Source organism: Erpetoichthys calabaricus, chromosome 7 (genome assembly GCF_900747795.2).
Source record: "Erpetoichthys calabaricus chromosome 7, fErpCal1.3, whole genome shotgun sequence".
In the NCBI taxonomy this organism is placed as follows: domain Eukaryota; kingdom Metazoa; phylum Chordata; class Cladistia; order Polypteriformes; family Polypteridae; genus Erpetoichthys; species Erpetoichthys calabaricus.
The window spans coordinates 145485980-145607607 of NC_041400.2; the positions used below are offsets into that span (position 1 = coordinate 145485980).

The following is a 121628-nucleotide window of genomic DNA, read 5'->3' on the forward strand; positions in this document are numbered from 1 at the left end:
ACATATACATATACACATATATATACATATCTACATATATATATATATATATATATATATATATATATACATATACACATCCATATATCAACATATATATACACATATATACACAAACACACGGTTTATGGGTGATGATTGTTTTACTCTTTTTATCTTTATTTTATTTTATTGTAGAATCAACTCGTATCTGCGCACAGCAGGGCAGCCGTGGGCGGATGCGTATGGTGTATTCACTCCATGTTATCGTGCATTGCGCTGTCAGTGGTATTTTGATAAAAGAATTTGAAGAACATATAAGAAGCGTATAAATTATGAAACAGTAAAACATTAACATTTAAGAAGTAAAGTTACATTAAGTACTACTGCAGTGCCTTCGGGTATACCTCATTTTTTGTTTGCCCATTACATGCTTAAATGTATACATTTTTTGGTGCACCAACCCGAGAACACGCGACATAGAACCGAGCGTGGGAGAAGCATGGATTTTAAACACGCGTTCAGTTCCTCTGCTGGTCTCCCTCGTGGAATAACTGGTAATGTTTGACTAAAATGTATAGCGAGTAAAACGACATTACCTCCTATTTTTTTTTTTACGATCTCTGAGATCTTGCTTTTTTCGGTTCAAGGCTTCATAAGCTCTTTTATGTTGTATGGTGTACTTATCCCAAACCATCATCTTTGAATGTTGCAAGACTTTCGCCTTGTATGTAGATCGGGGTAATTACATTCATTGCATTCCTAGTCAGAATGACAATGTGATTGTATGGGTGGTTACCTGCCACTGTAGGGTTGCCACCCGTCCTTTAAAATACGGAATCGTGCCGCGTTTGAGAATGAAATTGCGCGTCCCGTTTTGAATCAATAGTGGACGGGATTTATCCCGTATTTTTTTTATCATTTTTTTTTTAAAGCAGCGTCTCATGCAAATCATCCGACACGTATTTTATGAAGATGCCTCCTTTCCTACTTTTGATTGGGTAATACTTGATGTCATCGTTAGTTTGATTGGTGTTTTTAACTGTCCAGTGAGGAGGGCGTGTCTTTTAAGTAGAGTGTGCAAAGTGTTGGCACTGAGATGTGGCGTCAGCGCCATAGTTGAAGCCCCTAACGTTGTGGTCAGCAAGTCGGCTAACATCCGCCATGTGCCGTCTTTCAGTTGCGAGAAGCAGATCATAGAATGGTTGAAACTGTTGCCCCTAACGTTGCGCCACGGCGTGTGGTTCGTTAATACCTTGTGTCTTCTCATTAAACTTTAATCTCAAGAATATGTTATTGCAATCCGCAGCGGGAGCGTTTCTATAAACTTAATTTAAACTTACGTTTTACACCGTGCTTTGTTTCCCTTATGAACATGCTTGTATGCTTAACTCGCTCCGTTCTCAATTGTTTAATCAATTTTTTGCTGTTCGCTGTTTGCGGGTCTTCCTCCATTTCCCCCTACTTCGTTCTTTTATCTCGCGAATATGTTATTGCAATCCTTAACGGGAGCGTTTCAATAAACTGATTGAAAATAGTTTTGCATTTACCTTTTTAGTAAAAGGCGAGCTTTTAAGCCTGAGAAATCACCCCGTAAATGCACACGTTTAATTGGACATGTGTTAATATGTGTGGTTACACAGTATTAAAAGACAGTGAACAACGTCAGTTACCTTTGTTCCCGCGTTTGATAAAAGGTGAGCTTTTAAGCCTGAGAAATCACCCCGTAAATGCACACGTTTAATTGCACATGTGTTAATATGTATGCTTACACAGTATTAAAAGACAGTCAAAAATTAACGTCATTTACCTTCGTTCCCGCGTGTGACTCGTGCTGTAAATGTCTTCCTTGTTTTTAGTTCACGTGATTACGTAGGAGGCGTGATGACGCGATACGTGACTCCGCCTCCTCCATTACAGTGTATGGACAAAAAATATGTTCCAGTTATGACCATTATGCTTTGAATTTCGAAATGAAACCTGCCTAACTTTTGTAAGTAAGCTGTAAGGAATGAGCCTGCCAAATTTCAGCCTTCTACCTACACGGGAAGTTGGAGAATTAGTGATGAGTGAGTCAGTGAGTGAGTGAGTCAGTCAGTCAGTGAGGGCTTTGCCTTTTATTAGTATAGATAAAAAAATTGAGAAAGCACATGTACATAAGTATTCACAGCCTTTGCCATGAAGCTCAAAATTGAGCTTAGGTGCATCCTGTTTCCCCTGATCATCCTTGAGATGTTTCTGCAGCTTAATTGGAGTCCACCTGTAGTAAATTCAGTTGATTGGACATGATGTGGAAAGGCACACACCTGTCTATATAAGGTCCCACAGTTAACAGTTCATGTCAGAGCACAAACCAAGCATGAAGTCAAAGGAATTGTCTCGAGGCACAAATCTGGGGAAGGTTACAGAAAAATTTCTGCTGCTTTGAAGGTCCCAATGAGCACAGTGGCCTCCATCATCCGTAAGTGGAAGAAGTTTGAAACCACCAGGACTCTACCTAGAGCTGGCCGGCCATCTAAACTGAGCGATCGGGGGAGAAGGGCCTTAGTCAGGGAGGTGACCAAGAACCCGATGGTCACTCTGTCAGAGCTCCAGAGGTCCTCTGTGGAGAGAGGAGAACCTTCCAGAAGGACAACCATCTCTGCAGCAATCCACCAATCAGGCCTGTATGGTAGAGTGGCCAGACGGAAGCCTCTCCTTAGTAAAAGGCACATGGCAGCCCGCCTGGAGTTTGCCAAAAGGCACCTGAAGGACTCTCAGACCATGAGAAAGAAAATTCTCTGGTCTGATGAGACTAAGATTGAACTCTTTGGTGTGAATGCCAGGTGTCATGTTTGGAGGAAACCAGGTACCGCTCATCACCAGGCCAATACTATCCCTACTGTGAAGCATGGTGGTGGCAGCATCATGCTGTGGGGATGTTTTTCAGCGGCAGGGACTGGGAGACTAGTCAGGATAAAGGGAAAGATGACTGCAGCAATGTACAGAGACATCCTGGATGAAAACCTGCTCCAGAGCGCTCTTGACCTCAGACTGGGGCAACGGTTCATCTTTCAGCAGGACAACGACCCTAAGCATACAGCCAAGATATCAAAGGAGTGGCTTCAGGACAACTCTGTGAATGTCCTTGAGTGGCCCAGCCAGAGCCCAGACTTGAATCCGATTGAACATCTCTGGAGAGATCTTAAAATGGCTGTGCACCGACGCTTCCCATCCAAACTGATGGAGCTTGAGGTGCTGCAAAGAGGAATGGGCGAAACTGGCCAAGGATAGGTGTGCCAAGCTTGTGGCATCATATTCAAAAAGACTTGAGGCTGTAATTGTTGCCAAAGGTGCATTGACAAAGTATTGAGCAAAGGCTGTGAATACTTATGTACATGTGATTTCTCAGTTTTTTTATTTTTAATAAATTTGCAAAAACCTCAAGTAAACTTTTTTCACGTTGTCAATATGGGGTGTTATGTGTAGAATTCTGAGGAAAAAAATGAATTTAATCCATTTTGGAGTAAGGCTGTAACATAACAAAATGTGGAAAAAGTGATGCGCTATGAATACTTTCCGGATGCACTGTATGTTTTTGCTGCTATCACTAATGCAGGGATGCTACCATACTGCACATACAGCTTCATAAGCAGTTTTTCAGTTATACAAACATGTTATGCTGTTGGCTCCCGTTTATGACGTCAAAAGTGTGAGCTAAGGCAGCCAATATTGGAAACACGGTTTTATTTTTATGAACCTTGAATAATGGCAAATAACTACGCTAGCTTGGAGATAAGAGAGCAACAAATTCATCTTTAGGTCGGAGAACCCAATGCATGCATCAGTCTGACTGCTAAATTTAAAAGCCACCTTTAACAGCATCCTTTTGGACGCTGCATATATCCACACTTTGCTATATTTTCTTCTACTAATATTATTCTATTTTAATGAATGCTACATTGCTTTTATATCTAGAGTGACTGAAGAAGTAAAGCAAATAACAGGGCGCCCATTGTGCAGGAATTGTCATTATCATTGTCATGGGGCTTACTTAGCAGGTTGAGGGATGATAATTCCCAAAGAAGTGGACCTCACACTGAGAGTAAATACATTCCTGCTTAGTAAGCCATTTTAACTGAGATGAGCCAGGGATAGCTGTGTGTTGCTCATACTGAAGGTAGGATGGCAGTGGAGGTGTCATTCATATGTACTTGTATACATGGGATCCGCGCACGTTTGTGTCTTTCTGTGTGTGTTAAGGATAGGGTGTGAGAGTATGCTGTAAAAAGGCATATGAAAAAACTATTTAAAAATATTATGTGGCAGAAAAATCTGCCAATGGGGTAAGTAAATTTTGACAAGATTTCTTAAAATAAGGTAAAAATCTTAAAGACAGATTTCTTCATAAGTCAATAAATCTTATAAGGAAAACAATATTTAATGACTTGATATAAAAACTTTTCTCCATCTTAGATTTCATTTTTTGCAGTGTAGACCAATCCAATAATGAACATATTGAGTTGCACTCATTCCACGATAATACCATGGACTATTCATTTCTTATCTGTACTTTTTGTCTTTAGCTGATTAACCAGTTTGAAATCCAGTTTCGTAAGTGACACCTGATTCTAATAGCTTCTGCTTTCAAAATTAATCTTTGGTGTGGAGCTGAATCAAAAGGTGGGTTTTTCCCAAAGTCTCCGTTAATGGGTCATGTGATTTGGTTTTGTCTACTACTCAGTTTGCCTGTTCAGACAAAACAAGCATGGAACTAAAACATAACTGGCTGAGATGACTCAAAACATCATAGTGCATATCATGCCATTCTCAAACCCAGTTAATCCAGTTCAGGATCATGGAAAGCGGAGCCAGCCACTGCAGCTTTGGACACAAGGAAGGACTTGAATACCAAATAGGCACACATTATCTGTTTGTGGATTCTTTAAGGTCTTCAAATTTCTTTCCCAATCCCAAAGACATGCAGATTAGACTAAGTGGCCACTCAAACCTCTTCAACTATGACTGAGAGAAGATGTCTTGCAAATGTTCCTTGCAAGGACGTGGCCTCTTGTCTTGTGTTAATTCTTACCTTCTATCTAACAATCCTTTCATTCTGAGAAAAACAGACTCAGACAAATAAAATCAAATAAATGCAAGACTTCCATCTGCAATCTCACTTAAAACTACTGGATTACTTCTTAAGATAATTCAACAAGAGGAACCTACCTTTTGATATGTGACTATGCCCCTTCATTTTTTCGTTGTATGCTGGTGACCTTCTTATTTTTACATTAAATACTCTGGCATCCCAAATATTTCCACTTGTAATATATTTGGCTGAGTTTTTCAATAACTGAAATCCTGTTGGGAGTTACATGTGAGAATTTCATAGCTGTTACATTTCTGAATTATATCTCCTGATGGCAACACATACGGAGAAAAGAATCTTCTACCCGCACTGGATGCTAGAGGTTGTCAAATCTATCTGCAGACAGAAATACTGGAGTGCAGACATCAAACTTGTGCACATAAGGAAATCATACTTTTAGATGTTTTAATGTCTGGGTAGTATAGTACTTATCAATAAAAAGAAATCTGTCATTTATATATTCAGAGTTCCATTAAATTAAAACTCCTCAGCCCAATATCTTATCTCCCTCATCTTTCCATTTTCCTGATCGTAACAAGTCAGAAAGAAATCATTTCAAACCTAGCATTCTTTGCACAATTACCACTTTTTTTGTTTATGAGAAATTTACCATTGGACAGTAACAGAAGCAGTCATACTTCATTAAGTAGACCTGCATTTTATCTGGTATGGATTTCCTTAATGCTCAGAGAATGTCATCATATTGTTAATTTTTAATATGCCAGTGCTTTAATAAATTAGTACAGTACGGAATACAAGATACATTGTTAATTATTCAGACATTGATTTGTAACAAATTGTGTTCACATGTGGTTTACCTGAAAGAATGACAGGTAGGCAGTCAGATGGCCTTTATTACCAGTCATGTTTATGCTTTAAATAAAGTAGAGAATATGCAAATTTAAAAGGACTTAAAACTTTTTTGTTCAAATAGTAATGTGTTTTGGCAGAACCCATTAGATCAGCGAAAGGCAACCTTTTTCGAGTTGCAGCGCACTAAATCCAAAAATTTTCTTTCGTGGCGCACCTGAGGGACTGCCCATAAAAAAAGTCGTGACGACACAATCTATGGACAATCACCAATAAAAACGGTTAATTTTACAAGTTTGAAAGACATTTTATTAATAAAGTAATCAAAGGATAAATCTTAAAATTTAATTATTGTGAACGTTGAGATTGTTTTTCAGCACATATTTGCTCCGCCTTCTTCAATCCGTACAGTCTTCTAACAACAAGACTTTTTAAGTCTCACGAGATGTGTTTTTGACACCGCTGGTGATGATATTATGATGAATGGTGAACAGCGAAAATTTTAACTTGCATTCAAAATAAATACATTCGTTTATTCAACAATCTGATTAACCGTTATCTGTTTTTCCAACATAAAATATATATTTTTTAACATTATCTTTTTAATCAACCAAAAGTTCAAAAACACTAGCAATTTTAAATATTTTACAAAAGTTTTCGTGGCGCCCCTAGAAAATTCCACGGCGCACCGGTTGCCCAACAGTGCATTAGATGTTCAAACTCATGGTTACCTTACCAAACCTTTTATATACTGTCAGTGACATACAAAATAATTTGTATTTTAGTTCACACATGCTTTTCAATATGGTATCTCAGAAGAGGATTTTTTTTGTTCAAAATGTAAGGTGTTCTAAAAATATGCTTGTAGCATCTTTCCTCTTGTTCTATAAACAATGCATCAAATATCTACTTTTAGTTCTTGCAGTCTATCATACCCTTGTTTTTGTGAAGTTTTTCTTCATATTCATGAAGGAGTTAATAAGAAGCAGACAACCTGAATGAAACTTGATACGTTCATCACCCTGAGCTAAAAATGCCCAGATTGGAGGTTGCACATTGACATTTTGCTACATTGTGCATTTGAAAATGAAAACTGAAAATATGGCTCCATTTTAAAATTCAAAAATAATTTACAGAGGGAAAAAAGTGTTAAACTTTGTTCCTTGCTGTGGCATATTTTTGGAGAATTTATGATGGGCTTTGATTCTAAATGGTTTCTGGTGAGGGGTGTATATACAACTGACTTAAATGTCTTTTTGTACAAACATATGAAAAAGGAGTGAGATGTCAACAGAGGTTCTGGTAAGTGTTATAATGAAAAATGAACTTCATTTTTGAATGAAAATAAGTATCTTTGCTCTGTAAAAAGTTTCCTTGAAGATCTTGAGCACCGATTCAGAAATAAATTATTATGTCTCATTACATCAATGTAAAATAAAACTAATCATTTGAAAATAAATATCACCCTTTTATTAGATGGCAAAGTCACTTTAAAATTGCACAGGTAATAAAACAAATTCATGATTAGCATACAGGTAACTGCAATCAAATAGACGCAAAAACAAAATTAGTCCGGTTTTATCACAGAAATGCTCAACACACATTCTTGATGAATAAAAAGAGCAAAACACATTTAAAATGAACACAGATTCATTTCACGTATATGAACATTTTGAAAGCTTGCAAAACTGAAATACAGTTACAAAAATAATTTGTGCAAATGGCTAGCAATGTACCTGCTGTTATAGTTTCAGTTAAGTTAAACATTCCCGTTAACAGTGAAGAAGTGTACATATAAGCTAACCTGTCTGTTCTTCAGTAATACAAGCTTAGTCTTCAGCTTTATTCAAAGCCACATAGTTAAAGTAAAAGAGCAAAAAAAAGGAGTAAATATCCAAATGTTACTATCCTAGGTCAAGGGTAAGTGTTCTGTCCAGTTTACTGGGTTGCTTGCACATACATTTAAATTACCAAAAAAGTGCAGAAAAGATTTATGTACATTTTAGGGGGGAGAAAGTCTCTAGTAATGAATAAATGTTTAAAATTTAAACACAATTTCAGCTTTTCGTTCATTTTCCCCCCTTGGAGAAACAGTCAACAAATATTAAGGTTAAACAGATAAATAATCAACATATAAACAAGACTGACTACATATTGATAAAAGATGGAATACAAAAAGAAAGGAAAGGAAAAAAAATTAATCATACCAAAGTTTAAATGCATTTACTTTTAAAACATTTAAAATGAGAATATACTAAAGCAAATAGACTGATGCTTGTTCTACATATTTAAAATCCTTGAAAAAAAATTTGGTTGAAATAAAGATGCCAAAAGGAGTCACTGTGCAAAATATATGCATACAAAGGACACATTGTCCAAGAGTGATGTCAAGTGTCATAATACTCACTATACAACATATCATGCTTAGTCCTTAAAATGCAATTAAAAACCCGTTTAAATTGTTAACAAATGCTGCTTTAAGTCAAAAATGGCCTGCATAGAGTTTGTTTAACAACAATTTTAGAGAAAAGTGTCATTTTAATAAGCTTAACAACCAGCAGCCAAACATACAAATTAGAAATTAGTTAACCTTTTTCCTCAGAGGCCATGTATGCACAAATGTAGATATAAAATATATCCTAACCAAAAGATTTTTCGAACTATTCTTTACCATTCATAATCAAACACTAAGAAATCATTTGTTTTTGGTTTAAATGTTTGCCATACAAGGTTACCAAAAAAAAAATACCTTAGTGTGGTCATTTAAGTTTGTTTAAACACGGTCCCATATACATTTCCTTCATTGCTAGAATAAGTCTCAAAACAGGAGTGCAAAGAGCTGTCAGCACAGGTACACTGTAGTACTGAAGGTAAAAAGAAACATCCTTGATAGGCACAATGCCAAAGATGCTCAATGTTCCTTGAGTAGTCGGAGGAAGGCAGCGAATTTTCCAATAGGTAGCAACATTATGATATTTTTGAAGGTCAAAATCAAGAACTGCTAGCTCAGCCTGAAAACAAAGTTAAAAAATCAGGTCAAAATTAGCTTTTGAATGATAAATTTAGACAGAACATTATGCTGATCCTAAACTGCATAGAACAGCTCTATGAAAAAGTGTTAAAAAGATTTTTACATATAAATCTCTGTATTCCTTTTGAAATAAAATGTACACAATAAAAATATGAAATCATTTACAGATTAAATGTAATACATTTTTACTTTCTTGTGGATTTACAAATATATGCATTGTACAATTTAACAATAATTGAACATAAGAAATGCCATAGCAATAAAAGGACCAGGCAATTAAAATAAAGTTGTCTTTAGCAAAATAAACCTAAATAAGTGTTCCAGTATTTGAAAATGCAATTTTTTTTACAAGTCTCCACCACCTATATACTGTATACAGGGTGTCCATAAAGTCTGTGTGCAATTTAAAATAGTTGTAACATTGTAAGTATATGTGATAGAAAGAATTCGTAAAAAGGATTAGAAAGCTTGATGTACAGTGCATCCGGAAAGTATTCACAGCGCATCACTTTTTTCACATTTTGTTATGTTACAGCCTTATTCCAGAATGGATTAAATTCATTTTTTTCCTCAGAATTCTACGCACAACACCCCATAATGACAACTTGAAAAAAGTTTACTTGAGGTTTTTGCAAAGTTATTAAAAATAAAAAAAACTGCGAAATCCCATGTACATAAGTATTCACAGCCTTTGCTCAATACTTTGTCGATGCACCTTTGGCAGCAATTACACCCTCAAGTCTTGTTGAATATGATGCCACAAGCTTGGCACACCTATCCTTGGCCAGTTTCACCCATTCCTCTTTGCAGCACCACTCAAGCTCCATCAGGTTGGATGTGAAGCGTCGGTGCACAGCCATTTTAAGATCTCTCCAGAGATGTTCAATCAGATTCAAGTCTGGGCTCTGGCTGGGCCACTCAAAGACATTCACAGAGTTGTCCTGAAGCCACTCCTTTTATATCTTGGCTGTGTGCTTAGGGTCGTTGTCCTGCTGAAAGATGAACCGTCGCCCCTGTCTGAGGTCAAGAGCGCTCTGGAGCAGGTTTCATCCAGGATGCCTCTGTACATTGCTGCAGTCATCTTTCCCTTTATCCTGACTAGTCTCCCAGTTCCTGCCGCTGAAAAACATCCCCACAGCATGATGCTGTCACCACCATGCTTCACTGTAGGGATAGTGCCAGGTTTCCTCCAAATATGACACCTGGCATTCACACCAAAGAGTTCAATCTTTGTCTCATCAGACCAGAGAATTTTCTTTCTCATGGTCTGAGAGTCCCTCAGGTGCCTTTTGGCAAACTCCAGGCGGGCTGCCATGTGCCTTTTACTAAGGAGTGGCTTCCATCTGGCCACTCTACCATACAGGCCTGATTGGTGGATTGCTGCAGAGATGGTTGTCCTTCTGGAAGGTTCTCCTCTTTCCACAGAGGACCTCTGGAGCTCTGACAGAGTGACCATCGGGTTCTTGGTCACCTCCCTGACTAAGGCCCTTCTCCCCCGATCGCTCAGTTTAGATGGCCGGCCAGCTCTAGGAAGAGTCCTGGTGGTTTCAAACTTCTTCCACTTACGGATGATGGAGGCCACTGTGCTCATTGGGACCTTCAAAGCAGCAGAAATTTTTCTGTAACCTTCCCCAGATTTGTGCCTCAAGACAATCCTGTCTCAGAGGTCTACAGACAATTCCTTTAACTTCATGCTTGGTTTGTGCTCGGACATGAACTGTCAACTGTGGGACCTTATATAGACAGGTGTGTGCCTTTCCAAATCATGTCCAATCAACTGAATTTACCACAGGTGGACTCCAATGAAGCTGCACAAACATCTCAAGGATGATCAGGGGAAACAGGATGCACCTGAGCTCAATTTCGAGCTTCATGGCAAAGGCTGTGAATACTTATGTACATGTGCTTTCTCAATTTTTTTATTTTTAATAAATTTGCAAAAACCTCAAATAAACTTTTTTCACGTTGTCATTATGGTGTGTTGTGTGTGGAATTCTGAGGAAAAAAATGAATTTAATCCATTTTTGGAATAAGGCTGTAACATAACAAAATGTGGAAAAAGTGATGCGCTATGAATACTTTCTGGATGCACTGTATCTGGTTTTTTTGTCTTAAGTAATTTTTAAGTTAAATTTCTGAAAATAAAACTTCTGATTTTTCAGAATCACTGTTGACCCATTGTTTCACTAGAAGAAAAAGTAAATTTGTGTTCTTTAGTTGGCTGAACTAAAATCTAATGCTGCTATCCAAAAAAGGTTTAGAACCCAGTACAAGAAAGAAGCTCCACACAGGAATTCCATATCCAAGTGGATGAAAACTTTAAAGAAACAGGTTCTGTCAATGATAAGCCACGGTCTGGTAGGCCACGTGTTACTGAAGAAAATCAGCTTGAAAATGTTTTGCAAGAACTACAGAATCGTATTACCCTTTGTATTAGTAATGATGGTGGACATATTGAAAATTAACAAGAACAATAAAAAATGTAAGTGTTTCTTCTTTCTAATCCTTTTTACAGATTCTTTCCATCACATATACTTACAAAGTTATAACTATTTTAAATTGCACACGGACTTTATGGACACCCTGTATAAAATACACTCAAACACACATTTGTCAGATTTAACTTTTGCTTTTTTCCAGTACTGTGATCCCTCAGAGGCTAATTTTCTACTTGGCCAATGTCAACTTGCGAACACATTTGCTGTCAGTCTTACCTTACTTTACTGCCATCAACAACCTACAATCAGAGTGTCCAGTAAAGGGGATTAATGGTATTATGTATATATACAAAGAAATGACAAACTAAAGGAAACACTATCCTAAAAAGGTTTTGGACCACAATAAGCTACTAAAACAACTTCATTGCGCCTTGTTAGAGATTCTGGAATAGCCTGAAATTGTATTGAGGGCATACAAAACTATTCTTCCTAAAAAAATTAATCTCAGACACCACTATGGAAACACCCTTTAGCTTTTAACTAGAATGTAATTTGAGATAGAGACAGTCATAGTATACTATATGTATGTAGTATACTTTATGTATACAGTACATTGTTCTAATGCATTTCTTAACCATTCATTTACTACTTATGCATGGAGGATGGGGTCATTTTCATCCTACAAGATTCCACTATCATAAGCAGAGAAATGCTCCATTAAAAATGTATATGATCACTCTGAATTGTTTTGTATGTACTGGCATTCACTTTGCCCTTGAAGAAAATCCACGAACTTAAACCAAGCCAAGTAAATGCAACTCAGATCACAGAAGAGCTCAAGAACCCTTTATTGTGGAGTAGAACTACTTGCTATGTAGACTTCAATTGTTATGTGTGCCACAATGTGATCCGAGTCATTCAGGTTTTCCCCAACTCATCACTGAAACCACTGCTTGTGTTCTAGCCATTCTATGCACCAGATTAGCTACATAAACTGCATGAAGTGCCACATGGGGAAATTGAAGTGTACCACCTATCTCTGAGGTTCAACAGCCTGTTTTTGCTTAACTTTCCTGCTCCTACCTTGCGCTGATCCTTGCAGTCAATTTATACAGATTTGCTTGCTTGTCAGTTTTCCTTGCAACTTCAGTCACTGCATGGACATTATAGTATACATGTTTACATTTTTGTCAACTGCTGCCCCAAATGTGTGATGTTGTCCCTCTGACTTTCATGCCAACATCACCTTAACCACTATTCCTTGTGTGACAGTGGCAAGTTCAGCAGTCTTTAGCAACCCAGCAGCCTCTCTAATAGCTAATGTAATGTGTTCCTTGACCAGTATTAACCAACATATGCATAATCAGGAACTGGATATACCCAGCATTAACTAACAGTATTTTGGATGCTTTCAATACAATCTATGTTTCCTATACAGTAATCCCTCCTCCATTGCGGGGGTTGCGTTGCAGAGCCTCCCGCAAAATAAGAAAATCCGCGAAGTAGAAACCATATGTTTATATGGTTATTTTTATATTGTCATGCTTGGGTCACAGATTTGCGCAGAAACACAGGAGGTTGTAGAGAGACAGGAACGTTATTCAAACACTGCAAACAAACATTTGTCTCTTTTTCAAAAGTTTAAACTGTGCTCCATGACAAGACAGAGATGACAGTTCAGTCTCACAATTAAAAGAATGCAAACATATCTTCCTCTTCAAAGGAGTAAACAAATCAATAGGGCTGTTTGGCTTGTAAGTATGCGAAGCACCGCGGCACAAAGCTGTTGAAGGCGGCAGCTCACACCCCCTCCGTCAGGAGCAGAGAGAGAGATAGAGAGAGACAGATAAAAAAATCAATACGTGCCCTTCGTGCTTTTAAGTATGCGAAGCACCGTTCAGCATGTCGTTTCAGGAAGCAGCTGCAGCTGCACAAAAGGTAGCAACGTGAAGATAATCTTTCAGCATTTTTAGACGAGCATCCGTATCGTCTAGGTGTGCGAACAGCCCCCCTGCTCACACCCCCCTATGTCAGCGCAAGAGAGAGAGAAAGTAAGTTGGGTAGCTTCTCAGCCATCTGCCAATAACGTCCCTTGTATGAAATCAACTGGGCAAACCAACTGAGGAAGCATGTACCAGAAATTAAAAGACCCATTGTCTGCAGAAACCCGCGAAGCAGCGAAAAATCCGCGATATATATTTAAATATGCTTACATATAAAATCCGCGATGGAGTGAAGCCGCGAAAGGCGAAGCGCGATATAGTGAGGGATTACTGTATACTGAAGCATTTTATTGAGTCAGTTATCAGTATGCCTTTGTAAGTTATGTACAGGTTTCACGGTATTAAAATTGTAATAGAAAAATATGTATATTAATCTGTGTGTAGCATATTTGTGACTTCTGGACCTGTCCACCTGGAACACCACTTTATATATACAAAAGCTCAGAGATCTTCCTGTACGATGAGCAACTTCTCCACTTCACTGGCTGCTTTACATTCTGATAATCGTTCAGCTCAGAACACACTAAAAAGGTGGAGAAGTTATCTCAGAATATTTCTGCACACAGCTTCCTTCTTTTCAGGATCTACATAATATGTGCAGGTTTAGAAAGGGAAAGAGTAAGACCTCAGCCATCCTGCATAGTTACTTTTCCTCAGTTTATTGTTCCAGGACCACTAACACTCACACCAGTAGATCTGAGGCAGTTTTTGCCCACTGGTCATATAGCTACTCAACAACCATTGAATTGACCAATGCATTAGGTGGATTGATGATTCTAAATTGGCCTTGATGTGTGGGTGTGTTTGTGTGTGTCCTGCGGTGGGTTGGCACCCTGCCCGGGATTGGTTCCTGCCTTGTGCCCTGTGTTGGCTGGGATTGGCTCCAGCAGACCCCCGTGACCCTGTGTTTGGATTCAGCGGGTTGGAAAATGGATGGATGGATGAGCATCTATATATATAATTCACTAAGCCAGAAGACAAGTAGCCGACCATGGAAAGCACGCCGGAAGGGGCGTGGATTCACTAAACCGCCGACAAGACAGACGCCAATGGCGTACGCAGGAAGGAGCCACGCCCACCAACTCTTAGACCATTGGATACGACGAAAAATTCACAGCCACGCCCAGCAACTCGGACACGACGCCTCAAGAAACATGCCGTCATTTCTGTTTGTCTGTGCCACAGTCCACTTGCAGCTCTGAGCCACGTTGACTTTTCATTAGTCAACCTCAGTGGAATCTTGGTTCACACAGAGGCAGCGCCAGAGAGAGAGCCGCGCGCACACACAGGCAGCTACAGAGGCACACACAGAGGCAGCGCCAGAGAGACAGAGGCGCGCGCACACACACACACACACACACACACACACACACAGAGGCAACGCCAGAAAGAGACAGAGGCACACACAGGCAGCGCAAGAGAGAGCCGCGCAATCCTTTAAAACTGAAGTTAAAACACAATGAAGGAAGCAGTCTTTAAAAACCAATAAGCCCTGTGCCTCTTTTTCATTAGCGTCTCACCAGCTTCAGGCCCTGTAACAGTCGAGACGCTCTCTCTGCAGCTGACCTTCTCTGTGCCTGACTCCACTACTGTCAGTCGCCTGATTAAAAATGGTGAACTCCTGCAATGTTACTATCTTGGTTGGCTTTTACATAAAGTTTGGATTTGTTCAAATGTTACTTTTTTCCCCCCTGTGCTTAAAACTCATTTTAAAAAAAAGTGTTTATACAACTGCTGCAATGGTACAGAGAGAGAGCTCGCTCGCGTGCTTCTGAGAGACAGAGGGGGAGGGGGCTCCCGTGCTGCCCAGAGGGGTGGGTGGCTGGGGAGGCTCGCGTGCTGCTGAGGGAGAGAGAGAGAGAGAGAGAGAGAGAGAGAGAGAGAGAGAGAGAGAGAGAGAGAGAGAGAGAGAGGGCCTGCGCATGCAGGGAGCCTGGGTTTTTTCCCCCTGTGCTTAAAACTCATTTTAAAAAAAAAGTGTTTTATACAACTGCTGCAATGTTACAGAGAGAGAGGGCTCGTGTGCTTCTGAGAGACAGAGGGGGAGGGAGCTCACGTGCTGCTGAGAGAGAGCCTGCGCGTGCATCTGTGCAAAGACAATTTCCTGTTAGATTTGCCTTTGCGATGACAATTGATAAGGCACAGGGCCAAACTTTCAAAAAGATGTGAATGTATCTGCCAAAACCAGTTTTCAGTCACGGACAGTTGTATGTTGCTCTCTCCAGAGTTCCATCTTTTCATTCATTTACTGGTATGCCAGCAGGAACACGTGCAGCGAGAGAGAGCGAGCGACACACACACGCATACAGGTGCGAGAGAGAGAGCGCTGGACGCATAAGAATAATAATACTTCATTACATTGATATACCGGTGTTTTCAGTATTCAAAGCGCTATCCACACAGTGAGAAACCGGGAAGCGAACCCAATATCTTCCACAGTCTCCTTACTGCAAAACAGCAGCACTACCATTGTGCTACAAGGCAGTTAAAGAATGCACCAGCCTCGATTTTGTTTTCACTTCTATTTACAGCGATCGGATCGTAGCGTACATTGTTGCAATGTTACTTTTCTTGGTGGCTTATTACATTACGGATGTTTCACATGTTAATTTTTTTCCCTGTGCTTAAAAGACATTAAAAAAGTGTTTCTCAACTGTGACTCCGGAACAACTCAGTACGCAAGCTATATTAAGCATCAACAACGAAGACTCGCTACACCTTAATGAACAAGTGCTGAAACTTATCCCTACCGACGAAGTAACTTTCACCAGCGTGGCCTCCATCGTCACAGACGATCCCGCTTTCAGTCACGGACAATTATATGTTGCTCTCTCCAGAGGTCCATCTTTTCATTCACTCACAGTTGTTTCCACAAACCCACCCCATTTGGACAACTGTGTCGTTCAGCAAGTGTTCACCCATCAATACATAATTATGCGGCGTATGTTACGCCGCGGGTTGGCTAGTTTCTTATATACTGCATATCGTTTGATGTTGTTTGTATTTTATTGGCTATTCTTCACATTGTACTTCTGTCACTAGTCTATGGAAGAGATGCAAGTAACTGTTTCATTGTATCTTATACTGTACGTATGACATCAAACAATAATCTGAATACAACATACATTACACCAACTATATATTTTAATGGTTACCACTTTCTAATGCACATTCTTACCAGCTCCTCCAGAAATCTGCCAACTGTGGCCTCTACAGCACGTTCTAAATTTTTGTGAAAAAATCAGTAATTGTAACATGAGCACAGTCCAAGATGCAGTAGCAACCAGAAGTAAAACCCTGCAAGTCCAAAAGAAAAAAAAAATTCAAATATTGCATAATTTTGTCAAAAATACACAATGGTCACATAATATTTAGTAATGACAATGCAAAAAAGAAAAAAAACATGCTACTGTAAAAATACATCAAGAACTTCTTTAGATAGCTAACTATTTGCAGGTTAATGAGGCAAACTCTAGAAAATGTTCAGATTTTTGGCAGTTAACTTGGGTGTGCTGTTGCAGTCACTGAGTACACTATGAACTGTTCTTTATACTGGAGTGTTTTGGAGAAAAATCTGCCATACTTGTAAAGCTGGGCTTAAACTGGGTTTTTGGATGTATTTACTTTTTAATGCATGATCCATTGTCTGTTTTTTACTGAGTAAATAATGGCAATGTAAAATATATAACGTGTTGTTAAGGTTAGCCGTATTCAACTGAAGGACTATGACAGTACTAAAGGTTTGTTAATTATATCCTTGTAGTATTGAAAGAGAGTGTACTTTCTATTTCACATTGCTATATTACTGCAGTACCTATTGAAACACATCAAAAAGAACAATCGGACAAAAGATAGAAGAGCAATTCTTCTGTTGAAACTAAGTGATTCTTAATTCTTTTCTTGACATAAATAAAAGCTAGTAGCCCCCTTACCAGATTTTTATTCTGCGTGGTGTGAGCTTACTCTTCTGGATCATGTTGTCAGCCAGGTAATACAGAAGTGTACCGACAGCACAAACATATAGAGTTAAATACAGAATGTATGTTGCATGAGCTTGATGAAGATGAGTTTCAAATTGTGTTTGAATATTATCCTTAAAAAAAATAAATAAAAAAGTAATGAGAAATCATCAGCATTTGTCTTCCCAAACAAGTGGAGATTTACGACAGACAGTCCAAAACTGCCAAACTATAAAACAAAAGCCACCTGAATTAAGAGCAGAAGCTGCCTTTTCATAAGACAGTCTGTTAAATGGCTCTCTAAAGATATAGCTACTTGTACTATCTACTTTACATTTCTGCCATGTCTAGCTCGTGTTGCCTGATCAATTACACTTTATTTTGCCTTCCAGTCTGCCTTGTGAGGCATTCATCATATCATTTTACCCTTGTCATTTTCCCATCACTTTAACATGAAGAAATTTCATGTCAGCATTTCCATTCAGCTAAAATAAAGGCACTATTTTCAGTTACTGTCAAAAGTGATAATTTAGTAATGTGGTTAAACCCCACATTTTAAATGTTTTAAAAAAATTAAACAGTGATGTTAAAAAACAACATCTGGTTACTATGTCTCTGTCATTCAACAGATGGTGCATCACAAACATTTGTTGGAATAAAATGCATTGCAATTGTCATTGTAACAGATGGCATGTCACAGATATTAACAATGCTTTTACGAATGCCATACCAAATAGCATATAAAAGATACATATACATTGCATTTGCCATCCTGACAGATGGCATATCACAAACATTAGTAGCAATGCATTTTATTATTACATGCATTACAAAAAATATTCCAATAGATAGTGCACAGTAGCAGTTAACACAGAGGTCTACACTTGCTATTTAGATTTCAACTCATCTTAGATGGGTAGCACAGCTAGTACAAGAATACACCTTTTTTACTTTCTCGTATATGAAGTATATGGAAAGTATCAGAATCAACATTTTAGACCTCGCCCGAATCCGAAAATACAATTTTTGAAATTATGTCTGTGTGTGTGTGTGTGTGTGTGTATGTATGTACACACGATAACTTAAGTATGCTTTCACTTAGGTCAACCAAATTTTGCATACAAGTATTAGGTACAAAATGTAGATTTCTATCACATTTAAGCTATACACACTAACCGGAAGTGGTATTTTACCTGAAAAGTTTCCCCCAAAAATATTAAAAATTTGATAATTTCACATCATATTATGGTAAAACACCACATTCTAAACATTTTTTGTCCTTTTGCAATTTTCAAAAAAACGACCTGTTTTCGAGATATTCGCAATTTTCCGTTTGACGTTCAAACGATAACACATACATACTTGAGAACATTTTTGCTTTACATAAATGAAATTTTGCGTACATGTATTACATTATACACATTACTAATGTCTCTTGCAACTTTTGACCCACTTTCACTACTAAAAGTGGTAATTTACTTGAATTGTTCGCCAAAATAAAATTATCATGGCAAATTTTCAAAATAGTCATTATGGTAAATCAAATCATTTTGGACATTTTTTTTATCTCGTTACATTTTCTCAGAAAGCATACAGGTTTCTAGATAATTTCAATTTTTGATATTAAAACGTGTGCATACCAGCAGTGAAATGTTGCATTATGCCGTTTAAAAAAAACTATGTTTGCATAAACACCAGGGGCCTCATGTATAATGCCGTGCGTAGAATTCACACTATAACATGGCGTACGGACAAAAGCGGAAATGTGCTTTTGCACAAAAAAATCCAGATGCATAAATCTGTGCGAACGGCAACTTCCACGTTCTTCCGCTACATAAATCGCGGTCAGCGTGAAAAGTAACGCACGTGCACGCGCCTGCTGTTCTGCCCCAATTCCTCCCAGAATTATGCCTCATAGAATACGCAGATCAATATAAACAGCCCTTAAGCTCAGCCTTCTGTGAAAAGACAATGGCAAAAGCACAGGGAAAATAGAAGAATTTCAGCAAATACAAAAATTTACTATTTGTTGGTTTAAACAGTGATATGATCAACAAAAGGAAGTTGATCGAGTGACAGAGTATCGGAGAAACTTGAAAGTTCAAGTTCACAAAGTCGCACAGTGCCCGAAATAAAGAAGTTGTCAGATATCAAAGTCGCCGTGAAAAGGCGAGTCGTAGCCCACCGTCTGAGTGTCATATGAAAGCTTATTAGGGCACAGAGAAAAAAAAAAAAAAAAATAGGCACACGGTGGGAAAAAAGCACAAAATGTCACCTTTAATCTCAAAATTGCCACTTTAATAATGTAGCTTTTTTTTGTCATTAAAGTAGAACATCATAAACTTCATCTTAAAATCGTTTAATTTACTAGTTTCTCAAATCCCATCTTAACTAAAATAGTACATTAAATGCTTTGTTTTATGCTTCTTAAATGGGCTTTCTCTTCCTCCGACAGGACATAGAATCCATTACATTTGTAATATTACAGCTCTCTGAATAAATTAAAATACTGAGATGTATACATGATATCATTTTCATGATGATAGGAGTTAAAGCATGTTATTAAACATGGGAACACAGTGGCGCAGTGATAGTGATGAGAAGGCGCTCCGTTCACAGATTGTTCTTACCTCCCGCAAGGTGCTTGCTGCACCATGCGCAACTGTCGATGAAATAATTTTTTGCAGCAGTACTGTCTCTTTCAAACGTACTAACCCCCAATTCCTGTTCTTCCTTTTCTTTCTCCAAGTAACCAATCGCCACACAATCAGCTCTGTAATAGATGTTAAGCCATCTGTAAGCTTAGAATGCCGATTCTTCAAAACTTTTAAGGAACATTGAAATATCTTAATAGTACATGTTTAATTATTCTATCTATCTGTATTTCTGCAGTGTTGCACCAGCCCCAGCAAGAATGCAGCGCGAGGCAGGAACAATCCGTGAACGGAGCGCCAGCTCCTTGCTAGCTCTGAGGCACCATGTCCTCACATGTTTAATTTTTAACAATATAGATTATTTAAATTAAATTTTTTTCTGTATAATATAATAAACATATTTTGCTGCATTTCATCTTAAAAATGATATCGTCATCATATGTAAATACGCGCTTTATAAAGTGACGCAGGTTGTGCAATATTATAACTGTATCGCAAGTTTATAGTGAGGTAATTGTACTTGTAAGTACAAACAGTTCTATAAGGAGCACTTGATGGATTGATTGATTGCGTTTATAGTTCTTGGGATGAAACTGTTTCTGAACCGTGAGGTCTGTACAGGAAAGGCTCTGAAGCATTTGTCAGATGAGAGCAGTTCAAATAGCGAATGGCTGAGGCAGCGTGTGCTTGATTCTGTATACCGATAATTCTCTTTCCGATGTGGATCTGAAAAAGAAAGGGAAACCACACTGGAACAGTAGCACTTCTTTGACGCTGGGTGCTGCCAGTTTGCAAAACCGAGCGGAGAACTTGCGTACGCCAGGGTTGGAGCTACCGTGAAAATGTGCATGGCTTTATGCCAAGTTTAGGTTTTATACATCGTGATTTGAGCGTGGAAATGGGCTTATGCAACATTTTTGTGAGTATGCACCGTTTATTCATGAGGCCCCAGGTGTTTACTGTAGTAGGTCCTACTACAGTGCATAGGTACAGCAAATTGACACCTTACAGATCTCTGAAGTATGTATTCATCACCAAAAAAATATTTTATTTAAATTATTTTACTGGAAATACCTACCTATATTCTTGCACTCTGTGAAAACAACATTTATATTACTAGTGACTAATGAGATAAATTGCTATTAATTTATTGTAGTGAGAAGCAAAATGACACCTTTTATTGGCTAACTAAAAAGATTACAATATGCAAGCTTTCGAGGCAACTCAGGCCCCTTCTTCAGGCAAGTTGAAAGTCACCTTCAGCACAAATGTTCGATCTTTTTTCCAGTTTAACCTTTAAAGTTACCCAATGTGTATCAAAGGCATGGCATTATTAAAAGCCTGAAGTAAAGATTTGTAAATTTAACTCCAATGACTAGACTTACAACTGATACTTTTGTGACTAGGTGATAGACCATTCATTAGTGTCACAGATGTCACTCTGTATTGAATACTTTTTTGATTTCCATGAGGTAAGATGCTTTTAAAAACATAGTGATTCAGTTAAACATTTTTGGAGAGGAAGTGCAGGATTGAGCTCTATGGAGAAGGTTGATCAGGCACATCAACCTCAAACAGAAGTGGGGAAAGAAGAAGTTCCGTGCATCATGTCTAAAATCCATGACCAAGTCAATAGAAAATGTGTATATTAATTAAAAAATATTAAAAACTCACCAATAACTTCCAGAACTCCTTATGCCACCTCATTACAGAGTCATTTAGTGCAGCCTGAGAAGTACTGATCACAGAATGACGTGCAAAAAAACTTCTCACTTTAAAAGTGTAGTGATGCAGACTCAGCAGCAAAGGACCTTAATTATGAAAGATTAATTAGAATATATCAAAAATATCAGCACACTTTACAATCATTGTCATATGACAGCTCATTAATCTGCATATCTATAATGCAAAGTTGACTCACTCATCAACAAAATACTATTTCCCATTTAGTTAAAAATATGAAATTTGGCAGGAGGGTACATCTAGAGCAATAGGTACCTGCTAAGAAAGGATATTTTGATATGTCAATATTTAGGGGTAATCCCCCTTCCCCTATAGAAAAACTAAATACCCCAAAATCTCAAAAATGCTTTGACCCATTTGATTGAAATCTAATGATGTTATAGAAAAAAAAGAAAATTACTGTAGCTGACCAAGGTTTTTTAATGTGTCAATATTTATTAATATCATGCAAATGTACATGCTCTGCACAGAGAGCATGTTTTATGCCAATGAAGCACGATGCAGAAGCGATTGACGAGCTGGACAGCACAACTAATCAATAGTGTAGACGGATGACTGAAGAAGGGGTGGACTCCTACAGCAAAAAAAAAAAAAGAGACGTGATCATGTTTGGCATGCACAGTGAGGTCTGAAATGGAAAGTTCAGAAAAGCTCAATGATTAGCAAGCACTATAAAGCTCTAGTGAGGGAGAGAGAAGTAGAGATGGAGATGGTGTTCTCTGATCTAAAACAAGCCTGGATCGATGCACTGGCATCTGGAGGAGGAGGCAGAGCTTTAGAGACTTAAATGCCTGATCTGCTGTGGTTAGTTCCTGATCTTTTTCTCTATTATAAATGTGATCAACACACCGGGACTGAAGGTGTCAGTTTAAACTTAACATGTCCTACTTCATTGTAATATACATTCGCATCTTTGGCCTTTGAAAGGCCCTCACAACACCCTCCCAAATAGTTTACATTTACACATGTTTCTGCTTACTTTGAATGAGGATGGCCCAAACTTCACTATACAAACGTATTTAAATATACATTCACATCTTTGGACTTTAAAGGGGGACCACAAACAACTAATGAAAAACACGAAATGAAATATCTGAGTGAACAACATAAACAAATGAAAATCGTGGTTTGGAGACACTGGTTGTCCATCCTGTTATATGCATTTTTCAAGGTAAAATGTAACATTTTCACTTATTAGATCACTTTCTTGACTTACTGTAGATACAAGCTGGGCATATTATGAATAAATTTATATTGCTGATAATTACACATACATTTTTCAATGCATTCATTTTTTGATTAATTTAACATAATTATATTCCATTTAAAATAGTGTTAGTATTTGTATTCTAAAACAGTTTACTGGAGTTTTATGTAAAAGCTCCATTACTCTGTTATTTAGTTTGTCAAGTACAATAGCAAACACTACTAAGTCAAAAGGCAGAAAGAAAACTACCGTGTAAATATTTAAAGACCAGATACACAGCAGAACATGTAAGCAAGCAGAACAGAAAAAGAATAAGTCCTTCATCAACAGTCAACCTCATTCTGTCCATTTCCGGCCAAAGGCTGACCTGTAAGGGATAAGAATGAAAATGCATTAGTGCTCGTGCAAAACAATACAACCTAACACTTTCTTACATAAAAAGACAGATGTATAAAGAACAATGTCATTGCTCTGCCAAAGTATTTTTTCCATTCAAGATAAGACAACACAATAATAAAACACCACTAATCTGCGCAATGTGAAATGTATTTAGCACTAGAAATGCTTTAAACAGTAGCTAAATAACATTTGACATACATACCCCTCCTCCAACAGCAAGCTTATCTAAGGATTCCTTGGCCTTCTGGTGCTTTTTATTGAGACGTTTCTGCTTTTCTTGTAAAGTTGGACCTGCGCAAAATAGCAGAAAATGCATGTGATGCTGTATGTGCAGTACAATGAAAATACTGTAAAGATGTATATAATATACTTACTGCAATCAAAATGAAGTACATTTCATACTATAATGTTAAATAATGCAGTCAAACTCCTAATAATTTATTTATATATAATTAAAATAGGCTTAGTACCAATTTGAGACATTTTTATTTATTTTTTACATTTTCAATATTTCTGCAACATTGATGCTTCTCATGTAATCATTCTAATTAAAAGAAATAATTAATGTTTATTTAAAAATGTTTACTTGTCAAGGAAGTGTCCTACATTTATCATAAGTGCTACCGATGTCAGCTGTACGTAAGTATTTAAACTACAATGTGTTGATCTGTTTAGCCTCACTGCAAGTACATTTTGAGAATGTGTTTTTATTGCCATTTTCATCCCATATCGATCATTTTTAAAACAACTGAAAAAAATATCTGAATGGTCATTAATAGCAAGAACAACACAGTTTGAAACATTATGTGCCATTATTATAATAATTTTTCAAACAGCCATATACTGTATTTAAATCCATTTTTTTGCATGTGTAGCACTCACCTTGTATACCCTTTTTTGTATTTGAATGTACTCTTTCAGTTGGAATTTGTTTTCTGTGCAACACTCTTTGCATAACAATGTTTCCTTTTAAGATTTGATCCTACAATTCAAAGCAAATATAGAATACACATTTGCCTATTTAATAACAATTATATGAGAAATTCATACCTGGTGTCATTCTTAACTTTGTAAGCCCAGGGCTAACAGCTTTTTCTGATATGTTGCCATCTGAATTCATCTTCGATCTTGAGATAGGGTAAAATTAAAAAACAAATTGTTTATAAACCAAAATTAAGTCACTCTGTTTTGTGATTAAACAAAAAACAACTGTATATGTAAAGATGTCAAGAACTAAAAGTACTGTATACATAGGGTGTGTACATTTGTTACGGCTTATATATACTCAAAAGCAAAAAATGGGTATTTTTTTTTAAACACTGAAATGGGATTATTTGCTTTACAGGGCATTTTTTACTTTGCAGACCCTAACCCTAAATAGTAACTAATAGTTAAATAGTTGTTATTACAATTGGAATATTATTGTGATATTTCAACACTAGCAATACAAAAAGACCACATGATGATATAATGCCATTCTTAATGTAATTCTTTCATCGTCTTCTACCCGAGGCTACAGGAAACGCATATGAAGCAAACACATGAACAAGCTAACAGAGTGCAGAGAAATCCTTAACTGCTAGTATAAACCGAGTTATTCTGCAAGAAATCTGTTTGTGTTAACCTGGTTTCTTAGAGACCAACTAGGGGGCTTCGCTCGCCAACCCCTGGTGTTGGGAATGACAAAGAGCGTGATGTATGAATGAGATATAGAATAGTGTGACGGTGTAGATGATGCAAATAGAAAGCAAACAATAAAGTGTGTGGCACAGTGTAAAGGTTTATTTGAAAATGTCTTTGTACACGCCGTTTAAGTGTAAAAGGTAATTCCAGCTCAGAACTTGTAAGGTCATTTAAGATGGTTATTGTTGTGATCAGAGTCAAGTTTGTCAGAGCTTAGAAAGAGTTGTGTCTCTCCAGGAAGTAATGGAATGACTTGGGTATTTATGTTTTCCACATTAATATTTTTTGGACATAATATAGTGCGTTGTGTTAAAAGGGGCATTTGGTCTAATGAGATTGCTGTTCCAAATGTCTCTGTAACTAAGTTGTCGCAGATAAAGGCTTGAGGAATTGTAATAATATGTGGCTGAAGTCCATCTGTATTGGTGAGTGTACCATCTCTCAGTTGTAATAAGCAATTGTTATGATTTGGTTCTGGACATCGTATCTTTTTACTAACTGTATCTTTTGAAAGTAATGCCAATTGTCTGCGTATTTTTAAGGTGCACTGAACAATAGCTGAGTGCATGGCATCTGGAAGAATAGCTAATCACTGTCTAAAATCTCCTCCTCATAAAAGTACCTTTCCTCCAAATCGAATATTATTATTCATAAACGTTTGTAGAAGTTTATGAATGGTGTTGAGTAAGTGACTTCATGCCATTGAACATTCATCAATAAACAACATTTTTTCAAGACGGATGTCACGTGCAGTGCCACCATTAATGTTCATAGTGGATACCGATTTGTTGGATCTAATGTAGTTGATAGAGATTTAACTTTCAGGTACATCGTCAGTTATAAGCTTCTGTAGATATTCAGTATATGAATGTAAAGAAGGCAGTCTAATTTGACCCTTTTGACAACAACGTGTAAATGTATAACTTGTATTGCCAGTTGTTTCTTCAGGGAAGTGAACTGAATGACAATGATTGCAAATGACATTCATTAATCCGATGAATTTTCCTGGTGTATGTTTTCCTTGTGCCGTTTGAGAGGCGCGTTGTTGCATGTGTAGTATTTGGGACGTGTTGTTTTGGAGCTGTAATCGATTTGCCTGTGCTGTGTGAGAAGCCCGTTGTAGCCTTCCTTGCCGTTAACGTATGTCGGAGACGGGAGGTGTTTCGTTTTGAATCCGTGCCTGTTGCGATGCAGCACTTTGATTGATAGTTTGCGTAATGTGGATCTAGGATGTAGATTTGTGCATATTTGCGTTGTTGATTTGTTTCAGGGTGCACTGTTCCAATGCGATGCAGTATTTGTGCACATATGTGAAAGCAGTATGGTCCATTGCCTTTTGGTGGCCTGATATTTACTCCGGTATATGCAAAAGCAAATGAACTATTGTAGGATTTAATGCAGTTCAAAAAGTTTTTACTTTTAGGTACATCGTTAGTTAGAAGCTTTAGTTGAGCTTTGCGTTTTTTGGAGTCGAGACATTTTTTCTTTTAGAAATATGGATAAGTAATAAGGAGTATTGCACTCACTGTTAATATGGAGCCTTTTCTGCGGTTGAATGGTTAATAGTGCCTTATTGTAATGAGATCCACCTATGCTGCATAGCCATCTATTTTGTTGTTTCTTTCGTGTTCGTGTGTTTGTTCCTGTTATCATTTCCTTTTCGTTTTGTACCCGTGACCGTGTATTCATGACTTGTTTCTTTCTCAGCATGCGAAATATGGATAAGTAATAAGGAGGATCGCAGTCACTGTTAATATGTTTCCTTTTCTTCAGTTGAACAGTTAATAGTGCTTTATTGTAAGGAGATCCACCAATGCTGACACCTATGCTGTCTAGTGTGAAGGTGTTGATGTTCACTTTAGAATATGTGGCTTTGGGTGTCACTTCTTATGGATGTGTGTGTGTGTGTGTGTGTGGGGGGGGGGGGGGGGGTGAGGATTGTTGTCACGCGAGCGTCTTCTTTCTTTTTGTGTTCCTGTGTCTTGTTGAATCCCCCTCTTTGTGTGTGTCTCGTCCCTTGCTTGTAGGGTCTGTGGGGTGGTTTTGTGTTCTTTTTTTTGTGTTCCATGGGCTTGTTGAATCCCCCTCTTGGTGTGTGTCCCGTCCGGTGCCTGTATTGGGGGGGTGCCTTGCTGTTGTGCGCGAGCCTCTTTTTTTTTTCTTTTTTTTTTTTTGGTCTAGTTTCGTGTGCAATGTGTTTCGTGCTTTGCTTGCATTTGAATACTTTTTTATGTGCCTTTTCCTTTTTTCGGTGCTCTTTGCGCCTCATTTCTCCATTTTTCCTGTGCTCACTCCTTTTTTCTGTGGTCTTGTCCGCCTCTCGTGGCCCCTCATCCGCCTCTCTCGCCCTCTTTTGTCCGCCTTTCTCGGCTCCTCAGCCGACTCTCGCGGACTCTTTTTGCGCCTGCGCAGTACGTCTTTTTGCAGCTACGGCCCATTGCCGGATGTGCCTGCGTCCATCATCCGGTTTAGCATTCTCGGTTAGTAATATGGATAACCCAGTTTCTTTAACCAGATCAAGGATTTACATGGGATTTTATAAACCTGGTTTCTATGAATAATTGGATTATTAAAGTGCATGTAAACGCATTCATTTATTTATTTTAAAAGAACCTGTTGTACCCCACCATTGCTTATCCTTTCATTAGTGCACACATTTAATCCAGTTCATGGTAATAGCATCAGTCAATGCAGAATGGGGTGCCAGTCAATCTCTGGGCAAATTTAGGTTGAACAGTCAACCTAACATACACATTTTTAAGTTATGGGAATACTTGAAAAGCCTACACATTCATGGTGTGAAACATGCAAATTCCACATAGACAGTGCTTGAGCTGGGATTGGAACCTACATTTGCATTTACTTATTTGGCTGACACCTTTATTCTATGTGACTTACAACATTTATGATACAATTGGTTACATTTCTTGTGTTGTTCCAATTGGATCACAGGCAGGTCAAGTGACTTGCTCAGGGTCAGTGTCAGTAGCAGAATCTGAACCCACAACCACAGGGTCTGAAGTCCACAGCCTTAACTACTATGCCACACTGCCTAGGATTTTAGGGTTAGGAGGATGCATTGCTAACTCTTCCTCCATGTCACACTCATATTGGTCAATGATAATTAAAAATGGAGTACATTGGACTGACAACTTCGCATCCTGGGTCGGTACCTGCCTTGCATAGAATGCTGCCAGGATTGGTTTTCTCCCCAGTCACGTCTGAATTAGATTAAGTGTGTTTGTGAATGTAAACTTTATATAGTTTAACACAAAAATTGAGAAAAGGCCAAACGGAAAGAGACCTTCCATGCACTAGAAACTGGTGCTATTTTTATGCTATACCTTTTACAAAAATTTGTAGAATGTAAAAAAAGAACGGGATTACTATACTCCAATTAGAAAACGATTCCTGACTCCAGAGTAGTCAAGTTACTGTCGTTTCTATATACTGTACTTACATGAGGGTCTCCTGAGTTTTTGATATTAACGGTGTCACTTGGGTTGAGCGGGGAGGGAACATAATTTTTTTTACGGGAGTTGGCATGTTTTCTTTTAAATCCTCTCGATGCATTCTGGGAGTCCTCTGGTCAGTCGCCAAGTTCCACACCTTTTCTTGAAGCGGTGTGCTATTCGTCGTCCTGGGGTCTGACGATCTAAGCGGACCCTTCATTCTTTTCTTTCTTCTTCAGCTGAAAAAGAAAAGTACGCCGGAGCTGACAATGATTCAGAGTCATGCTATACATTTCTTAAAAACAGCTTTCTAAGTTTTTACTTTGATCACACTGTTAGTAAATACTGCACACGCTTTTTGATCACACAGTTGGTAAATACTGTGCACATTTAACTGATTACAACAGTTACAAATCTAAAGTTAGATTGATTCTCAATATTAATTGTGTGAAACGAGCACTAAGCGTCAAACAGAAAGTACCCCGATAAGCATCACTACTGCAAAAGCATCTCTCGTCTTTAAGTAGCTTAAAACATTTACTTGGTTCCCTTTCGAATACATCGCCGCCAGATATGAAGAACAAAGAGGGGGAATAAATGGAAGAATAAATTAATGATTTTTGTAAAACAACTATTTTTGCTTAACTGTTTAAACAAAAAAATATCAGTACCTCATTCACTAGTTCAAATTTCCCTCTGGCACGTCATTCCCATCCGTCCCTAGGTTCCTTAGTCACATATCGAAATGATCGTCCTTACTGTCGTTAGCTTAACTCTCGATTCATTATGACTGAATGTTTTTCCGTCCGCTGTAGGCGAGTTGTTTTGGGATTGGCGCGTTGCTGAGCAAAATGTACTTCTAATTGGAGAAACGTGGTCGGGAGGTGGAGTCTTTGGCTCACCTTGTTAGTTTATTGGTTCTTTTCTTTACACAAAGCGGCCACGTAAAATGCTTCTGCTTCCGTAGTAGCTGTTTACTACGAATACGATATCAGTAAATTGTAATGCATGTTTAAGTGACCTTTTTATTTTTCGTGAAGGAAAGGCATATGTGCGCTCCATTGCCATGGAAATTGGTGAGAGTAACGCAGCGATGGAGGCAATTATTGCATTTCTCGTCGCTGAGGAGATCGATGAGATTGAAGCACCAGTAATTTCTTTTGCTCTGCAACATCTTCAGGATGCAGCGGTAAAGTATGTATTATTTATTTGTACATACAATAATTAAGATGCAAGCTTCAAAAGCAACAGAGAGCAATATAAAAGGGGGCATAAGGGAGGACTACTACTATATAGTTATACCTGCAATTAGCCTAAGACAAAATACATTCTCCTCAAGTCTGCCACTGCAACTGAGCAGCTCCAAAATATTTAATATTACAAGTAAATCGAGGCTGAGTAGAAATGTATAGAAGGATGAAGATTAGTTGTCAGTCGTTATGAGCCATACTGCTCTCGCAGACCTCTTCCGTGGAAACGTCACATAAGAAAAACATTGCCCCTTGCGTTGGTTGAATTCCGCTCGATCAGCTCAGCCGTAGCCTTGGAACTTCTCCTTTATGCAGGGTGGGTTCATGCCTTTCCCCCCAGTGTTACCCTCCTAGTTGTTCACCAGTCATAATCCTAAACTGGAGTGCACATGTTGAACAGTAGGGCCGACGTGGTGGTAGCGCTGCAGCGTCGCCCGAGACATTCGCGTTGCGGGTTCACTCTGCAGGCAGCTTGCATACTCTCTCCGTGTGGATGTGGATTTCCCCCGGGTGCTCGGTGGCCTGAGAGTGTGTTTATTGTTTGTATAGTGTCCAGTGTGTTCGTTACTTGAACATGGATTGAGCAGGTTAGAAAATGACCAGACATTAAACAATTGATGGTTTAAAGACTGCTTGTAATTTCACATAGGTATTATAGAGTATAAGAAATATCTGACTGTAGATATACACATAGTATATGTAAAGCTGAATTTAATAAGAATGATTTTGCTGTGACATAGCACATACGAGGTGTGATCAAAAAATACGGTGATTGCCGCTGCCGAGCGTCATCTAATGGAAAGGCAGGGATCTTCAATACGGGAAGCGGTACGTCGAACCTTAGTAACAGAGGGTGACAAGTTTGTTGTTTGGTGCAGTCAGTCGGTTGTGAGCTCCGGTTGAGAGAAAGTGTGTTTTAAAGTGTGATGTAAATCATGGATCGCGAACAACGCATTAACATGAAATTTTGACAATGCTCTGTGTCACACATCACTTCTGTTACGGCAATTTCTCTCAAAAACATTAGGGTGTGTCCTCATCCACCTTAGTCATCTGGCTCCGTGGGACTTCTGTCTTTTTCCCAAAGTCAAAATGACCATGAAAGGTAAACGTTTCGAATCGATTAGGACATCGAGGCAGCCACGACAGCGCAACTAAAGACTCACACGAAAGAGGACTTCCAGCACTGCTTCAGAAAGTGGCGAGAACGATAGGATAAGTGTGTTCAAAGCGAGGCGGGTTCATGACAATTTTGTCTTTTATTGTAATATTATTCTTTCAATTTAAACATTAATCATATTTTTTAATCACACCTCCTATGCTCATTTGAGATTATTCAGATCTGGCATTTTAACAGTACTTCAAATTTGTATGGAATCCTGGCAATAGTGGCCACAATGCATGCACCAAACCAAGATGGGGGTGCCAAGTATAATATGTTTCCACCTGTGGTTTTTCTTGTCTTAAGATAGTTTTAGTTTTTTTTTTCTGTTTTTGATTTTATTTTTTAGTTTTAGTATTTCATCATTTTCCAATTTTCATTTTTTGTCAATGTTATTTAGTTTTTTTATGGCTCACCAGAATGTTCACACAGGCATTGTTTTGCATTAGTAGAAGCAGCTTTCTTTATAGTTGTCAAAGTGTATATCATTCATGTTGTACCTCGTTCACTTAATAAGCAACAGGCAAAACCTAGGTAATGTTGTAGAATAAAATCCTAAACCAATAATGTCCAAAGCCAGGAAATCACACAGTCCTTCTGGTTTCACTTTAGACTTTTATTAACGATAATAAAAAGCTGTGTTCTGTTCACAGAAAAAGCCGCTGTTACTAAGTATGAGGACATTTTTATGCATAGCTTAATGTAGATTTGATACCTTGACACACCTGCAGTGCTAATGGACAACACCTAATGGCATTTTGCTACCTTTGTGCGATTGCCCCTCAGTCATGGCCACTTCTCATTCATTTCCTGTAGATCAATGCCCATCATTTTTTATGCTAATGATTTGCACCTCTTTATTCTAATTTTCAAAAAAAAAAAAAAAATCTATACAAGAGGAGGCCATTCAGCCCAGTCCTATCCACTTATTTCTTCTAAAAAAACATCAAGTCTAGTTTTGAAAGTCCCTAAAGCTTTACTGTCTACCACACTACTTGGTAGTTTATTCTAAGTGTCTCTGGTTCTCTGTGTAAAAAAAATTTCCTAATGTTTGTGCAAAATTTATCCTTAACAAATTTCTGACAGTGTCCCCATTTTCTTGATGAACTCATTTTAAAAGAATAGTCTCTTTCAAACATGTCTCTTTATTGCTAATCCCACACCCAATCTTTGGCATCGACTTTCAGGGTATCATTTTACATTGGCAGAATATTTACACATAAGACTTAATGCATAATGACACATAACAGTGCTTAAACCATTTTGGTGATTACAATATACTTCAGGTAAATATTTGAAAGTTAAAGTTTTTGAATTAGATTATAATCTCTTTCTTCTTTCGGCTGCTCCTGTTAGGGGTTGCCACAGTGGATCATCTTCTTCCATATCTTTCTGTCCTCTGCATCTTGTTCTGTTACACCATCACCTGCATGTCCTCTCTCACCACATCCATAAATCTTCTTAGACCTTCCTCTTTTCCTCTTCCCTGGCAGCTCTATCCTTATCATCCTTCTCCCAATATACTCAGCATCTCTCCTCTGCACATGTCCAAACCAACGCAATCTCGCCTCTCTGACTTTGTCTCTCAACCATCCAAATTGAGCTGACCCTCTAATGTCCTCATTTCTAATCCTGTCCATCCTCGTCACACCCAATGCAAATCTTAACATCTTTAACTCTGCTACCTCCAGCTCTGTCTCCTGCTTTATGGTCAGTGCCACCATCTCCAACCCATATAACAAAGCTGGTCTCACTACCTTCATGTAGACCTTCCAAGCAGGAAAAAAGAAACCTGAAAAAAATAACACAACTTGTGTGGGATTACATTTAGAAATATAAATGTACGGTGTTTCACAATATACACAATATACTGTAAATGGGGATGAAGGGATCCCGTTGACTATTCAATGGCTATTTGTTTGCTGCTCAGTTCAGATCTAAAAAATCCCAGTGAGACTTTTGCAGTACTGCAGAGTAAACTTGTTCATTTGTGTTTCATTGTTAATTGGCAGTTGACTTAGAAAACAAGAAGCATATAAAACTAAGGATGAAGTTGTTAAGAGTAAAAATCAATTAAAGATTATGAATCTTAAATATCAAGTTAAGTTAAATGAAGCACATAAATGTAGCTTACTGTTTCAGGTACTTGTAATTCTCTTGTAATTCACAAGCCGGGCTGGAAGAAGAACTTGCAGCCACTGCATTTTTGAATAAATGTGTGTAATAAAAATTGGTGATTGCTAATAAAAGGCAACAAAATTGTACCATATTTATTCCATCGGAGCTTCTAGTTTGCAGGTCTTGCCATAAGGTTAAGATGGCTCTGCATTGTTCTCAGCGTGGTCCAGGAAAAAGTGGCTCCAGTTTGAAACAACAGTTACATTTGGTGGTTGAAAATATTAAAAGCATTTTGTGTAGCAACTTCTGCTCCTCCTGTCCTTCAGAGTCAGAGTTGAGGTAACTGTAATTGATCAGGATTTGTAGTGTTTGCACAGATTTAAAAAAAAAAAGTCTAAAAAGATATGGATGAATTAACGGGTGAAGGGAATTATCTGTTGCGTTTCCTGATGGGAAGAAATTGCACCATCTGTCAAGTGTCAGAATTTTTTAAAACTATTAGCAGCATTTTGGAATTTGTGCACAGTAAGAGGAGAAGATTGCTGAAAAATAAAAACACCAGTGCTAATAGCATCTTTTTAGATTTGAAAACAGAAACGCAACATACTATCCATATTACTAACCGAGAATGCTAAACCGGATGGACGCAGGGACATCCGGCCATGGGCCGTAGCCGCAAAAAGACGTACTGCGCAGGTGCCCCAAGAAATGAGGCGCCGCGAGAGGCGGACAAGACCACAGAAAAAAGGAGTGAGCAGAGAAAAAAGGAGTCAAACGCAGGCGACGCACACAGCGCCGCACAAGCAAAACACCCCCCCCCCCCCCCACACACACACACACACAAGCAACGGACGGGATACACACAAAGAGGACAATTCAACAAGCCCCTGGCACACAAAAAAAAGAGCCCCCAAACCCCCCCCCCACACACACACACAAGCAACGGACGGGACAGACACAAAGAGGAGGATTTAATCCCATTGCACACGAAACTGGATGCACACAAAGAGGAGGATTCAACAAGCCAGAAGCACACAAAAAAAAAAGACGCCAAGAGCACCATACAAAGCCCATTGGACACGAAACGGGACAGACATCGGACATAGCACACGAAACGTACACAAAAACGACGATTCAGACCCACGACCACAGTAACATAAATAACAAATGACACACAAAGCCCCATTTCTAAATGAACCGTCCGTATTAAACATACGTCATCTCAACACGTTCACAATATGCAGCATAGGTAGATCTCATTACAGTGAGGCACTATTAACCGTTCAACCGCAGAAAAGGCTCCATATTAACAGTGAGTGCGATCCTCCTTATTACTTATCCATATTTCTCACGCTCAAGAACAAATAAGTCATGAATTCACGATCACAGGTACAAAACGATACCGCTCGGATAACGGGACCAAACACAATTCACACTATGCAGCATAGGTGGATCTCATTACAATAAGGCACTATTAACCGTTCAACTGCAGAAAAGGCTCCATATTAACAGTGAGTGCAATACTCCTTATTACTTATCCATATTTCTAGAAGAAAAAATGTCTCGGCTCCAAAAACGCAAAGCTCAACTAAAGCTTCTAACTAACGATGTACCTAAAAGTAAAAACTTTATGAACTGCATTAGATCCTACAATAGTTCATTTGCTTTTGCATCTACCGGAGTAAATATCAGGCCACCAAAAGGCAATGGCCCATACTGCTTTCGCATATGTGCACAAATACTGCATCGCATTGGAACAGTGCACCCTGAAACAAATCAACAACGCAAATATGCACAAATCTACATCCTAGATCCACATGACGCAATCTATCAATCAAAGTGCTGCATCGCAACAGGCACGGATTCAAAACGAAACACCTCCCGTCTCAGACATACGTTAAAGGCAGCGAAGGTTAGAATGGGATTCTCACACAGCACAGGCAAATGGATTACAGCTCCAAAACAACACGTCCCAAATACTACACATGCAACAACGCGCCTCTCAAATGGCACAAGCAAAACATACACCAGGAAAATTCATTCGGATTAATGAATGTCATTTGCAATCATTGTCATTCAGTTCACCTTTACATTCATATCCTGAATATCTACAGAAGCTTCTAACTGACGATGTACCTGAAAGTGAAATCTTTATCAACTGCATTAGATCCTACAAATCGGTATTCACTATGAACATTAACGGTGGCACTGCACGTGACATCCGTCTTGCAAAAATGTTAATTATTGATGAATGTACAATTGCATCCAGTCACTTACTCAACACCATTCATAAACCTCTACAAACGTTTATGAATAATAATATTCCTTTTGGAGGAAAAGTACTTTTATTAGGAGGAGATTTTAGACAGTGCTTAGCTATTCTTACACATGCCATTCGCTCAGCTATTGTTCAGTGCACCTTAAAATACGCAGACAATTGGCATTGCTTTCAAAAGATACAGTTAGTACAAAACATGCGATGTCCAGAACCAGATCATAACTATTGCTTATTACAACTGGGAGATGATACACTCACCAATACAGATGGACTTCACCCACATATTATTACAATTCCTCAAGCCTTTATCTGCGACGACTTAGTTACAGACAGATTTGGAACAGCAATCTCATTAGACCAAATGCTCCTTTTAACACAACGCACTATATTATGTCCAAAAAATATTAATGTGGAAAACATAAATACCCAAGTCATTCCATTACTTCCTGGAGAGACACAACTCTTTCGAAGCTCTGACAAACTTGACTCTGATCACAACAATAACCATCTTCATTGACATTACAAGTTCTGACCTGGAATTACCTTTTACACTTAAACGGCGTGTACAAAGAAATTTTCCAATAAACCTTTACACTGTGCCACACACTTTATTGTTTGCTTTATATCTGCATCATCTACACCTTCACACTATTCTATATCTCATTCATACATCACACTCTTTGTCATTCCCAACACCAGGGGTTGGCGAGCAGGGGGCGGAGCCCCCTAGTATTTAAGGTTTGATGTCAGAGTGGCATTCATGACACTACTATTCGTAGTAATGTTGTACATTTCAATATAGTGACTGTCAGCTGAAAAAGATGTTCAAGTGTTGTAATGTCCTAAAGTAGTAAACATGCTTTTCTCGGGTATGCACTGTAAGAGTAGGCACCCTGTTGTTATACACTATATAGCCAAAGGTTTGTGGACACCTGACCACCACACCTATAGGAGTTCATTGTACATCCTATTCCAAAGCCATGGGCATTAATATGGAGTTTGCCCACTGAACTTTGGCTATAACAGCCTCCACTCTTGTGGGAAGGTTTTCTACAAAAAGTTGGTGTGATTGTGTGGGAATTTGTGCTCATTTAGCCAAAAGGGTATTTTTCAGGTCCAGTACTGGCATTGTACAAGAAAACCTGCCTCACAGTTAGTTTTCAGATTTATCTCAAAAGTGTTGAGTAGAGCGGAGGGCAGGGCTGTGCGTCCTCTACTTCAGTTCTTCCACATCAGTTTTGCCAGTCTAGGTTTTTATGGATCTGGTTTTATGTACAGGAGTACAGTAATGCTGGCACAGAAAAGGACCTTCACCAAACTGTTGCCACCAAGTTGGTAGTGTACAATTGTCTAAAAAGTCTTTGTTTACTGTAGCATTAACAGTAACTTTCAGTAAAAGCCCAAACCCTGAAAAACAGCCCCAGTTCATTATTCCTCTTCACTAAACTTTACAGCAGGCACTATGCAGTCATGAGAGTAGCATTTTCCAGGCATCACCCAAACTGTTCAGGCTACGTTTTACATTGTGCATCTGGATCTTAGGCTTGTGTGCAGCTACTCAGCCATGGAAAACTATTTTTAAGGAAGCTGCCGACACACAATTCTTGTGTTTATAACTCTGTTGTGAGTGTTGCGACAGAGGATGGACAATTGTTACATGATACGTACTTCAGCGCTCAGTGGCTCCCCTCTATGAGTTTGCATGTTCTACCACTTCAAGGCTGAGCTGTTGTTGCTCCTTAATGCTTCCACTTCACATTAGTAGTACTTACAGTTGACTGGGGCAGATCATAAATTTGACATACTGACTGATGGCAGAGATGCCATCTTATGACTGTGCCACGTTTAAAGTTACTGGACTCTTGTGTATGGCTTACTCCACTGCCAACGCTTTTCAAGGGAGATTAAATGGCCATGTGCATAAGTTTATGCACCTGTTAGCAATTGGTATAGCTGAAACTCCTGAACTCAATAATTTGGAGGCATGTCCATATACTTTTGGGCAATTACTGTATGATGAGTGGCAATTTTATTACACGTACACATTAACACAAGTAGCCAGTCACATGTATGACACTTCAGTATACTGTATGGGGAGACACGCTCCAAAGGTTTAGGTGTTGTTTGACCAACTGTCACCTAAATGCGGGATCAAAGTGACTTTAATTTTGGTTTGGTTCGTTCATGTTTCAGGATTTTCACATACTATACAGCCTCTTAAAATGTACAGTGATTTGTGCAGTAAGCAAAAAACTACCAGTAAATGGCTCTGTGGGTGAAGGAACCAAGAGGGCTCAGGAGATTTGTCAGATTTGTTCAAGCTACCAGAAAACCTACAGATGCTCAAGTAACATCTCTTTATAACCGTAGCTTAATGCTGACTGAGTGTCCTGAATGCCACAGCATATCTTAAGCATTGTTGCTCACCGCGTGCATTCCTTTATGACCAGAGTCCGCCTTTTTTTCAAATTAACATTTCTAGCAGTATAATGTGCCATGTCAAAAGACATGGATCATCTCAGACAGGTTCTGTTAATATGACATTGACTTCTGTTCATTCCAATGGCAGCATTGTCCCACCCAGCTCTCAGTCCAACAGATCACCTTTTTGGGAAGAGGTGGTATTAGAAGTTTACAGCACAGGGACTGTGTGATGTTACCAGAATGCATAAGGAATGTTTCCTGCAACTTATCACATCCATATGTCAAAGATTTCAAGATGTTTCTGAAGGCAAAAAGACTTGCCTACAGTACTAGATATGTGGACCCATTGAAGAGTCCATTGAGTGGATGTATTTTTTTCTTTCGTCAGGACTACAATCTAGGCAGATAACTGTGATGCACTGTTATGTCAAGTCAAAGATGCACCTACTAAATACTGACTTGAATGTGGTGAATACTCATGCAGTCCCTTGTTTTCTGTTTTATAGTTGCAATTTAATTTAGATTTTTTCACTGCAACATTAAAGATTCTTTTTCTGCTGATTAGAGCCAAAACAAATGCAAATTAAGTCCACCATGATTCAATGTTGTACAACAGTGAAACGTGAAAATTTCAAAGGGGTGAATACTTTTTATCGACCGTGTAGTACAATGAAAATGTTATTTGCATGTCACCTTTAGAACTGTTGACAGTAATACAAGTACAGTAATCCCTCACTTATCGCGGGAGATTGGTTCCAAGGCCGACCGCGATAACTGAATTTCCGTGAAGTAGGGACACCATATTTATTTAATTATTTAACGTGTATTTGGATGTTTTTAAACCCTCCCTTGTATTGTTTACAACCCACCCTTTACTCTATTAATAACAGGGACAACTGCTAAGCAATATGAAATCGGTAGATAAGTTTACACTTACTGTATAGCGAAGTACACATATGACGTGATGATGGTGATGAATATGCTGCGCAGTAAAAATGACGATGAAGGTGATAATCCCCTGAATGCAGTAGCAAGAGCACGTTAATGCTGAATGAGTGAGATGAGACTTCCTGGTTAATGCAGCACTCCGTCGCTGAGCCAATCAGCAGCACACAGGAACTTAACTGCGTGCTCTGATTGGGTAGCTTCTCAGCCATCCGCCAATAGCATCTCTTGTATGAAATCAACTCGGCAAACCAACTGAGGAAGCATGTACCAGAAGTAAAAAGACCCATTGTCCGCAGAAACCCGTGAAGCATTATATCCGCATTATATTTACATTATTATTACATCCGCGTTATATATTTAGATATGCTTACATATAAAATCCACGAAGTCGTGAATCCGCAAAAAGTGAACCGCGAAGTAGCGAGGGATTACTGTACTAACAGAAGACCCATACATACATACACACACACACAAATTAAAGATAGCTTGCAACATACAACCAAATTCTTTCAAATATCTTAATATAAGAACAAGTGTCTGTGTGTCCATCCGGTTGCTATGTCTCTGTCATTCCAAAAGATGGCGCATCACAAACATTAAGACTGCTTTTATGAATCCCATGCCAAATGACATATAGGAAAGACATGGTGCACAGCAAATGTTAAAGCTAAGGTTTATGTTGATTAATTGGATTTAACACAGCTAGCGTGTGTGTGTGTGTGTGTGTATATAACCTCGCTGATGTGAGTGCCAATGGCCCTGTACTATTTCCCAGTACACAAAGAGAGGGCCTGATCTTGTCCAAACATAAATTTAAATAACCATTTTTACACTGGAGATGGGGTAAAGTAATTATTACCCTGAGGACCTTGGTAATTTTAGTCATTAACTGCACATTCATGCCTCAGTAAAGATTTCAGGGCCTTTTTTTTTTAACCTTCAGTAAGAAATAACCCCCAGTTAAACTGCGAATTGACATGTCAATAAAGTTCCATCATTGTGCTGTTCCATCCGGATAGGACAACGAAAGAGTTGCTTTCCATGGAGCTTGTTGTGTTCATTACCAGTATGTGTCCAAATTGTGTTTTGTCCAGTTTGATTGCTGCATACATGTGCAAAAAGCAAATCTGCAAGTCTTTAAAAATTCCCTGGCTCACTGTGTTAGCATCCCTTTAAGGATTTTCCCACCATTGCATACATAGGCAGTATAGGCGAAAGATTGTGTTGTTTGGCATTTTGTGAAAAAAACTGTTACCCTAAGACCCATTTGAGTCAAAAAAATCAAAGAGGAGGAAGCTTGTTCATGCGTCTTTAATTTCCCTTTCTGAAGAGGGAGCGTCCCGTCACAGCAGTCTGTTGTGGTTCCAGAGCAAAGTCAGAGTCCCATATTTATAGACAATTGAGTTTTACATAACAGTGCTGAATTAATTCTTATGCAGCATCTGACATTTACTCTGATTGGTTCACTAGCTTATACACCTAAATAAATGTCTCATTCTGCTACATTCTGGTCCTTCTCAATATTTCTTAAGTTCAGCTGTTATCCTTTTTATGGAATTTTTGTATATGTGACAATTGTGAAATCTTGTGATTGCCTCTTTCTTTCATTACCATGTAGAACATTCTATCTCTTAGTTGCTCACACAACCTTCCATCTGCTTTTCTGATATGCTTGCTTAAATAATCACCCCTTGCAGCAGCCTCTTCATGCTACTTCTAAGATAAATGTTATATTTTAATGTAGAAAGCATACCAAAACACATCATACATAATAACTACATTACCCCTTGATCACCTTTATTTTCTTTCACACTTTTTAGGCATTTTAGTGCAGCCAGAGATACTTTTGTAAGTGATGTGAAAATGTTAGTGTAGTTGTAGCGTGAGCTATGGAGCTGTCAATTTTTATTTATTTATTTTTTTTACTTTAAAGGATATTCATCTCTAGTTGTTTCCAGTAATTTATAAAATCTAAAACCAAGCAAATCATTCTGAGGGCCTTGTACTATATTGACCACAGTGAATACCACAAACATCAGTTTTTAAAATTATTTTTAATGCTTTTTTTTTGCTTGATTTTGAGATAGACAAATCCGTCTTTTTTTCTGTATTGTAGCAAACGTGTTTATCGAAACATTACGATGTATGGTTCCAAATCTGGCTCACACAATTGTGCCTCAGTCTTGTTTGTTGTTTTAAAAATATTTCTCTCTTAAATTTTATTTTGAAGTACAGCAATTGTTAAGTAGATTAATCTTTTCTTTTTACAGAGCTGAGTTGAAAACTTCCAAGTTCCTTTCACAGGTTGTTCCAAAGTACAGCCTCAGTGAGTTTCAGAATCATTTTCGACTGACTCCACGGCAAGTTGAAGTTAGTATCGTTTGAAAATACTAATAATGGCTAATGAGAATGACATTATGAAAAGAGATTACATTTGCTGTTTCATTGTAAAAATGATTCTACAGAATTTGAATGTGCTGAAATGTGAAAAGCCTATTGTAGAACATGATGACCTGTACAAACATACTTGAAATGTATCGTAATAGTAAACCTGTTTTTGTTTGCAGGAATTAATTGCTGAATTGCACCCGTTTTACAGTAATCAGCGAGGGACAAAATGGCCACTAAGGAATGTTGTTATGGCAAGTTTGTGGACTTTATCAAACCAGGAGTCCTACAGAGAGGTAGCAGTCAGGTTTGAAACTAGCAAATCTGTAATTTGTTCTCATCTCCATGAGTTCTGTTCTCTTGTTTCGGAACATCTGTCACACAAAATATCCTGGCCAACTGGGACCCCTGCGATTGAGAATGCAGAGCATTTTCTACTGTTTGGCTTTCCCAAAACTGTCGGTGCAGTGGGCGGATATCAAATTCCAATTGAAAAACCTCAAAATGTTGAGGATCCAGATGCATATTACAATACACGGCAGCATTACTCCATCAATCTAACAGCCTTTTGTGATTACCAGTGTAGGTTTATCCATATAAACATTGGCTATCCTGGTAGCTGGGATAACGCTTGTATCTTTCAAATGACGGATGTCGCCAAAATACTTGAAGAGGACCCTCGATCTCTTATACCTGAAGGTTTTCACATAATTGGACACATGGATTATCCTCTTTCGGAGTATATGATGACTCCTTATGTGGACAATGAAAATCTGACCGAACAACAGAAGAATTACAACACTAAACTATTATCAGCCCTGACGGTGGTAGAGAAGGCATTCTATTTGTTAAAGAATCGTTTTCGCAGACTTGAAGCCTTAAAGATGAGCTCCATTCGTTACATCAGCACTGCGGTTAAAACCTGCTGCATACTGCACAATATCTGCTTGGAAATATCTTCAGACCTGGATGTGAACATAACTGACCTTCAAGAGACAACAGGGCTTCAGCCAGCGCCTGTGGCTAACGAAAATGGCATTATAAAAAGGGATGAAATTGCTGCTTCATTGTAATGACTACTTTACAGAGTCTGATATCATTAAAGATTATTTTATTTTTAACACTTGTATTTTTGGTAATAAAATTATCAAGGAATGTGAAATATTTTGCACTCTTTTGCAAGGAATAGACAGCTGCTGTAACAAACACTTAAACACAAATAATTTTCATCTAATGGGCAGGTGAGTATTCCGGTCACCAGATAGATTGATTTATTGTAGGAAGATCAAAAGTAGCCATCTACTAAATGTGAGCTGTGCTATGCAGACATCCTGTTATAAAATGCTAAGGTCAGTCTGTCTCACATGATTACTCATGAACAAATAAGTCTAGAACCTTAGTCTTAGTCTTATCTGAAAGGATAGGACATGATCTGGTCTGGAAATTAAAACAAAACTGGTAGCAGAAACCTTGGCACAGTGACTTGGGTTCATATGTTTATGGGGGAAAAAAACAGGTGATAACCACCAGAAAGGAGAAGAGCAGTGACCTCTGTGAAGCAACTAGTCAATTTATGTCATGAAGAATGAGAAAGAATAGGAAGACAAGACACTGAAGCACATAGACAAGCAAGAAGTAATCCTGAACAAAGCCCAATATGTTGTGGAGTTTCAAAACTTTTTGGGTCATGGCCACCTGGTGGCCAGAAATGTTTGTTGTAGTTAAAACTCTGCCACCCAAAGCCCACCTGTAGACAATCCCCCAGGACATGATACATAACATAATTCTCATTCATGTGCATTGTTTTTATAAACTTCAATAAACATAAAAAAGGGAAGACAAAGTGACCTATGGTTGTGTGTTTATGGCAAAGTGGTCAAAAAATCAAGTGATAACCACCATAAAGGCAGAAAGAAAAAAAAAAATCAGTGACATCTGCTTAGCAACTAGCAAATCACAGAAGGCAATTTAAGTGATAGAGACAGAAATGCAGGGTGACAATTGAAAAGACTGTTAAATATTTAAAACTTCCAGCCATGTAAAACATTGCTTTTTCACACTTAGTTCAAAGTTTTTTGAAGACCATTGCATAGCAAAGTTACTTTAGCAATGAGGTCGATGTCAGGCTGTATTTTTTTTTAAATGTTGAAAACAAAAGCATGGCCTTGTAGAGGACCTCAAAGAAGAAAGCATAGGGTTGTAACAACTTCTCGTCATACTCGATTATTAACGTTGGCAACGATCACTTTCGTGGATTAGTTGATTACGTCGTTTGGCCGATTACGTTGTGCCGCGCAGTTACGTCACAACTTCATTTACTTGTGAACGCCTTTGATAAAAGGCAGACGGTAAGCAAGTGGCAGTGCGACCTAAGACTTTCGGAGTTTGGGAGCACTTCATTCTGAACACGGGAAAAGAGGTTATGCGTTTTAATATGTGCAAGTCTGACCTCGTATGGAACGAGAGCCCAACAAGGTACACAAACATCTAAATAGGAAACATACTTTTACAGGCTCTGTGGAGGAGGAAGATTTGCGGTCATCCCAGTAAGTTGAATTTTATTTGCTTCAGCGTTTTGTGAGACAGATTCATGAAGGCAGTGTTTGTTAGGCTGGGCATAATGACATGACTGTAGGTTTGAAGGGAGGAGTTATTCGCGTCATAGTTCAGGCCTCTTCAATGCGAATAAAATACCAGCATATGCGGCAGAATGTCATGAAAGGCATTGGCCGGGCGGCACTATTTCACAATAAATAATAATATCTTGTAAAAATTTGAACCATACCTAAAAAAGGGGGCGGCGGACACCCACGCTACGGTACTGATGAAAGGCAACTAGTAGTACCAGCCACTAGCTGGTAAACGTTCAGATTTTCATTAGCCATATATAGACTTGGTCACTCATTATGGTGCTGCATTACACACTTGTAAATACGTAACGTTAGCGTGTGTGTTTACAAAACTGGTTTTGAAGAAACGCGAGTCTCTATCAGAGCAGAAAACTTTTTTTGTTTTCAGTCTCGTGCAAAGGTAATCAGAAATTCCGCGGGAGTGCAACGGTGAATCCCACAGCACGCCAACCGCGACTGAAAGGCGCATCACTCCTTCCGAGTCAAATGATGGGAGTGAGGTGGAAAAGCGAAAGTTCCAGACTAATTGGCTATCGAACTTCAACGGGGTTTATACAGTCTGGAGGAAGACGCGATAATGTGCAAGTACTGCTTTTTTGTGGCAGGATTACAGTTTCTTCTTCTTTCGGTTCCTCCAGTCATGGGTTGCCACAGCGGATCATCTTGTTCCATATCTTTCTCTCCTTGTCATCATGCTCTGTCACCCCCATCACCTGTATGTCCTCTCTCGCCACATCCATAAACCTCCTCTTAGGCCTTCCTCTTGCCTGTTTAAAACGGGAAAATCTAGCAGCACACACCCAACGGCAAATGACATGCAACGGGCAGCGACAGTGTGTTGGCTGCAGTCAAAAGTGCCAACGAATCTGCGGTGGGTAGAGGTTTACACACACACACACAAAATAGTCGCAGGATGATGCAAAAAAGGTGCAACTGATTCTACTGTGGTGAAATATTCTGGTGGTCAGATATTTACGCGATGCTTTACCAGTAAACTGTCAAATAGAAACCGAAAAAAGCATAACTTACTGTACTTTAATACTTTAGTACAGTAAGTACTTTTACTGTACTGTAGTTTAATTTTGAATACATAAGCCCACTTGTGAGATTAATTTATTGAAAACATTTGCACAACCAGAGCCAGAAGCACTACTGTTTTAATTTTTGTATTGCTATTTTAAATATTTTATACATGTTGTATAAAAACGTATGTTGCTTAAAATATCTACAAGTAGTTTTTTTAGATTAATCAATCATCAAACTAATTATTAGTTGCAGCCCTAAAACATACTATGTATCAACAACTCCATATCTTTAACTTGTTTTTTGCATTTAATTTTAGGACCCTAGGTCGGTATGTTTGGCAAAAACTCAATGTCAAAAATGTGTTGTTATAAAAATCAATTTAATAGCTTCCAATACAATATAGGTACAGATTCTCTTTTATTAGGCATATTTGCTATATGTGTCAATTTGGACACCATACTAAATAAAATTACAATTGCTCAAAAGAAATAGTGTATACAAAAGGAAGTCACAATAAACACGGCTTGTCTGATATATCGGATTTGCATTAGTTCAGTTTATTGCAATAACAAGAAGTGAAATAAACTGTTCATTTGGTAGTTAAAACTAAACACATTAATGACAGCAAATTAAGCAGTATTTTAAGACAAAAAATTCATGATACATTCTTAATACTCATGATTTTACATCTTATCTAGAAAAAGGCCCATTTCTTACAACAATGCTAAAGTTTAGTTATACTGTACAACAGTAATTGTTAACGCTAATAACCACCATGTTAGACAGCAATGTAGTCCAGATTATCAGTCACTGTAATGATAAAGTAGCAAGTCTGCTTAATAAAACCTAAGCTGAGAAATTCTTTTCGAGCTGTAAGACGATTTCTCGTAAATGGGGATCTGTGGCCCAGTTCACGTTACTTCCCAGAATAAGACCCTGAAACAAAGAAAACAGTTCTACTGAAACCAACTGCTGCTATGATTTAAAAATAAGTTTTATATTAAAGGTACAGTCATGCAACTGGGATACATCAGGCGGTAATCAGAAGGCACTTCACTTACATTTGTATTATGGGCAGTGCAGCTTTATATTTTACATGCATTTCATTTAACATTTTGTTAACAAGGAACAAAAAAAACTAACACATCACATTGTACCTGAAATACATTTTCTGTCAGATCAGCAATGTTAAGATATTTTTCCAAGTATTCCTGGCCTTGTTTCAACACCTCACTTTTCATTGACTGCACCTTTTTCTCCTTCATTTTGCTGACTTTTCTAATTTCCACCATATTCATCAGTGCGTCTTTCTTTAAAGCTGAAATTAAATATTTTTTATTTATTATTAGACAGCTTAAACATGAGAAAAGCAAGAAACACGAGTTGGATTCTTTTTATACTGGTTTGTGGTAGACACCTAATGAAGTGGGTTATACAATGGATGGATGGAAATATTGTTAAAAAGTTAGAAAACTGAAAATAGAACTTTTTCAATAAAATTATTACTGACAAAATGTTCTTTAATTTCCATTTTATTTCACAAACCGAATTTTATATCATATGAATCTTTATAAATTACGAAATTAAAAAAAAAAAAATCCACATGTCCAGAATAATTAGGAATGTCAATCTCTATTCTTTGGGCCAGGGATTATTCCTGCCTTGTACCCGGTGCTTGCTGAGATGCATGCTCGCTATCCCATGACCCTATCCTGAATAAACTGGTTTAGAAAAATGGACGGATGGGATCTGTGATGTACGGTTCTGTAAAAAAATATTCACTTGCTTACATTTTCTGAATTTTTGCATATTTCGCCCTCAAAAAGCTTTGTAGATGATGCATCTTTTCTGCTTACCTTATACCAGTGGTTCCCAAACTGTGGGACGGGGCCCCCTGGGGGGGGGCGCAAAGATGTGGAAAAAAAAAAAAAACAATCGCAAATATGAAAAATACATCTATTGAAACCAAAACAAATTAACTTAAACTACATTCTGATACTAGAAAAATAAATATAGAGTTAGATAAATGTCGATAAAAGTTAAGTAGGTATAATAAAATCCGCATCTATGATACAGTATATCATTAATTAAAAAAGAACAAATTGGTATTAGTGGGCTCCTTTCAAAAAAACCTTGGGGGGGGGGGGGGGCGCGATTAAAACTGTTATGAAAACTCGGGTCGCAAATACTTAAAGGTTGAGAAACGCTGCCTTATACAGAGTTTTTTGGAAGTAAGAACTAACAAAATATTAACAAAAATATGTATGCATTTTGCACGTTTTCAGCATATGAATGGATAATGGACATGTGAATTATGCACAAGAATTATGTGAGAATTTTTTTTCCTGTTTTCCATGGGCATATTTCATATCATTTGCCATTAGACAGAACATGTCACCATTATGTTTCATTATATAATAAACAGTTTCTCTTGTTCTGCATGAAAACATGAGATTAAAATTTTATTTCGGCCATCACTAAAAATTACAAGGGGTAAGTAGCCTCAAAAAAAAAAAAAAAAATTTTTGGCTGGAGTATACCTTAAAGAAAAATATGAATGCATGTGTAATTTTTTTAAAATATGTGGATAAATGACCTGCGGTGGGTTGGCACCCTGCCCGGGATTGGTTCCTGCCTTGTGCCCTGTGTTGGCTGGGATTGGCTCCAGCAGACCCCCGTGACCCTGTGTTCGGATTCAGCGGGTTGGAAAATGGATGGATGGATAAATGATCCTGAATTGGAATATTTTACAAACTGTTCTACAATATTCTACAGACACATGCTACAAATGCCTTCTTATGTCTGACAGAAAAACACAGGACTCTATAATATGAACCTCAGGCCAACTGTCAAGCACGATACTTGTGCCATGGATTGAAGATAATTTGCCTCTTCAGGATAACCAGTTACATCACAGAAGGTAACAAGAACTCTGCTGGGCATCTGTCTTTCAGCTAAAGATGAGCTACATTTAAAGTGTGCAGCAAGACAATGGTTTCCAAACAGTAATGTCCATCTTTAATAGGATGCATATAAAAGAAATTCAGTGCTCTGGAGTGTCCATGTCAAATTAAAGTCATAAATCCAACAGAAAAACTATATCTGCAACTCAAATGAAATTTTACCCATTAATGAACAAAGTTCTACCCGTCTGTCTTTCTACACAAGCAGTGTATGCTTGATCCAGAGTCATCTGTTCAAATTCAGAACCATGTGGTGGTCTGTGGAGCCTGTGTATTCTTCTCATGTATGTAGGAGCTTCCCTCCTGGTACTCTTATTTTTTATTATTTCTCCCACATTCTCAAAGTCATGCTAGTTAGGGTAACTGGAAACTCTTAAATTGCCTCTGTGTGAATGCAGTTGTGGATATGTGTGTGTAGCCAATGAGATTGACTGGTGCCCTGTCTAGAACTGTTTGCAACCTTGTGCCTTCTGTGACCCTGAATTGGATTAAGCTGGTTTGAGAATGTTAAGTTTTTTTATTTTTTTATAATTAAACTGTTTTCTTATTACAGTATTAAAGAAAAGAAAAAGTTGAAAAGCAGATCTGCAGTTAAAAAAAGCAACACTCACTTAGTCTTTTTTTCCGAACTTCTTGAACTTGACTTCTTAGTTTGTTGCCTTCCTGCACCATGGAGAAAAAAATGATAAAGAATATGAATAGCTGTGCAACTGTAGTCAGACTGTCTTGGCAAGTTGCTCTATAAAACCCCATCTGCTGATCTCACTCTGATAAATGTCCTCTGCTATCATTGCTGGGAGTACTTAATTACATTTGTAGTTAAGGAAAAGAAAGAAAAAAAAAAAAAAAACATTTCTAACATATACTTAGGGTTAAGATAATATCCTGTAACAAATTTAGTCTGATAGCTATTTTCCAGGAATCCCAATACTGTATTTAAAATGATACATTTCATCATTATTAGTTATGGCATATACCTACAATATTTTTTATTTATATATATATATATATATATATATATATATATATATATATATATATATATATATATTTTTTTTTTTAACTTGCACTGCGTTTTTTTTGCTCTTTAATTAATATTGCTTTTATCAGTATGCTGCTGCTGGAGTATGTGAATTTCCTCTTGGGGATTAATAAAGTATCTATCTAATAAATTGGTGTTAACTACTAGTTTTTAATCTGCCTCCCTACTAGTTAAAAGACAATTTCTTTTTTAAATCCAAACGGGGGTCAGTGAAGAAATAATTAAGATATTTGATGTTATTTTGAAAGAAAGTGCTTAGGCTACATTTATAGCACTTACATAAGCGGTGCCATGTAATTCAAACATTAATTTTATTCCATTTCACTTTTAAATTAGTTCATATTATATAAAAGAAATACTTTGCTGATCTAGCATTTTAAACAATCCAAGCTGTGATTTCCACAATATCATTTATCTTTTCTGCGGTGTGCAGCTGCAATATATGTAAGTTTTCTAAAAAAAAAAAAAAAAAAAAAAAAAATTAGTACATGCATATTGGTACCTAACCATGAATTTGTGAAGCACAAGAATCAGTCTTGTAAATGTGGAGTATAAAGAAGTATGAACTAAAGACAGTGCCCATTTCATCATCTGCTTCATATCTTTTTTTTTTCTTTTTATGTAACTTTTAAGAGTTAACCCCTGATGAACCTGTTTTCTCTGGCACTTATTAAATGACAAGAGTTTTTTTTTTTTTTTTTTTTTAGTAATTCTGTATGTTGGCTTTCCTGATGCAACCAGTGAATATGGAAAATGAACTCTTCATTTACAGTATCATTCTTTGAGTATAAGAGAATGCCTCGTGGCATTAATCCTAATTTGAAAACACATTTGCTCAAACTTTATCATCAACATGGAATGCTCACATGTGACTACAGACTAATCTGCATAAAGCTTGGAGCCTATTACCAAATAAAACATACAAGACTGTTGTACATTGATTTATAACTATGAATAATACACTGAAAATTTAAAAGGAAGCTTCATACCTTACTCATATCATGTATGGTATACAGTATATAATTTATATTTTCACTGTTTAAATATTTCTAATGTTTTTGTTTCAAAATATTTTAATGACAATTATTTAATGCAAGCTTCATTTCAGTTTATATACAAGGGAAAACACTACTTACCTCCTGCAAGTTTAATATCTGTGAATATAAGCGCAGAGTGTGATTTACTGTTTCCTTTATTGATCTAAAAGAAAAAAAATATTATGATTTTAGGAAGTAAAAAGAAAAAAAGAAAACTTTGCATAAAAAGTATGGCTTTAAAAGCATGTCTGCAGTGGAGTATAAATGTGCTTCCCTTACAGCTTTACACATTATTAATTCAAATAACTACTGCACATCATCTTAAATGGTCTTTAGGTCCAATATGTGCAATCAACATGATGATTAAAAATCTTCAAAATATTAAAGCTGTAGGGCTGGATGAGATTTAGCCACAAATGAACGAGTGTTTTGTGGTAGGCAGGGACATGCCTCAAGAATGGTAAGACTATTTAGTGGTCAGCATTACTGAAATGGAGGCAGGACAAGGGGTTACAATTACAAAGCGACTGTCCTACTCCGTCTCCATAGGAATGCCTATACTGGTGTTCCATGCTGAAGAAATTGTTCAATAGGTCAACCATGAAGAGCCAAGTAGATTCAATCCTATATGTGGACAAACTTTTTGTCCTTGTACAGATATTTTAGGAGATACTGAAGTTTGCCGATTCTCTCTACATGTGCTTTGTAGACTTAAAAAAAAAAAAGGCTTATGAATGCCTAACTATCATATTTTGTGAAATGTGATACAAGAGTATGGGGTTGTCATTATTGCATAATGCATGTCTCCTGTACTTGTATACTTCCCCTTAAGTCAACAGTAAGACCATTCAGTGTGATCACTGGACTTCAAAAAGGGTGTCTTTTGTTCTTTAATTCATGAACAGAATATCAAGGAGCAGCCAAATCTATCCATTTTGGAAATCTAATGGCCGCTTCTCTAGTTTGCTTATAATCAAATTGTGATACTGGACGTGCACTGGAATGGTTTGCAGGGAAATGTGATGTGATTGGGATAAAAAGTCAGTTTGGAAGTTATTCTTTCCCATTTTCTTTTGCTTCTCATTCTCCAGTGGTGACAACTGATGTTGGTATCAACTATGATGAATCCATTGTCAGACTGTTGAGGTATTCTGCTTTCTTGTCTAAGCCATAATCCATTTCAGAGACTGTCTGACATAGGATAGTAGAATACAAAAATAGTTCAATGCTTCAAAGAATTTTTATTAGAATCTAAAAAATTATGTACGTTTAAATATACAGTATGTTGGTATTTTTGTTAAATTCAACATTACTTAAGTTGTGTTTTGTAGCATATCATTTTGCGTATTCTGACTTCAGTATTATTGTTGCACTTGTAGATGTGAAACCTAACAAAAAACAAAGTAAAATCCAAAAATTGTCGTTTTAACAATTCATTAAGCAATTGCCAACCTGCATAGGAATTCAAGTTATTCAGAGAAAAAGAAGACAGAATAAAGAAGAGAAAAGCTATTATTTTTAATATATTACTATTTTCTTTCTTTTCCTTAACTACAAATGTAATTAAGTACTCCCAGCAATGATACAGTGTAAATTGTCTCCTCAAAAAATGGAAAATACTCACTCTGTTTGTTTATCTTCTTTAACAACTTTCTCTGATATGGTACAGGCAACCTGTGCTCTACAAAATAAATATTTATGAAAGATTTAATAATAATTCATAATCCCAATCTGCACAGTCAAGATAAATTAAAAGATTGTGGCATTCCCTAAATACAAACATGGTTATGTTACATTTATGAAAATAATGCTAGGAATTATTTATAGAAATAATATTAGAAACAAAATCTTAAAAAGATATAACCAGTAACAGCAAGCTGATCCAGTTTACGTATGCTAGGGAACATTATGGATTTTCAAAGTAATGCTAACTAAAGGATTTGGAAAATGTATTGACAGCAGATGGTGTTCAAGTTGGCTAGATATTTTACAGGCACATTGCTCCATTCTGTTCAGTAACATAGTGTTGCCTTGGAAAGGTAAACAGTAAACAATACAGTTGCCTGCCATTCAAAACATTCATTCAAAACAGGACCATAAGCACCTGTACACACTTTTTATAAACAGGTCATAAGGCTTCTCGACAGCTGTCTATACTGGTAAGTGCATGAGTGTTTCTCATATACACTGTCTGGTGTTGCTCTAAACATATTATGTTGTTCTGTGTCTATTGTTGGTATTGTACCAATGTATGTTGTATAGGAGCCATACAAGTAAGAATTTCAATTCACAATATATCCATCCATCCATCCATTTCCCAACCTGCTGAATCCGAACACAGGGTCACGGGGGTCTGCTGGAGCCAATCCCAGCCAACACAGGGCACAAGGCAGGAAACAATCCCGGGCAGGGTGCCAACCCACCGCAGGTTCACAATATATACTTGACAATAAACTTGAATCTGAACGTTCTTATTTAAATTCAGATCTGCTCTGTTTACGGAAAATATTCAAGCCTAGCTTTCTGCTGCACTTAGTGGACAGGACTGGTATGTTCGTACTTTTTTAGTTGTTATCTTTAATTTGGGGCAGGTGTGGTGTAGTGGTTAAGGCTTTGGACGTCAAACCCTCAGGTTGTGGATTCAAATCCTGCTACTGACACTGTGTGACCCTGAGCAAGTCACTTGACCTGCCTGTGTTCCAATTGGTAAACCAGAAGAAATGCAACCAATTGTATCATAAATGTTGTAAGTCGCCATGGTAAAGGCATCAGCCAAATACATAAATGTAAATGGCTGTAGTACTAATACTGTCACAGATACCAAGTACACTGAAATTCTTACTTGCATATCCAATTAACATGTCATTCTCCATGTACCCTGGTTTAATCAGAGAAGGTGTATTATATATCTACCAAATGTCAACAAATTTTGTACAGAGTTTGCACAGAAACATTTCTCATTGCTGTAGAGTGTTCTGCACCATTTTGCTAGTGTAACATTTTTCCAGGGATCAAGTTTTAAGCATAGAAAGAAGAAGAAGAAGAAATAAGTTTTCATATTATAGGGTCACAACTTTTCATTGTGATTTCAGTTTGTGATTATTTTTTGCCTTCCTTTTCAGTATAAAAAATACGTTTAACGATTTAGTCCAAAAGTAATACACGTTAATTATATAACAGATGCAATAAGTCCTCCTTTGTACTCCTCTGCCTTCTTTAATACTCATGACTGTATAGTCATTATGCAACAAACTAGATGAACTGAAAGGAAATGTATGTTTTCAGCACAGTTACAAAAACCAGCATTATAGCTTATACAAACATATGCAGCTTTCTGAGACCACTGGTGATACAGAATGTACTACTGGTACCATAAATTAAGAAAATTATGATGCAATCTATTACTAATTTACACCACCACTCAAACAGTCTCTTAGACCAATTTGTCTGCATTCATGAATTTCCACAAATATGTCACAGCTGTGTTTCTTTATACAAAAACAGATTCTTCCAGGATCTGTCAATCACACTAATTATGGCAAATAACAGAGACTTTATTCACTATATCTTAATGAAATCTCACGCTATCAAAATGTAACCTACACAACCAGGAACAATAAAACTCTAAACCTTTGTTATTAGTCAATACCAAAATGTCCCTATCCTCATTAACTGGGCACAGGATTTGAATCCCACATAGTGGATTCATGAGGTGCTGGTGCTACTCACTGCACCACCTTGTCACAATTATCAGCTTTTCCTGTCATCCAGACATACTGTACTTCCTTGCAAAACTGCTTTTCAAAGATTTTTGAATGAATGATACCTTGGAAGGTGAATGACCGATTTCTTTGGCAAAAAAGGACACAGCAGTGTAAAAGAATTTGCATATGTGACATGCTGTCATCTATTGTATCTGGTCTCCACGAGAGTGTTTTGTCTCTTTTATATATAGTCTAAATAGAAATGTGTATCATTTAGTTTGATGTGTTTTATGAAACTGAATGTTGCAAAAATAAAGAATCAATAATTTTAGAAGATGTATAATTTACCCTCAAAACATAAATCGCCCAAGACCAAACAGTAGAACTAACTGAATATTTTAAATATCTTGGGACAATCACAGATTCAAAACGGACTTTGAATCAGAACAGTAAAATGGTCTCAATTAAGTGGCACCAGTGCCACCATCTGAATTAAGAAATAAGTCTTTTTTGTGTTAATTCTAACATTTTGAAACTTTTATTTGGGTCTTTTGCGTTAGTTTTATCTTATGTTTTACAGCCTTTTATTTTAAAATCTTAATTTAAAAAATATGTTTGGAATTCCACTTTTTTCCATCAGAGATTAGAAATGCCAAGGATGAAACGGAAATGGAGTAAATATTTCTTTTCCACAGATGCCAACGTTGTCAATAAACGTATTTCAATCGAGTGTTACAGGCTGTTATCCTTAATGGTCGATCTTTAAACTAATTCCTAATAATATTGTGTACAATGCTCATCTGCCTATTTTCTTAATTTGAGCTACATAAGCTGGTTAACAGGAGGTGGTTTTTATTCTCTAAAGATTGGGTGCAAAGCAGGGAACAAGCCCAGATGTGCCAATCCATTGCAGGACACACACACACTCACTCTTTCTTGATTTAACTTTACCACAGTAGAGTGAAAACATTGCAGGACACACACACACTCACTCTTTCTTGATTTAACTTTACCACAGTAGAGTGAAATGATGTATTATACAAGCATGTTTTCATGTTCATTACAATATGTTATTACATAGGAGAATATGTTTGACTGTTGAGTATGTGATGCCTTAGAACCTGTGGAGGTTTATAATGCAGAACCTATCCAAATATTTTTAAAACTACTTAAATTAATTGGGCAATATGAAATAAGTGTTTATTTGCACAACATTCCTGGTGTCGGCACATGTCAACATCCATGAGAAAATAGTTCTGAGTTGTACTTGTTTCATTTCTGTGTGAATACCTATATTTCCTGAATGAAGGGTGCCAGCCAAATGACAGTCTATGTAAGTCCTTGATCTTTTGACAAGCAGGTGACCTGCGGCTGCCCTTTAATTGGTTGCTTTCAGATTTTCCCAGGGACACTGTGCCCCGGACACTCACACATTTATTGGCAGCGAGTACTATTGTTTTAGGTTTTTTTAATCTAATGTGATTGGACAGATGTCACCAAAGTATTTTAAGTTCACGTCTACAATTCACAGTTCATACCTGCCATTAGTGTAACTACAGATGAGCGAGCGTGACTTTACGAGATGCAACTTCAAGTGGAACTTCAGAAATCAAAGAAAATTTGTTTATTTCTTTAATGAAATAACCCTTAATAAATCATTCACTTGAAGAAAAAAAGAAGATCAAGGAGCTTAGACCGGACCGGACCAACCTAACTTAAGCATTCAGCAGTAGGCAATGATCGAGGACAAGCTTACACATGGGCTTTTTCTGCTCTTGTTTGTTATGACAAACTGAGTTAGCTAACTGGATGTGGTAGAATACTTTTTTTTGCTTTCCCTGTTTGGTGTTTGAAAGTGTCAAAGTGTTGTGGACAATGACTGGGGTACAAGACCTAAAACATCTTTCTGAACAATACAAGGGGAATGAAAGTAACAGCGGTTATCTAGAAAAAATTGTTTTTCAACCAGTGTGTCATGGCAGAGTGGTGCACTGTGAGAGGTACTTAGGTGTGCCATGGAAATAACAGTGTAGCACACTTAGGTCTGAACCTGTGTGGGACACAGGTGGTTGAGACCTGTCTAAAGAAACTGGCATAAAAGCTGCTCCATGATCATTATGTTGCATACACAGCACTTAGAGAACTTCAGATGCGTCTCCAGTCTGCTTGAGTCCCTCTGCCCTGGGTGTGTGTTTGCCAGGGAACCTTATAGCACTGGTGGATAACAGGCATACAAGTTGCTTCTGAGGTAGAAAGGGACAAATGGGCAAAGCAGCTTGCTGATGCCACCAAAGTGCTCACTAAGTGGCGTGTCTGTGAACGCTGATCTTGGAGCTCCCTTTTTACTGGCTTCTCTGGTAGGCCCACCCCTTTGGGCAGTTGAGCAAGTGTGTGATATATATGTGTTTGTGGTTAGTAAGATAGGTGTGGGTATTGGGATGAATTTGGTTAAAAAAAAGTGTGTCACTATAGAAAAAAAAGTTTCCGGAAACACTGATCTAGATGATAGTATGAGGCTAATTTTTTGGCAGGCTTAGTGAAATGACTCAATTTAATCAAAAAGTAATTTTAGAAATTATTAGACCTGATGGAAAGGAGGGCAAATTTTATGTTCAACGGAATATACTGTAGGAATCCTGATCGTAAAGGCAGAATAAGATTCAGGTTGAACTTGTCCTGTGGGTATAGTACAAGACAGGTTGGGGGGGTGGGTTATGTTTTAAGATGTGGGGGGTTTCAGGGATTTGTGGGTCTTGGACTCAGGACTGGGCAGACTGGCAGCAAGTACAGAATAAAATTAGGGTGGGAATGACTCTATGGGTGTAGTAAATGATAAAGAGGAATGGGGGTATGGGCATTATGGTGAGTTTTGGCAAAATGGGGAACTGGGCAAATTGGCAGAGGACTGGGGAATTTAGAAACAGATGTATTGTATGGCAGGTGCCCCTGATCATTTCCACATCCATAGGCTAAGTTATGGGAAGAATAAGGGGATTGTGGATGTTATTGACTGAAGTTTTCAAGCACAGTAAATATGGAAAAGCTTGCACAAGATTGGGCAACATGGTGAAAAAGGTATAATATATTTTAGCATGGATTTGCCCTATGGGTCTAGTACTGGACAGGCCAAGATGTGCATTGGCACTATGATGAGGACCACAAGAGCATGTGGAATGACCAGATAGACCAATGGGAAAGGCACTATAAAACAGATAAGTGCTGGTTCAGTTTGCCCCCTCAAAAATTACGTCCCTGTTAAAAAAAATTTTCACCAGCCACCATTGCTTAGAAACCTACTGGCAAACATTTTTTTTCTTTTGGAGCATTTAAAGTGTAATTAAATTAAATTTTATTGTTTAAACCATGTTGGAGCTCATAGTTGTAATCTACTATGCTTGATATTTTGTATATATGGACACTGTAAATGGAAATTTACATAAGTGTAACTGCCTCACAATTAGTTACCTGTGCAAGGCTAATGTGGTTTTCTGGTGCTGGTTCTTAGCAGTTTCCAATTCAGTCAGAGCTTCTGTTCTGAAAAATAAATTAGTATCATACATATTAAAAGAATATTCTTCTAATATTGGATGTTATACTATAACTCAATGCATGCAAAAAATCATATCAATTTTTTGAAAAGAATCTTTGTGTAATAATTATTTGTTGATTTTTGGACATTTCTTGCCATTTGTTTCCATTTTGAAGTATCTTGTTTTTTTTTTTGTTTTTTTTAAGAATTACTTACACCGTTTACTCTCCTGTCAATGGTAAAGATCCTTGCAGAACTGCTGGGTATCAACAATAGCTACTATAATCACTACTGACCCTTCATCTTCCCCTCCACTCCCAACACATACACAATTCCTCAGATCTGCAGAGAACAAGTCTTTGTGTAAAAATATCTTAGATTATATAGAACATATCGTGATGGCATTTTAAAAGGTGTTATACAAATTAACGGTTGACTTATTATGTACATATGGCTACTATATTTTTAAGTTTCATGTAAAATGTTGGGTTAGAATGACTCAGATCAATAAATTGGTATAATGTATGTGTAACAGGGTTAGGTGGATTTGTTCCCGAAATGGAAATTTTGCCTTGCTGAAGAGATTAAAAGTGGAACAACAGTAAGTAAAACAAACGAGTCAACCTAGTGCTTGTTTATGTCAGATTTATCCTTAACAGATTGCCATAATGTTTTTTTCAGTATTGAATGTTAGTAATCTTGGGGATAGGTGATGATATTTGCCTTCCAAAATGAGAAAACAGATATTTCAATAATCAAATGAAGGTCTAGTAGTTACCACACAGCAACTCTACTTGCTCTTCTGTTGTATCAAGTTATTAGTCATTTAAAATTGTATTTTCTACATGTAATGCAGAAGTTGGTTTTGTCTTGTAAATAACATTTGATGACTCATTAGCTCGTTCTGGAGCTGATAAAGATTATCAAAAATTTTTGACAATAAACACAGGCTTACCTACCCACAGTGCTCCACTTTATACTACAGACTGCGGTATACCTGCTTCATAGCATAAGAAAATGTATATACTGAAAAATCAAATATATTTTGTTGTTGAAAAGTGGATGTGATGGGACATCCTTAATATGGGACATGAGGGTACAGAATATATGCCATAGCGCAAACTATTCATACATTGAATTTATTTAATTTTCTGCATTAAATGGTGGCAGAAAACAAAAGCATAAAACTGGGGACAAAGCAAGAGCTATTCCATCCTACTGTGGGGCATGCTCAACCATGTACTGATTGAGGAAACCAGATTACAAAAATGTGCAATTTCACACAAACTAATGTCTTTAAAGCTAAGGTGCCAGAGCTAACCACTAAGCCACCACAGTATATTTAATAGTGCAATAATTAGGTGTAGGCCTTCTATAAGAAGTTGCGGAATCATGATCACAGCACTGAAAACTCAAACGTGCAACTAAACAGCTTTAAATAAGGGATATTTCTATAACATCAATTTATCTCTGTGACAAAGCAAACAGCATTGTCATTTTAAAACTACCAATTTATTCTTCACAGATGTACAAGAGTTAACTTAATTTGTTTACATTTAAAAGACATTTTATTTTTAAAAGCTCTAATATGTGTAAGCTTGGAAACATGCTAATGTAGAGTGAATTATCCGATTCCCAGCATGACATGCATTACAACAATATATTTAGGCCATTACATATATCCATTATAATACATGAACACATACATAGTCAAACCTGCTTAACTCAGTCTGTGGTTATGGGGATTTGTGGCTGAAGCCTATCCTGGCAGCTCTAGGTGCATAGTTGGAAACAGCTCTGGATAGAATGGCAGTCCATCATCACAGAGTGTTTACATGCACACACACGGGCTAATTTAAGGACACCAATTAACCCTAACCAAGAATGTATAAACTCCACAAAGCCAATAACTGGGTGCAAAATTTGAACCCGGTATGCGTAGTCTGTGAAGCAGGGGCACCAACCATTGCACCACCTTCATGTATTATTTAGTTTGCTTAATCCAGTTTGTGTTGGGATGGAACCTATTCCAGCAGCACTACACTGTGCACAAAACAGAAACCAGTGTTCAATGTCGGGCATGCTGACAATCAGTCACCCACCCACGTGATTCCAATTTAGAGTAGCTAATTAACTTAACACACATGTATTTGATTTGTGGGAGGAAAGCTCAAAAGACTTAAGAACAACATGCAAATTCTACAGAGTTGGTGTCCAGAAATAGGAAATAAACATTTGGAATTGGCATTTAAAAGTTAAATCACACATGAAATTCTTTTCTTCATGATAAAACAACTAGAAAATAGGCTGGTGCACAGTTTTCTGACAAGTCACTAAACATTTTATTACATAGATTTATAGTATCAATATTGTCATGTACAGTGCACACACATACACTTACTCTCAAGAGGCATGCAGCAGAGAAAAAATGATTTCGCAGTGGCAGCTGTGTTTAAATAAAAAAAAAATCTTAGCATTATAATTCACAAATATTTTAACATTTTAAAATGTTACTGTCACCAGGGTGGGTGTATTAATAATGCTTACACCAGAATGCTGCCTTTAGTATAAAGTTAAAGTTTCTGTAACAGAGTCCTGCCATAGAAAAATAAAGGTGGTTATTCCCAAGTAGACTGATGTTTTGCTGAAGTATGTTTATACTCTTATGCTCTTTAATCCATTTAATTATTTCAACAGTCCTGTTAAAATATTTGGTGAAAGTGATACAATATGATGTACTGATATCACAAAAGTCTTGCGGAGCCAAATGCATAATATATACATCTGGAGACAACTATGAGTGAATTTTACCTAAATGTACTTGGGAACATTTGGACAGTTAAATCAATTTGGAATCTCTAAAGTAGGGGGCAATGATTTAAACAGCAAAGAGTGTTTGTGCTCTGCTCAATGTCATCTGACCAAAACCAAGTCTACAGTTAAGATGGTTAAACCGTCCTTTTAAAAAGGCACTTGTGAAATAAATAAACATGTGTTGTGTGTATGTGGTCAGTGTTGTTCATATTTAAGACAATACAGTAAGAGTCAATGCAAGGTGCAAAAAAATTGGCAGCTGTGTTCACAAAAAAAAATAACTACTATATCAATTTGTACTAAATGGTATAACCAAACTAAAAATGAGGTGAAGAGAGCTCCTGTTAAGCCACTGATAATAAATACCACAGGATAAGCAGATTTCAATACATAATTCACAGTACACTGGAAACGGCCAATGTTCTGAACAACACTCTAGCATTACCAAGGACAAGGCTGCATGGTCTACATGAATAACTAAAGCTAATATTACCTTCTAAATGTACATGCTAAACATGCCATACTAGAATACAGTTATAGTGCTTTAACACATAGCATATACTATATATATATATATATATATATATATATATATATATATATAAACCACAGTACCTCTCTAAAGACTAGTTTCTGTTTTTATACCATGGAGTTATGCAATAATCACAATGACAAAATATATAAATGAATGTTTCAACTTCAGTTAACTTGTATTACTGAGCTCTTTTACTGATAAAAGCAATGGTCTCTTTTTAATTTTTCTTCAGTGTCAAGTCTATTGTTTAGTTTTTTTTTTTTTTTCTTCAATTTGCTTTGCTTGTGTTTTCAGTTCCACCCCAGGCATTTAAAGTGCACGGATATTGGGGGAAGGTTTTTAGAAAAAAACCCTGTGGGCGTAGCCTTTTCAGTGGTAGATGTTGCTATTCACTACAAACTTAACGTCTGAAGCCATGACACAAAAATCACAGAAATGATGAATTTGTCAATGATCAAATTACTACAAAAAGAAAGCTTTAAAAAAAATTTTCACATTATTTTTAAGCAGCATGTATAATATGGTATTTTAATCCTTCTTTAATTTCAGTTTATTATAGTATGTAAGAGGACAGACAAAACATTAATGTTAATTTTTATACTTTGCTAACATAGATACTTGTTTTATTGATCAAATTTAACCCTGCAACTTTCTAACAGTTAAAAATAAATAATAAAAAGGCAAATTAATATACTTACATATCCGGTTTTGCTTCGGAGACGGGATTTAAAAAATTATAATCTTCATCTGTTAAATTACAAAAAATATTGTGAAAGGGAAGAACATGATGGGAGAATAATATTTGAGCATCAAAAATATTAATGTAAAGCTCAATAACATCTGGTTTATATTTAATGCATTATTTGTATTATTATAATCATTTGCCTCAAATGCCTTGGAGCTTGGGAACTTTGGGGGTCAAAGCACTAGGTGCTGGCATGCAGAGGCACACTGTGAAACAGAAAGGTGTGTGTACCTGCCCACTTCAAGCCATGCATACAAAATAATGTATTCAAAAGTCAAACTTTATACACTGTGGGGAACAGCCCGGACACAGACAGGTAGACACGGTTTCACCCAACACACGTTTATTATCCATTATTATTTACAATAGTGAGCATAAACCCAGTGCCGCAGCACCAATCACCCCTCAAGTCCTTGGCCACAACACAATGACTTCTCACAGTCTCTGGTCCGCCTCCACTCCTCTCCACCAAGCTTCGTCCACTTCCACCCGACTCTTGCCCCTGACTGGAGGGAGGCGGCCCCTTTTATCCACTCCGGATGGACTCCAGGTGCATCCCAATGAGCTTCTGTGGCCACACCCCTGTGTGGCGGAAGCTCTGGCGGTGTATCCGGAAGTTCTCCCGGTGTCCCCAATCCTCTTCCCCCCAGCACTTCCGGGTGTGGCGGAAGTGCTGAGGTCCAGGGCTCCCAAGGCATCGGGGTGCCCCCTGGCGGTGACCACAGGCCCCTACAGGGTTGAGCTTTCAAGCTCTGTACCCGTGGCCCCCAAAGCAACCAGGGAGGACACCCCCTCATGTTCTGGAGGAGGCACAAGCCCTCCTCCGGTCCTCCTGGGCATCCCGGCCGGGCATGAACCCCAGCCGGGTACCACAACACTTTCAATTCAATGCTTAATTACATTTTTAAAAAGTTAATGTGACCAGGAACTGGAACACTATGCTAGGCTGAATGGCATGTTCTTGTAAACTTATTTCTTATATTTTTAGTTCACCAAGGCACCTAATGTACAGGTGTTTAAAGCCAATGTTGTTGGCATTGACTTTGGCTCACCCACTAAACCTGTAATGGAAAAGCATATTTGAAAAATGATAAAAGGGTGTGAAATTTTGTAAATAGTTTTGAGAGAATATGAAAACCTCTTACTTAAGGTAAAAAGTTGGCACATCCTTATCCCACAGTGGTGTTTGGGCCTTTGCTGTATTAGGCTTTCTGGCTCTGAACCTTTGTCTGTGCTTATTGAATTTCTGTTCAACTTACATTCATCCAGTACAAATGTTTTAATAGTATTTAGCTAGCAAATGTTTAATTTCTTTAATTTTTCTATTACAAACATGTTTCAATTTGTTATATGCAAAGGTTCAAACTGTGGTCATGACACTACATTTCTAGATGCCGAACTGCCACAATTTGCAGATGTACTGTTTAATGTGAGGTAATATCCACCTGCATGAGGCAGTCAGCAGCAGGGAACAACCACGGAAATGAAACCCCACACTGGTAGAAAAAGGCAGCTTGACATGCCAGTGTAAAAATGTACAGGACCATGCTGACCCTTAAAGAAAGTGGACAGCATGGAGGATACCTTTGAAACCTAACTTTTTAAGAGCTATTGAGATTTCAGAAAAATGGTATACAAGGAATCATTACACCGATTGTCACTGTAGGCAATTCAAGGTAGCCAGTGACTCAGGAAGTTGGCCAAAAATGAAACCACAGCTGATTGTGTCCTCTACTATGACAAAGGGCATATCAGAGCAAGAGAGAAACAGCAGCCCAGGGAAATTGGAAAAATGTATCTCATTTAAGGGCAACACTATTAATAACTGAGATGAAACCACTACTCCCACCCAATGAAAAGGTAGAGTGTGTCCCCTTAAAATGTGGCACAGGTAAGCTTCTCTGAACATCAATGGACATCAATGTTTTCAAAAAGAGCTTCTCTTTACCCTGACAGCAGTTATGGGCTGGGGCAAAGGCTCGCTTGTGGGAGGAACTTTATTTAACATGTTGAAAAAATTAACAACTACTTAAAAAGTTAATTTTTGACAGCACTATACAGTATACATATATTACAGTTCTATTAAAATAGCCCCGTCCATTAATGAATTGAATAAAGGCAAAAATACTGCATGTTTCATGGTATTCTGCAAAATACTTATTATTAAAAACTCTATGGAAGTTCAAATCCACTAACTAGGATTTATTTATTGTTTTTAATTAGTTAGCCCCTACTTAAATAATACAGGGCATAAAACCATAGTATTCTGCAGGTGCTATACAGAATATATTAATTGAATATTTCCCAATACATGATTCATTTAGAAGAATATACAGTACTTGATCTAAAAAAAAAAAAAAAAACGGAAGGACAAACCAATTTTAAGCCTTATTTTCATATCCTCGCACTGCTTTGCCAGTTGCTGCTTCAGTCTAAAAGTAACAAAAAAAAAAAAAAAAGGGTAAAAATTACAGCGAATTTATCAATAGAAGTGTTTTACTGTGCTATTACTCTAACCACCATAATAAATTACATTACAAATACAAAGATTTTAAGAGAATATAAACTGAGAAAATGTTTTTCAAAATATAGTGCAAATGTAGATTAAAGAAGCAATCTACCAAAATGTATATTTTATATACTGTATGTTGCTTGCCTTAAGTGGTTTGTAATGATGGCCAAGAAAAATTTCTAATTTCATGTTTTCATAGGGAATGGCGATGACAATATTTCTGACTGGAAGCCTATGGTAACTAACTATGGACAATAGCAAACGCTATAAAAAATGTCCATGAAATAAACCTCACATTGTAATCCACATGTCAAGTCACTCAAGCATATACTAAAAACATGTAAAACACATGTATGTTTTGCTAAAATCTTGTTAACTAAATACCTTTGGAAAATGAAAGTAGTCCATAAACAGGAACTTTTGAATTGACGACAGAACTCTTGACCAATGAATGGGACTGAGGCAGGTCTTCAATTCAAAAACACACTACTCCGTGAACAGGTTTCCTATATGTAGACTACTTTCATTTTCCAAAGGTATTTATTTATTAACATCAAAAAAATAAAAGCTGTCTCGCCATCACTACAAACTATGTGTGTTAAAAAACGTATTTAAAAATGTATAATTCTGTTGTGGAGCATTCCTTTAATGTGAGCAGCAGATGTACACACCTCGTGTATGCAGTATTTTACCTACTATTGAATTTAGTGGTTTAATGTGTGCTCCATGTGTACTAGCCCTGGATGGAGGAGGGCATTGCTGCATCCAATCTTGAAATAAATTGTATTATTAAAGTGCTGTGAAACAAGGCCCAGTGCTACTTGTGTTGACTATGTTGGTTGTTTACTTTTGTGCAGTGCTTCTGTTCTTATTCTACCATTTTTTTTTTTTTTTTTTTCAGTTGGCTGCCAAAATGACCCCTTACATAGCACTATATACAACTACACTCCTTAAAAGTGACATGCCTTCCATCTAAAACACACTGTGAGCTATTTAAAGATGCAAATCTGACACTGCCTTTAAGCAAAAACATCATTCCCCACTTGCCCCTGAAGGAAATGCATTTCCACAAGTTTTAACTCCTTTAATTAAATGAATGCCATCAGCATTTAGATAAAACACAGTATATGTCCTAATGGTATATAGTGTTTTTAAACTGTGCTGAGATTTTTCTGGTAAGGAAGAAAATTGGTATATTCACTAATCATGGACTCACTAATCATGGTTTACATTATATTAAATTAATATGAAATAAATTGTCTTTTAATAGTGTTTTCTGACGGAAAATAAAGTGAAAAAGTTAAAATGAAAACACACTGTTAAACTACCAAAAGATGATTGATTATTTGATTGGTAGAAATAGGTGACAGGATATTATCCTGTAGCTCTTCCACTCTCATTTGATTCCAGATTTTACAAAGAAATTCCATCACTCTCTCCCGTTATACACATACATGATTTTTCATGACTGGCATGAATCAGCCTTAGAATCGGCACCAGATCTCTAGGAATATTACAAATGTTCAAGAAAAAGACAGTATCATACCTGAACATATACTTATATGATTCTTCATTATTAGATGTGGGATCTGCTGGGGTCCAATAATTTATTTTTACAGCTTGTCCAAGTTTCTGACTTGCAGTATTCAGTTTCTGAAACACATCCATATCTACAGTGTTTCTGCAGGACAACAAATTACAAATATTTTAAAATACAATTGTATGAAACAGAAAAGTGTTAATTTAATCATCCTCAAATTTAAAATAATCCAATAATTTTGCAAAACTGCAGCATCACACACAAAGCAGGAACCAATTTTGGACAGGGTCTGTCATGGAGCACGCTAGTATAAAATATCAACATTTATTCACACTGGGCCACGTTAGCCAACTACTGAACCTAGCAATCTGCACAAGGTCTGCACCATTATCCTTGTACATCTGCAGGCAGTGGGTGGAACAAATGAAAAACCTACATAATGAGTGGGAGAATATACAAACTCTATGAGGAAAATAACTGGCCAAGACTTAGTTTCCTGGAGTTATAAGACAGTACTGCTAACCACTGTGTGACACAATATGCAACAATGCCATGAGAAATACTTAATTTATCTTCATGTTATCCAATGATAGAAACAGTACTGTTTATTGAGTAGTACTTTTGAAAGACAGTATTTGTATTATATAAAGAAGATAGCCTTTAGTTTCAGGTTAAAAAGAGTTACTTTATTTCCTTTCTCTAAATGATTGTAAAGTGTGGCGAAAGTTTAGCTACCAATCCATTTGTAACCTTTTTAAGTATTTATTAACCATTGTATAATTAATCTGCACCAATCTAGGGATCTATGTTATTGTATTCATTATTATAGGATTATCTGTCCATGAAGCCCAAAGCTAAAGAAAACAATGCATCTACCTTCTTACTGAACATCTTTAGCTGGAATGTCAAATGACAAATAACACTTTAAAATAAAATAAAGTACTACATCATCCACAGCAATATTTTGGCTAATACTGTGTTTATTTTTCAACAGATGCACTTAAACTCAAAGGCTAACCACAGATGTAAGAAGGAATTAGGGAGACAGACGTTTCACTTAAACTTCAAACCAGGTCTATGGATACTGATGCATTTGCAGCATTCAAGGTCATGTCAGATCCTGAAAACATTACTGTATGTAACTACCATTGGAAGATTACACTGGACAGAACAGATTTTACAAATCATTTTGTACAGATGTTTTAAATAATGTATTGGGCAAGCAAATGCTTGAAAATTACAGAGTCGCATACAAAATAACTTTTCTTATTAAACAGACTCCACAAGTCTTCAGAAATTACAAGTACTTTTAAATTTTCACTTGCTAATCTGAGAAAAAGGAAAAGGTGAAAAACATACAGACTCCGTGTATAGGTACAGAAAAACAACAAGACCCCATGCTTTTATGTTTTACTTAAAAGGATAAATTGGTCAAAGTGTACTTTTTAGACAAGAACAATCTTTACATGGAAATGTGTGGAATCCAAACTTGTTGATGGAATGCAATTATTCTAATGTTAGACTTAACAGCATATGAACTTTTTTTTACCAGGTCAAACTCTGTTATACATGCAAACCCTATCTTCAAAACATCTGAAACCAAAATAATAATGGGTTTAAAGCTCAGCTTTATATGAGTGGAAGTGGCTTCAGGTTTTTGCTCAAAATAGATTCCCGATTAAACAAAAAACATACATGTAAAACTAATGTATCACTTAGTTTGTTTCCTTTCCTGCTCTTACACACTGGCACATATACAATTCCAGTGTATAAATTGTTTCTCTGAAAAAATAAAGTTTGATTCTTAGCTGATGTTTATGACGGTGTATAGGTTAGTTATATCTTGCTAGTCAGATTTTCTCCTGCAAACCATGACCATACATTTATTTTAAGAGTCTCGTCTAGATAAGCACACATCTTCAGGGTTGGGTTGCATAGGCAGGAATAACACTTGGACAGGGCGCTATTTCATCACGGAAGTGAACACACAGTAGGGCCAACATAGCAGTGCCAGTTCACCTAACCAGAATTTCTTGGCCTGAGGAAAACAGATATACCCCCTAGGGATTTACAGTGCTGCTAGCATAAGCGCAAGCTCTTCACAAGCCTTCACTTAAAAAAGAGTTCACAATATGGATCGATAAAGAAGACATCATGGTAGAATGGGGAAAAAAAAACATGCTTCGGTACAGTAGTTTTTCTATTTGAGTTAGAAAACATCCAGGGATACCTTTTAATTATTTCAAACCATTTAAAGGTAAAATGTTGCTAACGCATTATTAACGTGATATTTGATAGTTACCGACACCGTATTGTGAACCATATAATTGATTGATGCATTGAGAGTACTTCTAGGGGCCACTGGATAACAGAACTTAAAAATACATCTTAAAAATCAAAAACTCTAAGCATGACTTCCTAATTGTCATGAATGAAATATGACTCAAAACTTTGTGTAATATCTTTAGCTTGGTATAAATGTCACATTCTTCTAACTTGCAAGCTCCAGAGTATGATAGTGGGGATCCACAGGGTAGCTGGAACCAACCATTACTAGAAAAATGTTTGCCAGTATCCACGCTGACTCAACACATTTTGACATCAGTAAGATGTGTGAGGAAAACCTACCCAGAGACTTTAAAATATGGTTATTACTAATTTAATAAACGTCAATGAAAAAAAACATTACTGAGAGCCGAACTTACACCTGGAAGAGCTCCAAACAGCGTAAACGTAATATGGGTTCACAATACAAACGAACAACAGCTGGGTTGGGTATTCATGATTCATATTAAAAAGGTAGTATTAAGTGATAAAGACAGTCCTGGATTTTCATATTCACGCGATATTCTCTTAGATTACATGAACGAAAACATTCGTTTTACAAACCAATCCAGTGTATACCCGTATCTGAAAGAGAGAGATGTAGGGTTTACGCACTCTGTCAGAAAACAACAAAATTTGAAATGATTTAAGATGTATAATGTTACTTATGTCTTAGAAATATATGTACTGTACATATTTATTTTTGCAGGTACCATAGATGTACAGGGTGGCGCAGGGAAACGGGAAATTAATGCGACCTCGTTTAGAACCCCTTGTCATTAGTTATAATGGAACAGTGGAGTGATGCACAACAAGCGTTAGCTGTGAAATCCTTTTATAAGAACGGTGATAGTGTGACTGCTGCGCAAAGGGAATTTCGGCGTCATTACCAGTTAGGACGTCACGATAGTGTCCCGTCTGCTCAAGGTATACCGAAAACGTGGTTTCAACCGGACGGAGCCACTTCGCATACTGTCCGACAATCGAGGGCAGCTATTCGACGATTGTTTGGAAGGCGCGTCATTTCACGCAACGGAGACGTCCCAGAGCTTCCGAGATCTCTAGATCCCACGGTTTGTGATTTTTTCTGTGGGGACATCTTAAAGGCCAAGTGTACCGCACACGTCCAGCAACCACTGCAGAACTAAAAAGGAGGACTGAAGACAAAATCGCTAGCATTCCTCTTGACATGTTACTTCGAGCAACACAGAATGTCCACAACAGGCTGTCAGAATGTGTACGGAGAAATGGACAACACCTTCATGATGTTTTCTTCAAAACATAAAATGAATATTGATTACCGTCATTAATTGCATACCCTGTACAATGCACTTCATCATTAAATGTATTTTGTAACGAGTTTATCTGTGCATTGAATGTGAAATAAAATTTTCCCGTTTTCCTGCGCCACCCGGTATTATCCTAAGCCAACTAAATGCAAAACAATTTAAGATGTACACCAGCCACCGACGATTCCTTCTATATAGTAGATTAATTAACTTTCAAAAGCATACGTCTGTGTAAACATAAATGGGAACAGGCAGTACGCAAACATTCACAATTAGCCTAATGACGCTAACAGAACAGTTATGTTTCAAGCGATCTCTCTTAAAATAAAACAAAATGGTAAACAGACATTAACTATACATAGGGTTACCAAACACGAAATTCACGCATCAAAACTAAGCAAGGGCTCACTCCGCACTGCAGTCCGCCGCCTCTCCCAAAGGCTCAGAGCCCGCAGCAGCCATCGTTGCAGAATCTCTTTTGTTGTTGGCGGGCGACGGCGTCAAAGTGTGTCCTGCTAGGCTTCTCTCTTCTTATTGGCCAAATTTAGAGTCATTTAACACATGGGCGTCGTTTGCTTTCTGGATTGGTCAAAACCGAAACCCACCCCCTCAAAGGTCATGCCTGCGTATGTCCTGGTTAAGGAGTCATGGCAGTGACGCATGTCTGCGTTTGTTTTGGAGGCTGTCTTGCATAATATCGAACGGAACGTTCTCAATGAATTTATCAAAGTAGAAAGGATGTTAAACTTGATAACTAGTTTTCCGGAAAAGGTTAATTTTTTAAACTGTTTAGAAAGTAAACTGTTAATAAAAAATGTGAAGAGAAGGGAGATATTTGATACAGCATTATCGAGAAGAACAAATTGATTACGTTGAGATTAAATTAGCAATAAACATTCCATGGTTGTTTTTTCCTTCATGAAATATTAAATAATATAATTTTATATTAACATGGATTAAAACAAGAACATTAAACATTACATTCGAAATGCGTCCATCTTCGGATTTCTGCTTTAGTAATTGGCATAGGTGATGACAACCTTTTGGTCTGCAAATGCCTCTCTACTAAGTCTGTTTTTTTGAAGCAGCTGTCCACGTGGAGGTAAAACTGCACACATGGGGCGCTATGAGCAGCTCTATTAAAGTGCCTGTCAATTTCCACAGTACTGTAATACAGATGGATAGGTAAAATAGCGGAAACATCCGTCATCTACCAATATATTAATATAAAGGACCTTATAAGGAGTAGGGTCACTATTTTGCCTATAGAATAGCACCTGTCATGCTTGAAGTGTTGAAGCGATTGTAGTGGGATATTGTGCCAGTGTTCGAGAATGAAAAGCCTCCATTTCTTTGACGAATGAAAGTATTATGAGCATCCGAGACATCCCATAAAGTTTTAGTGAATTTTATCTCTGATAATTGGAGTGGCCAGGGAAATCATTTGAATTCATCCTGTTTTTTATAAAGTCACACTTGAAATATTTTATTGTACATGTTGCATGTTCTGTTTGTTGTTAGTATTGGCTTTGCATACACAGGATAATTCATTTTAACATTTAATGTTGCATGTTAATTCCCATTTTTTCGTGTTATTTCCAGTTTTCAGTATCTGCTACTATAGTTTGACTAGTCAAATTTCCAATTGAGAAAGTTGTGGTTATATTTTGGCTAGAGTAAACTGAGGCAGCTTTCCTATTGCCATCTAGCCAGTTTCCATCAGCAATGTCAGCAATTGCATTTTCATCAGTCAAAATTGGAACAAATAAAGAAATACAGTAGCTGAAATATCTTTAATGGTTTTGATTTAAATATAAAACAATCAAATACATACAACTTTGATAATGCAATTTTGATTAGTTAAAATATAATTGCAAATTTCTGAAATTTAAAGTTCCGTTGAAGTTAATGAGAAATGTCCATCAGATTCTACTAGTCAAAATGGATTTGCCAATACCTGTGATTCAAATTCTGACTTAGGAAAATATATATACAGATGTTGCTAACTAGAATTTTGATTCATGCAAATGTAATTGTGGCTACCTAAAATGGTAATTGGCACAATACATTAAATGTTTAAACTACTTGCTATAAATTTCACCTAGACATCAATAATTACATGCAAAGCTTTGTGAAAATCAGTAAGAAAAAGCACCTTATCTGTAGAAGTGCATCGTAGATGTCTCAGTTATTTAACTAGTTAATACTGAATTATAGATGTTGTATGTTCACAAAAATGTATTACAGATATGCCATGCAGATTCTTTCTAGTGAGAATTTTATTTTAGTTATCTAATATGTATTTTTACTCAACAGAGCATAATTACAAATACTCAAAGAAAAGCATAAAATGTTAAAAGAGCTTGCCAAACAAGCAAACCTCCTATGCTCGAAGGGAGGGCGGAAATAGTTAAAGCGAAAGCATACACTGAAGAGCAAACCTGTGGAATCTGAAGGAGATGTTCAGTTTATTGTCTCAGCTGAATCACAACAAAAACATTCAGTACAAACAGCAGCCATGAAAACCAGAATAAACAGCACATACAGTATTAGCATATTCTCTACCTTCTTTTTTCTTAATTACTTGTAACTTTCCTTCACATGCAGCATTTGGAAGATGAACAAAAAGTCTCTTTGAAAGTACTATATCAAAAGTGGCACACCATTTGCAAATGGAACAAATACAACCCTAATGTTCCCAAACTGGATAGTTCCTAAGCCTCAGCTGCACTTTGATAGTCCACTGTTGAAAATCATGAACAGGTGAAGAAGCACGACACACCATTGCAGGGCTTCCATTCCCATTCTGTTCTTTGTAGACTTGGAAAACATTTTTGTCTATGTATTCAGTGGTATCTTGACATACTGTATGTTCCACAGCCAGGATAGAAGAGGCATTGCTCCTCCTTTATAGAGGTTTCTAGTTATATCTCCATTGTGCCATTATACTTATTCTTTGTTCTTTTTGTTGTTAATGCATTACAAATAACACAGAATTAATCATTCTGATATCCCTATATCCACCCTCCCACACACCATTGCAATATGATAAAAGTAATTAAACATTGTCTCTGCAAACAATCAAAGAAGAATAAACTGACATACTAAATAGGTGACACAATTAAAAAGAAAAAAATATATAAATACAAAACTAAAATGAAATATAAGTAAATATATACAGTTGAGTGCATATTTGTTTAGATAGTGACACAATTTTTGTAATCTTTCCTCTGTATACTACCACAAGGTATTTGAAACAAAGCAAATCAAGATGTGATTAAAGTAGAGACTTTAAGAATTAATTCAAAGGGGTTAACAAAAATACTGTATGTGCTGTTTAGAAAAGACACATTTTTATACATGATCCCCCCCCCCCCCCCCCCATTTCCAGAGGCTCAAAAGTATATGGTACTTGGTATAAGTACTTGCAGTGATTCTGAGTATTCATATTTATCTGTATTTCATATGAGTACAAAAATTACAAATGACCTTAAATGATCTCCATTCAATATCATTTTAATGCAAGGACATGACTTTTCCTCACTTAAGCAATAAAACATAAATATAAGCACCTGCTATCCAACAAAATATATTCAATTTACATAACTGACAATTTATGAGTTAATTTGGATATGCCCCGAGTGCCTTATCTATGGCAGGAAAGGTGTGAGAAAGGCAGGAGACATTTCGGCAGGTTGCTTGCTATGTTTTCTAAAGTGACAAAGTCACAGTGGTGCTTATAGTAGCTTGTAGTGATGTGTCACATTTGTTGACTGCTCATTGCTGTTATTAAGTTCACCATTAGATGTCAGTATAGTTTCATGTGTAGGATTACAATATATTTTTCTTATGGGTGACATAAGTCACTAGAATTTCCTGGGTTAGAGTAAAAAATAAAACAAACAGCACCACTATGCTAGTTGGGGTGGTGGGAGCTTACCTGCATTAATTGGAAGTTGGCGACATGATACTCCTGGAACAGCATAAATAATTGGACATTAAAGCAACAAAGTGTTTATAAAGTTCAGCACAAGCATGTTTGCTAGTGTCTGCTCCATTATGTTCTACAACAGACATAATTTACTCAAGCTTTGCTACTGATGGTGTGTTCTGTGAAAACCCCATTAGTTTTGTTATGAGGTGTCATGTCTTCAGCCTACTATTATGCCTCATTCAGAATTCCTTAGTTTTTTATTTTATCTGTTCTCCCTCAGAGTTAGATATACAAAATTTGCTGACCTTTGTCTATCCTGACGACACAAGGTACAGAGCAAGAATTACCTCTGGACTGGATATCCGGCCATTGCAGGGGATACTAACACACTCACTCATACCGAGTAAGCTTAGAAATACCATGTCTTTTAAATATGGGAGGAAAGCACAGTACAGAGGGAAACTGTAGGCAGATGTGACAGTTTCATACAGTGACGTGGTTAGGAAGTTAATTCAGGATCATGGATCAGTGAAATGCATCACAATGTCAACTCTTACCATAACTATAACTATGTGCATGCTGCATTTTTTTCTTCCTTTTAATTTTGCAGGTTAATTCTTGCAACATTAATCTTGAACAATGTATTATGCACAGTATTAATAATCTTGTATTCTATTTTGTTATGTTGTTGCTTTGCATTGTATTCTTACATACCTTGCAAACCACTCAGTAGTGATAAAGTCTCTGAAAGGCAATAACTAAACCAAAATCAATGAGTTGCTTTTCAGCTAACACAGTCAAGCAAGTGAAGCACTTTGCAGATTGACTATTGCAAACGCAGAGAACTAATCAGCTAATGATTAGTTTACACAAATACAGAAGTTTCCCTTCACTTGTCTTATTTTATGCGGCATGCTAAAATTTACAGAATAACTTGGGTAAACTTCCTTATAACTGACAAGCTATAGTTTACAGATGTTTATTATAAAGTTCTATATTTTGAACCCACTTCTAGAAGATATGATAATATATGAACAACAAGTATGACTACTAGACAAAAGAAAACAAATTTTGGATAATTAAATGAACTAAGTTGAATTGTAGTTATTATTTGCATTGTATACATAAGCAATAAAATGTATGAAGACTGTATGCCTTTTTACAAAATTTGCTCTCTACATAATGAAAACAGTTGTGAAATACTGTAACTGTAACTGCAGTTCTAAAAGAGGCATATGTAGCATAATGATGTGTACAGGAGCAATTTGTGGTAGCATACTGTAGTAGGTAGTGCTGCCACATTACAGATTTGGTGTCCTGATCTCTGGGTGTGTGAATTTTGCAAATTCTTTGCAAGTCTGCACTGGTTTTCCTCTAAGTAGTCTATGTTTGTTCCACATGCTAAAAACATGAATGTGATTATTTATTGCTTATCAATTAGTACAATCCTGGACTGGAATCCGGTTCAGAGTTAATTCCTGCCTTGTTCTTGATGCTACTCTAAAAAGCTCAGCTTCCCGTGATCCTACATTGCATTAAGGTGGTTTGAGAATGTTTTATGTTGTTATATTTACAGGAATACAGAAAGATAAGAGATTTAAACTAACATATTTGAAGGAAATTATTTTTTGGGGGGTCTGGCTGACTGTAGACAGCAACAACTGTTCTTTTCTAAAATGCCTGAATGGTGATGATACACCTGCTGTTACAAACATTTGCTAGAGTACTGGCATATACTTACTAAATATGAGAAAGAAATTGAATCCAATAATATTAAACACGGCATCAAGGCAAACTAAAGTAATGAATGTAATTAACATCAAAAGATTCAAGAAGGAAAATGTGAGAGTTAAATACTTGGGTTTAAAAAAAGGTTCACTACTTTTTCTTCTTATTCTTTTTATTGGTGGCCGGCAAATCAACTTTAAAGGTGCATTACAGCTACCTAGTGAACTGCGGTGTGAAGAACAGTCCTCTTTGTGGACCTAATACCTACCATTTACATACATACATTAAAAAGTATATATTTAAATTAACACCCAACTTTTTTTTTATTAAATTGCATTATACAATCCAATAAGTTTCAGATATTTAAATATCTTTTTATGATCCTTTTGCACATACTCCTCTAAGTTATGTGATGTTACATATTTAATTATTGTAATCTGCTTACTATTTTTCATATGCCTTACATTACAATAGTATGTGAAAGCTACCTCTAGAAGTTGACACCATCTACATTTTCCTGAAACACGTTTGTCTGTTTGCATGTTGTATTTAAACCAGAATGTCCAATTCTGATCCGTTATTATGATGTCTTCCTTTCTGGACCCTACTTCCTTCCAAAGTGCATTAACCTTTTCTTGAATCCCATGTAAATGTCTACCCTTTACTTGTGTATCCCAAAACACCTGCCAGAGTGCATAAACATGATATTTAATTAATATCCTTGCCCCCTTCTTACTTAAAATTTGAATACCAATATTGCTCAACTTCATGGATTGTTTAGTGAAGGACGGCTGGCATCCTTATCCAGCCAGAACACCTTCAGGATGGAAGGATAGGAGAGACAACTTATACAGAGCTTTTATCTCCCCCAGGAATCTAGATAGCAGCAAGCCCAAGCTCAGATTCCAACATGGGTGCCCACAGGGCATGCCAGGTACTGTAGTCCCAGAAGACTGTCCTGCTGGGTCCTGTGGGGGCCAATAAGGGGAGCTGCAGAATTGGGGAATCCCTACACTTTGGGATTTCCACCTCACCCAGAAGTGCTTGCAGACCATTTGTGCAGAACAGTGAAGCACTCCTGTGGCAGCTTAAATAAAAGGAGCTGCCTGCCTCACATCAGGGAGTCAGAGTCGGGAGAAGGAGGACAAAGTTTACAAGGAGGAGTGGAGGTGGCAGTGACCCAGGAATAAAGGAAGAAAAAAGAGTTGTTCTTGTGCTGTACTTGTGCTTATTGTGTATACTTGTAGCTATGGGGTGGGAAATGCTTATCAGGAAGAGTTTCCCACAAATAAAAAGACTATTTGTCCTTTTAACTTGTGTCCATGCCTGTTATTTTGGGAGCTGGAGCACCACCCGTTGTACAAAAAACCTACAGATGGATACATAGTACAGAAAATAAATCTGAACAGACAACAATACCATTAGGTTGAATATTTTAAACTCAATGCCATGCTAATGCCATAAGAATTGCCACCATTTTAATAGGATATACTGATCATTTATCTGAAAACCTTTTTCTAATTGATACTTGAATTTCTGGAACATGCACTGCTACCTGTGTGATGTGAGACTGGCTCTTTAGAACCATCTGTAAAATTTGGGAGCTTCATTGCTTTTAAAAAAAAAGATTTAGTGAAAACGTAAAAAAATAAAAATATGTAAATTGTTCATGTCATTTGTAATAATAATGGGAATGTGAGAGGCTTACAAAACAAAAACGGAAGTTGCCAGAGCCTCTGCTTGTATGGTATTCTGCTGCTTCTTCTAAAGGTATTCCCACTTTCCAGCCTCTTCCATTCATGTCTATTGCACACTGTACATCCATTTTTTCTTTGGTCAACCTTTTCTCCTCTGTTCTGACACATCTCCATATTCATGATTCTTCTTGTAACAATGTTTAACTCTCTTCTCATGATGTGCCCATACCACTTTAACCTTCTTCCCTGTATTTGCTTTAAAATGTCCCCAACATTAACAGTACCTCTGTTTTTCCCATTTCTGATCTGATCAGGTTTTGTTACTCCACACTTCCATCTGAACATCCTCATTTCCTTTTACACAAGGGGGCTCCGCCCCCTGCTCACTTTGCTCGCCTACCCCCGGCGTTTTGAACCCGTGCCCGCTGGGCAGCCGTAGTTTCAGACGCGCGTTGTAGGAGCTTGCGTTGTTTTGAACCCGTGCTTGCCCTGCTTCTGCGGTTTGAGACACGCGTTGTAGGCGTATATCCGTCAGTCGAGCTCATTCAGTTTGAACCCGTGCCTGCTTTGCCTCCGCAGTTTCAGACGGTGGGTCGCGTTCGGTGTTTTGTACGATCCCAAACAGCACATTATTCCTAACTTCACTCCGCAGTAGTGCCACGCACAATATGGCGGTGATGCCTGCGCCTTCACTACGCAGTAGTGCCACTCACAATATGGCGGCGACGCCTGTGCCTTCCGTATTATGTAGGGTTTTACCATGCTGTGTAGGCGCCTTTGCCTTTCGTACTGACTCGCGCCTTCCGACGCGCGATGTAGGCGCCTGCACCTTTCGGGTTTGCCTCCGCTGTTTGGTGTGGACGTTTAACTGTCGTGTTTTCTGCTTTAATATTCTGTATCTTGCTGTGCATGTGTTTTGTGCCTAGTTTTTTTTGAAGCTGTTGCATTCCAGTTTTCATCATCTGTAACCTGCTCTCCATGTGTTTGGCCCCGTTCTTTAACCTCTTTATGACGTTTTACTTTGTTTTCTACTCTCTTTTATTTCTGACCTCACTTTATCCTGCTTTTGTTTCAATGACACCTGGTCCGTGGTGATTATATTCTCCCTTTTTCGAGTACTAATTTCCATTTGTTTGCGATACTGTGATCTTTACTGTACTGTCAATAATGCATCACTGTAATGTGATCCACCTATGCTGTATAGTTTGGACGTGTGAGGATGACGTACGTTTAAAACGGAGCATCCGCCCGTGTCACTCTGGGGCCCCCCATTGTTAATACGGAGCTTCTTCCGTACTATCATATGGTGCATTGTGGACCACTGCGGACTCCGTGTTGTTTCCCGTTTCACTTTGTAGCTCGGTCAGTCGAGCGGTTTCTTTTTGGAGCTGTGTCTGCCTGGTTTGCGGCATGTCAGACGGTTCGTAGTCTCTCCCGTTTCGCTCTGGGGCGGGGGGGCTTTGTGTGGCACCTGCGCACGTTCGTAGTCTCTCTTGTTTCACTCTGGGGAGGGGGGCTTTGTGTGGCGCCTGCGCACTATGTCTTCTGCGTCCACGGGCAGGTCCCTGCGTCCATATCCGGTTTACCATTCTCGGTTAGTAATATGGATACCTACAGTATTTAACCTCCTAGGTCACTGGTCCATGCAACTATGCTGATCTGACCACTGTTTTATGCACTGTCCTTAATTCTTTCACCGACTCTTTGGTCATGTGACAATCTTGATGCCTTTTTCTAATTTTTCCAACTTGAGTGCATCGTATGATTTATTTCTAGGTCTAGCTCACCATCCTCTGTTATTGTTGATCTAATATATTTGAACTTTTCTGCCCTTTTATGCCTTTTTCCCTGAAGGTTAACTTCTCCATGTTGTTCTTGCCCCTTAAGTCTTTTTCCTTCTAACCTTAAGGTCTCTATCCTCTATGGGTCTTCTCCACTGCTTCAGTTTCCTTTCCACTATATTCTTATTGTTGCCACATTGCGCAGTGCCATCTATAAATAATATGTACCATGGGGTCTAAATTACTATTCCCCAAGAAGTAATATCCATAAGTAGAGTAGAAAGATATTGGCTTAATGATGATTCTTTTTTTATTAATTTTAATTAAAAACAAATAAGCAGATAGCAACCCATACAATCAAATCAAACTTAAGAAAACCAAAATTCATCCTCGACCCAAAAGAAAGAAAGAGATGAGACCCAGCCAACAAAGCAGCAAGGAAGGAAGAGTACCCTTTTCCCTGATATAGAAGATTACGTCATTTTAAAAAGTTTTAAACAGATCGTCTGAGTGAGAATTTTATATTTTCCAATTTCAGATAGTATAGGACATCAGTTACCCAGTGACTTAAAAGCAGTGGTTTGGGATTATTTCAGTTGAGCAAGACAGGCCTACGTGCTATTAGTGAGGTGAAGGCAATTATGATTTGTTTGTCCTTCTGCACTTTAATCCCATCTGGGCATACACCGAACACAGCTGTTAATGGGATAGGAGTGATTGTGACACCAAGGCAATCTGATAGGCATTGAAAGATTTTTGTCCAAAATTATGTTAATTCGGTGCATGGCCAAAGCATGTGGCCCAGTGAGGCTGGAGCTCAATTGCAACGTTTGAAGGTTGAATTTTGCCCTGGAAACATTTTGGAAGGTGAAGAAAATTGGACAGGTTCAGTTTAGCAAAGTTTCTAGCTTGAAAGCAGTTGAAAAATTGTTTGATTAAGTTAAATTTGAAGCTTAATTGCTAAAACATTTAATCCCAGACATTTTCCAACCACTAAATAATGTGAATGTTTGAGAATGTGGAAAAGAGTGGTTATCATGTAGAGGTACAACAGGTTCTATATTAAAAGTGAATACTGTAAAGGTCAATTGGATTATTAAGTGTATTGACGTTAATTTGTATTCACTGGGGTACAGAACAGGGAATATAAAGAAGTACAGCAAGATTTTAATTCTGTTGCAGACCAGGCTTGTGTATATCCATTGATTTGTGTCATTGTCCAGGTCTTTATGGCCTGTATATTTGCTGCCCAGTAATAAAATTGAAACTTAGGCAGTGCCATGCCCCTTCTGCTTTTGGTCATTGTAGAGTCACCCTTTGGATGTGTGGATGTTTAGAATTCCAAATAAATGAAGTTATGATTGAATATAATTTCTTAAAAAAAGATTGGTTAATGTATATGAGGATGGTTTGAATTAGGAAAACAAGCTTGGGAGGGATGTTTACTTAACAGTGTTGATTCTACCTGCTAATGTGAGATGGATAGTGGACCCTCAATTCACATCTTGCCTAATTTTTTCCATGCAGACAGCAAAATGTTGTTTAAAAAGAGCTTTATATTTACTTGTGATATTTACCCCTAGATATTTAAACTGATCTGGTAAGGTAAATGGGAAGGTGTCCTGTCTAGTATTGTGTGCTAGAGAGTTTACTGAAAAAAAAGCACATTTTTATGCAAATTAATTTTGAGTCCAAATGTCTTTTGAAAATCTGCTTGTGCTTTTAGGACTGCTGGCATGTAATTTTGTGGGTCAGATATATTCAGAACCTTACCATCTGCTGTGGAAGTTCAGCCCCCTAACACAGGCAGACACCAATTGTCCAAAACACACGTTTATTTCCTTCTCTTGCCTTTACACCACAACACAATGCATTAACAGCCACAATTGCTCTCAGTCCCTTCTTTTCTTTCAACTCTTCTCAACACTTTTGTGGCCTCCTGTCCTCACAAGCTCCATCCTCTTCCTCCTGACTCTGGCTCATCTAATGGAGTGAGGTGGCCCCTTTTATAATAACCCGCATGTGCTCCAGGTGCTCCGTAATGATCTTCTGGCATGAGCACTCGGAAGCATTCCAGGTGTGCCTGGATTCTCTTCCAGCAGCGCTTCCAGGTGTGGTTGAAGTGCTGCAATCCAGGGCTCTGTAATCATCCTCTGGGCGCCCCCTGGCAGTGGCCACGGGCTCCAACAGGGTTGAGCTTCTAAGCTCTGATCCTGTGGCTCCGATGCAGACCAGGGTGGCTGCCCTCTTGTGGCCCAGGGGAGGTATTGTCCCTCTCCTAGTCCTTCCTCATTTCAGGCGTCCCAGCTGGGTAGGATCCCTAGCCGTCCGCCACACTGCATATAATGATATTGCTGAAAATCCCCTTTATCTCTGATGCATTTTGAAAGTTAACAGCCAATGGCTCAATGACGATTGCAAAAAACAATGGTTATAGTAGAGGACATCCTTGTTGAGTGCCACATTCTAGTTTGAAGTATTCCGTAATAATTTAGTAATGGTTTCCAATTTATTGGAAGCAGTGGTTATAGTAGAGGACATCCTTGTCGAGTGCCACATTCTAGTTTGAAGTATTCTGTAATAATTTAATAATGATTTCCAACTTATTTTTGTGAGAAAGAATCTGTTCTGTTAAAATTTCCTTCAGAGTTTCCCAGAGTATATCTGTAGAGACCTCTGGGGATGCAGTTGCCTCCAGAAAATAATTTGCTTGGATATGAATTCTGTTCAGTGCTTATCAGCTAATGGCAGGGGGTTACGATGAGTGTACGAGATGAGTGTGGAGGACATAGTAAGTTAAGCTCCATAATCAGAGGGATGTGATCATAACAGTAGCGTTGTACTTACACGATTTGAAAATGGGCATAAAATTATTGTCTATGAAGGAATAATCAATTCTTCAGTAACTGATGAACTTATGAAAATAAGGAATATGCTCTAAGGTTAGGATTAAGTTCTGATCCATTACAAACTGTGTCATTATTTTGCAATGTTAGATGTTATCACCGCTGTAGCTGAAGACCTATCCTGGTCTGGATTTAAAACACAATTAATGTTTCTGGCCATTATGATTTCATGAGTGTTCACATTTGGAATAAATGCAAATACATTTTGGATGAAATCTCTATCATCCACATTAGGTGCATAAATATTTATCAGTATTAAATAAAGAAGAGAAAGTGAAGGAAGGTGAAGTGGAGGTGGAAGAATTTAGCAAAAAAAAAAGATCTGAAGGAAAATGGTTTGACTTAGGAAAAAGACAAGGGACTGAGCACATCAACTCCACATAGAGGTGAGAGAAGAAGAAGGGACATACACTATAGTTACTGGTTTTAAACTTCCACACTTTTACAAGGTTATATGCACATATTTTAGATAGATAGATAGATAGATGTGAATTTCCCATTGGGATTAATAAAGTATCTATCTATCTATCTATCTATCTATCTATCTATCTATCTAGATAGCTAGATAGATAGATAGATACTTTATTAATCCCAAGGGGAAATTCACACTTTTACATTATGTAACAAACTAATAACAATACCTCTTGATCTGCTGAGTCTCTTCTTTCTAGTTCCACTGCTTGTGAGAGTACTGCCTGAACTACAAAGATTGCAGCGTAACAGATCAAGGGATGATGACATCTACCTTACCCTACACACTGCTCAGGGATTCTGGAATTGAAAAACCCCTATGTCAGGATGCTGTTCATTGACTGACTATACCTGTGCCTTCAACAGCACTGTGCCCTCCAGCCCTCAGGGACCCTTAGAGACGTTGGCAAAACAAACTCCTACATGCTCTTCACCAACATCACTGTTCCGCAAGACTACTGCCTCAGCCCACTGCTATACAGTCTATTCATCTATGACAGTGTAGCAAAGCATGAGGGCAATAGTATCATCAGGTTCATGGATGACACCACTGTAATTGGTCTCAGAGGTAAAAGATCTGACCTGACTATATTGTGCCATAATAACAACTCTTCCTTGAATGTAGACAAAACAAAGGAGGCTATTCTTGACTTGAATGAACAAGGGCAAACACACTCCACTCCACATCAAATGGCTCCTCTGTCCAGACAGTTAAGAGCTTCAGTTTTCTAGGTGTCCTGATCACCCACTGCTTTTCATGGTCAGTCCACACCACCTAAACAGGTAAAAGAGCTCAGCAAAGGATCTTTTTCCAGAGGTGACTACAGAGCTTTAGGTGAGGGAACCAAGACACTAGTGATCTTATACCACTGCAGTATTGAAAATACCGTCTGGATGCATCATGGTGTGGTTTGCTGGGAACTTCACTCCTCCAAAGGACTGTCCGTGGAGCTTTTGAAATCATTGGGGTTGACCTTCCACAGCTTCATATCACTCAACCAGAAGTCTGAGGAGAACTGAATCCACTATCTCTGATGATAGCCACCCAGCTCAGCCCCAGTTTTTACTTCTGACTTCTGGAAAGCGCTACTGCTTCACCACTCGCACCACCTGCTTCACGGACAGCTTCCTACTGGTTAATGTGTAAATTGTGTGTTACTTTTTAAAATTATTTACTCCTATTTATTGCATTTATTTATTTATCTTCTGCAGCGCTTATTATTTACAGTATTTATTTTTCATCACCGCAACTGTGGCACAAGAATTTCACTATGCCCTCACTGTGAATGTGTCAAAATAAAGATCTCGAAGCTCTTTTAACACTGAACTGCTGGGACCTGCCGAATTACTCAAAGAGTGCGTTCTTTTTGCCAATCATAAGCCACCGTAGTTTAGGCCCCTCCTTCTCGCTTATATAGTGGTCTCTATCTCGCTTATTTAAATTTGCCGACCAGCCGCAATACTCCATTTGAATCATTATCAGTTTTTATGTTTTTGTGTAATACATTTTCTTTCTTTTCCCTTCCTTACGTGCCTTACAACGTTTACGGGTTATTGATTTTTGAAAAGCTCAAGGACATAATTGGCTTTATATGTTTGATTTTTTTTATATTTAGAATACACAAATGCGAGGTTCCCGTCGCCTATTGGCTAAATATCGTACTTAGAGCTCCGGAAGGAAGTAAAACTCAAAGGTTAAAATGGGGAGCAAGATGGCAGCTGCCACTAGGGTCGTGCAGGTAAAATCTCATGCACATTGCCTTTTTGAATGCCGTATTTTGGTTTTGCAAGAAATAGGATAATGTGTAACATCAGAACGTAATAAAATAAAGTTTGAATGTTTTTGAAAAACCAGACATCTTGGGAACGATTGTGTAATACAAATGAACCGTTGTCCTTGGAATGAGTGATAAAAACTTGAAACCAGCAGAAGCTGCAAACAGTAGTCTACCAACTTTAATTTCTAATGCACAGATCGGTATAGATACTGGAATGTTTTATGCTGTGACTTTGTAGTGTCTTTATTTGTAGTTATTCACTGATAATCTGTCATTTGGTTTAAATGTCAATTAGTCCAAAGTGCAGTAGGGTGACATTTGCAGTGATTTCAGCCAGTCAATTACATTGTGTTGTTTGCCGTTATATAAAGTGAATCCCGTAAAGGTAGTATAGAACCGTAGCGATCAAATTTAAAAGTTGACTTCCGAAACATACTTCTTTACCAAATATTACAGTGAGCTGGAATACTAAATTAATAAATAAAACCAGTTTTAAAACTTCTGTCCCGTGATACTGTCCAGATTCCAAACAACAAGGAAAGAGCTTGCCAGAACAATCGTGCAAGTTCAGTTTGCATTTTCAAATTCGTTATCAAGTGTTAATAGAATGACGCTAAATTTCAGAGCACATTTTATAAATTAAAGTACACCTTTACCGAACAGTATGAGGAAAAAATGCAACGCACTGATCACAGACGTGAAGGACTATGCAGTTTGTTTAACACATATGCAGAGAACTAATCAACGGAATTACTTACTTCATAAAATGCAGAAAACTGACTTCACCTGATTTTTATTCTTCTGCAGCATGCTGAAATGTGCAGAATAAACTGAGTAAAACTTCTTATACACTTTTCCAAGAAATAGCTGACAGAAATTTAGTATAAACTACTCTTTCAACCCGCTCCTAGAAGAGTGAACAAAATATATGGCAACAGAAATTATATTTTGAATAATTAAAACAGTGTGGAAGTGTATAGCAAGGTAGCATTGTACCCATAAAAGGTTAAATGGAAGATAGTGCAACAATCTGTATAATTAAAACATTTCTGAAATAGTAACTACCCACATTTCTAAAAGTGCCATATTTATCAAAATTATTTTTACAGGAGGGTTTCATAGTAGCATATTGTAGTGGATAGTGCTTCCATATCACAGATTTGGTGACCTGGTATCAATCAATGTGCATTTTGCAAATTCTTTGTAAGTCTGCACTGGTTTTCCTCCAAGTTGCCTGTTTTTGTTCCACATGCCAAAGACGCACATATGGTTATTTGGTGCTTCTCACTGGGTCCAAACCTGGACTGGCACTCTGTTCAGAGTTGGTTCTTGCCTTGCACTTAATGCTATTCTGATGGGCTGAAGCTTCCTGTGATCTTATGTTGGATTAAGCAGATTTGAGAATGTTTTATTAAGTTATGTTTATAGGAAAACAGAAAGCTATGGGATTTAAACATTCGTTAGCAGGGAATTATTGTTTGGAAACTTGCTCACATCAGACACAAACAACTGTTCTTTTATAAAATGCCTGAATGGTTGTGATATGCCTGTTGCTACAGACATTTGCTATAGTACTGGAAAATGTGAGAAAGGTATTAAATCTCACAGGTAAACACTGCATTGGGCCACTCATCAGATTAACAAATGTCATAGTCATTCGTAGTCATGATTGTCCTTTCATGCTTATAGTGCAGTAAAGCATGAATTTTATGGCATGCATTAACAAAGGAAAAATAGGTAAAGGTTAATTTTACAAAGGGAAAGATGAGAAGCAGCAGTTTAGGTGAGGAAGATAAAGGGTGAGAAAAGTAAAAGCTAGTAAATCAAAGGTGCCAGAGGAAATATGTGACAGTTAAGTACATGTGTTTGAAAAGAAGTTGGTGGTTGGTAAACCAGCTTTAAAGGTGCATTAAACTGAAACATAACATTTGATAATATAGGCATTTCATTTACACTGGTGTAAACAAGGCTACTCAGCTAAATTTGTTTCACCACAAATTCCATATCATTTATTTTAAACATGTTTTGAATTTCTTATTCTTGACTTTCTCAGGTTGTAATAATGGATAGACATGCACACCATGATTTAGACTGGCTCAGATAACATGCTTATAGATCTTTTTTTTTAAATCAACAGTTTGTCTCTTACAGTTACCACATGAATGTCACAGCAGTGTAATTTTAATATGCAAATTCAAAGAACCAATGAGCCATAACTTTATTTTAGCTCATATTTACTTTCTCAAACACTTGTATTGGTATACATTCTAGCAGTCTATGAATTAAATGTGTCTGTTTAGAATCCATTTTATTCAAGTTATATTAAGTGTTGTCTGTGCTAATAATGTGTAGGTTTAATGCACATCAGCCTTCGATTAGGAGCCACTATGAATTATGTTTTATTGACAAAGTTTAAAAAAAACTTAATCTAGTTCGGCTTTGTGCTTTGGAATTTAATTTTAGTTAAGTTGTACCTTCTGGAACCAAATTCTTATTGACAACTAAATATAGTGTACTGATTTTGAATCCTACTAAAATACATTCATTAAGAATGATTGTAGCATAGTTCGATTATTCATAAAGATTTACCAAAAATATGAGTCTACATTGTGTATCTTTCATGTTGTCTTGGGTTTTAAACAAAAATGTAGATACGTAAGTTTAATGCAAATTTTCACTTTTTTTGGAGGTGAGTTGTATGTATGAATGGTAAACAAATTATTATAACCTTTTTTTAATAAATGTAATGGAATGAAAGTCAGGAGCAAGAAATGTAATATTCTATGTTAATTTCATGATAGATTTGAAAGTTTTTGAAAAGCATTGTATTTTACCAGTAAAACATATTCATGCTGAAAATATAGGAGATTAGATTATTCTGGATATTTTCTCTTGTCATGTTTTGTGTTCAAATAAAAGGGAAAAAAATTGTTTTGCATATCTGGAAAACCCACATTGATGCTAACATTTCATTTTTTTGTACTCAACGCACACCTGGGGCCTCATGTATAACGCCGTGCGTAGAACTCGCACTATAACATGGCGTAAGCACAAAAGCGGGAATGTGCGTACGCACAGAAAAATCCAGATGCAGGAATCTTTCACGTTCTTCCGCTACATAAACCCCGATCATTGTGAAAAGTAACGCACGTGCACGCGCCTTCTGTGCTGCCCCAACTCCTCCCAGAATTACACCTCTTTGCATATGCAAATCAATATAAATAACCCTTAAGCTCAGCCTTCTGTGAAAAGACAACGGGAAAAGCACGGGGGAAAATATAAGAATTTCAGTGAATACCAAGTGGAGGCAAAGGAAAAACGTACTATTTGTTGGTTTAAACAGTGATATAAACAACAAAAGGAAGATGATCAAGTGACAGAGTGTCGGAGAAACTCGAAAGCTCAAGTTCACAAAGTCGCACAGTGCCCGAAATAAAAAAAGAAGTCACATATCAAAGTTGCCATGAAAAGGCGTGTCATATGAAAGCTTATTAGGGTACAGACAAGAAAAAAATAGGCACACAGTGGGGGAAAAAAGCACGAAATGCCAACTTTGATCTCGAAATTTCCACTTCAATCACATAGTTTATTTTGCCATTAAAGTAGAACATCGTAAAGTTCATCTTAAAGTCGTTTAATTTACTAGTTTCTCAAATCCCATCGTAACTAAAGTAGCACGTTAAATGCTTTGTTCTGTGTGTGTGATCTTTGTGCTCTGTTTGTGAGTCACTACCTGCTTCTTAAACGGGCTTTCTCTTTCTCCGACAGGACACATAATCCATTGCATTCATGATATTACAGCTCTCTGAATAATTAAAATACTGAGATGTATACGTGATATCTTGTTCATGATGATAGGAACAAAAGCATGTTATTAAACATGGGAACACGGTGGCGCAGTGCTTGTTCAAGTCTCACGCAAGAGGTTTGCTGCGCCATGCGTGACCTTCAATGAAATAATTTATCACAGCAGTACTGTCTCTTTCAAACATACTAACCTCCAATTCATGTCCTTTTCTTTCTCCAAATACCCAATCGCCACACAATCGGCTCTGTAATAGATATGAAGCCATCTGTAAGCTTAGAACGCCGATTCTTCAAAACTTTTAAGGAACATTGAAATATCTTTGTAGTACATGTTTAATTATTCTATCCGTGTATCCTTCCAGTGTCGCGTCAGCACCAACAAGAATACAATGCAGGAACAATCCCTGTACTAGCTAGCGCTGTGGCACCGTGTCCTTACATGTTTAATTATTAACAATACAGATTATTTAAATGAAGTTAAAGTTTTATCTGTATAATATAATCAACATATTTTGCTGCATTTCATCTTAAAAATGATATCATCATCCTATGTAAATACGCGCTTTATAAAGTGGCGCAGATTGTGCAATATTATAACTGTTGTGCAAGTTTACAGTGGGGTAATTATACTTCTAAGTACAAACAGTTCTACAAGGAACACTTGATGGACTGATTGAGTGCGTTTATAGTTCTTGGGATGAAACTTTTTCTGAACCGCAAGGTCCGTACAGCAGGAAAGGCTTTGAAGCGTTTTGCCATGGCTGAGGCAGCGTCTGCTTCATGTTGTATACCGATAATTCTTTTTCCAATCAGCTGCTGCTGTGATTCTCCACTCAGATACAGTGATATAAAAACTCCGAGTGGTGCAGTGAGAGTAATATGGAAAAAGATGATCTGCTGTGGCAACCCTTAACGTGAGCAGCTGAAACAAGAAGATGCAGGGAGAGTAACAACGCTAAAGCAGTTATGGTATTTGGAATACTATGGCTATTCCCTGGACCATTATATTGCTGCAGGTTAATTACAATCAGATGCATTACACTAATAAACAATATGCAGTTAGTTTCAGTGTATTTATAAAGCCGCGTCAGGAATGTGGATCTAAGGAAGAAAGGGTGACCGCACAGGAACAGTAGCACTGCTTTGACGCTGGGTGCCACCAGTCTGCAAAACCGGGTGGAGAAATTGCATACGCCAGGGTATGAGGTACCGTTGAAATGTGCGTGGCTTTACGCCAAGTTTAGGTTTTATACATCGTGATTTGAGTGTGGAAACGTTCGTACGCAATATTTCTGTGCGTACGCACCGTTTATACATGAGGCCCCAGATCTTTTGAGAGTTGCTTTTTGGATCCCATGCTGTCACTCTTCAGATGAGAGTCAAAGGGAAGCACAACTTACAATTGACCACCTTATATACCTTTTCTCATGATTGGACACACCTGGCTATGAAGTTCAAGGCTTAACAAGCTAATCCAACCAATTTGGTGTTTCAAGTAATCAGTATTGAGCAGTTACATGCATTCAAATCAGCAAAATTACAAAGGTATCCAAATTTTTGCACAGCCAGTTTTTCACATTTAATTTCATACAGCTAAATACTGCTTCACTAAAAATCTTTGTTCAGAAAACACCCCAGTACTCAGATGTTTCTAGGAAATGAACGACATGCCACTGTTATCTTTTTTGTTGAAATTAGAGTAAATTTTTATGCAGGCTGAAAGGGGTTCCCAAACTTTTTCATATGACTATGTCTAGTGTGTATGCTACCCTTTTTCACTGCTTCTTATATCCTCTTCATATTTTATTTTGATTAATTAAATGAGTGGACTAGCAAAAAACAGTGATGTGGAAATACAGTGGTACTTACTGCTGCCTTGCAACTACAGAATCCTAAATTGACATCTAGTCATGGTGATGGAGTAGTTCTTGCTGCTGCACTGTAACTTCTTAATTCTAAGATCAAATCCATGTCTGTGTAGTTTTTTTTTTTCTCCCTTTGTGTGTATGGGGGGATCCCTAGGCCTCTCCGGTTTCCTCCCATAACTGAAAGTCATGCAGCTCAGATTGACTTACAACACTAAAATGGCCTGATATCAGTAATGGTGTGTTTGATCACACAAAATGGCCACCTTCCGTAAAAAAAGTACTGTTTAAGGAATATTCACCTTAACTAAAATTCAAAGTTCACAGTTGGGTAGTAAGTAAAAGTGTTTACCTAAACCACTTGCAAATGCATGGTCAGTTTATAAATGCTTTACATTGAAATTGATTTGGGCACGCTAAAACAATGTTAAAGGAATCAAAATTATAGACATTTTTCAATGTAAGAAAAATTACTGTGAAATTTTAGGTGAAGAATTTTGTTGTTAATTTTCCATTTCAATGTACAGTATTGTAATTTAAGATGTCAGTGAATATTTTGTGCTAAATATTTGACAGATTTTTTTTGTCTGTTGTAAATCATTATTGTGCTAATATTAATTTATTATTTTATAGGTGGTGAAACCTCATGCTCCTTTAATAAAATTTCCAGAAAGATTGAAAACACCCAAATTTAATGGTAAATCCAAATTGTATTATGTTAATAACTCTCATTCTACAAAGACTATTACATTGTTGTTTGCATGTTTTAGACTTGTTATGTTTTAACAATGTCCCATTTTTGTGATATAAATGGTACAGGGTACTCATGTATAAAGCCTTGCTTAGATTCTGTATTCAAATTTTACTTGTGCTAGAAAGGCAAAAATGGCTTTTGCAGAAAAAGAAATCATATTCATAAATCAGTATGTATTTCAGGTTTCACGCCAAAATATTTTAGAATTCTCAAATCAACTTAAAACTATGCACTTGCACACATGCTTTTAGCTGCTCCGTCACCTCCCACCAGTAACCATGTATGGCTTAAGAAACACCCTTTTTGAATATTCATGGATAATGCTGAATGAGTAATTGCATTTTTATCATTACTGCGGTAAGTTGTATATATAAAAATATAAGGGAAGCAACACCAGCTCAAAATCCGTCAGCTTGTTTATTGTCGGTGACCGCATAGATATACCTGTATGTGAGACCAGAAATTCTGGCTTAAAAGCAGAAGATTTGGTCCCCAAACAAGCTAGCAAATCCATTGTATGGCAGTACTTTTGCTTTTAACCGGAGAATCATTTACAAACCCAAGTATTTTGTAAATCATGTTGAGAAGTGGTGGCTTCTTTGAGTAAATGCAATAAACCCGTTCCACCATTTGAATCCCAATCATAAAGAGCAGTACGAAGAGTACTGTTCACAAAAATGTGCCAGCAACACGGCCAGACTTGGGGCAAAGTCTGAACTATCTCTAAATCAGCTTTCAGTTTCCAAAGTCACAATACGAGCCAGGGTCCCAATGTCAGAAAGAAATAATGTTGGATATTTTACCTGTATAAAGACATGGTGCTGAAAAAATACTGTCCTAAAAAAGGTTTTGTGCAGCTTATCAACAAACGTGATAAATGATACCAGATTCCATCCCGTACCTATTTTTCTCCTCAAGTTGCCATCCCGGAGATGTATGAGCAGTGCTGCAAACGGGTGCTGGAATAGCTGACAGACATGGAATTTTTCGCATGCACAACTGATCTTTTGTCAAGGAGATCAATAGAGCTGTACATAAGCCTGACAGTTCACTTAATTCACTTTATTTCACTTTAAGTAACAAGCTGGTTAAGTTTGCAGATTATACCAAGATAGGTGGATTTGCAGATAATTTGAAATCCGTTAAATTATTACAGAAGGACTTGGACAGCATACAAACTTGGGCAGATTTATGTCAGATGAAATTTAATGTCAGTAAATATAAGGTATTACACATGAGAAGTAAAATTGTTATATTTGAATACACAATGGGTGGTCTGAAAATTGAGGGTACACTTTAAGAAGGATTTAGGAGTTGTAGTGGACTCTGCACTATCAACTTCCAGGCAGTGTTCAGAAGCCATTAAGATGGCCAATAGAATGTTAGGTTCTATAGCACGATGTGTGGAGTACAAGTCCAAGGAGGATGCTTAAGCTTTATAATGCACTGGTGAGGCCTCATCTGGAGTACTCTGTGCAGTTTTCTTCTCCAGGCTACAAAATGTACATAGCAGAGCTAGAAAAGGTTCAGAGAAGAGCAACTAGGGTCATTCCAGGGCTACAGGAGTGAATTATGAAGAAAGATTAAATGAGCTGAGACTTTTCAGTTTAAGCAAAGGAAAATTAAGAGGTGACATGACTGATGTGTTTAAAATTAGGAAGGCAATTAATACAGTGGATAGAGACTGTTCTTTTAAAATGAGTTCATCAAGAACATGGGGACACAGTTGGAAACTTGCAAAGGGTAAATTTCGCACAAACATTAGGAATTTTTTTTTTTTTCCCCCACAGAGAATTGTAGACACTTAGAATAAGCTACCAAGTCTTGATGTTTTTTTAGAAGAATTAAGTGGATAGGACTGGTGAGCTTTGTCGGGCTGAATGGCCTGTTCTCATCTAGATTGTTCTAATGTTTATTCACCATGACTTTGAATTAAAGCCTCTTTGTTTACAGACATCCTACTTTCCTGAAGAACACAGTGGGGAAAATGTAGCTATGGGATTATGTGAGGCTTTGACTAGCTGGTGTTTATGTGAAGATGGGCTAGTTTGTTTTACTACTGACAATGCAAAAAAAATTATCTCAATGTTTTGGACACAGACTGCACCTTGCTGTCGGTTTTTGTTTATTTTATTCCAGACACATTTTACTGGCTAGTAACATAGTAATGTGGAGTTAAGAATGTTTGTTTTTCTGTTATGCCTTACACTATTTATATTTACCATGTTTGGCAGACACTTTTAGGGCGGCTTAACACAAGGATTGCGTAGTCATTTAGGTAAATGTGTCAAGTGCTAACAAACTGGATTCCTGAGTCAATGTTAAACAAAGGCAGTAGTCAAATAAGTTAGACCATCTCCCCCAAAGCCTAATCGTTTTTCTGCAATCTTATTTAACCAATGACAGCTGCTGTACAGGCTTTTAAGTGATTGACACAAAGCACGACAAGCAGAACACACAGCTGGCCAGCAGCAAGATAGCAGCTGAACCGATCGCATCTCTTTAGCGTGTGTTCAGACCTAAACCCCCCTCTCAACACGAGCAGCGTTATAAGTCCTGCGAGAAAGAGATTTAACCATGCCCGGGGCAGTAAATAAAGGGCAAATACTGTTTTTACAAAAGTTTTAAAGTAAAAATGAAAATAATGCATATGTAACAATTCCCACGAAAATAACTCTCTTTAATCTCTTTAAATTGTTTATCCGGTAAACCAAACCCAGGGGTGGGCGAGCCCCCTAGTAATAATAATAATAATAAATCCGCAATGTAGCAGGGGAGCGATAGCTGAACCGTGATATAGCGAGGGATCACTGTACAGAGTAAAGCATTGATGTTAAATCACTGACTTAACACCATCTCCTGGTGTAAAAACTAATCCTATCCCAGTTGAGCTGAAAAATTACAGAGGCCATCTGGTAATTATTACTTTGCAGTGTAAAACTAACCCTGTCTGGATAGGGTGTTTGTGCCTACTTGTGAGCAGAGTTGGTTCAATTAATAAAAATAGGGGGGGGGGGTCTGTAGCACACTACCCATAGTATAGTGTGTACCCTAGTAAACAATGTCTATCAAATGTTGAAGTGAGTGACTGACTGGCCATTCAGTGGCTGAGAATAGAGTAGGGGCACATCAGTACCACTGGCCTGTATGTAATGGTGGTAAGAAACAAACTTTAAGTCCCATTTGGAGTTTGCTCAAAAGTAAAAAAGTGATTTTAGCTTATGTTTGGAAACTGTAAGTTAGGTGAAACAAGATTTGCTTTATGGCCAAAAATCAAAGCATTATGTACTCTGTAAACCAAATAACCTATTAATTAAAACCTATTAATACAGTATGATATGCTTGTGGCAGATGTTTGGATGAAAGGGTGATTTAGGAGTTATAAAAAATGCACTTTGGCTATTTTTTTTATTGACAAACTAATGACAAAGTAAAATCTGCTACATATTGTTTTTTATGTGTCATCATAAAATCTATCAAATTTAAGAACTTAGTAAGGAGTAGATGATTATTTGTTACGCCATGTTATGTAAAACCATAAAATTAAAGAGAGTGTGCTTTCTTTTCACAATGCTATTTTTGTTGTCATTGCTAACTATAACTGAAGATGGGCTGAGATTCATTTTGTGAAATCAGATTTAACCTGAAGCCTGAAATGCACCCCCACTGAATCAACCTATTTGGACAATATAGTTGAAGAAATAAGCAGTTTTATGCTAATAATAACACTGTTTGATGTTTTATATTTCACCAAAATTTGACTTGTTTTACTGTATGTGGAAATGACCAGCTGCAGCAGACATTAGGAAGGATGTGTGAACTCTACTTAGACAGAGGCAAGGCAAGAATTTATACCCACTTTTCCAGAACAGTGCGGTACTGCTACTGTTTAAATATTACAGGAAAATGAAAAACATATATATTTAGTGATGATTGGATAAGTTCCAAAAGCTCATCCCTTAGATTAAGGTCTGTTGGAGAATTGGATTAAGCAAGTTAGAAAATGGATGAGTGTATATTCAAACACAATTGATTGTTACATGTTTTCACAACTGAACTGTAATTACACACACTTTAAAATTGGTTAGACTTACTGTCAAACAATAAACATTTACTGGAATGCAGAAAACATGGGGAAAGTTTAGTGGTTTAAGAAAACTTCAGTAGTAGGTTTTTGTGATTTGTTACATAGAGAGACACTGGGGTGGGGGTCTGTAAATAGCTGATCAGCTCAGGAAAGCAAAGGGTATGCCATAACATTTGGTGTGATTAACAAAAACTTTTAAGTTAATTAGAAGTGCTATGGAAAAACACTATATATTAAGCTTAATTACTAAACCTCAGCATTAAACTTTTTATAGATAGATGGTTAATGTTTTATTTGCCCCCCCCTATATAAACTGATATTTATCCTTTTTTATTTACCATAACAGTAAAAACACCTCAATTGTCACTATTTACATATACCAGTTTACATTTTGAAATTGATGCTTGGGGACCTAGCTGTTCTATTTATAATATACTGTCTTAGAACAATGACTTTCATCATTTGTATTTTTTTGCTTATTCATTGAATGTACACGTTGTACTAACTCAAAATCATTTGAAGCTTACTCTAAGTATTAAACACCTGTAAATTACTCATCTCAAAAAATGCTGAATTTAATTTCACTCGGCACATTCTGCTTTCTTACAAGCTGTTAACCAAAAATAAAAGGAAAAGATACAGTAATGTTTGGTAGTTTTGTACACCGGTCATTTTGCAAATTTAAAAATGCTTGGATTTTTTTTTATCATGTTTGTTTCTGTTATTCTGCTGTACATTTTAATATTTAAGATGTACCGGGAAGGGTTCAGTTAAGAAAGTGTCAGTTAATAGAAGAATTTCCAGAAACATGTTGATAATAGGCTCAAGTCTAGGCTTGTGTTTGTAAGCCTCCAGACAGAGGCATGTTGGCATGTTCATTTGTTAGTTTTCTTTACCCACTTATCTTATTGAAGCAGAAAATGACAGCATAACCCAGTATTACAGCAAGAAGCCCTTCTGGTTTGGATAATAGTTAATTTCTATAGGATCCACATACACACCACCTGTGGAAATGCAGATTTTGTTGTTAGTCTACAAAATGTGTAATTGCATGGCTTAAATGCTCATAATCATGTTTGGTATTTCAGTGCAGGAAGCAGTTAAAACAATATTAAGTGCCTCTCCAGTAGCATCAACGAACACTCATTTAGCCCAGCAACCGGTAGTATCCTCAGCACGACCTCCTGGTCTGCCAAGCACAGCAACAGTCAGTGCAGTCTCTGGTCCACCTGACACTGCAGATGCAGTTAAAGGCCTGCCACTGAAATACAGAAGAAAAGCGCTGTCAGTGGAAGAAATAGAATATATTCAGGTAAGCTATTAATGCTATGCACAGTTACTTTTAATATAACATGAAAGAAACTAAACAAGCATGCTAATTTGTGTAGAGTCAGGTAAATTGATTTAAATCATCGGAAAATCAAGTGTTTTTAAACAAACCTCAGGAGTTCCATTTATAGTTTCACCTGTCAGTGTCTTCATAGCTATTTTGCATGCAATTTGTATGTATTACGTTGTGAGAAAACTACCTTTCCGATGTATTCATTTGTTGTTGAACCTGTTTATTCCAATTAAGTCAGTGTTTTGTTCAGCCAGAGCCTTTCCCAGAAACACTATACAAAGCAGAACTCAACCAAGGACAGGGATCTTTTACACTGCAAATTACTCCAAAATTACCATTATCTGAGCAAGAAAAGTGTATTTTTTTTACATGCACAGTTAAAAGATGCCAAACACAAAATTGGAGTACAACACAAAGAAAGAGGGAATGTGTTAACTTTGCATGAACAACATCCACATATTGGATTCAAACCCTGGATTCGTGAATAGCCATGTATAGTACATTTACTTACAGTATTTGGCTGACGCCTTTATCCAAGGCAACTTACAACGTTTTTGATACAATTGGTTACAGTTTTTTTTGGTTTTCCAATTGGAGCACAGGCAGGTCAAGTGACTTGCTCGTGTCACACAGTGTCAGTATCAGGATTTGAACCCACAGCCTCAGACTTTGAGGTCCACAGCCTTAACCACTACACCACACCACCTATTGTAAAATATACTGCATTTAGTGAAGCCCAAAGACACGAGCAGTGCACAGTTATGCAGATATAAGGCATCTGCAATCCCAGTTGACAATGTTTTGTTTGGTAATAATCTGTGCACTGATTGTAATTGACTGTTTTTTCTGCTTGTCTTTACAGCGTGGTGGACCAGAATAAGTAAAATTCTCTTATCTGAAGCTGTCAAAAAGACTGTGTTGTTGGAACACAACATCTGGATTTTGCAGGGTGAAAAAAATGTGTTGTATTGTGTTTAGTTTCAAACTATAACTGATTCAAAAACACACACGCTATTTCTTATATTACTTTATACAAGAGAATAAAGAATTTTTCACTAATGGTGAATATATGAAACATACTGCTCCCAAAGAAGTTAGCACTTTATTCCATATTTCAGCTGGACACATTTGTATAGAATATCATAGTTTATTCAGGCACCATGTGTAAATCCATTGATTTTAGCCCTTACTTTTAAACTTCTAGTCAGTTTTTGTGTTATTTGTCTTAACTGTACTCTCCTAGATTCTTATTTAATGATAATTTAGCAGGTTACCAAGTCAGCATTGTGCTTTTGAAGTGCACGTGTTGGCACCAAAATAAATGTAACTGATAAAAGCTGAACCTTGTGTGAATGCCAGTAATTACATTTTTTTCTTAGACTACACCTTTCCGATTTCTACCAGCTAAACAAAGCAGTTGTTAAAACAGTGATACAGTAGATGTAAAATGGTAATTACTACCTGGCTATACTAGGTAAGTTTAGGTCATCTATTTTACATATTGAAAGGCAAACATTAGCACTGAACTCTGGTTATTATTCACCACAACAATTTCAGATTAACTACAGTGGATCCTTTGTTATGGCTTACTGGATAAAAATAAGTTTTGTATCAGTTTGAAGTAATCAGTTGCATACCATTAACATTTTCAGTACCGGTAATTTTAGCTGTTCTTCAGTTCTATCTATTATGTGACTGATTTTGGTTATATAAGTGCATCACTTGAGGCAGAAAACTTTTGGGAAAGTTAAAATCTGAAACTGCAGTTATTACTCCTATAATATTCTTTTTAAATTAAATTTAAATCAGATATGACTATTATAAATATCACTCTGGACACTTGCCTTTTTACCTATTTATGCTGCGATCCATTAATGTTCTACCAGTTTATGCTTGGTGTGCTGTTGATTTTTGTCCTTCCATTTCCATGCTACAAAATAATTGATGGTAGAGCTGTACCCCAAATATTCTGTTCTATTTCATTACAAAGACTCTCCATTGGAAATTGAAATTGGGTGATTGTTGGAGCCAATACATGAATATGAACTCTTTCTCTCAAATTCCTGAAACAATTTTAGGAGTTTCTAACTTTGTAGAATAAATTATTTTGTTATCCTGCTGAGGAAGCCCAGGATACACCCTAGTCAGCAATGAAGTGCCACTCTGCTAATATCCTTGACACCCTGTCTGTGCCACGAGAACACACCCTCACAATTATATCATCACTGTTGTACTTAATTGTTTATACTTGTCAGGGTGAGTGCACATATTCATGGGTGTTCTTCACATCCTGATCCTTTGACCATTGGGAATCAGCTGTTAATGTAATTACCATCTTTATAGTGCTCTTCTTCTTTAAACCTTTGGTATGGTAGCATTATTGTTTATACTGACGGGAAAAGTGCTTGGTTGATGACCATAACCTGATCTGTAACAAAGTACAATGGTTAGTAACACTGATAACTCTCTTGGCACCATTGTTGTATCCAGCAGTTACATTTAGGTCCATAAACATTTGGACAGAGACAGCTTTTTTCTAATTTTGGTTCATTACCACAGTGAATTTTAAATGAAGTAACTCAGATGCAGTTGAAGTGCAGACTTTCAGCTTTAATTCAGTGGGGTGAACAAAACAATTGCATAAAAATGAGAGGCAACTAAAGCATTTTTTTAACACAATCCCTTCATTTCAGGGGCTCAAAAGTAATTGGACAAATGAAATAACTGGAAATAAAATGTTCATTTCTAATACTTGGTTGAAAACCCTTTGCTGGCAATGACAGCCTGAAGTCTCCTGAACATCACCAGATGCTGGGTTTCCTCCTTTTTAATGCTCTGCCAGGCCTTTACTGCAGCGGCTTTCAGTTGCTGTTTGTTTGTGGGCCTTTCTGTATGAAGCTTAGTCTTCAACAAGTGAAATGCATGCTCAATTGGGTTAAGAGCAGGTGACTGACTTGGCCATTCAAGAATTTTCCACTTCTTTGCTTTAATAAACTCCTGGGTTGCTTTGGCTGTATGTTTTGGGTCATTGTCCGTCTGTATCATGAAACACCGCCCAATCAATTTGACTGCATTTAGCTGGATTTGAGCAGACAGTATGTCACTGAACACCTCAGAATTCATTCGGCTGCTTCTGTCCTGTGTCACAACATCAATAAACACTAGTGTCCCAGTGCCACTGGCAGCCATGCACGCCCATGCCATCACACTGCCTCCACCGTGTTTTACAGATGATGTGGTATGCTTTGGATAATGAGCTGTTCCACGCCTTCTCCATACTTTTTTCTTGCCATCACACTGGTAGAGGTTGATCTTGGTTTCATCTGTCCAAAGAATGTTTTTCCAGAACTGTGCTGGCTTTTTTTAGATGTTCTTTAGCAAAGTCCAATCTAGCCTTTCTATTCTTGAGGCTTATGAGTGGCTTGCACCTTGCAGTGCACCCTCTGTATTTACTTTCGTGCAGTCTCCTCTTTGTGGTAGACTTGGATATCGATACGCCTACCCCCTGGAGAGTGTTGTTCACTTGGTTGGCTGTTGTGAAGGGGTTTCTATTCACCATGGAAATGATTCTGCGATCAGCCACCACTGTTGTCTTCCGTGGACGTCCAGGTCTTTTTGCATTGCTGAGTTCACCAGTGCTTGTTTTCTTTCTCAAGATGTACCAAACTGTAGATTTTGCCACTCATAATATTGTAGCAATTTCTCTGAAGGGTTTTTTCTGTTTTCGCAGCTTAAGGATGGCTTCTTTCACCTGCATGGAGAGCTCCTTTGACCGCATGTTGTCTGTTCACAGTAAAACCTTCCACATGCAAGCACCACACATCAAATCAACTCCAGGCCTTTTAACTGCTTAATTGATAATGACATAACGACGGACTTGCCCACACCTGCCCATGAAATTGCCTTTGAGTCAATTGTCCAATTACTTTTGAGCCCCTGAAATGAAGGGATTGTGTTAAAAAAATGCTTTAGTTGCCTCACATTTTTATGCAATCGTTTTGTTCACCCCACTGAATTAAAGCTGAAAGTCTGCACTTCAACTGCATCTGAGTTGTTTCATTTAAAATTCATTGTGGTAATGTACAGAACCAAAATTAGAAAAAAGTTGTGTCTGTCCAAATATTTATGGACCTAACTGTAGCTCACTGTCCATAGCCTTCCATAGTACACATGTAGCAGCCATCATGAGCTTAATTTGTCAGTGGTCTGTGTCTGACTACAGAACCAACATTGGCAGAATATTTTTTGATTGAGAAAGAGTTGTTTATCCATTGCCAAATACAATGCAGTGTTCAAACCACATACAGTAAATCTTCAGCCTTCTCCATTTTCCCTCTGGGTTGAACACATGTCTATATTTAAGCCAGTGTCTCTTGACAAAATTTAATTACATGGGAAGGCAAATGTACCTAACTGAAGGGTCACTGAGTGTGTGGATGTGCATTCTTTTCCAGTGCCTCAGAAATGTCAAGGATTGATCTGATAACAGGTTTATTTACTTATAACATAAAAAGATACCACATTCCCAGAATCATTTATTATGACACTATACTGTCACAGGGAGCCTTATTGTTTTGCATGCACAATTCATTTAATATAAAATATGAATTAAATGTACTAGTGTTGGCATCAGGTACTCTACATTTCAGCAGTGCATCCCGTGTTTGTATTTAGACCAAATTTTGCAGCACAGCTAAAGGTTGGTTTTCTTCTCCACAAATGCCATTTTTAAATACTGTATGTCAAATTTAAAATCAGAGACCTTTACATAGGAACAGTTTATAAATTCAGTGTCCAAAAATTGAAACCCTAAATGCAATACGTCAATCAGCAGCATGCTTTTTAGGATTTCAGTCTTTATACACAAAGATTCAGGTGATTGATTTTCTCTTTACTAGGATAATGATTCAAATATACAGTAAATTAAAAAGATGAATTTAATATGCATATTTATATGGTAATTATTTAATCTTTACTAGGAAAATGATTCAAGTACAAATAAAAAAGGGGAATTTAGGAGGCATATTCATATGTCAGTAATGGATTGCCCCTGATTTCAACAGATGACTATTCATGTTTTAAGCACTGCACGTTATTCACTGAAAGATGTTGTTGCTCCAATTCACAACTGCATTTGTTGTTGCTGATATAATTCCAGTTATCACAGGACACAATCACACAACATAACAGCATGTCTGGACTGTGGGAAGAAGTCTTACGTGAACATGACGTGAATAAGTAACACTACCAACTGCACATATATGTTTGCTGTGTTTTTAGCAAGTAACTACAAAAAAAAAAAAAAACCTACATAAAATCAGGAACTCATGCACACTTCTGTGTCTGGGGTGTAATTATTATTTTGAAATTAAGATTGGTTCTTTGAGGTAGCTGTGCTAAACAGTACTCCACCCTCCTGTCCCATTTATCTTTTGTTAAAGGTTTTGACTTCAGAACATTTATAAAGTTTGGGTATTCCATTTCACCATAATAACAAGTACAGAGTAACAGCTTATGTTCATATAGTTTATTTATTCACAGGTACATCACATCCTTTTAACATGCTGTTAAGTAACCAGTAGTCATTTATGAACAGAGATGTGAATGTGACCAAAGTACTCGTAAATGAAAAAAATAAATTACATACCCATAGCAAATATTAATGGGAAGCACATCATAACAAATCAATGCAACTAACCATATTCTATTTTTAAATACCAATTTATGAAATTATTTCTACAAGGCACAGACTATACCCAATAATGTTGTTCTGCAATATTCATACAAAACGTTAACAATGAGAACAATAAATAAAAAAAACACATCTGCTAAATTATACAGTACTTTGGAAATGAAGACATGTATTACATCTGGATCATAAATATTAAGAGGTGTGGCATTTCCCTCATTTACTTATGCAGCACGATGTTTAAAGATGATTTACGTGAAGCTGTCTCCAGCCTATTTATAATCCAATAAAGCAGAGAAGGTTACTGACAACCTAGATATCTTCATTCATATGATTTACCCAAGTAGGCAAAAGACAAAGTTAGTGCACTCTATGTGTCTCATTTACACAATGAAATAAAATAAAGCTTGGGTTAACAAGCACAACAGAAAATGACTGCCACACCCAGAAGGGAAAATACAAGTGCAACACTGTAAATAAGTTCTGAGAATCTTAAAACTCATTATTTTTATTTGAATATTTTAAGATGTAATGTACTTCAAAACACTTCAAATACAAATATTATTCACTTATGAGGACTTGTTCTGCAAGGTGAAGTGATCTTAATTTGTCCCCAAACTAATTTCAAATGTCACAAAATGCAATACACTTGAAGTGAAGGGAAGAACACTTTACATTTCTTTTTTTTGTTTTTCTGTTTGGTGACATATATCAAAAAACAATTTGCCTTTTCACTTCTGAAAACACCATAGAGTCACAGCCAGAATTATAAAATTCCAGTAACTGACTGTAAGTAGATGAATAATATTTAAAAAAAAAAATAACTTACAAAAATGGAATTCCAATCACTCATTTTGTTCAATTCTGCATACTGTTTGTGCCTTTCAAACTGTTTAGCTTTACATGAGATAACTATGCGTTCTCTAATTAAATTATGGACCTTAGACTTTAACCATTACACTATTTAAGCATTTGGGAAGATATGGCATATTACAGTGTGTCACAAGGATGCAATTAATTAAATTTATGCCTCCTTATTAATGCTTTTAAACATAACGTATGTGCAATAAAATAATAGTTGGTTTCATGTACATGGGTATGAGAAATTAACAATAAAGAAAAAAAGTCTTTAGTCTGGAATGACTCTTAAATCTCATTATAAGTGAGAAAGTATGGCTAAATTGTAGTGTGCCATAAGAATGCTTTTAATCTGTTGGCTAGCAAACAAAAAACAGTTAAGTAATAAAATGGCTAGCAATTTAATATCAGCATTATGAGAAAAAGAAAAATCCCTGGTTTATTTTAATTTTGAAAACTATGAAAATTCCCTACCTATACACATTATTTCTCTGCTGAAATTGTGAATTTTATAGCTAGAAACTATAGGCAAGTTTTCACAGTTCAATGCTGCCTTATAAGACAGTATACACTGTACAGTACTTTTTCATTTGTAATGTAAACAGAATGAGACAGTTTTTCTTGTTTCACATTTATAGTCCACAATTGCAATAAATAAAAATACACATAGTTCAGAGGCAACACCCAAAATTGATACCTACTAGGTGTATTTAACAAAAAAAATTAAAAAAAATTAACATAGCAGCTATCTGAAAATTACATTGCTCCAATAAACCGGCAAGCCATCCATCCATTGTCCGACCCGCTGAATCCGAACACAGGGTCACGGGGGTCTGCTGGAGCCAATCCCAGCCAACACAGGGCGCAAAGCAGGGAACCAATCCCGGGCAGGGCGCCAACCCACCGCAGGACACACACACAAACACCCACACACCAAGCACACACTAGGGCCAATTTAGAATCGCCAATCGACCTAACCTGCATGTCTTTGGACTGTGGGAGGAAACCGGAGCGCCCGGAGGAAACCCACGCAGACACGGGGAGAACATGCAAACTCCACGCAGGGAGGACCCGGGAAGCAAACCCGGGACTCTTTACTGCAAGGCAGCAGCGCTACCACTGCGCCACCGTGCCGCCCTTCCGGCAAGCCATTATTTATGTTATTTAGTTACATTATTTATTATGAACATCATTTTCTTCCACCTTTAAGACAGCTACTTGATGAGAACTGATTATATTGCAAAATATTAATGGCATTGATTAAACAATGGTGAGCACCTGCTGTGACATTACTAAAAATGTAGAAGTGAACAGCTCTGTAGGAAAAAAAACACTGTGGTCACTCAATATTGTGTATAGTTAATAAAAAAAAAAATCAGTAGCTGAGCCAAGAATCCACTGACCCAAACAAGCCCTTTTTTCATTCCGTTTCCCCCCCCCCCCCCCCCCCCCATTTGATCAAATATACTGAATTCTACATTAGAACTTTAGTGTATCACTTAAAACAGTCACTACATTAAACATCAGTCTAAAAATGTGGTCCCATACCTGTGGGTAAAAGAAAGGTTCATAATGTGCAGTATTTGTTCCAGTGTTTATATTAATCCTAAAACTCAAATTTCTAAGCATTGCTATAACTCTTAAACCTAACCAATACTGATGACATAAATTATGTTGATATTGCCTTTCCTTACATGTGCAAACATTTTCAGAATTAATACACTGGTGTACTGTGTTTTAGGAAATCAAAAACAGAAAAGTCTGTTCTGAAGAGTAAGGTGACAGAAACTGTATACAATGTGTATGCTCTTTTTCTGTCATGGAGTTTCAAACACAATGAAGTTAAACTAATGTGTGTGTCTAACTTAATTTTCACCTTACCCTGTCCCCCCATAAGTATGTTATGTCACCCAAATAATTACAGAAATGTCTTAAACAAAAGAATCTTTCGAAGTGTGTGCGTAATGTTATTTTCTCACTATGGACCCTTCCAGTATTTAAAAAGTAGCTAATAGAAAGTATAATTTTTATTCAACCGTCTTAATTTATTTTATCATTTTCATTTAATTAACCCAAATATAGTACCAGAAAGCCTATTAATAATGGTATAGTATTTAATTGTATATGGTCCTTCAATTTCAGACTTCTGTGGTGCTGAGAAACACTTGTATATTCTGGATAAACTTTGAAAAACAGTGTTACCAGATCTTTTTTGATTCTTTTCAAACTGGAACACTGTTTTGTTTTTTTAAAATAACAAATTCCTTCTTTTCAACCTTTACCAGTACCTGTTTACTGAGTACTTGTTTATTTACACATAGATATTCTCTCTCTCTCAAGGAAGAATCCTCAGGATAAACATTTAATGACACTCTGACTGCAGCGTGAACGTATGTGTGTGTTGTACGGTTTCTACATCAAGTATAAACATTTTAAATTTGGCACCCAGATAGACACTTCACAATCAAAAAACACTGGTTTTATGATGTAATGGTACTACAATAATTTACTAAAAAAATATTCAACATAAAATTACAGTGAATAAGGCCAGGACTCCATTTATTTTAAGAGGCTTCTTCTTGATCAATATTATCATGGGATACTTCATTTATTCTTTCAGTGCCAGTAAAATGTCAGTAATGCTGTCCACCACATAATCAGGCACCATACTCTGCGTTTCTGGGGTGTCACGCTCCATATAAGCTTGTGCCTCCTCAAAAGTGGACACCCCAGTTAAGGTCAGCATCGTTGAAAGCCCACAGTTTGAACCAAAAACAATGTCTGTTTCCAGCCGATCACCAACCATGACTGACTGGGCAGGGTCAACATCAAATTGGCTTGCGATGCACTCAAACATGAACTTGCTGGGCTTTCCCACAACTATGGCCTTTCGGTTGCTGGCAGTTTCCACCGCTGCAGTTAAACTTCCAGATCCTGGAGGGTTAAATAAATGACAGTGTTATTGTGAATGGTAGCATCACCCTCTGCTAAATGTTTCCTGGTTGTTAGTTAAACCATTAGTATGACTTCAAGAATGGTTACTGTAAACAATAAATCATTAGTCATTTTAGATTTTGTTGAATTTAGAAAACAACTTAGTTATAAATACTAAACATAAGTAGATATCACTATTGTTTAGTCACCATCTAGCAACTTTCCTAGCCCATTTAAAACAAAGAAGGACTTATGGGCTCTACACCAGCACCGGATTCAAATCTTGGCACACTTGACCCACACTGGACCAATTTAGAGAGTGCAATCACCCTACCATGTATATCTCAGAGATTTGTTAGGAAACCAAAGTACCCCATGAAAACCCAGTATAAAACCCACTAGCCTGAGGTGAACTTGGAGTTGTTGAGCTGGTAATTGAACCCCCCCCCCCACCCTGGGGCTGTCAAGGCTATGCTACCACCCTAGTGTAACATCTTACCATCTCCTTCTCCAAATTACATCAAGAAAATTCCAGTTTTCTTAATTATTTAGTTCTGTGTCATCATCCAATAGCAGATTTATACTACAAGACTCCATGATTCTAAATATTTATGAAAGGTTTTTTGAGAAGGACATGTTTTCTCTCCTGTAGTCCTTCTGGGTATTTATTTTATGCTTGAGCTGCTTTGGAAATTAGTAAATATTCTTTTTGACTTGTCTTCCCTTATGTTTTACTTCCATGTTAAAGGAAGCTTTGGTAATAGAATCAAAAATTCACTATCGAAATAAGGTTTAGATTCTGATTCTGTTGATGCTGAAAACGACGATTTTATCTTGGTGTCTGTATGGCTGTCCATGGAAAATCAAAATTGATATACACATTTACAAATTTTGTACAAAAATCATGCTTTATTTGCGTTGTGTAGTGCTCCTGGAAGACTACATCCTAGCAAAGACAGAAAAATTTAGAACAAGCAACCCTGAGTGCTGTGACCCACAGTATGTACAGTACAACGATGACGTCTGAAAAAATTGACATATCTTCTTCAAACAAGATGCGCCGTGTTTGTCTTGTTACAGGCTCTAGGCCTGACGTTTTTTGTCCAGTTTGGTTCAGTACTTAACCTCCATATCATACAAAGACCATTTGACCTACATGCTATGATAACTGATGTAGGAATTGTTTAATAATTTAAGTGGGATTGTTGAAGTCTGCAGCCCTGCTGAGTTACAAAATTTTTACACAAATACTTTTTGAGAAATTGTGTAATTTAAATAGAACTGATTTTTTACTTAATATTGTGTAATTATTAATATTACTTAAGGTGACTTTAAAATGTCACATGCCAGTGACATTAAACTGCTCAGAGAATAGGTGAATGGATGGATTTAGAAGATTTGGATACTTTACATATGTTTATATACACTATGTTATTTTTCATGCGTAGAGAGTACTGGGAGGTTTATGTGGCTTACTTCTGGTCAAACATCCAGTTGGAAGTAAAATGCTTATCTGCCAATTTGAAAACTTTCTACACCAGCTTGCTGGATCTTTGTGACAGACACTATTTAATAAAGAAATTGCTTTACATCAAAAGTTAAGTAACCTAAAGTGATTAAACATGGATGTTCATAGGTTATATTTGAATGGAAAACAACTGCCCAAGCAAAAAGTGTTAATACCACCACTACTGCATAACAAGAAAACTGCATTTAACGGCCGTTTGTGCTTGAAAAGCTTAAAAACTAAAACGAATGGCACTGCATGTATAAATGAATACGACAGTTCAATGCCTAAATGATTATCACATCAAAAATACATTGCTGGTCTATCCATTTCCTAAATATGTTTATTCTGACTCAAGTCTCACGACCAATTCCAGTCACACAGGCTAATAAGAACAACAAAATGTGTGAGCCTAAGGAGCTAAGTGACAAGAAGCAATTATGCTAAATATTAAAAGGGTGCTTCGATAATGAACTGCACCGAGACCTTAACAGACCATGTCACTACTTTCCAGGCACTGACAACGCAACAGATATATCCCTAAACAAATACTTGCATTATTATATAAACGTATACATACTGACAGGCACATCCCCTGGCCTGAAACTGAGAGAGGCATGTGAAACGCATTTTCTGTACAAAAGAAATAATGACTGTGCTCATGCCCTAATCCCCCACCACACCGGGGGGCATATCACTGAACAACATTCATTGATGCCTGTCTACCCAAAAACAATGAAGCGTCTCTCCAAAAATGGACCTCTGCATACTGTCACCATTTGCACACTAGACGAGTAAAATCAAACTCCCTGCTTCAAAATACTTAATTCAAACGTCATATATTATAATTTATTGCGTCGACGCGACAAAATGAATCGCATTCGATCAATCCTTCACTGACACAGTAAAAGCCTACTTGCCCTTTACCTGGAGTTATCCTGCCACCTCGGACCGGGTGCCAAGGGTCGGGATCTGTTGACACAAACAGACATTCGGCATCCCGAAGATAGCAGCAGGCTTTCGCTAGTTTAAGGAAATTCAGCTTCTCGTCGTAGCCCACCAGAACCGCTTTGACATCCGATTCCAGCGGACAGTCAGAGATGGTCTGCCCAGGAACGTCCACTTCCCCTTCTACAAAGGGCACCCCAGCTTCCTTCAGCTCCTTCTGCACCCCATCGCCACCGATCACGTACACTCTACCCTGCAGACTGGCGAACTCCTTCAAGTATACCGCCGAGCAGTAGGCCGAACTGAAAATCTCCTCCTGTTCGACCCCGGTAAACCCAAGCCGCGAAAACTTCTGCATGTACAGCTCCCGCGGCCTGGTGCAATTGTTGGTCACGAAGAACACTCTTTTGCCTTGCTGCTTCAACAAGCTCACTACCTCCGGTGCGCCAGGGATGGCCTTTTCGCCATCCCAGATCACCCCATCACAGTCAAAGAGAACGTTGGCTTTTGCCTCCAGAAGCTCTCTGATCTGCGCGCCTCTAATTTTCTTGCAGCTCCTGCTGCCCACTGCGCCAGCCATTCTGGAGCTGTGTCTGTGTAGCCGGGCGATGACGTCACCACGCCGACAAGCGCGGGCCCCGTGACTTTGACCCGAGCGATTTACAGATGGGGCTTTATCAGAAGCATGACTTAATTAAACGATAGCAAGGAAACGATCCGCAGATTGGAGCATCTCCAATCTATTTACACCACCTAAAATGAAAGGCATTACCTGTCGAGTCAGATGAAGGCCCGCAGTTGGTCTGCCCTTTTCGAGATGGTTCGCCAATAGCGGACCTCTCGAAGCCATTCATTCTTGTTCAGTCCAATAGCGGTTCATAAAGGAAGAGACGGAAGCAGGAGCGATACGTTTCGGTGAGGGAATTGGCACTTCTTGGCAAAGTTGCCGAAGGAATACTACGCTCACAAACAATTGTACATGATTTTGATTGAATGGACTACAATCAGATTACTTAAAATGTATCCCCAGCATTATATCTAGGAATAAATACGTTAATGGGGTCGTGGAGGTTTGCACGATGAACTCCAGCGATCCTTGTTCGTACACCATTTGATGTCAGAAATGTACACTTCTTCTTTTACAGTCCTCATCGACTTATTATGACAGTTTTGCTAACTTGATATTGAGTAGATAGATATGAAAAAATCTACAAAGCTACACTGAAAAGATAATAATGGATTTTTTTTTTATGTCGAAACAACTGCTTTTACAACCATCTTTGCCCAGTCTCCGTCATACCGAGTGCTTTTAAAAGTCAGGATAAAGTAAGTAACCCGATTAAAACAGAAACCTGTATTCTTAAAAAAAATAAATCTGTGTTTACATGTGCGAGTCCACCTTGGGAATTAACCCTTGGCAAAAGTTAAACGTCATGTAATCGGCCTCCGTTAATCCAAAAACAAGCATGACATCAGTGTGTCCCAAGTAGTATGGAGAACGTTATTTTTCAAGGTAATTTAGTTATATTACTCTTTACGTTCAAAAACATAATTATGTCATACAGTTGCTCATTATAAATTATAATGCGTTATAAACAGGGTGTTACTTTTATGTTAGTTTCTCTTCAATTGTATTTAGTATTAGCGTGTTGTACCGTGTTAGCCATTATGGATGGAATGAGAAGTCAAGCAAAATGACACCTTGTATTGGCTAACTGAACAGATTACAATATGCAAGCTTTCCGGGCAGCTCGGGCCCCTTCTTCAGGCAAGATGTATCACAAAAACTGGTGTTCCCTGTATTTATATATACAGTACATTAGGAAAGAAGCAAAATCTTTAAGTGGCACATCTTCAATGTTGAAAAGTAACAGACCTCTCCAGATTATGATTTATTTAGCAAGAGAGGAGAACAAGATCTTTTGACAAGATAACTGCCCAACAAAGTCTTTTGAAGACTCTGTTGAGTTTTCCTCACAATGTGGATCAGTAGTCAAATTGGTTCAGACAGAGAGAATTAAACAGTTCTCATATCTGGTCATAAAACTCTTGTCTCAATTTAAACCATGTTGTAATGTGTTAAATTTTAGCATCAGTTTAACTTCCCATTTTTTTCTGTCCTGCTGTGTCTTGAAGTTGCCATAAGCACTGTGACTTTAAAATCCTTCTCACGGTGTCCATTGCTGCTGTAGTGAGGTCCTCCTACAGGAATATCTTTTTTGCCATGCTTACTGTGAAACCTGCGTGAATTCATTAATTGACGGAGTGTTTGTCAAATTTCTCCCACACAGAGTGCAGTGTTAGGACATTTCATACATAGAACTGAGTAGACCACATTAGCTGATCTGCAGGAAAATGATTCATTTATGCGATGTTCTTGTCATTCTGTGTGTGAAATGTTCCAATACTACACTCTATGTGGGAGAAACTCGACAAACACTCCGCCAATGAATGAATTTTCACATTAAGCATGGCAATAGAGATGATCCTGTAGAAGCTCGCTCCAACAGCAATGGACACTGTGAGAAAGACTTCAAAGTCACAGTGATTGCGGGAACTATCTCTCGGTGGAGACCGTAACTTCATAAGGATATTAGAAGGTCAGGCTTCACTGGACCACTCATTGGTAAATTGCATATTTCTGAGCACATAGCCACCTTATTGAACGGAGAAGTGTCTGTGTGTCCATCCAGTTGCTATGTCTCTGTCATTCCAAAAGATGGCACATCACAAATATTTGTAGCAAAAAAACGTATTGCATTTGTCATTCCAACAGTTGGCGCATCATGAACATTAACTCTGCTTTTTCCAATCCCATACAAAATGGCATATAATAGAGAAGTATGCATTGCATGGTGTAATGCAAGCATTAATGCTGAGGCCCACGTTGATTACTTAGATTTCAACCCATCTTAGATGGATGTCACAGTCAATTACTATATACTACACAAAATGTATAGTAATGTATTAATAGACATTGTGACTTGTAGGGGGCACCACTGAGCCCCCAAACCCTCCAACACACCAACACAAGTTCTAGGTTCAAGTAGTAATTTAACAAATACCTTCACAGGTTATTCACCGACACAGCATAGGCACAATTCCTCCTATACTCTCTATCTTTCTGTCTTTCGTCCTCTCCTTTCATTCCTCCAGATGAGTGTTGTCCAGCTCCTTTTCCGACTCTGATTCACCTGGATGAGGTTGAGAGGCTTCCTTTATGCCAGTCCCAGGATTACTTGGTTGGAAGCACTTCCAGGTCAGATAGAAGTTATTTAAACTGGGGATGGTCTACCCCTGCAGCTCCCCCTGACAGTACCCATGAAACACAGCAGCCCAGGAAGACTGACACCTATTGTATCAGGAGGAGCAAATAGTCCATGTAATTGGTGTCCCCCTGTCCTTTCATTAAACTGGCATCCCGGCCCAGTAAGCAGCCTTGAAGTATTCCAGCCACAATGCCTGGTGTCAGTTAGGTCCATAAGTATCTGGACAGTGACACAATTTTCAAATTTTGGCTCTATATGCCGCCACAATGGATTTGAAATTAAACAACCATTATGTGATTGAAGTGTATACTTTCAGCTTCAATTTAAGTTTACCAAAAATATCGTATGATCCATTTAGGACTGACAAACATTTTTCTGCATAGCTTACCCATTTCCTGGGGCTCAAAAGTATTTGGACAAACTAACATAAATATAATGATCATTTTCAATATTTGGTTGAAAATCGTTTACAGTCAATGGCTGCCTGAAGTCTGGAACCCATGGCCATCTCCAAGTGCTGGGTTTCCACTCTAGTGATACTTGCCAGGCCTTTACTGCAGCTGTCTTCAGTTGCTGCTTGTTTGTTGAACTTTCTGTCATAACTTTTGTCTTCAGTAAGTGACATGCATGTCCATTTGGGTTGAGATCAGTTGATTAACTTGGCCATTGAAGAACATTCCACTACTTTCTGCTGAAAAGCACTTGGTTTGCTTTCACAGTGTGTTTTGGCTCATTGCCTGTCTGTACTGTGAAGTGTCGTCCTATCAGTTTTGCATAATTTTTCTGAATCTGAGCAGATAGTACAGCCCTGTGCACTTCAGAATTCATCCTGCTACTTCTGCCAGTAGTCATATCATCAATAAACACCAGTGACTGACTTCCATTTGCAGCCATGCATGATCATGCCATAAAACTGCCCCACCATGTTTCACAGATGATGTGGTATTCATTGGATCAGGAGCCATTTCTTCTCTTCTCCATACTCTTCTCTTTCCAACATTCTGGAATATATTGATCTTAGTTTACTTTGTCCATAGAAAATTGTTCCAGAACTGGACAGGCTTTTAAAAATGCCTTTTGGCAAAGTCTATTCTAATCTGTCCTTCCTAAGCTTGAGGATTGCCAATGGTTTGCACTTTATGGTAAACCCTCTGTCTTTACTTTCATGAAGTCTTCTCTGAATTTTATTTGTGGCAATGATAGGCCTACCTCCCGGAGAGTGTTCTTGGCTTGGCTAAATGCTGTGAAGGGATTCTTCTTTACCAAGGACAGAATTACGCAATCATCCAGCACAGTTGTCTTCTGGGGTTTTCTGGACCTTCTGGTGTCACTGAGTTCCCCAGTGTGTTCCTTCATTTCAAAAATGTACCAAATGGTTGATTTGACCACTCCACATATTTCTGGTATCTCTCTAAAGGGTTTGTTTTGTTTTCTCAGCCTAATGGTGGAATGTTTTAACTTGCATGCACAACTCTTTGAGAGTTCACTGTGACAGCTTTCAAATGCAAATTCCACACTTGGAATCATTTCTAGACCCTTTACCTGCTTAGTTGTTAATGAAATAATGAGGGAACTGCTCCCATCTGGATATGGAACAGCCTGTCAGTCAAATGTCCAAATACTTTTGAGCCCCTGAAAATAGCGGGACCATGTATAAAATGTCTTTTGTTTTTAAACTGTTCATATGATATTTTTGGTAAACCCCTGTGGAGATTCAGCCTGGACACAAACAGGCAGACACCGATAGTTCCAACACCCATGTATTTATTTATAGTTTTGTCCTCAATAAAGTCCCGCACAGCACACAGTGCCCCTGCACCAAACGCCCTTAAAGTCCAGGCCTTCCAATGGACCTTCCTTCCTTCACTGCCTCTGTTCATTTTTCCTGAGCTTTGTCTTCTTCCTCCCGACTCTGGCTAACGACTGGAGAAAGGCGGCCTCTTTTATATCCACCCGGATGTGTGCCAGGTGCCCTCTGACGATGTTCCTGCGGCACTTCCTGGTGTGTTGGAAGTGCCGCATGAGCACCCGGAAGCACTCCGGGTGTCCCTGGTATTCTTTCTAGCAGCACTTCCGGGTGTGGCAGAAGTGCTGACATCCAGGGCTCCTCACTCCTCCGGGCGCCCCCTGGCGGTGGCCACAGGCCTCTACAGGGTTGAGCTTCCATGCTCAGCTCCCGTGGCCCCCATACAAACCAGGGTGGCCCCCCTCTCGTGGTCTGGGGGAGGCAACCCCCAGCCGACTGCCACACCCCTTAAATTAAAGCTGAACGTCTACACTTCAATCACATAATGATTGCTTTATTTCATTGTGGTGGCGTACAGAGCCTAAATTATGAAAACTCTGCCACTGTCCAAATACGTATAGATCTAACTGTACGTATGGTACACTGTCAAGACACAAGTCATTTCAATTTTCAAATGGCACTGTACATCCCCACACACATTTGTTTTACCTAACAGAAGACATCTTGTTTACTTCTGCTGCCTTTGCCACCTAATGAAGAAAATTACATTTTGTTGATCTAAGAATAACAGTTAAATCAGATGCAAGTGTTGTAAGCGCAATGCACAAGCGGCAATACAGACGCTGGCTGGTGATGGATGCTCAACTACTTTGTGGTAGTCATATGCAAGAATTCCAACTTCCATATATACATTCAGCAGAACATGGCGCATTCATAAAAATAAATGGTGCATGCCTCGTTGAATGAGGTAATAGCTCTTGAATGGCCTCTGAATTTGCTGACAGAGACCGTGGGGGCCCGGTGGCAAGCTGGTGTCAAAGTTACAGTAGGCTGTCTTCAGATACCTCCGAAAGTTAATATTCCTTCATTGCTGATAAGCACTCATTCCACAGTAAACACCCAGCTTTGCTCTAAATTTAACAAACATGTATCTTTCTATTTTCATCTTGACAACTTTGTTTCCTTATCAGTCACTAAAACTGATTCTTACCACTGATGGCGGGATGAGCAAGTAAGAATAAGTGACACATTTTATAGGCCTGGTAAGTGCCTACAGAAATAAAAATTCTAAATTATATTTCCTTCTTAATTAGTTGACAAGAACTAATCAAAGGGCCAGTAAAAATCTTCTTGAGAGCTAAATTGAATAACTGAATTGAATACGCCTCTACACCGAACTCATTCTTCTGGACCTGTGAGGTAGCAGTGCTTACCATGACACTGACCACTATAAATATGCAGCGTACAATGAGCAATGAGGTGTCAGTTAAAAGAAGAATTAGAGGCAGGGATTTCTTCTTGGATGAATAACAAAAATACAATAACTGCATGTCTTCTGGTATAATTTTGGGAATGTCTAATGTACAAGTACACAAACTAGAATGGGCATTTCTTTTTCTTATAAGGCTTTTCAAAGTAACTAAGTCTTATAAAGTGCTGATTTTTTTTAACAAAATTCCATCTAGGTGTACTGCTATTTTCTGCCATGTACATGTTAAATGTAGTTTGTTATAGAGTGCCATCTTGTGGCTTGTGTTACACATCACATCCTATCTCCTGTTTTATTTTCAGACTTGAGTTTACATTTAAAGTTTTTTTAAAAAGACTATGGGGCTTTGCCCCCTGCTCACTTTGCTCACCAACCCCTGTGCCTGCGCTACATGCTAGCCTCTTTGTGGTTCTGTCGCTCGCGTATGGGGATGCAGTTGTACAATTTAAACTGATTTTTATTTTCATTTATATTTTACTAGACAAAGAGCCCGTTTCGACAACATAAGATGAAACGAGCACAAATGGAATAGTAATAAGTATAAGCACCATAAACCTGATATAGGTGTATTGAATGAATGCGTAATTAGGCCTCGAGCTGTAGTCGAAATCGCCTTTCAGGCCTCTAGAGCTTTAATCGAAGTCGCCTTTCTCTTTGAATTTTCGCGGCTGTAAATCCGCGGCCTGCTGCGATGTCAGACTCGTCAGGTTTTTCGGGCAGCTGCGCAGAAGGCGACTACGCATTCGGCTTCAGACGGACGTGAGTGAGTGAGTGAGTGAGTAGGCTGGCGAATTATATATAAGATATTTTGTTGCATATGCATAATAGAACTATCTGTTTTACATTACAGTGAGTAATTAACCATATTAAAAAAGAGTAAAACGTAATAAGTTGAAAGCAAATTATGTTTCATATTGCATTAGAGTTATTTGTTGCGTCATACGATTTCGTCCTGTTTGTCTTTGAAATTGACATGCAAATACTTTTTAACTTTTTCAGGGCTGATGTTGACTTCTGTCAAAAGGAGGAGTTGACGATGGTAATCAACTGTAAACTGTGACAAAACCAACTGTTATCTTTTAGTTGGACTCTCGTTGCTAGAAGGAAAGTTGGCTTCACTGGTTTGACCGAGATTTCCTGGGCTCGTGTGAGTAGTACGGCACAAACAAGAGCAAAAATGGCACTGACATAATGGCGAGAGATCAAAGCGAATGCGTAAAGCTAAATACTCTGTGGACGAAGCTTTGCCTATTATCTCTGAACTGGACTATGACTTTCCGGACTCCGATTTTGATACAAGTGATCGAAAACGAATGTGAGGTTCCAGCTTCAGCTGACTGGTCCCCAGCTAATTGTGGTGGTGCTGAACAGGTTCATGTAGCTGACATGCCTACGACAATGTTCGCCAGGAGGACTGCCACTTAACAATGGTAAGAGGTAGAAACCAGATTGCAATACACTGCAACCGTGACCCCTGCTTCTGCTGTCCCAGCCACGCGAAGACAGCCTGGCAGCAAGCCTGACACACATTCTTGGCAAACTGGCAGCTGCAGCATGCAGCAACAGATGTTTAATGTTGATTTCTGTGTGAAACCATTGCTTTTCAGAAACTATGTTTTTTTGGAAAAAATATTCAGCCCTCAAAGAGCAAAACTCAGTAAAAACTATTTTTTAAATTAAATTTTCGTCAATATCACATTGAATTTTGATTCTTTGTTTGGACTTTCATCGTGACAATGCAACATATAACTGCCCATGATTGAATATCGTTTCTTTCTCTCTATTAAATAAAATTACTTTTTTGAACGTTTGGCTTTGAGATTTATTAATTGTCTTTGCAAAAGCTATTCTAACGGGAAACTGTTAACATTTTAATATGAATGGCATATCAAGATCTCCTATGGTATCTAATGTTATCCGCGGGAGATGTACTGCATTACCTTTCTTGGATACATTCTTCTTTATACAGTAATTAGTGTTAATGGTTGTAGATATTCTTCGGGATATTGTAAGTTGATGTTTTCATCTTCCACATCTTCCCATCTGTTTCAGCATAGTCTATTGATACGCATTTAACCAATTTGCTGTGTAACCAATCATCATTTTTGGCGTTAATTCGTTTGACTTCATCATTTCTCGGTGATAAGATTGCCTGTGTACTCATTTTTTCTCTTGATAACCCTTTGTGATGAAATTCTTCAATAAGATTTGGACATAATACGTCTTCTTTATTTGGGAACTTAAAGTGAGGAAAACATTGACATTTATAAGAGCTGAGAGAGCAGAAACTGTGTCTGTCAAAAGCATTCACACAAATGAGAGGTGAGAGTACCGTGTGTGGGGTTCAATATTGTTGAGAGGAGGGCATGACTTGAAAAAATCTCATGGCCAAGGTCTCAGCTCGCAGGACTTGAAAAAATCTTCCATCCAAAAAGTCTTGTCTTGTTGCAGGATTTTTTTTATATAATAGAGATATTTCTATAGATTGTTGAATAAGCGAATCATTGTTTTCAACTGTACAGAATGGAAAAATACAGTTATGTCTGATTTTACATACACTCGTAATGTGGCTTTGTTATGATATACTAGTTTGTTTATTTTTCTGTTTTCTATCTTGGAAACTACATATAGTCTATCTAATTAGCCTTCCATTTCCTGAACCTTTTTTTTCAGGATAAAGACAGTAATGCAGCAACCAACTTAGCATAAGTGCCAGTCAAAGATAGGGTACAAAACACACACTCATATAATTATTCTCATTGAGACATTTAAAATATGCAATGAATTTAACGTAACACACATCTTTGAGGTCTGGGAGTTACCCAGAATACTCACTAAAACCAAGTATAGACAGAAGGTCTAGGAATCAAAGCTGGGAATCAAACTCAGATACAGTGGTGTGAAAAACTATTTGCCCCCTTCCTGATTTCTTATTCTTTTGCATGTTTGTCACACAAAATGTTTCTGATCATCAAACACATTTAACCATTAGTCAAATATAACACAAGTAAACACAAAATGCAGTTTGTAAATGGTGGTTTTTATTATTTAGGGAGAAAAAAAAATCCAAACCTACATGGCCCTGTGTGAAAAAGTAATTGCCCCCTGAACCTAATAACTGGTTGGGCCACCCTTAGCAGCAATAACTGCAATCAAGCGTTTGCGATAACTTGCAATGAGTCTTTTACAGCAGTCTGGAGGAATTTTGGCCCACTCATCTTTGCAAAATTGTTGTAATTCAGCTTTATTTGAGGGTTTTCTAGCATGAACCGCCTTTTTAAGGTCATGCCATAGCATCTCAATTGGATTCAGGTCAGGACTTTGACTAGGCCACTCCAAAGGCTTCATTTTGTTTTTCTTCAGCCATTCAGAGGTGGATTTGCTGGTGTGTTTTGGGTCATTGTCCTGTTGCAGCACCCAAGATCGCTTCAGCTTGAGTTGACGAACAGATGGCCGGACATTCTCCTTCAGGATTTTTTGGTAGACAGTAGAATTCATGGTTCCATCTATCACAGCAAGCCTTCCAGGTCCTGAAGCAGCAAAACAACCCCAGACCATCACACTACCACCACCATATTTTACTGTTGGTATGATGTTCTTTTTCTGAAATGCTGTGTTCCTTTTACGCCAGATGTAACGGGACATTTGCCTTCCAAAAAGTTCAACTTTTGACTCATCAGTCCACAAGGTATTTTCCCAAAAGTCTTGGCAATCATTGAGATGTTTCTTAGCAAAATTGAGACGAGCCCTAATGTTCGTTTTGCTTAACAGTGGTTTGCGTCTTGGAAATCTGCCATGCAGGCTGTTTTTGCCCAGTCTCTTTCTTATGGTGGAGTCGTGAACACTGACCTTAATTGAGGCAAGTGAGGCCTGCAGTTCTTTAGACGTTGTCCTGGGGTCTTTTGTGACCTCTCAGATGAGTCGTCTCTGCGCTCTTGGGGTAATTTTGGTCGGCCGGCCACTCCTGGGAAGGTTCACCACTGTTCCATGTTTTTGCCATTTGTGGATAATGGCTCTCACTGTGGTTCGCTGGAGTCCCAAAGCTTTAGAAATGGCTTTATAACCTTTACCAGACTGATAGATCTCAATTACTTCTGTTCTCATTTGTTCCCGAATTTCTTTGGATCTTGGCATGATGTCTAGCTTTTGAGGTGCTTTTGGTCTACTTCTCTGTGTCAGGCAGCTCCTATTTAAGTGATTTCTTGATTGAAACAGGTGTGGCAGTAATCAGGCCTGGGGGTGGCTACGGAAATTGAACTCAGGTGTGATACACCACAGTTAGGTTATTTTTTAACAAGGGGGGCAATTACTTTTTCACACAGGGCCATGTAGGTTTGGATTTTTTTTCTCCCTAAATAATAAAAACCATCATTTAAAAACTGCATTTTGTGTTTACTTGTGTTATATTTGAGTAATGGTTAAATGTGTTTGATGATCAGAAACATTTTGTGTGACAAACATGCAAAAGAATAAGAAATCAGGAAGGGGGCAAATAGTTTTTCACACCACTGTATCTGGAACAGTTGAAAACTGTGCTGTTCTTTTATTTGTCTGAATTAATCTTTGGTTGATGTTAAATACATTATTTTCAGATGTAGCAGGGGCCATTGATTGACTATTTTGTGCCTAGAACTAAAACCACATGAAACCCTGGAAGACATGTGAAAAGTATCCATCCATTGCAATAAGGCAACACTTATCTTGTGGCAGAGTCAAAGGGGAAAGAGTTGTGAACTTTAGAGTGGGACACTTGAATTTAATAAATAGTCGGCTGTTTTAGGATTAGTGAAGAACACAGTTGACATTTCTTATTTCTCATTTACTCTTATTTAGGTAAAAACTCTTTTATATCCTGTGTTCTACCCTTGATTTGATGTGACTTCCATAATACAGTATGATAAAATCAGGAGTATCAATTTCAAAATTTCAACTTTGACCTGTTTTAATGTTATTATTCTGTATTCTGTATATATATGTTTCGATGTTCTTTTTACTAGTTTGTTAAATCCCTTTTATGTTGAGTTGAATATAAGTTACATTTTATTACAATCTGTTTCTGACCATTTTTCTCTCAGGTTCTGGATTCATTTCTGGGGCAGCGTCTCTGTGGTTTCCGGGACACTAACACTTAATGTAGTGACCCCTGGTATCTTTGCCCTCCTGAATGCTATGTTGCTGGTTCTCTCATACCACTTCTAGGCTGCTTATCTTAAAGGTACAACAAGGTTTCTCTCATCTCCATTAAGATTTGTCTGCTAACACATAATGAACTTCCGGTCAGTTGTCACCCTTAAGAGAGCAAGGAACCATTTACTACCATGTATAGGAAAGAAGGTACAAATACATCCATTTTCCAAACCGACTTAAGCAGAGCAAGCCAATAGGGAAGTTAGAGCCCATCCAAGTAAGCTTTGAGTGCAACGCAGGAGCTGCACCTGGGCGGGGTGTACACACAAAGATATCTCTCTCTATATATAAAATCCAACGTCTGTCTGTATGTGTGTCCGCTTTTTACGAGAGAACTACTTAACGGATTTAGATTGTCTTTTTTTTCTATAATTTGCTCGAACATTCCAGTTGATTTTGCGACCTCTCTCATCGCGCTATGTATCATAGTTCGCTTTTGGTACTGATTTATTTGGGCAAATCCAAGAGACACACAGCGGGCCGTGGGGAGGGGTCCTCCTTACTCACGCGTCTGCCTCAGGGTGTTCCTTACCTCTGCTTAGCTAGCGAACGAGAGAACTACTTAACGGATTTAGATCGGGTTTTTTTCTATAATTTGCTTGAACGTTCTGGTTGATTTTGCAACTTCTCTAATCGCACTAAGACTCATAGTTCGCTTGCGGTAGCAATATATTTGCGATAATCCGAGATGGAGGCTGCGGGCCGAGGGGAGGGGGATGCGTGATGTCATGAGTGGGGAACCGGGTAGGGACCTCCTCACTGTCCTGTTTCACTAGTATCCTGGCGGAGCTGCAGGGGACAGCAAGTATACAATACTACAGTGAGGAACATAAGTATTTGAACACCCTGCGATTTTGCAAGTTCTCCCACTTAGAAATCATGGAGGGGTCTGAAATTCACATTGTAGGTGCATTCCCACTGTGAGAGACAGAATGTAAAAAAAAATTCAGGAAATCACATTGTATGATTTGTACAGAATTTATTTGTATTGCACTGCTGCACATAAGTATTTGAACACCTGAGAAAATCAGTGTTAATATTTGATACAGAAGCCTTTGTTTGCAATTACAGAGGTCAAACGTTTCCCGTAGTTATTGACCAGGTTTGCACACAGTGCAACAGGGATTTTGGCCCACTCCAAAACTTGCAAAATCGCAGGGTGTTCAAATACTTATGTTCCTCACTGTATATCATGGGGACATTTAGCATCACAAATCACCTAACCCACATGTCTTTGAACTGTGGGAGGAAACTGGACCACCCAGAGAAAACTCACATGGGGAGAACATACAAACTCAATGCCTGGAGCATCTGAGGCTTGAATCCCAGTTTCCTTGTTGTGAGGCAGTAACACTACCATTATGCCACTTTCCACTGCAACAAGGGGATCCTGGCCTTATGACAGCCCACTTTGGCCTCTCCTTTGCTCTCGCTCTCTATATATATATCTTTCCCTGTAGTGCCCTGGGATGATTTGCTTTTGGGACATCCTTTGCAACTGCAGGTCTTACTACCTCATAGTGATGCCTGCCTGCCTTCTCTCACTAGCATCAAGGGGTGTATTGCCAATGTAAGTGTACCTCTTTTTTCTTTTTTTTTTTGCCACATTGCACCGGATCAACCCAGTGGGACTTTTGGCAAACTTCTATATTGGGTGAGGTCAGCAGAAGGCAGTATGTTGTGCTTACAGGTCTTTTAGGACAGTGTTTGTCCCTATAGTTACCAGCAATACTTTCATAATGAAGCCATGATTTATATTGCACTTTGTTATTATACAGTTACCTGTATGTGAGGCACACAACAAAAAAGTGTTTGTCTCTATAGTTGGAACCTACAGGAAGAATCAAAAAAAGCACAATTACTTTTTAAGCATAATGGTCTAAATATTATAAAGTACATTTTGACTTTCAGTTTAACATGTCATAAAAACATAATTCTGCCAAGTATTTAATATGATCATTGTCTAGCCAATCTTTTTCCATTTAATGTACTTAAGAACTTCATTTGTTCTTCATTACCTTGTAGCTGGGCTGTCGTAGAGGTCATCCTGCACAAAATATTAACAGACTGCAAGAGGTTCAATGTAAATTCGACAATTTTTTGACTTGAACTGAACACAACCAGCATAATACTGGCCTTCAGTCGACCATGTGTGCTTCCTGTTCATTTAGAACCATCACTAGAGTGTCACCCTCCTGACATGAATGAATGCAAACACCAAAGAATACACGTCTACACTACTAATAAAGTATCTATCTATCTATCTATCTATCTATCTATCTATCTATCTATCTATCTATCTATCTATCTATCTATCTATCTATCTATCTATCTATCTATCTATCTATCTATCTATCTATCTATCTATCTATCTATCTATCTATCTATCTATCTATCTATCTATCTATCTATCTATCTCACCCCACTTCAGAAGTCTCTCTGAAGATGGACTTCACATTATCCCAAAGACATCTGCAAATTTTTTCAAATGTTCATTCATGTTCGTGGTTTTGTCTCTATGCTACTACTGTGTTTCTTCGAACATAACATGATGTTCAAGTCATATCCTCTTGTCCTTGGACTTAATCACTGATAGCCCACACTTGAGTTTTTCTTTCTGATGCATAAATATATGTAAGAAACAACCTAATTTTTTTTATCTTATTTGGAATATTTGCTTGTGAGGTGTTCTTTATGAGTAGCGCTATATAAATTAAAGATTGCTTGAATATTTAAGATATACCTTGACCAAGTGGAGGTACCCCATGACATTAAGGTTAGTAGTTTTAATAACTATTATAGCACATAATGTGTGTAAAGAAAGTTATGGTCTTACAAATTACTTTGTTTTGAAAGAAACAGCCTGAATGATGTACATATATACAGTATATGGTTTTATGTTTCAGAAAATACTTGGAAGTGCTACATCAATATTAGTTAAAAATAAAGAATTACATTCTGGAATGTGCTGGTTGATTGACAAAGCAGCTAAATATAAACAAATAATTCAAATATGAAATGTTTGCAAATTATATAGGTCTGGTATTAATTACCCTTAATTTACTAGTCATTTATAAATAAACAGAATTCATCTCTAGTTTA

At 37.6% G+C, this 121628-nt stretch overlaps 5 protein-coding genes across 8 annotated transcripts; 2 read left to right on the forward strand and 3 right to left on the reverse strand.

The window, feature by feature from the left end:
* Positions 1–7834: 7834 nt before the first annotated feature.
* On the reverse strand, positions 7835–29271 carry LOC114654744 (uncharacterized). 2 transcript variants are annotated; one of them, XM_028805505.2, is made up of 9 exons: positions 29161–29271; positions 28498–28728; positions 24405–24481; positions 23557–23645; positions 23205–23322; positions 21680–21816; positions 17325–17485; positions 16571–16689; positions 7835–8931 (listed from the first exon to the last, which is right to left on the reverse strand). In XM_028805505.2, the coding sequence occupies exons 2-9, from the start codon at positions 28707–28709 to the stop codon at positions 8927–8929; spliced, it is 918 nt and encodes a 305-aa protein (XP_028661338.2). In that variant the 5' UTR covers positions 28710–28728; positions 29161–29271; the 3' UTR covers positions 7835–8926. The 2 variants fall into 2 exon arrangements, with proteins under 2 accessions (XP_028661338.2, XP_051785574.1); XM_051929614.1 differs by lacking the exon at positions 29161–29271 and having other exon boundaries at positions 28498–28753.
* A 133-nt stretch (positions 29272–29404) lies between these two features.
* Positions 29405–42219, forward strand: si:ch73-257c13.2 (uncharacterized). Of its 2 annotated transcripts, none has more exons than XM_028805507.2 (3): positions 29405–29683; positions 40940–41039; positions 41237–42219. In XM_028805507.2, the coding sequence occupies exons 1-3, from the start codon at positions 29556–29558 to the stop codon at positions 42128–42130; spliced, it is 1122 nt and encodes a 373-aa protein (XP_028661340.1). In that variant the 5' UTR covers positions 29405–29555; the 3' UTR covers positions 42131–42219. The 2 variants fall into 2 exon arrangements, with proteins under 2 accessions (XP_028661340.1, XP_028661341.1); XM_028805508.2 differs by having other exon boundaries at positions 29405–29678.
* A 2854-nt stretch (positions 42220–45073) lies between these two features.
* Positions 45074–69264, reverse strand: cenph (centromere protein H). Of its 2 annotated transcripts, none has more exons than XM_028805509.2 (10): positions 69158–69264; positions 65141–65275; positions 63459–63514; positions 61036–61084; positions 56925–56993; positions 51380–51436; positions 49855–49918; positions 48288–48339; positions 45871–46031; positions 45074–45649 (listed from the first exon to the last, which is right to left on the reverse strand). In XM_028805509.2, exons 1-10 carry the CDS (start codon positions 69208–69210, stop codon positions 45560–45562), a joined length of 786 nt encoding a protein of 261 aa, XP_028661342.2. In that variant the 5' UTR covers positions 69211–69264; the 3' UTR covers positions 45074–45559. The 2 variants fall into 2 exon arrangements, with proteins under 2 accessions (XP_028661342.2, XP_051785575.1); XM_051929615.1 differs by having other exon boundaries at positions 69165–69239.
* A 13497-nt stretch (positions 69265–82761) lies between these two features.
* mrps36 (mitochondrial ribosomal protein S36) lies at positions 82762–96240 on the forward strand. Its single transcript, XM_028805510.2, has 4 exons — positions 82762–83004; positions 89349–89412; positions 94645–94868; positions 95761–96240. The coding sequence occupies exons 1-4, from the start codon at positions 82966–82968 to the stop codon at positions 95776–95778; spliced, it is 345 nt and encodes a 114-aa protein (XP_028661343.1). The 5' UTR covers positions 82762–82965; the 3' UTR covers positions 95779–96240.
* A 6653-nt stretch (positions 96241–102893) lies between these two features.
* On the reverse strand, positions 102894–107638 carry pdxp (pyridoxal (pyridoxine, vitamin B6) phosphatase). Its single transcript, XM_028805511.2, has 2 exons — positions 106814–107638; positions 102894–104379 (listed from the first exon to the last, which is right to left on the reverse strand). The coding sequence occupies exons 1-2, from the start codon at positions 107412–107414 to the stop codon at positions 104054–104056; spliced, it is 927 nt and encodes a 308-aa protein (XP_028661344.1). The 5' UTR covers positions 107415–107638; the 3' UTR covers positions 102894–104053.
* Between the last annotated feature and the right edge of the window lie 13990 nt (positions 107639–121628).

Bases quoted from the DNA above. Each gene is read 5' to 3' on its own strand.
- pdxp (XM_028805511.2), bottom strand. From the start codon at position 107,414: ATGGCTGGCGCAGTGGGCAGCAGGAGCTGCAAGAAAATTAGAGGCGCG. The intron at 104,380-106,813 runs GTAAAGGGCAAG...TTAACCCTCCAG, and splicing joins AGGTGGCAGGATAACTCCAG to GATCTGGAAGTTTAACTGCA.
- si:ch73-257c13.2 (XM_028805507.2), top strand. From the start codon at position 29,556: ATGGAAATTGGTGAGAGTAACGCAGCGATGGAGGCAATTATTGCATTT. The intron at 29,684-40,939 runs GTATGTATTATT...TTCTTTTTACAG, and splicing joins CTTCAGGATGCAGCGGTAAA to AGCTGAGTTGAAAACTTCCA. The intron at 41,040-41,236 runs GTTAGTATCGTT...TTTTGTTTGCAG, and splicing joins TGACTCCACGGCAAGTTGAA to GAATTAATTGCTGAATTGCA.
- cenph (XM_028805509.2), bottom strand. From the start codon at position 69,210: ATGGCTGCTGCGGGCTCTGAGCCTTTGGGAGAGGCGGCGGACTGCAGT. The intron at 49,919-51,379 runs GTGAGTATTTTC...TTTTTCTTTTAG, and splicing joins AAAGAAGATAAACAAACAGA to ATCAATAAAGGAAACAGTAA. The intron at 46,032-48,287 runs GTGAGTGTTGCT...ATTTAATTTCAG, and splicing joins AGTTCGGAAAAAAAGACTAA to CTTTAAAGAAAGACGCACTG.
- mrps36 (XM_028805510.2), top strand. From the start codon at position 82,966: ATGGGGAGCAAGATGGCAGCTGCCACTAGGGTCGTGCAG. The intron at 83,005-89,348 runs GTAAAATCTCAT...ATTATTTTATAG, and splicing joins CTGCCACTAGGGTCGTGCAG to GTGGTGAAACCTCATGCTCC. The intron at 89,413-94,644 runs GTAAATCCAAAT...TTGGTATTTCAG, and splicing joins GAAAACACCCAAATTTAATG to TGCAGGAAGCAGTTAAAACA.
- LOC114654744 (XM_028805505.2), bottom strand. From the start codon at position 28,709: ATGAAGGGTCCGCTTAGATCGTCAGACCCCAGGACGACGAATAGCACA. The intron at 23,646-24,404 runs GTATGAATTTCT...TATTTTGCGCAG, and splicing joins AAAGTTAAGAATGACACCAG to GTCCAACTTTACAAGAAAAG. The intron at 17,486-21,679 runs GTGAGTTTTTAA...ATTTTTTTTAAG, and splicing joins AGGAGTTCTGGAAGTTATTG to GATAATATTCAAACACAATT.